Consider the following 144,179-nt stretch of genomic DNA (forward strand, 5'->3'; position numbering starts at 1 on the left):
CTTTTGTTTAGCCAGTTTTACACAGTGTTTAGCTTTCTTACATTTGTCTCTGCATTCTCAGAGCACAAGCTGACTTATTTGCCAGAAACGTTTGATATTCCTGTGTCTGTGGTGTTCTGATTTTTCTATCCTTGCACACAGCCTCACCGCATGCCTCTCTGGCTGAATCAATCAATGTTTTCTTCAGGGCTTGCCACTGAATCTTCAAGGTTTGGTTCCTGCTCTCAAACTCTTTCATTTTTACTTGAATAATATTTGTGTGTTTTAGTCTACAGTTCACATCTGAGAGCTGCTCAAATTTAAAACTTTTTTACATGTTCTTCTTTTTTAATATGAAATTCAATTTTATCCTGATCAAGACTAAATATTGATCACTTCCAATTTTAAATCCTCTATACACTCTGGTGTCCTGCAGCAGTGGGAAAACATCACTATCAACAATAACATAGTCAATGAGACTTTTCTTATTCCTTGCCTCTTCTCTCCATGTGAATTTTTGCATATTTTTATGTTGGAACATTGTGTTAGTAATGACCAGTCCATGTCCTGAGCAGAAATCCAACAGGTTTGCCATTATTATTAGCTTTGCGTTTTTCTCTAAATTTTCCCAAAATATTTTTATGTCGACAATCATTTCCTACTGTGCTATTTAGATCCCCAACAGGGACCAATTTTTCATTGTGTCAGTTGCTTTCTCTAAAGCTTCAAAAAATTCCTTCACTTCTACCTTAGTAGAACCTTCTGTGGGACTATAGGCACAAATAAGTCTCATTGTCCAGTTCCCCCATTCTGATATTTGCCCACATCACTCTACTTGAGACTGCCTGCCATTCAAGAAGATTAGCCTCATATTTAGCATTGAATACTATGGCTACTCTTTCTTTTCTTTGATTGTTATTGCCTGAATATAACATTTTGTATTTATTGCGCAGAAAGATCTTAGTTTTTGTCTTTTTTGTTTCAGTCACCCCTGTTATGTCGATTTGGTACTTATCCAATTCCTCAGCTAGCTCCATTCAGGCTTCTTATGTTGATGGTATCGATCTTGAACTCTGGTAATGTTGAGTTGGGATAAGTTTTAGGATTTGTTCCAGTAGCTGACTTTTTGCTGTTTGCCCTGGTTTCCTGGCAAAAACAACAGGGGCCTTATTTAACCGGGCAACATCCTAATCGGCATGAAATTCTGTCATGTTTGTACCATCATTTGAAATTTTGGTTTAAGCCAATAAGAATTTGGTCAGCTAAATCCCAAATTGCCAGCCCATCGTTGTTCATTCAGTATCCAGGTAGATACTCAACAGGGTGAACCACGAGAAGGTGAGGATTGGACATTTGGTCAGAAACCCTGGTCGGTTCTCCGCATTCCTTGGAAGGCTATGTGGAGGTCTCCTCTCAGTTATATAGCTTTGACCCTTTAGCACCTGTAAGGTTATAATCTGATGTTATTTAATTCTCATAAATTTATTTCCCACTGGTTCAGGATACAAGAGTGTACAGAGGATTTGAAATGGTAAGCGATCACTTTTTATTGGATTAAAGGATAAAATTGAATTTCTGTTGAAATGGAGAGTGTGTAACACAGTTTTAAAATGAATCACAAAGTTGAGCAGCTTTTAGAGGGGAACTCTAGAATCAAATAAACAAATATTATTCAAGAAAAAATGAAAGAGTTTGAAAACAAGAACCAAACATTGGAGACTCTGTGGCTAACCCTGAAGAAATCATTAAATGATTCAGCAAGAGAGGCATGTGGTGAGGTTGTCTGTAATGATAGAAAAATCAGAACTCCATCATGATCTCATAGTACCCATCTCTAAAAAGGGAAATCAAACTGAATGTGAAGATTACAGAGGTATTTCCCTACTTGAGTGTTTGTGGTAAGATTTATGCAAGTCATCATCTTCAAATTCCTGCCATGTACCCTCAAGGGGTGTGCAGGATATGAAAGGCTATGTGGAGGTCTCCTCTCAGTTATACATCTTTTACTCTTAAGCACCCCATTTATGCAGGTATACTTGTGAAATGTCTAAGAAAAATTGTGGAAGGGAAGCTGGATCCAGGCCAAATAGAGGTTGTTAGGATCAGATTTTCACTTTAAGACAAATAGTTATGAAATCTTGGGAATATAACAAGGATTTGTATTTAAGTTTTGTAGATCTTGTAAAGGCATATGGCATGGTGCCAAGAGGAAAGATCTTCAAAATCTACTTTATGTGGTGCAAATGGGACATTATGTTGAGCAATGTTTAAGCTGTAAGTCAGTTAGAATTGAAGGAGGTACAGGAATATGGTTTGTTAAATCAGGTGTGTGACAAGGGTGAACAGGATCTCCACGCTTATGCATTATCTAGGATCACATTTCGAATGAAAGTGGTGTCAAATCTGATATCAAAATTGGTGATATTAATTTTAGGTGTTTACTTTATGCAGATGATATTATACTCCTAAAGAAATACAGTACAGCTGTACAAGATTCTCTGACTAAATTGAATAAATGTAATAACAATAATTTGGTATTGAAAATAGGTAGAAACATTGAAAACATCAGCTGTATCCTGAATGTAAAATCTATAGAACAAGTAAAATATTTCAGCTATTTGTTCACATTTAGTGAATATGACACATTAAATATGAAAATAGACAACAGAATTAGTAAAGTTAGTATAGTAGGAAGTCAGCTGAATAAATTCATAAGGAATAAGAGAGAAATTAGTCAAAACATTAAGCTAACTATATATATATGACAGTGTTCAATCCAATTTTAACTCATGGATCTGAGAGCTGGGTTAGAAATAACACTTGACCTAAGACTGGAGACCTGAGAAAGATTAGAAGAGTGAACGGTGGCATCAATAGTGGTATCATATTATATCATATATCATATCATTATTCTTGACATGATGTTAGGACCTCCCTCGATGAGTCTGTCGACTCCTTGGAGTTGCCCGTAATAATAATAATATTAAAAATGAGGATATTAGGAAAGAACTTGTCATTGTTAGCAGAGCTAATTTCAGATGATATGATCACTGAAACAGAATGAGAAAGGAAACATTAGCAAAACAAGTGTTCTTTGCCAGGTTGGAATAAAAAAAGACCCAGAGGAAGACCAGGATGTAGGTGGATTGATACATCAAAAAGTATCTTAGAAGACAGAAATATAAGATTTGAAATGTTGGAGTCTTGACAGATAAGAGATTAATTTAGAGGAAAATTGCAACTTGCAAGTTAATAATGGTGTAACTTTTTGATGTAGTACTTTCATAATATCCTGTTCACATCCTGACAGTATGTATCAGAAGTTTGATGATGATGAATTCTAATAAGGAAAATGTTTTATGAGTTCACCAAAAATATGGAACATAACACTTGCAGATTCTTTGAAAGTTAATGATGCTTAATGTCTGGATAAGGGCTTTTTGGAAGTATTGTACATACTTTTTCATAATAATTTTAGTTCTGATTCTGCTTTTAGGGAATTCTCTGAGTAACAAATCAAAATAGCTTTGTTGGCTAAACTTGTGACTATTCTACCTCTATTCAGTATGATTGGAAGTAACATGGAATATCTTTCTGCATGAGTTGGATTTCTGTTGATGGGAAGATATCCTGTCTATCAAATTTCTAGCAGTGTGTAGGTTTTTGAAAAATGAAGACAATCCTTTCTCATTAGTCGGTATGATTTTGGAATGGATTCAGTTGTGTAGATTAAGAATCTCAGGAATGTCATGGAGCCAGACTGCAAAAATATTGTTTGTATAGCATAGACAAATTTTACATTCCTAAGTGACTGTATCTAAGGTCATTTCTTTACAAAATGTCATCATCATTAAATCCTGATACATGCCCACAGTGGGTGTACTTGATAGTATTACAGCACGATTAATTACTAATCTCCTATGATTAACTTTCCTCCATGTTAGCCTCATTTGTCAGCACTCAAATATTGCCAGGTCTTGTATTTTTTTTTTTAAGAGCATTTCTGACTGCATCAGTCCTATCCTTCCCTCTTCCATTCTGATTAAGTAATCATGTTACCTAAGATTAGCCTGCTCACACATTTTTGAATGCTAATGATGTCAGCTTCCTTCCTAATATCTTCATTTTTAATACGATTCAGCTGTTATTGCCATCTGGTCACTCTCCTGATTTTTCTCAGACCTCTCCTATTTCTAGTTGCTAGTCTTTGATCAACTGCTTTATTTTAAACCTAACCTTCAGATCCATAATTTAAAATTGGTTTGAAGACTGTCCTGCATACAATTAGTTTAGTGTTTTTTTAAAATTAATTTATCTCTTATTCCATATGAAGTTATTCAGTTGATTTCCCTCTACCAGCTTTTCTTATTCTATTGTCTCATATTTAAATTTGGCATGAAAATCATTTTTCCTCCCATCTTCACTAAGAACTGTCTAAATAGCTGAAATATTTTACTTCTTTTGTAGGTTCTCCATTGAGAATGAAGTTGAATTTGTTCATGTTTCCTCTACTTTCATAATTTTGGTCTTTTTGTTGTTGATTTTTCATATAAAAAATTTGTTATAAATTTACTTAAAGAATCCTACAGAATAGCACTGGGTTTGTTCAGGAGTATAACATCATCTACATAAAGTAAAAAGCTAAGTTTGATACCTGCAATTTTGGAATAGGTTTAATGCCACTTTCTTTCATAATGGGATCCATATAGATAATGAATAAGAGTGGAGATGGTGTCCACCCTTGTCTTACACCAGATCAGGCATCAAACCATCTTTCTGTATATTTCCTTCAATTCTAACTGCTGCCTTCTGGCTTAAATATAGACTATACATCACTCTATATAATGTTGTCCTTCCCAATATAATTATAGCATTTTTCCCCTGACTCATCAATTATTTGTAGTAAGTGAAATTTTCATCCTGACATCCTTTGGCATGAATTCAGTTTGACAAACTTCCTTCCCCAAGTTGCTTTTCCAAAAACGTTTCTTAGCTTCATGTTTGCTGGCTTAAATTTTACCTAAAACACTCTGTACAGAAAGTCCTCTGTAATTCTCATTGCAATTTTATTTCCCTTTTTTTATAAATAGGAACCATGAGAGCCCTACTCCAGTCATCTGGAATTTCTTTCTGTAACAGGCCTCCTGAATTACGGTGCAGCTATTATAAAGCTTTTATATCTGAATATTTCAGCATTTGACTATTTAGCCTGTGTAGCTCAGTGGATGTGGCGTTTGCTAACCACGGCGCTTGGCCGCACGAAGGAAGACTTGGTTTCGAGTCTAGTCGGCGACTAGAGGAAATTTTGCTAAGCCTTTTTTTGACCGGTTCCCGAGTTAGTCGATCTCTGGCACGGGCAAGCAGGTTTTTCCTCCCGGAAACTCGGGTTTTTCGTCCTGTAAACTCAAGAAAATCGACCGTAGAACCCACATTATTTCAGACATTAAATATATTGTGTTAGGGTTAGGGACCACGAGATGGCGGCACATTTGAGCCGTTTCTCTTCACTGCGTACCGCTTAATTAGTGATAGCCTTGGGCCATCTATCTCTGATTGGTACCAGTGGAGATTGAACTGCCCACTCAGTCTCCAAAAGTTAGATAGGGCTAAATGGCCTCGCCTACTCCCCGTATACGGGAATAAAAAGGCGTTAGCTGATAATGACTATTTAGGTGGTGGTTGAATTTCACTGCCTGGTGTGAGACCACTGCCCTCTTATTAGAGACCTAAAGTGGCACCTGTAAAAGTCTTTTGTTTGGTCTCTAGAGTAGGATTTCTGTATTATATAAAAAATTTTTAAAATTGATAAAAACAACAAAGGCTGCTTAGCTCATCCACAATATTAATGCACTATAGGTTAATTTCATGGTGAGAGTTGCATATATAAAAAACATTCTGGTTGCATATCTACTCGAGTTGTCTTTCAACCTTTCAGGTTTCTTATGATCTTTTCTACCTTGTGGATTGATTTGTATCCCTGATTGTATTCCACATAAATATTTTCCTCCACAATTCTGTCAGTGCTTATTTAATAATCTTTCAAAGTAATTAATCCATATCTCTATCTTCAGTTTTTATGTCACCTCTGATTCCATTTGCTGTATTATTTCCTCCAGTTTGGAGTTTTTTTCCCGCCGTAACCTCCAGAATATTTTGTCACCTTTGTGATATTTTCTTCTTATCAGTCTTTCCTTGTTTGGGCACTTTTGCATGTATCTTAGCTCCCTTACATTTTTCTGTTTATTCTCTTAGGCATGGCCATTGCCAGATTAGATTACACCCTGAGGCAAACAGTTAAATATCGCCCCTGATGGATTATAAAAAAAAAAAAAAATTAGAAAATCTCCAATTGCTATTTTGTTTGTATTACAAGAGAAACAATGCAAAACGATTACATAATAATATTAATTAAAATATTAATTCGCTCTCTATGGGGATATCGCACAATAAAACTGTTTATAAGCAGTTTTATTGTGCAATGTTATAAGCTATGTCCGCCTCTATCGATATAGTTGCTAGACCAACCAATCTTTCTTGGGTCATTGCTGTTCGCAAATAATTTTTAATCAGTTTAAGATTGGAAAAACTTCTTTCCGCACTTGCTATGCTGTTAACAGGAATTGTTAGTGTAGCAACGGCGCCTACCGCAATATAGCTGAACGAGCACCCTAATTAAGCACGCCATGAGGCAGGCTGTCTCTGTGCTACACCCTGTCGACGGTACTGCTCTTAGGGCATCTTTTGAATTATCTGCTTGGAACTTTTGATATGCTTTCTTCTTTTCCATCACTGCTTCTTTAACTTTTAGTGTCCATCATGGCAATTCTGTCTTTTGCAAACGACTTCTCACCATATCTCTGTAGCTGATTAAACAATGTTTTCTTTGGAGTTTGCTACTTAGATGCCATGATTTGGCTCTTGTTTTCAAGCTCTTTTTTCTTCATATTATATTATATTTATAGCTGAGTCTGTAGTTTACCTCCAAAAGCTACTAGATTTTAATTCTTTTTAAAATCTTGTTACACATTTTTTTCTTTTTCTATGTGATATTTATTTTTATCCTGCTTAAAACTAATTGGGATCACTCCCTATTTCATATATCCTGTATACTCTTTATCCTGAACTTGCATGAAGATATCAACAATAACTTAGTCAATACAAGTTTTCTCTTTTTCTGGTCATTTCTATCCTTATTAATTTGTGCACAACTTACAGGGGAATTTCCCTAATGAGTATTTCTGGTAAGATTTATGCAAGCATACTTGAAAAAGGGCTAACAAAAATTGTGGAAGGCAAGCTTAGAGAAAAACAAGCTGAATGTTCAAGCCAGATAGATATTTTCAGGGTAAAATTTTTCTAACTAGTCTCGGACATGCTATATGGCATGGAGCATTGTTCTGCTGAAACATGAAGTTGTCCAGAATGATCAGGTAGCCATCAGATATCATGGTTTTGGATATGTCCACCAAAGGACCAAACCCCATCCAACTGAAATACCCCCCATACCATTACTGAGCCAACACTAAACTTCACAGTTGCAATGATGTAGTCCTGCTGGAACTATTCCCTTCCACGCTTCCAAAAGTGAAACATTTGGATGCGTGGTTCGTCACTCCACAGAACCCCTTTCCCATCTATGGTTCAGAAATTGTGAAAGATGCTAGTCCAAACATTGTTTGGCATTGATGGGGGGGGGGGTATTTGTGTATGGCTTGATTGCAGCAGCTCTTCAGTGGTACCCTAAGGCATGCAACTCTCTGTGGACAGTTCTAATGCTGAGAGATGTTCCTGCAGTATTTTCCAGATTGACTATGAGGTACTGCTGATGAAATGTGGGATGCTCGAACATTCCAAGACAGAGCTTGTCGGTGGCTTCCTGGGGTGTTTTCCTGCTGTGGTAACAGCATCAACTTTCCATCTACGAATGACTTAACAGTGGTGGATTTTGGTATACTGAGATGGTAGCATTGTCATGGATAGAAAGACCACTGATGTGACACCCAACTACCATCCCATGTTGGAAGTCTGTCAGTTCACCTGGCATCTTGACATTGAGTACAGTGCAAAACATGCAGCACATCCCACCTGTTATTACCAGACTTAACACAGACACTCCCTGAATATTTGCATGTGGTAGGATCCAAAATTTGCATGGTATGTAACTGTCTAAATATTTTTGTCAACATAGTGTATGTGCACCATCCTGGGTTGTTAGATGAATACTATTTCTGTTTTTGAACTTCATATTTTTAAGATAATATTTGATTTTCATTGTCCTGTATGAGGTTACCATTCTTCTTATTAGAGGTCTGATGTAACTTGAAAAAGTATCATGTTTGGTCTCTTAAGCAGGGTTTGTGAAATATCTCACCCTTAGCCCACTTACAGTGCAATAAGTTTGACAACATTGGTGTTAATAATAATTAACTATTAATGTTAATTAATAATTAGCTGTGCCATGTTTTTGATATGCTTTTTATCAAAACATGGCACAGCTGATTATTAATTATATGCTAAAATATGCCAATTTAACTCAAAGTCAATTTGTACTCTTTTCCATTTACAATAATAAATACAGGTTGAGCATCAATTTATGGCAGGATTAGGTTCCTTGTAGTACTTGCATCTTAAAACCACATATAATGGAAATCAGTGAGATATAGATTCCTGGCTTACAAAAATCACCTTTCTGAATTACTTTTCAGCCTATTTCATCCCAGTTTATTAAACAGAAATTTACAGACGAGGATATTCACCCTCATCCACAATGCATTCAGGATGAATGTGAATTCTTGTGAAGCTTCTACATTAGCATTTGCACTTTTTCTTATACCTTCAGCATTGTGAGATTTAGTCCATTGCTTGAACTTTAATAACCATTCCCTGCTAGCACAGACTCATTTCAGTCATCTTCTTTTTCATTCATTCATCCAGCAAACTTATCTGTAATTAATACTTATGTTATGAGAATGTTGACTTGATTCATGTCATCAATGTGTTTCCATTATCTCCATCGTGTTCTCACATGCATATTCCATTTTGGAGGTGCTAGCATGAAATGTTAGGGGAATGCTTCAAATAATGATTTGAATCATTCCCCCCCCCCCCTTCCTCCCTCCCTCTCTCAGATATAGTTGCAACAGTCAAGTCAAGTTCAAAACTATACAAACATTAGGTCTCTCTTCAACCCCCCATTCTTTGTAACTCACTACTACTAGCTATCTTTTAACTTTTTTATTCCTTATATAAATTTTCACAAATATACTTTTTACCATAATTATTAAATAGCATTTTATGTACAGCTTATTATTCACCAAGGTTTAATTCCCTTGTAATAGTGCAAATAAAGATCATAGTTGTAGTGATACATTCAATCACTTCAAATTCACTACATGATTGAATGAAAATTGGCAGCAAAATACCCTAAATGCTGGATTTATGCAGAATTTTCTATCTTTATTTCCTAGAAAAAAATTCCTTTGGTTATTTTTAAAAATTTTATTATATTTTTTTCCCTTTTATAGCTAAACTAGTGTTATTCTGAAGTGCAAAAATAGCAAAATTGAGACCTTCCTTCTTCCCTGTATTCAAATATTTTATTTATTATTTACATGCTTATGTGGTAATTAACATGTTCCAATCTAAAGTAACTCTCTTCATAAAAATAAATAAAAACAAAACAAAAAATGAAATGTATTTTATGCATCTTTTCTCTTACTTTTAATAAAAAATTATGCAAAACCCCCAAGTTATTCACAAGATATTTCTGCCCAGTTAAAGTTTTATCCATTAGTTTTGTAAAGGTTGTTGTACAATCTTCTCAACAATTATGTTCATTCACAATCCTTGAAAACTTCCATCCAGAGCCCAATAGGTGCAGTGCTAAAGCAAATTCACTATAGCAAACTTTCACTATACAAATGGTTCCTATGAATTAACTATAATATGAATAAAATACAAAAACATAAAATATAAGTGCCTCCATAGCGTAATTGGAAGAACATAAGATCATTGCACCCTTTGATTGGAAAATACCTGAGTTCAATTCTTGTCGTGACAAGAGGAATCTTTATATGGGCTTTTTTCAATTGATCTCATATGGAGGTAATAGGGCTTTTTTTCCTCCCGGAAACTCAGGTTTTACATCCCACATACAGACAAATTGGCCATGAGAACACACACACACACACACACACAATTTAGAGACAAAAAATACTGTTGTGGTGGTGGTGATAGCTAGTAGATGGCATTGATGGTAGTAGTAATGTCGTTGTGTATATTTGGAGAATTAAATGGTAGGGGAGATAGTGAGATGTGCATATACAGGAGTTCTTTCCTACGATGAGTCCTTGGAGTGTCATGTAATAATAATAATATGGGAAACTCATGTGGAAAATCTTGGTGTTAGTTTATAAAATTTTTGCTTATGTTTCATAGGCATCATCAGTACAAAATGTCAATATTTTCAGCAGTCAGTATTTTCCTACCTAAAAAAAAAAAAAAAAAAATTAATTATGTATAATTAAAAGATAGGAAAGATCTACTGATTTAAAATATGTTATTTCATCAAATGGTTTTAGTGGTGTCTTCATCAAAAAAAGTGTTTAGCATTTATAGGATCTCTGCTTCTTATGGTCAGGAAGAAATAACTTGTATAGGCAAGGAAATCTGAACATATAGCAGAAATTTTAAAACCACTGAACATTTTTGTTGCATTTCATCCTGTCAGAAAAAATGTCCACTTTTTTTTTTCACATCTCTGAAGGACAAGCTTTCTCTTATTGGTGTTTTCTGGGTATTTGCCAGATTCCTTGTTCTTATGGCTTATCTTATTATGGACAAGCTAGATCTGCTTTTATTCATTATGAAGAACAAGTCTTATGAGTATATCAAATATCATGAACCTGAACAGTCTGAATTTGCAAAACATGCTGTCACCACCAAGCATAGAGTTCACTGGAATAAGACATGAATCCTTCATAAAAACTGATTTCTTATGGAACATCTTTATAAAGAAACTTGTGAAATGTTGATCCATTGTACCTAAATAGATCTGATGGTTTATGTTTATCTCCTTTATGGGAAATAGTACTTTTTAAATCAGATGATTTTTCCTAACTCTTAATTATACATAATTACTTTTTTTTTTTAGGTAGTAAAATGACTGTTTTTTGTTATCTTACACTCGGTTCTAAAGTGGTGTTTTTTGAGAATTTTCTGTTATTGTTGTTAATTGCTGTTCTATTTTTGTACTAAAGATGCATGGGAAACAGGCAAAAATTTTACAAATAAACATCAAGATTTTCCATGTGAGTTTTCTGTTTTTATATTTTATTCTTAGTATGCATACTCATGGTATTTCCTATTCATGGTATATACTAAGCAAGTCAACTATATTTTTCTACAGAATTAGAAATTTTATTGTTAATTAGTTATTATATTCAGGTATGAAACCATTAAAAAACATCCTGAAAAGAATTAACATTAAGAAGCTATGAGCAGGAAACAACATTTGAATCTAAAGTTTACAGCCTACCATCTTCTATTACTATGTTAGTAATTCAATTTCAATCTAAAGTTTACAGCCTACCATCTTCTATTACTATATTACTAAAACAATCAAACCTCACATATTATTATGATTAACTCCAGATCTCCATGGAATCAAATTGCCATCATAGGAGATCCACACTCTCACATAAAAATATTGCTTTAAACCTATCCATTTCCACACCCTCATCACATATTTTATTCCTTTGCTGCTTTATTTCTACATTTCGCTAGTTGGTAAATTTTTCTCTGTCCTTCCTTTGTTTCTAATTGATCATACAGATCTTGATATGCCTTTGCCTGTGCCACAACTCTCTTGGCTTCTTGCTTTCTCTCTCTGTAACCTCTCTGTCCTCTTCCACTCTTGACTCACCCCACATCCACCACCAACCCTCCTTCTGCTTTCTAATCATAGATATAATTCTTAAATAAAAATTGAGATTGTTTGGACACCTCCAGAGAATGTCGAAAATGTTGTCAAATCCTTATTAACAGCAAGCTTATTTAATTCTTCATACTTCCTGCTTACTGACTATCAGTCCCTCCTACGCAATATCCTCTACACTCAAGCTCCTCACGATGCTGTATTTATGAGGATGAAATACCCTGATAAGTTGCTTATTGAATAACTTGCCTATCTCCTTTGTAACATTCTCTATATTCCTATCTTTTCTTCTGCCAGACATTATCAATTCTGCATATGTTTCCAAGAGGTTGACACAGTATGATTTAACATATTTATGATTTCCTTGGGTGCGATGAAAATAAGCAGAAATGATTTGAATCATGTTTGCAGTTAACTTTAATGCAGGTATTTATAATAAGACACCTTTTAAAGATGTGTATTATTTCCTTTCCTTCTCTACAGCACAAATCAGTATTGCATGATCCATAATTGTCCTTATGGGAAACTTTGTGCTCTGTATAAGTGAAAGTGCATTAAAATTCTGTTAAATTTCATTGAAAAACATAACTAAGCAGTTAATATTTGTTCCTTAGGTTAGTGATGGCAAACCTGAGATGATATTTGATGGATGCCACTGAAGTTTAACATTGAGCATATGTGAGGGGTGGGGTCAGTGCTCAGCTTCAATAACCAACTTAATATTTGTTTATGACATTTTAATTTCTTAGACATTTGGCTGCATTTTCTTGGTTAACAAATGCTGATTTTTTTGTTTTATTCTTGAGTAAATTTTTACAAGACACACAGGCAAAGAATAGAGAAATATCAATTTTTTTATTTTAAATAATTGAAATTTACTGCAGAGTAATTTATTGAAAAATGCTATGGCAGATATTTCAAAGGAATATTATTTTTGCTTTATCCAGTATCATCTACAAAACAGCTACGGTGCTTGCTTATCATAAGCCTCTTGGCCAGTAGCTAGCAATATTGATGTTCTTGTACCAGATGTTTTCTGGTGCAAGAACATCTTTGCTTTTATTTTATCTTATTTTCAAGCAGTCGCACTACGACATCAAAATGTATTGATGTGGGCACTTTACTGTCAAGCAGCTTCTGCCTTCTATCTTTAATATTCTATATCTTGGAACAGAAGATATACTTGTAATTAATATTTTTCCATTATACAATCCTTTTATGTGGGTTTTTCTTGATATCTTGTCAACTAAGCACTGGCTGTGGGAAAACATGTAATTGAGATTTAATTGGAGTAGGATTCCATAGTTGGCATTGAATCATCCACCTTCCACTTCCAAATGCATGCCTACCTTTTAAATTCATTCAAAGGAGCACAAAGAATAGAAATTGAACCTCATTTATATCTTTGATTTCTACAAGTAATTCTGTTTAACCTCATTGTAATAGAGTAGAGATTGTGAATTAAATGTAATTTTTGATTCATTTAATAATATTCAAATCCAAGTATAAAAACCAAATTAAAATTGAAAATTATCTGAATTCATGATGCTCCAAATTATTTAATATTAAATTAAAAAGCAATCTGCTTTTCACGATTTCGATACTTGTCACGTGTTCTGCTATACCAATCACGCAGCGTTCCTAAATCTTTCAACGGTTCGTGTTAGCAATTCCTCGGTACAAATATCCTTCCTTACAGTGTTGTTATTACGCTGCACAGAAATTGCTGTCATTACTTTCTCTCCCTTGTTTTGTGTCTCCAGTGGGAACTGGAGTAGCGGAACCATCTTCAAATTCAGGTGACGAGATCAAGTCTGAACGTCAGACGAGCCGCCATAATAACTGCGTACAAAGCGGGCCACTGGACTGGTAGGTCATGTTGCCAAGCAACGGGAGAAGTAGACGACCGGCAGACTGCAGTGAAAAGGACAGTGATGTTGCAGGTTGAAAAGAAAGGGAAACGGCCTGAGACCGTGGTAGTGCAGTGTAGGAAACCGGTCTTGGAACTTGTTTTGGTGAGGCACGGTCATTGTCACGGCCTTGCATGTTAGGGGAAAGGATAAGGGGGGGGGGTGCCTAGTTACTTTCTTTCTCTGCAGCTATTCCAGTTGTGAATGATTGAATTTGTTATCGGTCCTTCAGGGTAACTGTGCTCATTAAATGGTGGTATAGTTGCCGTTGTTGGTGCGCACACGGCCCACCACTTCGCCACTCCTTCTTTCTCTGGAAGAATTTTAATTTTAGTTTTTATTTTGAATTTTCAACTGGCTTTCTAAGTGAATTTAAAATCAGTGTTATTCACACTAACATTAGTTAACATTTAAAGTTAGAGCCATATTTATTTGTCTTAATGATTTCTTCCCATACTTCAGGGAAATGAGCATTTTCAGACTGGTTTTCGAAATTTATTACTGGAGTTGCAGTTCTGCGATCTCCAACCACAAAGGAGGAGTTTCGCTTTATGGCAGTTTATCACTGATTTTAATCGCTGCTTTTCTTATTAAGAGCGCTTCAAAGTGATTTTTTTGTTTCACGAAGGCTCTAAAAGCGAAAGTTACAGAGATGCAACTGTCGAAACGCGTACTTGGAGTGCACCCGTAACTAACGCGAATAACCATGAAGATATTTTAATAAGTATCATTCATAATGATGCACTCACTTATGGATTTTTTTTTAAAATCTCAATTATTAATCTATTACGACAACTTGTGATCACGATCTGAAGTTGTCTTAGCAACAGAATTACATTTTTTCCTGGGTTGATCAATCTGGAAAGCATATCGATTTATTTTCGGTGATTTAATGCAAATCTTGCACTTAACCAGAACACAAATAAATTCTCATAATCCAACACTCGACTTTTTTTTTAAACTAGTCCTTCCAAGCATGCTGCGCGTCAGCTTTCTCTTAGTCACTCAGACCATAACCTCGTCCAAGTTCTTATTATACAGAACGTTGCTCCCCCAGCTACGTTCTTTGCCATTTAAAGACCTATTAATGATCTCCATAATTTCTATTCTTCCTTTCATGGTGTGATTACTGTTTTCACTATGCTGATCCAAATCTGCCCCCATCGAATCAGTGAAATAATTCTTGTTGGAATGAATCGCCCATTTCACTCAAAATCTCTACCCACTGTTTAAGCCGTGGTTTCCGAACAGATGCGTCAAAAGCAGCCAAGAAAAAAAAATAAGAAAAAAGAAATCAGCATACCAGAAGTGGGTCGAAGTAACATCTGCAAACAAACTATCAGAAAATTCAAATACTAGTTTGCAAGGACTAAATGCAGACTTTTACTGTAATATCTAGTGTACCTTCTAGCACTGCTAAAGGTAGTGGGAGAAGGAAAGGGCAGAAGAGCTGGCACGATAGTAACACTGTCCAAAAGTAAAGCTAGCTTTTATTTAAAACTGGTTTCATTCTGCTCCTGCATAGCTGACGCATGAAAATTAACTCCTATAATAGTGAGAACAGCACGCTGTATATCTTCTGGTTTTCCTCCAGAAAGGCTTGCTTTCTGGTGAAAATTATGCTCAGGACTTGGGCTCTAGGCTAACAGTATGTCTCTAATACATTTTATACTCATCCACCTAGAGTGGGTGTCGGATGAAGATTATACGCAGACTACTCCCAGAAAGAAAGTCAACCATCAAACTATTTCGAGGTAATACATCAGAGAAATGATGTAATCTTTTTCAGCAATCTTAAGTACGTGTGTCTCTTAAATATATACATAGAGAAATAATCCTCTTATCTGTGAACTCCAAGACGATATGTTAACAATTTTTGAGCACATGTATCCATTATTTCAGAGAAAGAAGAGGGAGGCGAATGCTGATCAATCTGGAAAAATTGTGTTATGAGACGTACTTGTCGCATTATCTGTGATACCAAAATGCCAGATTAAAGACTATTACGGGTCCGACTACAGGAACTTTTTCCATTTTCAGGCGATTCCCGAGTTTGTCAATCTTTGACGAAAGCGAGTACCCCCTCCCCCTGCCCTCAAGTAGGTTTTAAATGCTACTCAGAAAAATTGACGGTAGAACAGATACTGCACTACTTCAGACAACAATACGAGTTCGACTTAAGCTCACAGAAAGCAACTGGCAGGTTGGACATGACAGAACTCTGGTGTAGGAATCAATCAACTTTTTATGGGGGGAAAGTTTACAGTGAAAAAGTTTTTCGTATTCGAAAGTCCGTTATTTTGGATCCACCAACAGTATTTATTTTCTTAAATAATTCCAGCATAAAATAATATAGATATTATGTCTAGAAAATTTTCCATTCTACTCCTCTAAATTAATGTTAATTTTTATAGCAATTTTGTCTGTATTTCTGTAGGGGTAACCTTCTTTATAATGTCATTGGCTTTTTACTCAGTATTTTAGGGCATTATTGATATTTTAAAGACATAGGCACATGAGGAATATAAGGAAGGAATAATTTTGGACATACCTTTGTAGGATGTTCTTGGTTGTCTTCTTTTAATATAGAAATATAAAATGACATATTTCTTTTTCTTGGCTCAGAGATTATGCGAGAAATCAGTCCGTTTTATTATAAACACATACACACATAGTTTGTAATATGTAATGGACGATGTACTAATAATAAAGAGATAAGGTCGTTCAGAATGTGTATGCAATTTAAAAAAAAAAAACAATAATAAAAAAAAACTGGAATTCTAACGTTGTAGGCAATATTGCACGTGACTATTTTGCTGATCAGATACCGATGATTATCTGAACTCATCATCAGCGTTGATTAGTACACAATCTGATCGATGTCATGCCACGCACAGTAAATAGAAGTTGATTTTAAAAGCTGTTTTTCTTAATTTTAGCCTATTCTGAAACATGAAATTCATGTTTCAGAATAGGCTAAATTTGTAAGATAATGTATGAGTAAAAGAGCTACTTTATTGTTTAAGGAGCTAGCCCCTTTTTGATTACTAACTAGTAGGCATTATTTTAATGGTTTATTTATTAATTAAAACTTATATTTAAAAGAATAATAAATTAAGCATACCTGAATGATATGAAGATCAGATTGATGGTGATATTAGATAAAAATTCTTAAAAACGAGCCGGAAAAAAAAAAACGTGAGTTATGTAAAAATGACATCCAAATATATAAATAACAATACATGAAAAGGAAGATATAAAACTGCGAAAACAAAAAATATTTCAAAAGGTGATGGATTGAAAGATTATAAAAGTATGAGCTAAACATACGTATGCGTATAAATAACTAAATAAAAAAGGTAAAGAATATCAGCCATGACGGTGTGTTGTTGGCCGTCGCAATGCTGGCAAAATAATAGGAACTGTTTCATAAGCGATAACTGGTTTCTCTCAGGGGAAGGGAGGTAGAGAACTTGGTTACTTAGTGCTATGCCACATCCTTTCTAGGATTCGTAGCGTGGTGTTCATCAAGAACCCCTTTTTAATTACCCACAGCTGCGGCTAGTGGAAATACCTTCTTCCCCTCGTCAGATCAGCTGCGCTCCAATTGAAAGCTGTCGGTCCTGACAAGCGAATTTCTCTTGCGCTTTGGATATCATTGGCTGGATTGAGAATTCAATTCACTGCAGTGCAATTCGATTACGTGTAATTTCATTGGTCGAGCGCCTCCACTGCAACTCTGTTCCTGCGTAGCATCGATGGAAATTTTTACGTGCCGCACCGAATCATTCTTTGCATTTCGCTGTTTGGCCTGCTAACTGCAAGTGCATGTTGCCCTTCACAATTCACGGTGCTAATATTGAGAACGGCAGCTGCTCCGTGTTCTCCTGTACTTACCGGATGTGCTATCGAGGGTGCTGCGTGACCTCGAGAGGGAGCCGTGGGAAAAGAGTGGAAGGTGGAACAAAGCGGTCCACTTCTGTGCTGCTGTTTTGGAGGATGCGATCTGAGTCGTTGTGATCAACCGTGCCCTCCCTTTGTTACTTACAAGTCAGAATTCGCTCTTTGCGTGTCTTGAGGGCGAATAATAGCGTGTATTAGAAGAAAAGTTTGGATTTTTCAAACTTCCCATTTTCGAGGCATCAATAGGATTGTCCTGGGAGATTTCCTTTTGAGATTGGTTCATTTCCTGGAGACCGTGTGGAAATTTTTCATAATTAATGTAACAGAGCTAAAATGGCGTGTATCTTTTAAATTTAACTCTCAGTTAAGAAATCAATATTCCTAGCGATTATTAGGATTCATCTTGAAAGATATCAGGAGTGAAACCTCATGGAACTTTGTATTTGAAAGTATAATTATGAAATATGTGATATTTCATAATTATACTCTTAATTAAGCTTCCTACGTGCCCTAATTTTAATTTGCTTTAATTAGTGCCGTAAATTTCACACGAGGTGCCGATAATGTGCATTTCTTATTAGATGAGTTTCATTTTACGGTTAGAGACCGTTCAGGTCTCACTGAAATCCCGAAATGGCTTGAAAAAAGTACGCTGCTTGGTCTCGAGAGCACGTTTCCAGATTAATTATCCCATCCGCATAATATTAATTTTGTTTTGTATCCTTTCGTGTGTGGGATTGTCATACAAGTAATAATAAATTTGACCATTCGTTCTTTTCTTAAGATGTGAAGAAATTTTGGGAGTTGGCCAGTTAATTAAGAGGCAATAACTGAGACCACCATCATCGAAGCAGTTCAAAATCATGGTGCCACATATTAAACGGGTAACCGTTCTTAAATTGTCTTGTTGGGAAGAGTTTCTGGAAGGAAATACTCACTTCCCCTCAGCCATCTCGCCGTTTATTAGGAAGAAGTCTCATATCGTGGAACGTGATTCGCCCCAGATTCGATCTTTCCATCTAGTGAAAATATATTTAAAATTCGTTTGTACTGCAAATGAAAACTCAAATGAAGAACGATTTAAGTTCACATATATGAAGTTCGTATTTGATGAAAATTCACCGAACACACTTTCGACACATTTTTGTTATGAAAAGACAAAGCTTCCGAGTGTTAACCATTTCGCGCATGAAGACCATATCACAAGCGACAAATAATCGGTCTCCTTCGTCCGTATGCGTTTGAGGGGAGGAAGGGGGCGTGGTCAAAGAAAAATGTGCAATAGTTTTTCATCCCTCATACACGCAAAATGTTCAGAGAACATGCGCAATTAACAGACAAAAAATCTTATTATTGAGTGATTAATGATAGTGCGTGTGGATTATGGATGGTGGATTAGTGGTCGGATGGCGTAATGTAAATTGTGTGGTGTTAGTGTAGAGGGCCCTCTGAATTCTGTGGGTCGCGTAATGATAATACTTTATGAAATATGAACTTATACTAATACGATTTAAGCGCCTCCGTTAAGAAATCTTCGCCACACACCCCCATTTAATCGCTTATAAATGGTTCTCCCAGTAATAACTTGGAATTATAATTTTATGTAAAAGCCAAACTGGTGTCATTTCCAAAAGTTTGAAACCTCCAGATATGCTTGTGTTGCCTACCATATGTTCCCGGGTTCGTTCCATTTTCCTAAATTAACGCAATATATTCGGCAGTGAACTTTTAATCAACGCTTGAATATTCCATTGGTCTGTCAGCATTTTGGGATCATGTTATAGCCGCCATCTGGGGTTGCATTGCGATCCGTGGTCTTCTTTTTTGATTGCGTGATTAGTTTTTATTTGCACGTGTTTCGATTTTCAAAAATCAGAATTTAGTCCCCAGAGGTTCTCGTATTCCTCTTGCGTTATTGAATAATACTTTCTAATTGCAGCCGTTTTTGAAGGTGGGGGTAACATCATGTAGAAAAATGCGTTGTTTGTAGGTTTCCTCAAGTATTCAATTGACCTTCTATAAAAGTAAATCTCAGGAGGACAAAAACATTGATTTCTATAAATGTTAAATTATTTAATTTCATAAATTCGTGTGCATGTACAACTGAATCTATTCGCATTACACGAGAATGAACTAGGAATCCGAATTGTGTGTACATCAATGTCGTTCCCATCCATTTATGCCTTGAAAAACCCAGCGGAGTGTTTTAAGGCATAATGGATGCTTATTGCCTACCAATTCTTAAATTCATGTTCAAAATTGGAAATAAAATAATATCTGGCCAAAAGAAGAAGAGGAATAAAGAATAAAAGATCAGTGGAAAGGTAAAGGTTTGTAACAGTCAAAACTAAATCCGCATTTGTGTTCCATCGTGCTTTCGCTCGGCTACAGTGATATAATTCTCTTACGCAATAATAATTTATAATTTTTTGTTCTCTTTTTCGTAGCAGCTCTTTATTACTACAAGTCATTTGGTTTTTGTGGTCAGATTTTTTTTTTTTCTTTGCAGTGCTTTGCCGAATCAATTTCAATCCGATAATGATCTTTCGAAATCACCTATGACTTCACATTGTAGTATTATACGAAATGCATTACAAGAAGATTGGGAATGCCACTACACAACTTGACCTGCCATTGGGGGACACTTTTTGAAGCCACGAATTCTTTAATATGAGATACAATATTTCCATGTCCGTGTCTCCGAGGGATCTAACGAGTGGCTGTATTATATTTCACATTTCTTACTTATAATTTCATTCTCATCAACTGAGCACTTTCTCCATTTTTTGGTTTTCTGTGTGCCGATTTTGTCTCAATGTTGGAATGAAAATTAAATTAAATTTCGACAGTGATTCACTTCCACCATTTACAACCGTTTTCATATGGTGTGAAAATGCTGCGAATCTTTCACTTGTTTATTCTTTGTGTTCGTATAATTCAAATTTTTTCTGCCCTGGGGTAAAGGGGGGGGGGGATAGTCACACTTCGGCACGTCATTTTGATGCGATAGGCGTGTGCTGCTGACAGCAAAAACCTTCGTCATTGCCACACACGCTTCGGCAACCATTTCGACTCTTAGTTTCCGCACGTCGCTTCTAAAACTTACTGACAGCTTTCGATGTAATGAGAGAGGTCGACATCACGTGGGGTGTGTGTGTGTGCACGTGCTTATCTCATGTGCGCATTCCCTCTTTCCTTCCTACCCCTCGAAGCCACCCACGCGTCTAATGGCTCGTCCCTAGTTCTACGTGGCGTCCGTGCAAATTATGTTGTAAAATATCTTGTACCGGAAGAGAGAGACCCGACCCCTATTGGCGACTCATCAAAACACATACGGGGAAACAATGGTTGGATCATTAACAACTTCCTGCGGAAGTGACTGTATGTGTTGTTTCTATGATTCGTCATGCAACTTATTCGCATTCGAGAACACTTCGTATGGGCACTCTGATATCGATTGTCGTAGAACTCACACGAAATAAATATTCGAAACATGTATTCGAGAATAAATAAAATACGTAAATAATCAATCTCTTTTCACTGACGAGAGTAACTTCGTTAGGTGCAGAAATTACTTTCTGTAAATTAGGGAAACTTAGCGAAGGTGGCAAATAAAATACGCAAATATATAACCGAGGCAAAAAAAAAAAAAAAAAAAAAAAGAATGGTGATGAACCCTTGAATGAATTTATAGGAAACTAGTTCATGACATTCTCAACATATACGATATTGCTTATTTAGTACCTTCAAACAGAAATCAATATTTTCGGTGTTTCAGTTGAACTCGAAGAAATCTTTGAACAAATCACTACTCAAACAACAACAACAACAACAAAAAAAAACATTTATTATATAGACAAAAAAAAAAGTCAAAACATCAAACTCAATATAGAAGACATGAGGCAAACCACCTACAACCTATATTTCATCTCCAATTTTCGCTTCTTCAAGCATCTTTGCTATTATTTTCCCTCCTTTACCCCAGTTCTGCACGCACTGACTTTTTGTGGCGAAGGTTCATTGGTTTATCTTTTTCCGAACTTTTGATTTCTTTTGTTTAAACAATGATTCATGTCAATACAATTTTTCTCGTAATAAATTCACGTTCCTTGAAGTTTTAATGTTTTCGGTTTCAACAGGCCTTTCTTTTGCAGATGTAGTGATATAGCGAGTAGAAATGCCGAGGCATTCTCTATCACCATTGTTCACATCATGCTTACCAGACTAACCGTAACCGCTTCCCGTTGTCGATCTCTTGCTCGCCACTGATTTTTCATAGTCTACATTTGTGGATAATGTTTATCTTCTTGGTAAGTCAGATCACAGTTTAGTGTTCATTTCTTCTCACATGGCGTCCACACAACCTTGCTCTTCCGTATTAGTATCATACAAATGCCTAGTACGATTATCATTTCTTTTGATTGCGTTATTCTCATTCTTCTCACCCAAACATTTCCGCTTAACACTGAAAATAATTATTGTAGCATTGGAAATTTACTTCCCATTTCGCTTGAAAATTTCCAGTGATGTATCTTTACTACACTACTGACTTTAACCTTTGTTCAGTGTTCTCTCCCCGTTACTCATAGGAAAAAGTCGTTTTCCTGGCTCTCCAGTGAATGACCTCAGTTAACGGTGTCCTACCATTTCATACTCACAGTAGGGAATGCATCTTTTGATTTTTTTTTCTTTTTTTTTGCCAGAATGAGATCAGAAGAATCGCCAAACTAAATTCTGAATAGGTCCTGGTGGCATTTTTGAAGATTTGTGTTCCAGAATTGACTCCTGTTTTCTGGCACTTTTATTTTATTTTCTCCGGTTCCACTTGAGAGAATGGAAAACGCAGAAATAGGTCGTTGTTCATCCGAATCATAAGAAGTATTAAAAATCGTTATTCAGTTCTTGTCGAATTTCTCTTCTCATTTCAGGTTTTTTAATGCAGTAGTGAACTCCATGAACAATCAGCTTCTACGCAATCGGGAAACCTCACAACTAATGATCGCTGCTATGGATTCTGTAACCGTCAATCAACGGGAGACCTTTTTATTTATGTTACCTACATCTTTAGACAAATAGGATGGAAAAGCTTAGAGAGACATAGTTCATTGTCTTTGATATATGTAAGGCATTTGATTGTGTTTGGCACAGTAAGCGCTCATGTTGAGATCTTTCAAATGAGTTGCTGTCTCTTTTAGGCATTCGTTATTACGTGTGATGATATTTTGATGTTTATCCTCAAACTTCGTACCCAATACCGCAAAGTTCTTTCGCCTATTTCTTATATATATATATGTGTATATATATATATGTATATATATATATATATATATATATATATATATATGTTAAAGATGCCAAGAAATGTTATACTTAGTTTTAATCCTTTTCCCAAGTAAGCAAAACAAAGTTTTGCGTGTGAAATATATTCACGTCTGAGCTACATGCAATGCATAATGGGAAGGACCACTACTCAGACCGGTCTCGACCTTTATTGAGGTCTCTTCAGTGGGAGCCATACCCGGGAGAGATACCAAGGGTGAAGTAATGCAGAAGTCATATATATATATATATATATGACTTGTGTATATATATATATATATATATATACACAAGTACACAAAAGGTGCTTGAACTTCTTAATTAAAATCTCTGGATGAGAGAAAGATTATATATATATATATACATATGCAGGTAACCCTCGTATAACGCCGTACTTATACAACGCGGCTTAAAATTGTAACCCTTGTTGAACGCGGCACTTATAAAACACGGTTCCGATAAAAACACGGTCTACGAATTGTAGTAGTCCTTTATCTTTTCATGTTTTTCACCACGCGACTTAAAAATCAAATTTTATCTTCGTTAAATTTGTGTCTGCCTGTATAAGTAGCGAATTTATATTAGGGGAAATACCCTTTAGCACGCATGTACGTCAATTGTTTACCGTATAAAACCTTTATTGTTGAAAATTGTCGTCGTTTCTGCCAGGAAAGTGCATTAAAAATCATAAGTATGTTCATCTCAAGCTGAGCACTTTATTTTCTGGTGAGTTACATACAATATGTAATGCTTGCTTTTTTGTGTAAAAATTATTTTTATAGTAATCGCCACAAACTGCAACGAAAGGAAAAAACAACATTGAAAATAAAATTAATTTCTCTAGAAGATAAAAAATTCAAAATCTTGGATCGGTTGAAAAATGGAGAAAAACCAGGAATTTTTGCAGGGACTTTGCATTTAAATGAATCAACAATTAGAACAATCAAACAAAATGAACATAAAATCCGAGAAAACGTTTATTGCTGAATCAACGATAAGTGCAAAGCGCGTTGCTCGTGTACACGATATTCTAATGGAAAAATCTCTAATGATTTTGATAGAAGATTGCACCTCAAAAGAAAATTCCTATAAATGGAAATCTTATTAAACAAAAAAACTCTCAAAGTTTATAAACATTTATAGTGCAGACCAGGTGTTCAATGCGGATGAATCCGGGTTATATTGGAAAAAAACGCACCTATATTTCGAAAAATGAAAGATCAGCTCCTGGATTCAAAGTTTCCAAACATAAAAATCAGATCCAATCCTCAAATCCTCGTGCTATGAAATATTAAAATATGCACTATTTTATTTTGCCTAAAACATTTATGTATTATGTGCAATGAAACTTAATTACAATTTGTAATTTTTATACTATGTATTTATATTTCATATGTTTTCTTAACTAACAGGAATTACCTGAATTAAATAAAAAAATATTTTTGTTGGATATGTCGTTGTTTATATAATAATTAAAAAAAAAAAAAGATTTTGGAACCTAACCCTACTTTTTCTATATGATCCGAGTCTCGCATAAGGCGATTTACATAACGCGGCATTTCTATGGAACCTAACATCCGCGTTATACAAGGGTATCTGTATATATAGTCTTCTTGCCCTGATGGTATTTCTAAAGATTTATGTCCCAGAATTGACGCCTATTTTCTGGCACATTTTTTCTTCTCTTTTATTTTTTATAATAAATGTTTTTTTTTCTATTTTGTTATCTCTCTTCTTTTAGTCATTTAAGTTTCTTCAAAAAAAACCTATACAGTATATACGTAGACTGTTCAATAAGTTATAAGACTATATTTATACAGAAAACAGATTACCTTTAATCGTCATTAGTGGTTTCTTGAGCTGAGGAAACAGCCAGAAATCGCACGGTGCGAGATCAGGACTGTATGGAGAGTGTGGTAGGATATCTATGTTGTTCTTCTGCAAAACGTCCACTACACAACCGGCAATATGTGGCCTTGCATTATCGTGGTGCAATAAGAAGCCATTCTTCAGCAATGGACGCTTCCTTTTGACGTGCTGTACCATTGTCCGCAAACCATCCGCATAGTATGAGTCATTTACAGTATTCCCGGGTTCTACAGCGTGTTGGTAAACAATGCCTTCGTAGTCAAAAAACATAACTTTACCAGCCGATTTTACAGTTTTTGCTTTCTTGGGAGTAGGCGAAGACGGATGCTTCCATTCACTGCTTTGTTGTTTCATTGTAGGATCATAGTGATACAACCAAGCTTCATCTGCTGTAATGATGCGTTTTAAGAAGTTGTCGCCTTCTTGTTCCAGTCTTTCTTTCCATTCTGTGCACACATCCACTCGATGCTGCATTTGCTCCGGTGTCAAGAGTTTGGGAATCCATCGGGCGCAAACACGTTTCAGTCCCAAATGTTCAGCCATGATTGAGGGAACACTTCCCACAGAAATATTCAGGACAACATGCAGCTGGCATACTGTCCTGATGATAATCGCTGCTGTGTTGATCATTGTCTCTGTGATGGACGTTGAAGGTCTTTCCTCACTTTCAAGATCTTCCACATTTTGCCTTCCTTCCTTAAAAGTTTTATGCCAGCGAAAAACACCTGCCCTCGACATTGCTTCATCGTGGAAAGCTTCGCGTATCATGTTAAAAGTGTCCGATGCCGATTTTTGCAAACGCACACAAAATTTAATCGCATAACGCTGTTCCAAGGACGCTTCCATTTCGCCGACTGGTCGCGGCTCGTAGGCGCGCCGAAACAAGCTTGCGCTTAGACACGTGACACTCTGGCACATCAGCCCGTATACACCATCTATCAACCTCTTTTGTTAATACAGACAGCAACATTTCTTTATTCCACACAAATTAATATTGTGATGAGTGGTTTCGCCACAGTGAAATTAGTCTTATTACTTATTGAACAGCCCTCGTATGTGTATATATATATTATTCGCTGATATTATATTCGCATATATATATATATATATATTATTCGCTGATATTATATTCGTATATATACATATTTATTATTCGCTGATATTATATTCGCATATATATATATATTATTCGCTGATATTATATTCGCATATATATATATATTATTCGCTGATATTATATTCGCATATATGTATATATGTGTGTGTGTGTGTGTGTGTGTGTGTGTGTGTGTGTGTGTGTGTGTGTGTATATGTGTGTGAATATAATATCAGTGACCTTCTCCACACTTTTGCTGATGGACAGACAATACACCGTATCACTTTTCTTTTGACAGAACATTATGATACGGAAATCACCAAAACCTCAAAAATGTTTTCTGCACTTTTATTCTCATATCCAAAGTATTTCTCAGTTTCTGATAATCTTAAGTTTAGTTCTTGAAAATCTGAAACCTCTCTTTTACCTTGTAAAAAAAAAAAAAAAAAAAGAACCCTTTTTTCCTTCCAGTCTTTTAATTTTTGGCAGTACTCAAATCTCTGGACAGGAGACGATTTCTCTTCATGCCATTATATTTTGTCTCCAACATGTGCAATATTACAAATATCGGACCCCAAGCATCCAAGTACTTAGGTTTTCTCTTTCACTCAAAGTGTTACTTTATCTCTGAACAACTGTTAACTCCATACAAATGGAAAATCCGGCCAACAATTTAATGCAGTTTTCACATTTAGAGCTGTAACCCTAAATAAAAGAAATGAAATTATCAGGAACTGAACAAACTAAAAATAGAGACTTTCAGACAGATATTCATTTTGTGCTGTTTGCATTTTCTACGAAGATTTCCATGGTCGCTGTTCATCAGAATTGGCATCAATAAGTACCTCCCCTATCCGAATCTGTTAACACGTACAGCATCTGTCCAACATCCCTTCATAATTCATCTCCAAACTCGCGCAACAAAAATTTTCTTCATCTATATCTATTACTTTTTTTTTTTTTTTTGCTGTCTTTTGGAGCAGTTGTTCCTTCTTTTATATATATATATATATATATATATATATATATATTGTATTTCTTGAATAGTCGTCTGAAGGTCTTCAAATAATTATAATACATTTCGTAACGTGGGATGGGCTAAGGATTTTCTTTTTCTCTTTTTAATAAATTTTATATATCTTTGTATTTTTAATTTATTCTTACATAGTCTGGAAACCCTGCTCTAGAGACCAAACATGGAAATTTTTCAAGCCACTTAGACTTCCAATTAGCAGGCGGTGGTGTCAAACTGGGCAATGAAATTCATTTCCCCCAGTATTAAGTTGCTTCTTTCTGCTCAGTGTTCTCTTCAAGCAGAGTATTAATGTGTACTGTAGGTTGTATATTAGTACTCTGCATTTGAACAGCATATGCTACATTAATACCGTGTGTGATTGCTATAAACAACAAAGAGGGGTTTCTGCACATTACGTACAAACTAAACATTTGAAGTAAGTTCATTAGTGAAAAATTCAAGTGAAGGTTCGGTGGTAGATTTCTCATTTAGGTCGGACTTCATCGCACGTGCATCCTGATTATTGAAGGTCTGAACTGGCTTGAAAAGTTTCCATGTTCGATACCAAATTATCTGAAGTGATCATTTTTTTTGCCTATGGTAGTAATGTAGTATTCGTTTCATGGAGGGTCTTTTTAAAAACAGTTCCACATCACTCCCTTGTAATGTTTTTCATTGCTACTTTAAAAACTGAAGTTTGGATTCGCCGCTGGCCTTCATCTTTAGCCTTTACATAAATTAATTTATAAATTATGAATAATTTATAATTATAAATTAAGTTAAATTAATTGTTAATAAATTTAAAAAGAAATTGGCCTTCACTGCAGGAGTAAGAGGAGTAATGTTTGCACTCGTTTTCATTCCTCAAAACAAACACTGGCCCTCATCATCTTAGTTGCTTCTGCCATTACTCCCGACCAGTGGTTCTTAACCGGTGTTCTGCGAACTGGTTACAAGTATTCCGCCGGTGAAAGATGTCACGTGACACTTACTACGAAGCACGCCAATCTGGCTTCAAAAACTAAAGATTATTATTAGTGACACCTCCAAGGAGTCCGAAGACTCATCGCGGGAGGACACCTATTGTACAACTCTCCGTCTCCACCACTACACCGATCCTCTACTACCAATCATCTACATCAGCACCATCTACTGCCTACCACCACAGCTAGTATTTTTTTTTTTGTCTGTAAATTGCGTGTGTTATGAAGAGCCGGTTTGTCTGTATGCGGAATGAAAAACCCGAGTTTCCTGGAGAAAAAACCTTGCTACCTTCGCATGAGATTGGCTAACTCACCTTCGATTGAAAAAAGTCCATATAAAGATTCTTCCCGTCATGATGAGAATCGAACACAGGCCTTTTCCAATCGAAGGGCGCAACGTACCGTCATTCTTCCAATTGTGCTACGGACGCGGTTCATATGTGCCTCTGAATACAGTATAAAATAAAACAGTATAACATATGAACAAGAGAGGCTCTGCAACCCGGTCAGTTTTACCTGTTCTTTGGTTGGAAAGGAAAGATCTGGGTCTGAATCCCATCTAGGATGCAAAGAATGTTTACCAGGACTTTTTTATTGAAGGTAAATTAGCCAGTCTCATATGGAGGTGACAGAGATTTTCCTCCTGAAAGCTTAAGTTTTTCATCCTACAAAAGAGGTAAATTGGCAAGAACATGTGCAGGTAACAGCCGTAATACACTATGTGGATAAGATTAACCACCTCAGAGTATTAATCTAGTTTCAGATAGCTTAACAATCAAGGGAAAGTGGGAATGGGAGACATGTAAATGAAAGCATATAAAGGATAGATGAACAGAAGCATATATAAATGTTGAATTCCTTTACTCATTTCTTTATCCAAATAAAATGAGTAAGTTTACAGAATATGCATAACAGGTGATCTTATAACATTCAAGCAGCCCACCATATTTTACATATATGGTTAGAAAAGGAGGAAATGTGAATAACAGTAGCCTGGAAATTGTAAGTTAATTTCAACTCCCAGAATACTTATAACACAAATACACATGTTAACCCCCCCCCCCTCACATATGTACAATCTATGATTATTTGTTAAGCAAGCATTAAATGCAATGATAATTATCATTGCATTTAATGCTTGCTTAACAAGCTCTGCTTACAATGAAATCAGTAATCGGCCATTTGCCAAGTAAATCTAAATGGTATATGTGTCAGACTGTTTAGCTATTAGGTGATGTCCCATAATTCAAATAGAGATTCATAAAATCAACACTATGATAGGATGAATGAGTGTAGTCTATAAAATGCTGACTTTATGATACTACATCATAAAATCAGAGCATCTTACAAAATATAGGACATAGTCACAGGGATATAATGTAAGGAGTATTCTATTTTTGGAGAGGGGAGAGAGAGGGAACAAGATCGCAAAGGAATGTTGACAACGATAGCAGAAGAACTGCTACCAACAAGAGTTCAGCAGGAAGGTAGGGTTATGGGGAGAGACAGTGTGCATTTGTGACCTGGCTAGTGAGAGATAAAGGCTGAGTATAAATAATTAACAACAAGAAATATTTTTGAACTGATGATTTATTTATCATTAATTCATTTGTGATTCTTCAAGTGTCTGGTGGTCAACAGATAACTTAGTGATTTCATGTAACATCTTAGAACTAAGACAACTCCAGTGATCGTTATCATCATTTGCATACTAATTATAATTCATAAAGATAATTTTTTGGACTGAATTAAAACTGGTATACCTTTGAAATAAAAGGCAATCATACATTATTAAGGTACGTCTTCTTTGTACAATCAAATAATTATCATTAGTAAATTCTTTAAGTATATCCAAACAAGTAAATTCCTTAATAGAGTAAAAACTCATAGTTAAAAAATTGGTAGTAGTGCTTGAAATTTAGCTTTTTTTTTGTGTGTGTGTCAAATTTTGGAAATAATTTTTGCATGACAGTTTGCAAAGTCTAATATTTCTGAAGGTGTGATCTGCCTATTTTCAAGTTACAGTTACCATATATATTAGCATATAAGATATCTGAAGTTAAAAAAAATTGCTGAAACAAAGGGGCATCTTATACTCCAGGCATAAAATATGAACTTTTGAATTTGGCTATGGAAAGCATTGTCTAGCCATGGTACAGAGGATAAAATGTTGTGCAAGGATGATAATGGAGAAGTTGAAGCCATGGTTTTAGATTCCAAGTGAAAGTTTTAATACATAATGTCAACTGATGAACATTTTATTAAAAATATACTAACAAATTATTTCAAGAGGTTGTTGAACATGCACGTTGAAAAAAAAATTTTTTGAAAAGACTTAAAATTTCTGATAAGGCACAACTTGCATCATATAAGGTAGCTGAATTAATTGCGGTAAAATTAAAACCACATTCCATAGCAGAGTCTCTTATTTTACCAGCATGTTGTGAAATAGTAAACATTATGTTTGGCGATGAAGCAAAAAAGGAAATTATGAAAGTTCCCTCACACAGGCGATACAATAGAAAATAAAATTAAAGAAATGTCAAATGATATTGAGAAAAGAGTTACCAATAAACTTTCCAAAGAACATTTTGCTTTGCAAATCGACGAGTCGACTGACATTTGCGGTAAAGGTCATATACTAGGATTCGTTCATTTCATTAATGAAAACGAAATAAGTGAATCAATTTCTATGCTGCAGAGAACTCACCCAACTTACTACAGGACAAGATATTTTTGGATCTATTACGTGATATTTAGAAAATTTCATGGGAGCTGTGTGTAGGAATTTGTATGGATGGTGCTCCATCAATGGTAGGCTCTATAAAAGGATTTGTTACCCTTGCAAAGAAAATAAAGCCAAATATTATATCTACATACTGTTTTTTGCACAGAGAATCCCTAGTTTCAAAAACATCGCCAATATTAAGACCTGTACTAGACCAAGTTGTAAATATGGTAAATTACATCAAGTCAAGACCTTTAAAAGCACGCCTTTTTAAAAAACGTTGCATATCCATGGAATCCAAGTACGAATCTTTGCTTTTGCACACTGAAATAAGATGGTTATCTAGGGGTATAAAGTGCTATTCTGAATTTTAGAACTTAAGAATGAATTATTGGCCTTTTAAATGAAGATACCTTTATTTGTAAAATGTCTTCAAAATAATATTTGGTGTGCTAAAATGGCATATTTAGCCAATATTTTTAATTACTTAAATAGCGTTAATACAAGTATCCAAGGGGTAAATGAAAAAGTATCTGTTTTTGAAAAACCGCATATCAGAAAAAAATACAGTGGATATGTTTCCTTCGATCCATAATAAAATGCGAGGGAATTATTTCCGTTATAACAGAACATTTAACAATATTGGAAGAAAAAAATTCAAATTACTTTTCTTACTTAAATACAATTATGACTGGATACGAAATCCATTTGGCAGAGTTAATACACCGAGTTGTGAATTTTCATTACAAGAAGAAGAACAATTTGTTACCTTGCCAACGGATCATACTCTAAAAATGAAATTCTCTGAAATAACTCTTGAGGAATTTTGGATTTTTGTCCAAGCCTAATACCCAGCTCTCTCTCTCCACAAGGGCCCTGAAAATTTTGGTACAGTTTTCAACATCATATTTGTGTGAGCTCGGTTTCTCAATATTAACCCATATAAAAACTAAAAAGCGTGAAAGACTTACTAACATAGACAAAGAGATGAGGGTAGCCCTGTCACATATTAGACCTGATATTGCTGAAATCTGCAAAAGCCGAACAAGCTTAAGTATCGTATTAAAATTAGTTCCATTTTTATGAAAGGCAAGTCCATGCATATTTTTATTGTTAGTTTTATGACCCTAATACTTTTGGTGTTCCCCAAATTTTTCTTATAATCAAAAGTGTTCTGTGATTCGAAAAGGTTAAGAACCACTGCTCCAGACAGACACAATTCATCCATCCGCGATATTCTTTCCTGACTTTGACGCTAGTCCTAAAAAGGTAAGTTTAAAATGCAATCAATGAATTGTATCCATCAAACGTTCACTGTTGGATTTATTTAACTGCTGGCTAACATATGGATTATAGTTGGTCTAGTTTACAAATATAAGTATTATGTAAGTTAGCAGTTGCTAGTTGTTAATCTAGTAAAGTGCTGTGTGTGCTAGCTGTTCTCACTTCCGATATTTTTTTAAAATACGTAAAGTTCATTTCAAGATGTTTCAAATGCCAGTAAATTCGCCCATCGCGATGCGAGGCAACCAACGTGTTTGTGGTCATAAAGTAATCATTTCTTTCATCGGTTCCTTTCCGTTCTGTCAATCAGGAACGAGATTATTGTTGAATTGCCAGATAATCCCATTAGTTGAGGTGAAACCTCTTGAAGATATACGCACTCTTCAGGTCTGGCCATGGTCAACCACGTTTTTTAGTGACTGGAGCATTCCTCTCCAGAAGTAGGAATAAGTCTCATCAGAACACTTGGAGGCACCAAGTGTGTGGTTTCCTAATATCGCTTCCACAGTGTCCGCTGCGCACAAGAATTATTCAGTTTAGCCAGAATTATTGCTCCTCAAATAGATGTAGCTGCTTCTTTAGAACCTCTAACTCGATGACATACATGTCAGTAGTAGGGAATGCACTAATGACAAGATCAAGATAAGATAAGGAATCGTGACTTGATTGGTTGTTCATTTGATGATGTCATGTGATTGGAATGTTAGGAATTCCCTGTGGGCATATGTGTCAGTGACGTCAGTTCTTGTGTTTTGGTTCATGTATGGCATTATGGGTGATGGTAGAGATAAGGATTCGTGTTGTGATTGGTTGTGCACTAGTGACAAGATCAAGATAAGGAATAGTAACGTGAATGTTTGTTGTTATCAGATGAATATAAGTGACGTCATTTGTTAGTTGTAAATAAGTGACATTATTGTTTTGAATGTAATAGGGAGATATATTAGTGGATAAGGAATCATGTGATTCGTGGGACACTTCTGACAAGATCAAGATAAGATAAGGAATCGTGACAGGAATGTTTGTTGTTATGAGATGTAGATAAGTGACGTCATTTGTTAGTTGTAAATAAGTGACGTTGTTGTTTTGAATGGAAAGGAAGATATATTAGCGGATAAGGAATCATGTCGTGGTTGGTGGGACACTTCTGACAAGATCAAGATAAGATAAGGAATCGTGATGTGAATGTTTGTTATTATAGATTTTGGAATGTTTGGAATATCGGTGGGGCCCTCATCTGTCAGTGACATCACATGGTGTTTTTGGTTCGTTTATTGCATTGGGGTGATATTTAGAGATAAGAATTGTGATGTTAAGTGTTTGGAAATTTCTGGGGAACATATGTCTCTGTGATATTACATGGTGTTTTGGTTTGGCTATGGAATTGTGGGCGATGTTTTTGAGATAAGATATCTTGGAATTTTCCCAGGGTGACACATCCGTCATTGTCGTCATGTTTTGTTTCGTTGTCTATAGATGGATGTAGTAATTTCCAATACATTATGGGGTATTTCTTTCCTGTTAAAGGGTGGAAATTCTTAGAGAAAGTCGTGATGGCGGGTATGTTTCGAGCTTTTCTGAATAATTTAATTATATACTGGTGTCTTTCACACACTTTTTTTTCCATAGCTCATCTGTATTATTTTCTATATTCATATTCTAATTCAAGTTCATATTTTATTCATAATTCATCCTAATATTTTGATGTCTAAAATTAAGATCTGAAAGTTCAATAAATAAATAAACAAATCGTGTGTGAATTCACTGCGATTTCCAAAGTGATCTTACTTAAACATACATACGCTTTTTTTTTCTTTCTATAGATGGCTGTACTAATTTTCCAATACATTTAGGGGTATTTCTTTCCTGTTAAAGGGTGGGAATTCTTAGAGAAAGTCGTGATGGCAGTAGTGTTTCGAGCTTTTCTGAATAATTAATTATATACTGTTGTCACTTAAACACACACTTTTTTTTCCATAGCTCATCCGTATTTTCTTCTATATTCATATTCTAATCCAAGTTCATATTTTATTCATAATTCATCCTAATATTTTGATTTGTCTAAATTAAGATCTTAAAGTTCAATAAATAAACAAATCTTGTGTGAATTCACAGTGATTTCAAAAGTGATCTTACTTAAACATACATAACACATAAGCGACACTGTTTGTTCTTTTAAGTTTACACAGCAACAGTATTTCGAGCTTTTCTGAATAATTTAATTATATGCTAGTGTCTGTACATCATTTTAAAATAAATAAATTAAAATAAACGGACAGTTAAATGGATTACAAAACCTTTTCTATGTATTCTAGAAATTCTAATGATAATTTAAAATTACTTACAGCTTTCCAGAATGGCTCTTCTAAATATGAATATTCCAAAATAGTTGACTTTTATATCCACACCACAACACAAACACAAAAACCACAAAGAACGAATTTCTGTAAATACTGTAACCTGAAATAGTCGAGTACTTCTTCCTTTAGATTTCTATGTTATCGTCATGAGCAATATCCCCCCACTGAGCGGTTACTACAAATCGCGGTTTTCTTCAAAGGGGTCTTTCATGAAGATGACATGAGTCACATCCGTAAATTGCGGTATTGTTCAAAAGGTATCATTTTCCCAAGTTTGGATGTTTCTCAAATACTTACATATGACTAAGTGATTAGCATTCACATGATTGTGATGACACATATCCTAAAATTATTCATTCTTCGTGCCTGTGGGAAATTATTGCTATAGTAAATTAATGCTTACATTTATTTTTTTAAAACCAATATTGACTATTAATTTTACCTGCGATTCCTTGTACTCTTAACCTATTTCTGTAACTGAAATTTATTTATTTTATTTATTTTTTTCTTTAGCATTAGTAATTTTAAGTAACGGATATGCGACAAACAAGGTTTTGAACTCGCCGTTGCGTTTTCTTTTAAAAATTTCTTTTGCCAGCACAACAAATAAATAGTTATTTCTTATTATTTCAAATGAATATTAGCTCTGTAATATATACTTTTTTAATTTCTGTGTTACCTTTTATTTGACTGTAATATTATTAACAAATGGCTGTGTAAAATAGCCAAATTCTTACAGTATTGTAACTTTTCAGGTGGAATCTTCTCCACTAAAATTCTGGTTTAATACCCGCTTATTCCTTTTGCTTCCAAGAGTTGACAGTTTCTTGAAATATTTGAGAGCTTGCATGAACAAATAAGACTTTTAATTCAGTGAGTCAAAAAAAAAGTCTGGTTAGTTTGTGGCATGAAATTTCACAAGGGAAAAAAAAAACGTTATCGTCTTACTTAAATTTGTATAACACATCAACAACACCCAATTTGTTCATTTAAATTTACACATTTTATTTGAATGAAATATTATTTACAAATGATATTTACTGAATCTAACAATACAGAAAATAAATAAACTGAAAAATACATCAAAGGTTCTCTCCATGCTTGTGGAATTGCCATCATGTGGTTTTTGACAATGTGACTCTAATCTGAAAGTTAATTTTTCATTTGCTGATCGTTGGGAATTTATTACTGTAGTAAAATTAAGGGTTGCATATTTATTTTTTTGAAACCAATACATATACTTCTAAGAATTATTAAAAGCACAGAATCTTTCGTTATGTTTCCAAAAGCATTTAAAAGTACATGTTATGTTTCCACGTTTTGGGCATCCAATTTCATTTAAATCAAGAACAGGCCTCCCTATTAACCTCGTTAATGTTTTTAATTTTTCTCTTCCTTTGGCGAGTAATATTTGATATTTGCATGTTGATTCTATCATCCAATTTCTTAGTTTGTCCAGAGAATGAACCAATTTCCCACTTCAGCTGATGGTTATATTTTATTAACCAAGAATTCTGTTTTTTTTAACTCTTTCAGGTAATTTCCAACTGCAAGGTGATTTTGTCAATGCATATCTTACAATAATTCCATCAGAAATACAAATTTCTTTAGGAAATAAATTTGAAGTCTTATTCAAAAGAAATTGGCAATCAATATTCCCAATGATAACTGAAAATTCGTATTTTTCACACACTGTCGATTTTTCATAATCGTTTTCCTTCATTCTTCTTATTCTTAGATTACTTCATATGGCACCACAAATAAATAGTTATTTATTATTATTATTATTATTATTATTATTATTATTTCACTGATTATTAGCTCTGATCGTATATTTTATGTTAACTTTCTGTTACAAAATTCTAAACAATTAGAACTTTTCACAAAGAATTTTGTGGCTCATCCATTATTTTTACATTACCAAACACAAAACACCACAACACAAAACAGCAGCTGTTACCTTAAGTCCAAAGTCACTGTACTCTATGGTATTTTCTTATAGTACTGTTTACACTTACCATGCCCTACCCTGACCGTTCCTTCAAAAACGAATCTTTTGCGCATATGACTCAACGACATGTTTTCACATGCTGCTGGATATGCTGTTGTTGTGTTTTTATCTTACTTTGTGTGGAGAAAGGTAAAATTTGTATGTGTTATCTGGAGAGTACAAACTTTTTTTCTATACCAAACTTTAAGAGTTTAAGTCATGTTTTTGGGTTAATTATCTACTATATCTCTGTAAAACACCCAAATTCTAACAGTTCGGATTTTTGATTATGTGAACGAATTGTTTTCAGATAACTCAAACAATGTCAATAGGTAGCATTACACATTTCTAAAATAATCAATACATGGATATCAGTTTTCAACACTTTTTTTTTTTATATTCAACACTTATATTCATCTGATAACAAACATTCACGTCACGATTCCTTATCTTATCTTGATCTTGTCACTAGTGCACTACCAATCACAACACGAATCCTTATCTCTACCATCACCCATAATGCCATACGCGAACCAAAACAAGAACTGACGTCACTGACACATATGCCCACAGGGAAATTCCTAACATTCCAATCTCATCACGTCACACACAATGACGTCATCAAATGAACAGCCAATTACGTCACGATTCCTTATCTTATCTTCTTATCTTGATCTTGTCACTAGTGCATTCCCTACGCATGTCCATTTGAGTCTTCTAAGGTGACCGAAAGGCCTTAAATTAGTTTTCGGAATAGGCATAACCTGATCACGTCATGTATTAATTTAATCATTAACCGGGGGGGGAATTATACGGCATCGAATGATGTCTCAGTGGTGTCCACATCTATTCACTTTCTTTTGTTCCCCATCAGTCACGTCCTCTTCCTCATCCATCAATAAAATCTCCTCTTCCGTCACCACTAATGGTGGCGGCAGCGAAAGAGGAGATAGAGGTGTACATCGATTTAGACTGTCATTGTGCTGACCTGGTTGGCCGAGTGGATAGCGTGTCCAGCTCAGCTAGTAGATGATTTCAGTCACCTACTAGCTGAGCTGGACACGCTATCCACCAGCGGGGAAAATCAGGTGATAAGAATAATTTAAAACTTGAAGTGGCTTAAAAAGTTCGCGGTGTAGTTTCTAAAGCAGTTTTTCGATTATCTTTCAATTAACCCCGTGATACCAGTGGACAGTATAGTTTAGATCTTTTCATAAGCGGATTCACTCATAAAAACTTCTTAGTGTCGTTGCTGTCATTTTGACCACGTCGATGAACTGGATGTTATTCGACAGTTGCTCCATCTATAGGTTTTTAAATGTATCGAATACCAACATAGCGAGTTTTTCACAAGGTGTCTCGAAGCAACCTTTTGTTTGACATTCTTGACACATGTACACAGTCCATTTGATTAGTACTAGCAGATAACTCGATGCTTCCCGCTGGTTAGGGCAGAGATGAAGTGGGTCATTTCAATGGCGAAGTGAATAATGAACCTGCCATCCTTAAGTGCTATAAATGAGTTTTAAACTGAAGGATTTATGAACTCGTTCAATGTTTTGCCATCTATGAAAAAAAAATTATGCACATATACTAATGGTTTTCGAATTCACTGCCGGTTTGGTGGGCAACGTTTGCCAGCAAAGAAGATTACTCCTCCTCCTACACACACGTTATTCTTTGACTTGAGCAGATGCTTCTTAGACTACAGATTCGGATCAACCACTACCGTGCCTTGAACGAGATGTATTCTTGTATTTGCTAGTTGCACTCAGATATAAATGATGTGACTGTAAAATGCTTTGTCCTTCTTGTGTCTCTTTATCCTGCGTTCTTCTTTCATTTACTTTCCCTTTTCGACCAGAACGAGAGAGATTGAATGAATGTGTTATGTTTCCTGCACATTGGCTAGTTGTTGCCCTAAGGATTCAAGTGTGATTGCTTTTTTAGAACTGTTGTTAGAAAACAAGAACACTTATGTCACTCATACACCGAGAAGTGCTCTTAGTCATTCCTCGGGTGGAACTCTGCGCTCTTGAAGCTGTATTTTGTTGCTCAGCTTCCTGCAGGAATGCTAATCTGAACAGATTTTCCATTTTTAAACAAAATGACTTTTAAAAAAGGCAGAATTCTGTGAAACAAATGAATTCAAAACCCATAAGCCTACATGATGGAGGTCATGCTGGAAAAGAAAGAAAGAAATTATGCGGTAAAAAGTTAATTGAATTCGTTCAGAGTGCTGTATTAACACAAAATTTTCATACAATGTTTGCAGGCTTCAAAAGCAAATTCAGTATTTATTTTATTTCAGCAGCAATTCATTGAATTCTCACAACGAACTGGGATTCCGCTGTTCAAGTAATAGGAAGAGAAATAAATAACACTTTTTCGGGGGTGACAAGTGTTTCTAATGTAGTATTAAATTCGAATCTGTTATAGTAATTCCTATTTTATATGCCGGTGTCTTTAATTTCCTGTATTTGTACTGCTGCTCGCAATTAACGTACGCTTTTTACTCATGCAGTTGTGCAACAAAAACGTCACATAACGTCACAATGGCAGGTGCACGTCATCTATTTCATTTCCGTGTAGCGATTCTCTAGCCGGATGATCCAGTTGGCGCTGTGCCAAAGCGCCAGCTTGGCGTCAGCTGCTTCTCTCCACGAGGGTCTGGCTTTGTCTCGAGACTGTAATAATATGGCACGTGACCATACACGGAGAGAAATTAGAACATTCCGCACTTTCTTTTTTCTTTTCTTTTCTTTTTTTTTATTTATTCTTTCGATGCCGTATATATTTTTGATGGGCAGAAAACGCCGCCGAGTGAGTGACTCCTAATTAATTTGGCGGTTTTAGCGATGCCGCCAGAGGTCGCATTGAGCATCATTCTGTCACGATGCGCAACATTTGCCCTTGAAAGAATATTATATATATATATATATATATATATATATAGTGTGTATTTTTAATTTTTGATCGATTAACTTCAAATCCCTTGTTAATGATAAATTTGTTTGCTGTCGCTTCTTATTTGCTTGAAATTAGCATTTCAAAACATCTGTTGACCTGAACATCTTGAGGTTCTAATGTAATTTCCAACGAACGTTCATTTTCAGAGGAAAGTAGCATAATTTTAAAATGACCATAATTTTAAAATTTTTATAGGAAATAAAGAAGAAATTCGTAGAAAGTGTACACTATTAAGACGTGTTTTTTTTTTTTTTTTTTTTCAATTATAGAAAGGGTTTCGATTTTACTCAGATATTGGGATCGATAGTTAAGCAATGAATTATGACTAGAATTCTGCCGACTTCACTAAGCGCATTATTATTATTATTATTTTATTTTGTGACCACCAACGCGAGGGCCCATGTCGAAGAGAATTAACTGATCGAAGTATTGAGGTTTGGACTTCGATCACTTTGTTCGTGTTATATGCTGTCCCATTATTAGGCTTTGTCCAATTTTATGTAATGAAGAACATTATTCTCTTGAAAAATTGGGAGTACTCGTAAGGTAACAATTTTAATTTGCGACGTTTGTAATATTCGTTGAAGTTTTTCAATTTGCCTTGCAAGCGGATGTTTCAAGTGTCAAGGAACCGAGTAGAACTGTCTCTACTGTTTCTTTTATACATTACATGAAAAAGAAATTAAAATATTTATTATGGGTGCCGATCTGCAGCTGTTTGTAAAAACAGGCTTCAGAGAAAAGTGGGAATGGCAGAAGCCAGTCTCGGAGGAAAGCGCCCTTTAAAATACGAATGGCAATGGCAGAAACAGCGATTGTGAGCAATCTTCTAGCTGGCGTCAAGCATTTTTAGGGAGATTTGATATTTGAATTTTGACTATTGGTCTGATGTGTTTGAACAAGACTTCTGATCTTGTCTGGTTGCCATTTTAGTGATACTCGGGCGTAAATATCTGTTAGAAATCGTTTTGTTGCCCGTCACTTAAATTCTTTTTAAATAACCATTAATCGCAAATAATACCAACAGATTACTTTGCTCTTGAGCCCAACTCATAGACGGCATTTACAATCAGCTGCAGAATTCTCATCGCTGGGTGAAGGCCCCTAATGCGAAAACGTTGGGTTTACTTAGGTGCTCCTCTTATGGTGACCCAGTTAGCTCTTTTTTTTTTCCATATAAGGCGTTATTTTTTATTCATGTTACAAAACTTCAGTTTCGCATGTATCCAGTCTACGTTTGTTACTGCAATTCCAGTTCATTTACAACTCGTTCGCGTCTCGCGAAATAAAGTCTGCGAGCTTAAACTATAGCCTTTGATGTCAGTATGGAACTGGAGCTGAGATAAAAAGAAAAAGAGAAAAAAATCATTACATATATGCACGCACAAATCAGTTGTGGTGCTCAGTTTTTTCTTATGTACGAGTATTATCTTCGAAATATTTTAACATTAAATTATTTTTATATATTGACCATTGTAAATCGCTTGCCCCTTTTACCCCGTGAAATACTATATATTTTCATTTTCCGCTACTGTTATAATTCTCCCATCACATGGTGGAAGATCATTTATCATGTTCTTGTGTCGTAAGTTGGACTCAAAAGCTGAAAGTTTGGAAGTATTGAGGAGTATCTTACTACTGAACTGTGGGTGGCTCGTCAGTTTCTTAGCACACCGACTAATTCTATCATGTCCTGTCTGGGTGTGATGGTTGTTTCCATGGCCAGATATGCTACATTCGTCTCAGTCTCACTTTATTTATTTATTTATATTTTTTTTTTGTCATTCTTCAGTTCCGTATATCTTCCTTCTCTGTACTTATTTCTGTTTTTTTTTTTTTTTATGTGAATCTCACCCTCACTGACAGGAATTAAGATACTGTCGATTTCCAGGCATATAAAACATTTTTGAAAGTTTTTTTCGTTTGTGTTTTTTGTTACTGAATTCAATTTGCACCTTTTGTATATTCAGAAGTCGCGTGCCTTTATTAGGATGAAAGTATCAGTGGAAGGCTAGAAATTTTTTTTTAAATTTATTTTATGAGATTCTCCGTGAGGCAGGCTGCCTCTATGCTACACCCTGTCGACGGTAGTGCTTGTAAGTTTAGTTTTGACAGCATGTTTCATGCGGGTCCTGCCATCCGACTGCATTGAGACAAGTTTATGATCTCCAGCAGGATGCCTAACCTTCGGTTAGGCATCCTGCGGGAGATCATAAACTTGTTGGCGATCAGCTGCTTTTCAGAGAACATTGCTGTTTTGGATAATATTGATACCGTATTGCTAATCAGGAGTCGCGGCCGTAACTCCTGATTAGCAATAACTAAGTGAATCAACGATCGTTAAGGTCGAACTCATCTACTGTCGCTACGGAATGAGTGTTGCATAGATTTGTGGTCGAAGTTTTTTTTTAAGCTTTCATCTTGTTTGTTCTTTAACCAATCTTAAGAATAATATTTATTCTAAAGGACCTTCTGGTGATCCAAAATTATTACTCAAGTAAGAAAAAATATTGCTTATAATGAATGGAATATATTCTATTCATTATGGGCGATATCTACTGATTAGAATCCATTTTCCAGATCCGATTGCAAAACTGCGTTGTTCTGTTTTGTGTTGAAATTTCTGCTTCTTCAGGTATCAAAATATCGTGATCCTTCATGCTAGACGAGATTCGAACCTTGTATTTCTAACCAGGTGCATCATCGAAACCGACTGAGCTACGGAAAATTGTAACGTTCCTGCTTGACCAACTCTCTTTAAGTCCTTATAATCAGGAATGTATCCTTCGCTATGGAAATTCAGCTTATTAAAATGTATTTAAATCTCTACTATTTTTTTAAAATTAATAAATAAAAAAACTGTCGTCCTATGTATTCTGTCAAATATTATTTCACGTTGATGTCCCCAAACTTATAGTTTTTCGACAGTTGGTAGATGGGATATCTACTGCTAGTAATCCATTCTTATTTGAGAACTCGTTGAAGAACAACTGCATACATGTCATCTGTTGATTTGTGTAGTTTTCAACAGAGGAAAACTTTCTGTCCTTATAGTCATGAACTTCATATTCTTGGATTTTCATGAAACATACTGGAATGGCCTAAGTGCTGTTTGCTCAAGAATGAGAAACTAAAAATTAAAATTGTCTGCCATTATATTATATGGATTTGAAGTTACATCCGAGATACTGCAGCCTTTCACTCTTGCTGTGTACTTTTCTCCTCTTTGCTGCGATATCTCCATTTTTCCAACAACCTGCCCATTCATTATCACTGCTGATGATTTTAAACTTTTTATGCCATCAAAGCCCGTGAAAATGCATATGCGATATAGTGAAGTGGTGTAGAAAGAATGCCGGCAAATTGAATGCAGAGAAAAACGTTCACACATCTCTTTCCCTCCATAGAAGCGAAACTAACACCTGGTCTAATTATAAAATCCCTGATAAACAATTAAAGCATGTCATGCTGCTGTTAAGAGCTTTGTGTTTGACTGTGATATGCTGTAAATCACTTAAGTCGAAAGAGTTGCAAAACAGATTTCTTAGACTGATTCCAGTTGTCATCCCCTGACATATGTTGCATTATTAGATGTCGTTTTATCTGAATTCCTCAATCCTCGGCCGTGAACAACATTGCTGAATACCATTAATAGAAAGTAATTAATAACGATATTGATTGTATTCCCCCCCCCTCCTAAGCCTAATTCTATTTGATGTTGATTCTTTTTTTGAGATTTCCATCAACCTTTTTTATGTGTTGCTAACTCTGGAATAAAAAAGATTTTAGTCCCTAAGCATTTCGATATCCTCAACATTTCCTTACTTCATGTAAACATTTTCTTCCGTAATTTCCAACGTTGATCCTCTCTCTCTCGTGTTGTTCATCGTATAGCAGATTTTTATTATTTTTTTTTTTTCATTTACCCATAACTTATTTATACTTTATTATTTTATTTTGCTCTGTTATCTTTTGTAAATTCCAATATATCTGGTTTTCCACCCTGGTTTCCAAGTGGTTAACGTATTCGCTCTCCAACTAACAGTTCGCATGTTCGAATCCCGCCGTGGGCATGAAATGATTGTCATTGTCTTTAGGTGGGTGTGAGACTACTTCTCTGCTTACCGGTGCCTCCAGTGGCTTGAAAATGCTTGTCTCTAGAGCAGTGGTCGATAGAAAAATATAAGACATCATTGTACGGGTAATATTTAATTCGGTTAACTTGGATTTTCATTCCAATCCTGAATAACGTTGTCACTCAGGATTACCTCCATCCTGAATGACAACGCAATTAAGAGTGAATCGTAGGAACAGTGACATGAATAAGACCTGTAAGATGGAGCAAGGTCATGAAAATAGCTACGGAGGCCAATCAAGTAATAGTAATAATATATACTATATTATACATACAATAAACACTGTAACTATAAAATAAACAATCTAAAAACTCCCATAAGCGTCTTTTTCGCTTGTCCTATTATAATTACGTAATAGTAAAATAGAGGGGGTCGATAAAACATCAAGAAACTCTTGAAGGGGTCGACGGTCAAAGAAGTTTGGCGACCCCTGCTCTAGAGCAAGCTTTCCAGACTATGTAAAATATAATTTGTAAAAAAAAAAAAATTATATATAATGTAATAAAAAAATAGAAAAAAAACTTGGTCCACTCACGGTACGAATATATTGTAGGTTTACAAATGAACTTTTCTTGGGCGGAGCAACATTTAAAAAAATAAAAAAAAACTAGTGGCAGGTGGGCTTGTCCGTGTGTATGTAATAAATAAACAAACACGTCGAATATTGCACTGTTGAAAATAACTATCCTAAGAGTTAATAAATAAAAATAAAATGGAGATAGGAAAGTGAGCCCATGTACCATTACAGTTGTACGAAAATGGAAGCTAATGAACACGTTATTTGTACTAATAACGATGATGACGATCTCCTGCAAGGCCTTGGGTCTCGCGTTGCAGTTGACAAAAAATACTTACATAGCTCAGCTTGCCAACTAAGGCCGACCGCGAAATATCGCCGTCATCTTCCCGCCCTGGCTTCGAGCAGATGATGATCATAAAAGTTAAAATTAATAAAATAATACTGAAACGCGATAAAAAATAAGTGAGGATAAACTAGTAAAAGGGATGAAATCGGTTACATTGTGAGTGTCATTGCTTCTTTCTTACAATTATTGTGAAGCAAGCAGTCAGATTCATCCAGGAATAGTTTTCTATAACTAAAGAGGGCGATGTCTCTTAAGAAATGTATTATGAGATATGCACCTTGGAATATCCTTAAAAGATTGCGTGGGCGTTTGCATATCTTCGTCTTTTGTCACAACGCATTTTGCCACAAAAGCCCTTCTTTGTGCATTGCACAAAGGGCTTTTGTGCTTTGTAAAGTCTTCTCGAGAGTATATTATAATACCACTCAAAACAAAATGTGTTACTTTTGCTGTTTTGAGACAGTCCTTTAAAAAAAAAATGTTTCTTCGCGTCTTTCTTGATGTTTCCTTCACCTTTCTCAAAATCTCTCACCCTCTCGTTAACCCTAACATAAAAAAAAGCTTGTCGTGTTAATTGCTGTGATCAACCAAATTATCCAATCCGTAATAAAACCAAACATTTCAGCAAGGGATTCATCATTCACTATCGAGTCGGTTAAAAATTAAAAATATAATAATAATAAATTGGGACTTGCCACAGAATTATTTAATGTTCATATATATGAAAAATATTTTCCGAAGAATTTGCCATATTAAATCTCGGGTTATTAGATTAAGCTGCGGTTTTCTTCGAATTAGTCTGCATAGAGAGGATAATGACTAATCCACTTCTGTTTTCTGAAAGATGCCGCTTGCCCTGCATTGCCGTCTTCCGTTAATTGGTTCAAATTAACGGAAGACGACAATTTAGTAGTAAGATGGGAGACAACAACCAAGTAAGTCTTAATCCCTCTCTCCATGTCTAGTAAGTAATCCTTAGTGGCTCGATAGGCAGGCTGCTCAGAAAAATGACAGCTCAGTTCTCGAAATAATTCTGGACTCTAAAAAGTTAATTTGTGAAGTGTATAAATAGTAAAAGATTGCAGTTTCAGACTCCACAGCAGCCATAGATTGGTTGATGCGGATATCTGTAACATAAACACGTCGAATAGAAAATATTTGCAAATAGCTAAACCACACAATGAGTTAAAAAGAGGGTCGACCCTTTTCGAGGCCTAACTTGTCGAACGAAACTTTTTTTGAGGGGGTGGGAGAGTATAGTTTCAACATAACTTCACAAAACGTAAGGTTGAAACTCTATACTAACACATGAATCAGCTTAACTAATCATTCCCCATATCTGTTTTTTTTTTTTTTTTTTGCAAACAACGCTATGGAAGTTCAATGTACGTGCTCCTATGTGTGTCTTATTTAGTACGTTCACTTCGTATAAAGGACTGATTTCTTCGGTACCAAGTATTTAGACAACCCGAAAATCGCTGCCGTTTTTAATGGAGACCTGGGCATGTAGCCAAGTGTCGTTTTGCTCTGCTCCTCACTGTTGCAGTCAGAGACCCTGTTTAGACAAAAGCTTGTTGGAGTTATGATTTTCCATGAAAACTGCCGCCCAGGAAGCAAATAATTTAAACACCTGCGCGGACCATAACGTGCTTATATTGTCATTGTGGTTGGTCAAGGATGTGGGAGTAGCGGAATCTAAGAAATGCAGCGCTGTATATATTCTTATGTGCGCGCATCCGTTTCGCCTTCCCGATGGTGACGATTGAATTGAAAGGAAAAAATGAATTCTGCTTCACGGTTTCCAATATTTTCCCATTATTATCATTATTATCATTATAATCATTATTCCCAGTGCTGAATACGAAACTGAACTATACATGCTGTCATCGCAATTAATAACTCTTAATGGAATTAATAAAATTTAAAATTGAGTATATTTAAATTGAATAATTATGCTTAAAAAACATTATTGTTCTATTTTAATATATTCAATTTCTATCATATTTGATTGAAGATAAATTATTTCTTCATTTGTTGGCTTATTTATGACAGTTAATTTTATTTTCCCCTAATTTTCCAGCTGCAAATAGTTTGAGCTGTCAACATTGAAATTACTTCAAAGATTTAATGGAGATTCTAGATACTAAATTTCGTTATATTCCACCTGGCTAATACAGAATTTTTACTCTCTGTTTGAATCATTTTGCTAAATTTGCTAGTAGAAATTGTATGATTTAAACCAAAACTTGAATGCATGGACAATTCTGTTTTGCTTTCCTATATTCTAAACTTTATTAAATTGTCAATCGAATTATTTCGGTTTTGTGACTACATTTTTATTAAACAGACTGTTTGTTTTTTAAAACTAACAAGTACTAAAAAACAAACCCGACAAGTTTCGTTAGTCGTCAATCTAACATCTTCAGGGCTAAAGATAACTAACAGTTTAAAGCACAAACTATAAGAAATTACGAAAAAAAAACCAAGTTCATTTGTTGGTATTATGAACATCAAAAAAGTTCGTTAAAAAACTGAATAACAGATCTATACAACCGTTAATACGTGTTAGCTGAAAACAATGCTATTTGATGTCATGTTCTGTGGTTCACTTTCACTTTGTCCAAGGTCTGAACTGAGTAAATTTCCGATAAACGCTGACCAAACTTGATTTTTGTTGCATTGCGTAGGAATTTTGATCATATTTGCTGCCTCTTTGAATTTTCTCGTGAAACAGTTTTTATCAATGTAGGACATGTTTGTTCTGTCCCAGAATACATCATGACCAGTAGAAGTTGTGTGAAATGCCAAACCAGACTTATGTTCTCTCTTTTTTTGTACATCCTTTTGACGTTCGCTCATTCTCCCAATCTCCCCTTCTGGCCTATGTAACAGATGCCACAGGAACAGTGAATATTGTAATCTCCTGGTTTTTTCATTGAGTGATGTGGAGCTTTTGGAGGATGAAGAGATTTTGATATCTTTTCAAGTGGTAGGAAAGTCACTTTTATGTTGTACTTGTAGAGAAGTTTGGCTAATTTATCTGTGACATTCTTGATATAAGGAAGGATGACTGTGTTCTTTAAGTCTTGTTTATTTAAGTTTCTTGTAGGTACTGTATTTAGAATTTTCTTAATTAATTTAGTTTTGAAACCATTCAGTTGTAGGATCTGTGTTAAGTATTGTATTTCTTCTTTCCGCTTTTCTTCTGTACTGGGGATGCTGTATGCTTTATCCCTTAAGGTTTTTATGAGGCCTATTTTTTGCTTGGGGTGGTGGTGCGAGGTAGCATGAAGGAATCTTCCTGTGTTTGTTGGCTTTCTATAAATGGAAAACGATAATCTGTTTTTTATTTCATTTATTTTTATAAGGATGTCTAGGAAAGGAAATTTTTTATTTTCTTCTAGTTCCAGAGTAAATTTTATGTTAGGATATGAGTTATTAAGATAGTCTTTAAATGCAGTCAGTTCTTGTGCTGTTCCTGGCCAAATTATGAAGATGTCGTCCACATAGCAGAGCCAAATTTTTGGTTTGATGTGCCAGTTTTGTAGAGCATTATTTTCAAAATTTTCCATGTAGAGGTTTGCTAGAGCTGGTGAGAGGGGTGAACCCATTGCTAGTCCTTCTTTTTGTTCCCAGAGTTTGTCTTGGTAAAGGAAGAACGTATTTTTTATGCAATGTTCGTAGAGCTGTACAATGTCTGGTGGGAAGAGATTTTCTAGGATGTTTACTGTTTAATTTCTTGGAATCTTTGTGAAAAGGCTGACCACATCTAAACTCACTAATATGTCTGAAAGATCGATGCGTATATCTTTTACTTTCTCTATGAAGTCTGTGCTGTTCTTAATGAACGATGATGTTTTTCCTATGTGTGGTAAAATCAAGTTTTTAAGGTGCTTTTCCAGATTTGAGGTAGGAGAGTCCCTTCCATCTACTATCAGTCTTAGTGGCACATCTAGTTTATGAATTTTGGGAACTCCATATATTCTAGGAATTAGTGGGTGTTTTGATTGTAAATTTCTTTTTAGTTCCTCAGACCAATTTGGTATATTCTTGATAAGTTCATTGGTTTTGTTGTGAGTTTGCCAAGTGGGATCTCTGTCTAATGGCGTCTAGGTGTTGGGAATCTTCAAGAAGGCTTTTCATTTTTTTGTTATAATCTCCTGACTTTAAAATCACTGTTTCATTCCCTTTGTCTGCTTTGATTATAACTATGTTTTTGTCTGATTTGAGTTTATTAAGGGCTGCAAATTCTGTTTTTTTTTGTATGTTTTTTGGTGGTAATTTGCAATTTAATAGTAATACTGTGCTTTGAATGCAGATCAGATCTGCTATATCTCCTGGCACATTTCTTATTCCTTTTTCAATTTGGGCTATGATATCAATTTTTGGGAATTGTCGTGGCGTTACAGCGAAATTAAAGCCTTTCATAAGAAGATTTGTTTCATCTCTCGTTAAAACTCTTGAGGAGACGTTAATTACTACTTTGGAATGATCTAGATGTTTCCTTTGCTTTTCTTTTTCTTTTAGAAGGGAATTGAATTTTTTAATTAGGCTGCGTTTTTTCTTTTCGGACAACATTGTAGCTTTATTGTATGTGATAGTGTCTATGTTATTCCATAGTTCGGAGAGAAGTGATGTGGCAAGTTCGTTATGTATATTACATGTATCTTGGACAATTCTGCTCTAGTAGCTGCAGTTCTATCTCTCAATAAGCTAATTCCGTTCTTTTGTATATTCTGTTAGACTTATGCGCGTTTGATTTTTATGAACTTGGGAACAATTTCATTGTCTCTGGAGTGTATTAAAAATATCAAAAGTTTATAAAGTTCTGCTTTTTAATGCGTAATTTCTCAAAATGTGAAACTTTAGACCAATTAAACTCACCGTGAGTTTCTATAATCATGTGGAGGTTTTTTCTGTGGTTAAGAAGTTCAATCGAATTATTTCTGTTTTGTGACCACATTTTTATTAAACAAAGACTGTTTTTTAAAACTAAACAAGTACTAAAATACAAACCCGACAAGTTTCGTTAGTCGTCAGACTAACATCTTCAGGGGTAAAGATAACTAACAGTTTAAAGCACAAACTATAAGAAATTCCGAAAAAAATTGTATCTAGCTAAGATTAGAGTTATGGCAGTATATATTTTACCTTTTTTATCTTTTTTTTTTTTGTGCATGCTACAAATGGTTGAAATTAAATGAAAGCTGAAATGGTTAAAAAAATGTTTGTTAAGGATTCTACATACTCAATTTCAACAAAATCCATCCAATCAGAATCTAGAACTTGCACATGAATGGATGGACCTAATAATTCTTATGCTTACACATTGGCACTGTCTGTGAATATTTTCAGTTGGTATATTCTTTGCTGTTTATCAGTTCTCTTTCATTCCCTGCTTTGCATTTTTCTCATTTTTCTATGTGAGGATTTCAATGCATCTTGACATAGTTTCTCACAGCTGTGTGCCAGTTACTGTTTGCTAATTTGCTGTACTTAGTAGCATATGATACAGTACTTCATACTGATGGTAACCAGTTGGTCTGATGTCTCTTTAAAGTAGAAATATTTTGTGCAACTTTTTCTATGGCTCAAATTAATGTTATTCCCTCACCATCCCCAAATAAAGAAAGAAAGAAAGCAAAATATTTTATCTCCATAGCAGTTTCCATTTATATTTTTTGTTAGCTTGAAAGCAAAATGTTGCAGTCATATTGACAGTTAGATCATACATATTTTTTTCCTTTCTATCTCCTCTCTCTCTCTTTCTTGTATATGTGCACTTGAGCCCTTATAGCTCAGTCAGTATTGATACTACCCTTTGGATGGAAAGACCTGAGTTTGAATTCCTTTTAAGATGTTAAGATCCTTTATGGAGCTTTTCAGCTTAACATGAGTTAGTCAGTCTTACATGCAGGGAGGGATAGGGTTTTTACCCCAAAATAGGCCATTAACAGACATAATACATTTGTCTCTAATTTGTAACCAGCAGCATCAATTTTCCCTCTCCCAACTGATACATTGAAGCTCTGAGAAAGAGGCTCTGAAGTATTGCAAAATAAAGATGAAATGGCATGGATAAATAATGGCTGAATTATTGAGCAATTCTGCCTTGACATATATCAAGACCGGATGACATTTATGATTCCAATAAGAAACATTTGTTGTACTATTTTTGCATTTTGGTACTTTATTAATGTTTGTTTGACCCAACAATTTTATAATGTTCACATAAATTAATATTATTTTCACTATGAGGAACTGCTACTACTACTAATATTTATTTTAAAATGGTGCTTAACGAAGATAAAACTTCAGCAAGCTTAGTTTTATTTATAATTTTTGTCCCTGCATGTTATTGTATATCGTATTTTGCATCCAATATTCAAGAGTAATATATCTGTATTTATTTCTTAATTTTTATGGTAATTTCACACAGAACCGGTTTTACAATGTGTAGTACTTGAGTACCACTGAATGGTCAGAAAGTTAAGGTTAAGGAAAAAGAAGAAACTTGTTAATATTGGATTTGAAAAGCTGCAGGTTTAACATTTTAGGAAATACACTTATTTTATTTATTCATATGGGGTTCTTTCCTGTTCCTCTACTGTCCCTTAGGAAAGAGGGATTTCAAGTATGTATTTTTGACTGTAAATCCATGTTTGTTCAGGGACCGGTGTGTGCTTGTTCTGAGGAATGAAAAACCTGAGTTTCCAGGTGAAAAATCCATCTACCTCCATATGAGACTCGCTAACTCACCTTTAGTCGAAAGAGACCAGATAAAGGTTCCTCACATCTTGGATGGGAATCGAACCCAGGTCTTTCCAACCAAAGGGCTTTGTCTATACTGACTGAGCTACGGAGACTGTAGGAGATTATTATTATTATTACGACACTTCCAGGGAGTCTAAAGACTCATCGAGGAAGGGCACCTGCTCCACAGCTATCCATCTCCACCATTCAATCCACCAACTACAACGAATCGCAACTACACCAACTCCATCTATCACCGACCACCACCACTCTTGTATTTTCACAAACAATTGCAACACATCCATGCCCACAGCGGGATGTGTTGTCATACTATTATTATTATTATTATTATTATTGTGACACCTCCAGGGAGTCCAAAGACTCATCGAGGGAGAGTGTGCCAACAGCATCGAACAATTGATCCCTTCCAACTACTAACCACACTCAAACTTGCTTAACTTTTTGCAAGCCATTAGTAGCAGAGGCTCTATCAATCGACCAGCCTTTGCTGGACCGAAAGGAAGGCAGTGTTAAAGGGTCTGCAGTACAGAATGATGGAGGAGAAAAAAAAATTCTGATAGCTTGAATTTGAATGGTGAAGAGGTGTTAAGTATCTGCTACTACAAGTGTTTTAACATATTTAGAGTAGATTAGATTGCAATATAGTAGAAATGACCATGGAAATGTTTGTAACAAGTATAAGCAGCAAGAAATGTAGTAAATTGGTGACAGATGGGATCATAAACCTACTGGCTCTCTTCTGTATATTGTCAATGTTTTAGGGCTCAGGAGATCCCTAAAATTCATACTGAATTTTAGGGATCTCCTGAGCACCACTTAAAATGCTAGTACCCTCTTTAATAGTTTGATGTGTTTTTAGTATGTTTTGAGTTAATTGGTGTTCAGAGATTAAGTAACAACTTTATCTCTAAGAGAGCAAATCATCTTCATCATCATCAAATTCCTGACATGCACACTCAAGGGATGTACAGGATATGATAGTACTACATGAAAAATTTACATCATTACTAACTTCCTATCTACAATTTTCCTCCAAATCAGTCTGTTACTTGTCAAGACTTCAACATTATCAGATCTTATATTTCTATCGTCTAAGGCACTTTGTATCAATCCACCTATATCTTGGCCTTCCTCTGGGTCGTTTATCTGCTAACCTGGCAGAGAACACTTGTTTTGCTAATCTTTCCTCGTCCATTCTATTCAAGTGACCATACCACCTGAGATTAGCTCTGCTAACGCATTCCTGGATGCTGACAATGTCAAGTTCTTTCCTAATATCCTCGTTTTTAATATGATATTGCCATTGATGCCATCTGTTCACACCTCTAATCTTTCTAAGGACTCTCATATCTGTGGTCTCTAGTCTTTGGTCAAGTGTTTTACTTCTGACCCAGCACGCAGATCCATAAGTTAAAACTGGTTTGAACACTGTCTTGTATACAACTAATTTAGTGTTCCGACTAATTTCTCTCTAATTCCATATAATTTATTCAGTTGACTTCCTACCATACCAGCTTTGTTGACTCTGTTGTATATTTCCATATTTAATTTACCGTCTTCACTAAAAATCGTGCCTAAGTAGCTGAAATGTTTTACTTGTTCAACAGGGTTCCCCATTCAAAACACAGTTGACATTTTCAACAATTCTACCTATTTTCATTATCTTTGTCTTTTTAATGCTGACCTTCATACCATAGCTATTACAACAGTTATTTAATTTAGTCAGGGAATCTTGCAAACTTGTAGCGGATTTATTTAGAAGTATAACATCGTCCACATAAAGCAAAGAGCTGACATTAACATCTCCAATTCTGATATCATGTTTAATACAACTTTCTTTCATAATGTCATCCATATAGGTAATGAATAACAGAGGGGATGATGTACATCCTTGTCTCACATCAGATTTAACATTAAACCATCTTCCTGTACTTCCTTCAATTGTAACTGCTGACTTACAACTCAAATAAAGACTAAGTATTGCTTGATATAATGCCCCATTGATACCATATAACTGTAGTGTATTCAATAGCTTCTCTCTTGGTACCTTGTCATTTGCCTTTTCCAGATCGACAAAGCTTAAATACAGATCTTTGTTATATTCCCATGATTTCTCCACTATTTGTCGTAAAGTTAAGATATGACCCTGACAACCACTATTTGACCTGAATCCAGTTTGTTCTTCACCAAGCTTTTCTTCCGCAATTCTTCTCAATCGTTTCTCAAGTAAACTGGCATAAATCTTGCCTGGAACACTCAGTAGGGAAACACCTCTGTAATTCTCACATTCAGTTTTATTTCCCTTTTTATATATGGGTACTATTACAGCTCTACTCCAATCATCAGGAATTTGTCCCTCTGTCCAGGCCTTCTGAACTATGCAGTGCAATACTTCAGCATTTCTGGTCGAATATCATCTACTCCTGCTGCCTTTCCACATTTAAAGCCTTTGATGGCTTTTTCTACTTCAAGTATGGATATGTATTTCTGACTGAATACCTGTTGAGTGTTTTTTACCACTGTGCTATGACTGCTTGTTTTATTTAGTAATTTTTCGAAGTAATTACTCCACACTTCAAGGATATCTTTTTCTCCAGTTTTCATGTCATCTCTATCATCTCTAATTCCTTTTACAGCACTATTTCCTCCATTTCTGAGCTTCTTCAACAACCTCCAGAATATCTTGCCACCTTCTTGTTATTTATTTTCTATGTTCTTACCAAAGTCTTCCCATGACTTTTCTTGAGCTAGTTTTACACGGTGTTTAGCTTTCTTACATTTGTCTCTGTATTCTCTAAGAGCACAAGCTGACTTATTTGCCAGGAACTTTTGATATGCTTCCTTCTTTTCCTTCACTGTCTCTTTAACTTCCTGTGTCCACCATGGAGTTCTGATTTTTCTATTCTTGCAGACAACCTCACCACATGCCTCTCTGGCTGAATCAATCAGGGTTTTCTTCAAGGTTTGGTTCTTGTTCTCAAATTCTTTCATTTTTTTTCCAATAATCTTTGTGTATTTTAGTCTACAGTTCACATCTGAGAGCTGCTCAACTTTTATTTGCTTTAAAACTTTCTTACATGTCGTTCTTTTCAATATGAAATTCAATTTTATCCTGCTCAAGACTAAATAGTGATCACTTCCAATTTCAAATCCTCTGTACACTCTGGTGTCCTGCACCAGGTAGAAAACATCACTATCAACAATAACATAGTCAATGAGACTTTTCTTATTCCTTGCCTCTTCTTTCCATGTGAATTTGTGCACATTTTTATGTTGGAACATTGTGTTAATAATAACCAGTCCATGTCCTGAGCAGAATTCCAACAGGTATTTGCGATTATTATTAGCTTTGCTCTTTTCTCCAAATTTTCCCAAAACATTTTTGTATGTCTGACAAACATTTCCTACTCTGCTATTTAGATCCCCAACAAGGACCAACTTTTCCTTTTTCATTATGTCAGTAGCTTTCTCTAGAGCCTAAAAAAATTCCTCCACTTCTACCTTAGTAGAGCCTTCTGTGAGACCATAAGCACAAATAAGTCTCATTGTCCAGTTCCCCATTCTGATATTACTATTATTACTATTACTATTATTACGGGCAACTCCAGGGAGTCGTTAGACTCATCGAGGGAGGCCCCAAATCATATTCATCACAACTATCTGACATTCATGCAGTATCTATCATACCTCGCCTTAAACTCATTCACTGTTACAGCATCCACTACAGACTCAGGGAGCGCATTCCACTCATTCACTACTCTAAAAGTAAAGAACCCAGCTCTAACACCTTTACTAACCACACTTTTGCCCAGTTTCCATGGATGTCCCCTAGTCCTCCCACAACCAGCCCTGTTCTCAAAAATATCTTCTGAATTAATTTTATAGAAACCTTTCAGTAATTTGAATGTCTCAATCATATCTCCCCTCCTCCGCCTATCAACCAATTTTTGCAACCCACAAATCCTCAACCTGTTCTCATACGATTCATTCCACAGACCTGCTATCATCTTGGTCACTCGCCTCTGGATCCTCTCCACCTCCTCCCCATCAAGAAGAAACCTAGGTTACCAAATCTGAGCACAGTAGTCTAGATGGGGTCTTATCAAGGCTCGATACAGAGGAACAATAACCTGCTTGTCTCTGCTTGTCAACGTATTCTTCAGCAACCAAGTGATTTGATGAGCTGTTTTGGTCACTTTTGCAATGTGTCCCCTAAATTTCAATTCCTTATCCACCAACACTCCTAAATCTCGTGCCTCATCAATTTCCTGGAGCTGGGTTCCACCAATGCAGTAAACTGCTGCCAATCTTTTCACCTCAAAATGCATAACCTTACATTTTGCCACATTAAACTGACATCCATTCTCCTTAGCCCAGACCTCCAGTCTATCCAAATCATCCTGCAAAATTTTGACGTCATCTACATTCACTATTGCCCTACCCAACTTCGCATCATCCGCAAACAAATGAACTGTTCCTCTCAGATCATTTCCTATATCATTTATGAACAAATTAAACAGCAGTGGTCCAAGAACAGATCCTTGTGGCACACCACTAGTCACAGGCCGTCTTGTGGACTCTACTCCCGAGTAAACCACTCTCTGATATCTCTCCGTCAACCACCCTCCTATCCATCTCACCAACCCTATGTCCATTCCCATATGCTGCAATTTACTGATTAGAATTCCATGTGGAATCCTGTCAAAGGCCTTGGCAAGGTCCAGTAGAATCACCGTAAACCCATTACCCTTATCCAGTTCAGCCGTCACTGTGTTATAATACGTGAGCAAGTTACTGAGGCATGACCTACCCTTCACAAAACCATGCTGTCCCCGATACAGTATCCCATTTTCTTCTATCCAATCTTGTATTTTCCTCTTGACTATTTTCTCTAAGACCTTGACAATGATTCCTGATATGCTAATCGGTCGGTAATTTACAACAGCAGTCTTGGAACCACCTTTATGCAGTGGAACTATTTTCCCCTCTTTCCACCCGCTCGGGACTAACCCAGACCCGAGACTCAAATTAAACAAAATGGTCAAGGGTACTGACAATTCTTTAGCTGCTTCTCGCACAACACGAGCTGGTATACCATCCAATCCCACAGATGTATTGACATTGAGGTTATGCAATAGACTACTCACCTCCACTTCATTAACCACAATTCCCGTATAATCTACTGGTTTATTCGTTTCTGCGATGTCACCACCTGGATGATATACTTTTTCAAAGTGCTCACTCAGTAACTCAACTATCTCAACTGATTCAGTTACCTCCCTACCATCGGCATTCTTTAAAATCAATCTGCCATGTACATTTTTCCTTTTACTTGCTACATATCTAAAAAACTGTTTAGGATTCTCTTTAGCCTGCATGGCCAATGTTCTTTCGTAATCCTTTTTTGCTTTTCTTACCACACTCGTCACCCTTCTGGCCTGCGCTTTATACCGTTCATGTGCCTGCCGGTCACCCTTCTCCTTAAATTCCCTCCATAGTTGTTTCTTTTTTTGCAACTCAAGCTTAATGGTGTTATTCATCCATTTAACCCCTACTTGATTTATTATTCGGACTCTAGGTATACAGTCAGCCATTGCTTCATGCAAGCACTTCTTAACTACCTCCCATGCACTATCAACTTCTAGTCCTTGCAGTTGTACATGCCATGGCACTGAACCAATCAAACTCCTAAGCTTGTCGTACTTTCCCGCCCGATAATTCCACATGTACTCTGTCTTAATTGAAAATTCTACACCTTTAGCCACCTCCCAAGTTAAGACCCTATGATCACTCTCACCGATTGGTGGCAATGTGGTCATATTTGTTACAGCCAAATCCTCAGATGTAATTACTAGGTCAAGCACTCTCTGACCCCTAGTATTTTCCATTACATGCTGTCGCAGATAGTTATCCCTTAATAACCGCATAAAATCCAATTCCTTCCTCCCGTGTGTCCTCTCCTCACTCCAATCAATGCGACCATAGTTGAAATCTCCCATAATAATCACCCTCCTTCCACCCATTTCTTCTATTTGCTTGTGCATACTGTCACCACCATCTTTTCCATCACCTGGTCTATAGCAGCACCCAATTGTATATTTAGTTCTGCTAGCCACAATCTCACACCAAATGGCCTCAAATGTGCTCTTTTCTCTATCCTGCAATTCAACTTCTATTCTCCTTGGCTGGAGCTCATCAGCTATCATCAACAATACTCCTCCCCCATTTTATTCTCTCTGTCATTCCTGAACACACTATACCCATCACATTCAATCCCACGAGTTATATCATCTACAGTCAGCCATGTTTCACTAATACCTATAACCTGTGGTCTGGAAGTGCCAACCATGGCCAAAAACTCTTCCTTCTTGTTCCTAATACTCCTAGTATTAGTGTACATGAATTTAAGACCCCCATTAGCCCCAACCCTACCTTGATGCCTTATATTAACTATCCCACTCTGATTTGTTGTCCTTATTTGCTCTGGCATATTATATTCATTCTTACATTCAACTGCCTCCTTAAGGACTGTATCTCTACCCCCCCCCCCCTAACAAATCTAGTTTCCCTGAATTTGCACATCCACTACATTCAGCAACACTTTCTCAAGTCTTCTTACACCGTAACCATTCAAATGCAAGCCATCCATCTTATATAGATCCTTTCGCCCATCAAACTCACTCCACACATCCACAAATTCCACACCACTCGTCATACATAACCCACGCATAAAGTTATTTGCAATTATAGCCCTCCTTTTAAACATTTCACTGTCATACCGTGGCAAAAGACTAATCATTCTAACTCTCTCACTCCTTTCTTTTGCTACCTCAAACAATTCATTCAGGTCTTCTATCATTTCCATTTTATCTCCTTTCAAATCATTCGTACCTGCCACAACAATCATTTCTTTCTTTCCTTTTGCTCTCTAATAGACGCAGTTACGTCCTTTATGGTCGCACCAGGTTGGTACGATTTTGTCAAGTCCTCTACTAACACACCTCGTACTAACGAGTCTCCATACAGCACTCTATCCTTCATTTTGTTCATGTTCACATTCATACGTGTATTTTTCCTGTCATACCTTTTATTATTGGTTGGTTCATTCAGTCTACTTTTATTCATGCACTCTAGCTGTTGTTTTGCTCTTTCTATCGCACTATTCAACAACGCGATCTCACTCAATGCATCTATCTCATCTTTTTTGTTCTCTGAGAAACCATTTATACTATCATTCACACTTTCTACATTCACACTCTCACAATTTTCATGTACAACCTTGCCGTTTCTTGTCATATCCCTATTTCCTTCATTTTGAAGGTTGACAAAAATATCACACTCACGATCCGAAATACACTTCAATTCCGCATTCTCCCTACATTTTCTACACACATTCAATCCTTTATCATCATCTAACCACACTCCGACCGCACTCTGCAAAGCGTACATTTCACAGCTAGTACACTGACTCATTTCTTTTATGCTAGCGTTCTTAGATAACGATGGCGAACCTTCATTACTGTCTGCCATTTTCCTACGCACAGGTGCCATATTTATCTGTAACGTGTTTTGTCAAATTAAACGTTATAACACACCAAAAATAGACGCACTAAAATATGCAAGGCAAACAAAACAAAACTACACATTATTAAGTAATTTGTATCGATAACTGAAAATGATACTTATCTTATCTGGAGCTTGCACGAACACTACTCATTACGAATTCATCTAGCGGCGACTTCCGACATAGATTATGTTATAAAACACTTAGTACACTAACCACGTTAATAAAGCTCTAATAATATACCAAAATTATTGAATCCAAAACACCAAAACAAAAAAAATTGAATCCAAAACACCAATAAATCAACAAAAAACACAAATCTCTCAGGAGCCCTCCGATAGCACGACCGTTCACTAGCTAGCCTTGACATTAAAAACCTATATTTGCCCACATCACTCTACTTGAGACTGCCTTCCATTCAAGAAGATTAGCCTCATATTTAGTGTTAAATACAATAGCTACCCCTTTTTTTCCTTGATTGTCATTGCCTGAATACAACATTTTGTATTTATTGCTCAGAAAGATCTCACCAGTTTTTGTCTTTGTTTGTTTCAGTCACCCCTATTATGTCGATCTGGTGCTTATCTAATTCCTCAGCTAGCTCCATTTCTTTGCCATTCAGGCTTCTTATGTTGATAGTACCGATCTTTAACTCTGGTGAAGGTGAGTTGGGGTGTGCTTTCAGATTTGTTCCAGTAGCTGACTTTTCGCAGTTTGCCCTGGTTCCCTGCCGTAAACAAAGGGGGCTTTGTTTAACCCTTCGACACCCCAGCCAAAGGTTGGTCGATTGGTAGAGCCTCTGCTACTAATGGCTCATGCAAAAAGTTAAGCAAGTTTGACCGTGGTTAATAGTTGGAAGCGATTATTCGTTCGATGCTGTTGGTACACTCTCCCTCAGTGAGTCTTTGGACTCCCTGGAGGTATCACATAATAATGAGTTTGTAGCATTGGAATTAACAGGGTTGTCAGAACCCCACTGGAGAATGATTTGTAGATCAGAATTTAGAGTGTTGCAGAAGTAGATATGCTAGAGCCAGGATCCCAGGTATTTGAATTTGTTCACTTGTTCGATTTTATTTCCATTTAGAATTAAGTCAGCCGTTATTGAGGATTGTTGCTTATTATCATAAGTTTTTTTTTTTGTGTGTGTGTTAATTTTTAAACCCATTTCTGTAATTTCTTTGTTGACACATTCTAGGAGTAGTTGAAGATCTTGAATATTTGTTATAATTAAAAGTAGTATCATCTGCATAGCATAAGTTATTTATTAATCGGCCAATTATGATTACTTCTTCCTTTCTTCCTTCTAAGGCCTCGAGAAATAAGACTTCTGATCTCCACTCCTGTTAAACAGAAGTGGAGATGGTACACATCCTTGTCTCCAGGGCCATTGCCATATTGCTCACGTCCTGAGTAAAACAATTAAATATCACCCCTGATGGATTATAAGACAAAAATATAAGAAAATCTCCAATTGCTATTTTGTTTTTATTACAATAGAAACATTAATGCAAACCAATTACATAATAATATTAATCAAATGTTTGCTCTATGGGGATATCGCAAAATAAAACTATTATAAGTTTTTCTAAATTTAAATTATAAGCTATGTCTGCCTCTATCGATATAGCTGCTAGATCAACCAATCTTTCTTGAGTCATTGCTGTTCGCAAATAATTTTTAATCAGTTTAAGCTTGGAAAATCTTCTTTCTGCACTTGCTACACTAACAGGAATTGTTAGCATAGCGACGGCACCTACTGCAGTATGGCTGAATGGGCGCCCTTATTAAGCCACGCCATGAGGCAGGCTGCCTCTATGCTACACCCTGTCGACAGTACTGCTTGTCTCGCACCTCTTTCAATTTTGATATTGCTTGTCCTGATGTTGTCTTTTAGGACAGATGCGGTCTGGCCCTAGTAGAGATTTTAATGATTCTACCATCTTTATCACACCTTATTATTATTCTCTGCATCTTTGTGCTATGATACGTGAGCAGAAAAGTGCTTGTTTTGTTCCTAGGCCATTTCTGATATCTGAGTTTCACTAATAAGATCATCACATTTTTGGTATATTCTGTTATGAATAATTTTTAGGAATATTTTGAGAGTCTGGTTCATTAGGCTAATCAGTCTAAAATCATCACAAGTTTTTATATTAAAGTTTTTAAGCAATGCAATGAAAACTGAGTTCATCCAGTCAGAGGGTAGTTTATCAGTATCATAAATTCTGTTGAATAATTTTACAATTTTATTGAGGTGGACCCTCAAATTCCAATTGCTGCAACTACACCAATGCCACGTTGAATTTTGCCAAGGCAAACTGAAACAGCTTCTCATCAAATCTAGATAAAATGTGTGCTGGATTCCACCACAACCTTGCAACTATTAAAGATTTGTGAAAATTGTAATTTCTACAGCCAAAAAAACTACTGTTAGGGCTAACTGTATCGCCAATCAGATAGTGAATCTGTCCAGAGCTAAATTAGAAAAAATCCACACTGAAACAATTAGGAAGGAATTGACTAGACTTAAAGAAGGTGGTTCTGAAGCGACTAATCTATTGAATCCATTCACCAAAGAAGAACTTCTTGCTGCACTCTAGGGTGTGCAAACTGGTAAAGCTGGGTTTGATAATATTCACCCTGAATTTTTAAAAAACTCTGGACCAAATACAATGATATGGCTGACATAATTCTTCTCTAATATCCTACAGAGTGACAGATTACTAGCAGAATTTAAAAAATCAAAGATAATAGCCATCCCAAAACTTGGAAAACTCACTGATAAACCTGAAAGCTATAGACCTATAGCACTGCTCAGTGTTTGTTTTAAGCTATTAGAAAGACTTAGTTACAATAGAAATAGATTTGGCCCTAATGACTCGTATAGAATCTGGTTTCGAAAAATGCCTTAAAATTGGTGCAGCCTTCATAGACCTGATGGCTGCATATGACACCACATGAAGGAATGGCGTGATATACAAGCTCCTTAAAATACTACAATGTAAAAAAATGACCCATCTGATGAATGCTATTCTGTCTAATAGAACAGCAGGTAGTTGTAGATGATGATATGAGCAAGTCAAGAATAATTAACAATGGACTCCCACACGTGTCAGTTCTGGTCTCTCTTCTATTCAGTTTGTATATTTCTGATCTTCCAAGGACACTGTGTAGAAAATTGCATGTGAAATTGAAAATGGCATGTGGTATCTTGAGAGCTCCACTAAATGGGAACATACTACCACACAATTTCAATCTAAAGTATCTTGGCATGACCCTAGACAGAATGCTTTCCTTCAATAGACATCTCTCCAATATTGTTGCCAAACTCAGAATTAGAAATAACATACTGCATAAACTTGTCAGAACAACCTGAGAGGTTTTGCTGACACATTAAGGACATCTGCTCTGGACCTTGTTTACTCAACTGTTGAATACTTCTCAGCTGTTTGGCTGAACAGTGCAAATTAAATTAATTGATACTGTCTTGAATCAGATAATGCATATCATTTCTGGAACAATAAAGATTACTTCATCATAATAGCTACCAGTTCTGAGCCACATACAACTGCCACAACTATGCCAAGACAACTTGATTTGTGAACATAACAAAATTTCCCAGAATCTACTGCTTCCTATACACTCTTGATATTGACAGTTTTACATCATAGAGGCTTAAGTCAAGACACCTGCCTATTGTAATGGCACAATGACTTGTCACTAAGGGCAATGATGCAGCAATAGCATGGCACAGGGATTGGACTGCTCAAGCTCCAATAATCTGGCAGACTGTCTTTAACCCAAACAGCCTTCCATCAGGGTTACCTCAAAAAATATGAATCTCCCTAAATAGGGTCCGTACCGACCACGGTAGGTGCGGAGCTTCCTTGTTTACTTGGGGGATAAAACCAAACTCATCTTATGATTGTGGCAAGGATAACCGAACTATCAACATATCACATTTGACTATCCTCACAGAATCTATATGAGACCTTTAATAACAGTTTCTACAGATGCTGTTGATTGGCTGTCGAACTTACACATTCAATTTTAATTTTATGCTTATTTGTATATTTTTATATGTATATATGACTATAGTGTCACCTCACGCTACTGTATCCTTTTATACATTTCTTATATATACATTTCTTATTTATTTTATTGTCTTGTATGTCCTTAGTTTGTGTGTGGTGGCATATGCATGTATTCTTCTTAGCCAAATGCTAAACAAATAAGTAACAATTTTATCAGTTTTACTGTCATTGATTAGTTTAATTATTTCTGCTGGTAGTTCATTTCATCACTTGACCATTTCTTGATGATAATTTAATCATCTTTACTACTTCAGACTTCAAGATAGGTGGGACTGTGACTATATTCCTTGTATTTGTTAAGTCTTGTCTATTATCAGAAAATAGTGCCTTAATGTATTCAGTTTAAACTTGTTATTTTTTAGATGTGTCTAGAATTATCTTTCCTTCATTAGGTCTAAGCAGCATAGGATGTTGCTGTTTCATCAATCCTGAGAATTGTTTAATTTTTTTGTGAAGATTGAAGTCATCATGGTTTTTTTTTTTTTTTTTTTTAGATCCTCAATTTCATTATTTTTTCTTTCATTCACTTTTCTTTGGCTTTTTTTATTTTAGAGATTTTATCTTGACCTGTATCTCTGCATTGGTCCGTAAGAGATAAGATCTCAGCAGTCATTCAATCCTTCTGCTTATAAGATGTACTATAACCCAGTATTTCTGTACTTGTTTATAATAATTCTTCTTTTAGTGTCTTCCATAATTCATTCACTTCTAATTTGTCATCATTGAAGTTCCAAGTAATTTTCTATTAAGTTCAAATTTAAGTTTGTTTTCTATTTTTGTATTCTTTAAGTTTTTAAATTTAGTTTTTTCATCTGTTTTCTGGATTTTCTTTATTCTCAATTTGAGTTCCGTTACCAGTGAATTATAGTCTGAACCAATCTCAGCTCTAGAATAGGTTTTTACATCCCTTATACTACTTTTAAAACATTGATCGACTAAGATGTAATCAATTTGGTTTCTGACTATTCTGTTGCTGTTGTCTTGTGGAGATTTCCATGTATAGAGTCTTCTGTTTGGAAGCGCAAACCACGTATTTGTAATTATTAGGCCTTCTTGACAAAATTGTATCAAATGATCTCCTCTATCATTTCTTATCCCTAGTTCAAACTGTCCTACTATAACTCCAGATGCTCCTTTCCCCACTTTTGCATTATAGTCTCCCACGATGATGTTGATGTCATGCTTCTTTGTCATTTTGAGAAGTTCAGTTGAGAATAGAAAAGGTGAATTTCTGCAATATCCTTGTCTGCAGTTGGTGCGTATATTTGTATAACATTGATGTTGATTGCCTGGCCCTTGAGTTGTAGGAGCATTAACCTATTGGAGAATTGAATAAAGTTGAGTACACTTTTGGATGTTTCTTTACTTATTAATATTCCTACTCTACTTTGGTGAGTAATATAGGGTTCATATCCTTAGAGCAGCATTTACCTGAGCGTGGCCATCTTATTTCACTGAGGCCTAAGATTTGTATTTTCAGTCTTCTCATTTCTTCAATAACATTTCTAAGCTTTCCATCTTCCAACATAGTTCTAACATTCCATGTTTCTATTTTTGATTGGTTTGCCAGAAATTCTTAGCATCCCTGTCCCATTTAAGGGATGCCAGGAACTCAGGGCCATTGTTTTTGTTGTGTTTGCCATGATAATTGGTCTGGGGAGGTTGAATGTAGTAGTTTATCTTCTTGCTTTCTGCATTGCATTACTATGGCTAAAAAACTGTGTACTTTTTTTCTCAAGTAGTATCTTGAGCAGAAAAGTACACAGTTTTTTGGAGGCTGAAGAAGCTTTTGCTGAGCCAGGTTAAGTTAGAGGTATAAGTCAGTTCAAAAAGAGATCTAATTCTCTCTGGAGATCAAGAGGAAGTGAAATGAGGTCTTTCTTATGAGAGATAATACAGGACTGTGTTCTGGTAACATTGTAGTTCACGAGGCTGTGGGTAGTTGATTATGGAAGATCTTGATGCGGATAATAGTATGCTCCATTCCTGTTCACCATTTCACAAATCTAGTGGTGTACAATTATTAGAATCTAATGTACATTCATTAGGATTTGAGGTATATGAGAGGTAATTATATGTCAGGAGGAAGAGAGTGGGTGAAGGTGTTGAAAATTTTTTCACTTGGTTGTACTATAAATTAAAGATGTAACTTCATGTGCAAACTTTGTTTACTTATACTTGGATAAAGGATGAAACCAAGAATATAATTTCTTGGCATCTTTAATTTATAGTGGGCGAAGGTACATAGTGCTAGAGGACTCAAGCATTGATAGAGAAATCTCATTTGATTTTGTCCTTATAAAGGTTCTCTGTATCCTAGACAGGATTTAGATGAGAACATTCTAATCAAAGGGCACATTGGTACTGACTGAACTGCAGAGCTCAGTTGTAGAGGATATAAGGCAGACTATGAAATGGTAGTTTGCTGAACAAGTCTCTCTCGCTGCTAGACCCGATGAGATATCCTAGAAATGTTGAGTGACTGTGAGTTTCTTCAAACCTTTCCATGAATTATGTCCAGAGGTGTGCACTGATGGCCAGCTGTTTTCATCTGTGAATCAATAGTGATGAAATCACTGTGTTGTTGCAACCAACAACAACAACAACAACAAATCAGTTTTGGTGGATATAAAGATGTTGGCTGTTGATAACTTTCTCCATGATTTTGAGAGAAATGAAGTGAGAATAATTTGAAGATAATTTGTTGGTTGACTTTGTACCATTTAGTATAATTTTGGCTAATTGTTGGACTTAAAATGGTATAATTTATTTCATATTTTAGTGGTGATATCAAATACCAAATTCCCGTAATTTGTCTATATCCAAATTAATATAGATAGGCAGGTGGTTGGATGAAGAAAAATGAAACTATTTGCAAAAGAGGATGAATAAGTTTAAAACATTAACTTTCTTTAAAACATTAACAATTTAAATAAAATTTTAAACAGTTTTAAATTAAAGAAATAATATGATTAATAGATTCCAAAATATGTACCGAAGTATAAATATTCATGTTCTAATGATTGTGCAGAAAATTATGTAAATGCAATCTTGTTCAAAAAAATTGAAAGAAATATCTTGTTAGTTTAAGAAATAATAAAATTATTATATAAGTGGATATTAGATTCAGCATTATTTCAAGGCCGAATGTAGAAACTATGAAAGTTTGGAAACAGTTCGAAACAGCTATCAGGCCAGTTAAACCTTATCAAAATGGACTAATAGATAGAAAAGTAAATATATAGATGCTTGGGCAACGCCTATGTTTTCTAAGTAGTCTGCACTAAGGCAACTCATGAATACCAGTGAGTGTATTCCCATAAGCACTCTGGTCAACTTATTTTTATGACGCTTTCGTAGTTTCTACATTCGACTTTGAAATAATGCTGGATCTAATATCCACTTTACTTATATAATTTTGCCGAACTGAAGTCTTTTGGCCCTTTATTTTAGTAAATACTTTTATGCACTGACATAAGCACTCTGGTCAACTTATTTTTATGAAACTTTCATAGTTTCTACATTCGACTTTGAAATAATGCTGGATCTAATATCCACTTTACTTATATAATTTTGCCGAACTGAAGCCTTTTGGCCCTTTATTTTAGTAAATACTTTTATGCACTGACCGAGAGTTCACTTACGAAAAATACACCTCTCCAACATTAAGTTTCTTAGTACTGAACGAGTTTTTGCTAAGGTTTCTGCCTGGTCTCTGAGGAGAACCAACCATATATATATATATATATATATATATATATGTAGAAAGTATTTTTACCTTGGGTATAAATATGTTAAACATACCAAGCAATTTTAAACCTTGTTTTACTCCATTTCCCAAGTAAGCAAACAGACTAAATGTCAAGTTTGCGCCTGCAATTGATGCAAGTCTAACTGATCCCACAGGTAGTGCAGGATCAGGGCAACTCGTGGCAAAGGTGGAACAAGCTCCGATCACTAATCTTAATATTTACCCTTAATGCCAAAACACATCTCCAAGAAGGGGATGTATGATGTTTTGTATTAAAGGCAAGGGGCCACTACCCAGACCGGTTTCGACCTTTATTGAGGTCTCGTCAGTGGGAGCTAGGCTAGAAATACCAAGATTTAGTAATATACAGAGCTTGTAAGTATTTCACCAAAAACAAGTTACCATAAGGTGTTTTAACCTTATTAAATAAAAATCTCTGGAGGAGATATAAATGTAGAAAGTATTTTTACCTTGGGTATAAATATGTTAAACATACCAAGCAATTTTAAACCTGGTTTTACTCCATTTCCCAAGTAAGCAAACAGACTAAATGTCAAGTTTGCGCCTGCAATTGATGCAAGTCTAACTGATCCCACAGGTAGTGCAGGATCAGGGCAACTCGTGGCAAAGGTGGAACAAGCTCCGATCACTAATCTTAATATTTACCCCACTGACGAGACCTCAATAAAGGTCGAAACCGGTCTGGGTAGTGGCCCCTTGCCTTTAATACAAAACATCATATATCCCCTTCTTGGAGATGTGTTTTGGCATTAAGGGTAAATATTAAGATTAGTGATCGGAGCTTGTTCCACCTTTGCCACGAGTTGCCCTGATCCTGCACTACCTGTGGGATCAGTTAGACTTGCATCAATTGCAGGCGCAAACTTGACATTTAGTCTGTTTGCTTACTTGGGAAATGGAGTAAAACCAGGTTTAAAATTGCTTGGTATGTTTAACATATTTATACCCAAGGTAAAAATACTTTCTACATTTATATCTCCTCCAGAGATTTTTATTTAATAAGGTTAAAACACCTTATGGTAACTTGTTTTTGGTGAAATACTTACAAGCTCTGTATATTACTAAATCTTGGTATTTCTAGCCTAGCTCCCACTGACGAGACCTCAGTAAAGGTCGAAACCGGTCTGGGTAGTGGCCCCTTGCCTTTAATACAAAACATCATACATCCCCTTCTTGGAGATGTGTTTTGGCATTAAGGGTAAATATTAAGATTAGTGATCGGAGCTTGTTCCACCTTTGCCATGAGTTGCCCTGATCCTGCACTACCTGTGGGATCAGTTAGACTTGCATCAATTGCAGGCGCAAACTTGACATTTAGTCTGTTTGCTTACTTGGGAAATGGAGTAAAACCAGGTTTAAAATTGCTTGGTATGTTTAACATATATATATATATATATATATATAGGCTTGGGCGGCACCTCTGTTTTCTAAGTAGTCTGCACTAAAGCAACTCGTGAATGCCGGTGAGTGTATTCCCATCAGCTCTCTGATCAACTTACTGTTACGAAACTTTCGTAATTTCAACATTCAGGTTTGAAATAATGCTGGATCTAATATCCACTTTACATATATAATTTTGCATTGCCAAACTTGAAGCCTTTTGGCTCTTTATTTTAGTAAATAGTAAAATTATGTTATTGCCTCAGTTATTATTCTTTTATAGCACCTCTGCAGCACATTTGGAAGAATGATTGGATTTTGTGCCCTTCAATTTGAAAAGACCTTGAGTTCAATTCTAATTATGAGAGGATCTTTATATTGGCTTTTTGAAGTGAAGGTAGGTTGGCCAATGTCACACAGTGGTAGTAGAGGTTTTTATGTGGAATGAAAAATATGAGTTCCCTTCTGGGAACTCATATTTTTCATTCCACATACAAGCCAATCGGCCAAGAGAACACGTGCAAAATGGATAGTGGCATAGTATGAAATGGAGGATTAAGTAGTGTAGAGAGTGGGTTATGTGGAGTGGGGTGTCCTTTGACAGTTAGCCCTTGGATACCATGGAGCTGTCATGCAATAATATTTTCTTGCCAGTTTGTATTCTATTGCATTCTCAGTATCATATGTTTCAGTATAACATATAAAACTGCATTGTTTACAGCCTCTTTTTATGTCAGTCAACCAGTCCATTTAGTGTTGGAAACTTCATTCATATTTAGTACTATTGGTAAGCTAAGGATTAGATGATGTAGCATGTAACGTTTTTCAGGTCTCTTCATATCTCCAGTAAGTGGTGGGGATCTCACGCTGGACAAAACACTATTTATCACAAAACACTAAGTATTTGTGAGATATCATTGTTAATAATTTTTTATTTTTTTATATATTATTATTATTTGTGTATGTATGTGTTTTGATAACCTTAAAAATTAGAGTTTTTTAATTATTGCTAGTATATGTTAGCTAACAGTTTTTTATTTTATTTTTTAGTGAAATCAGATGACTTTTTTGATGATAGAATAATGGAACATGTCAGGCATAGTTTACTTGAAATGAGTTCTAATACTGGCTTGGATGTTGAAGGCCCCCCAGGAACTATCACATTCCACAGTAGGGTAAGCCATCCAGAAGTATTTGTATGCTTAAAGACCAGATAAATATATTGAATATTAGAATATGGATTTGCTTTATTAATTCGTGCAGTGTATTCTTAATCTAGTTTTGCATAAAATGTGCTTTTTTTTTCTTCATTTCTTCACAAGAAGAAAATGCCAAAGTTGAATTTCCTTATAATAGCCAATATTTTTTAATGTAAAAATTTAAGTAAAGAGTAGTTATTTTCAGTACTTAATTGTAAAAAGTAATAACGTTGCATGTTACTATTATTTATTAGGAAACATATCTGATAAAACAAAGACCATGGTAGTACCTTACCAGTTTCAAAATATATCATTATCATGATTTAGAGTTTCTAAAAAAAATTAAAAAAAACGTTTTCTGAACCCAGAGCCTGCTGGCTGGAGAATGAAACTGCTAACCACTCTAATTTGAAGAAAGAACTTGAAAAGACTCGATCTTGGATATTATTACTAAATAAATTAGAAATGAAGGATAAAAATCTTTATTATTATTTTTATCAGCCTGACAATTAGAGTGGTTAGCAGTTTCATTCTCCAGCCAGCAGGCTCTGGGTTCAAATTCCACTGTGTGAATGGATGTTTTTTCAACATCTCTACGCAGAAGAGTATTTAATTTCCTGGTTTGAGACTATTTACTAAAGGAAGAACCATAAAGCTTCATTTTTTACAATGTAAAATTGCATAGGCAAAGTGGATACTAGTTTCAACATTATTTCAAAGCCGATTGTTTGTAGAAACTATGAAAGTTTCATAAGTTGACCTGAGAGCTTATGAGAATATAAAATCCTCTGTATCCCCTAGTTGCCTTAGCTTGCACTGCTTAAAAGATGTAGGCACTGCCCAAGCATCCATATATTCACTTTTTATTAGTGCATTTGATAAAGGTTTCACTGGCCTGACAGCTGTTTCAAACTGAATGGACTGAATTGCAAACTGATACTATTTAGCTTATTGGATGCCTGAAGTGGCTTGAAAAAATTCCCTATTTGGCCCCTGGAGCAGGATTTTCATATTATCTAATCCTTTGTCCATATAAAAAAAAAAAAAAAAAAAAAAAAGAAAGAAAAGGAATTCCCAAAAGTATTATTTGATATTGGGTTGTAAATGACATAATTATCATCATCTTCATCTCCTGTAAGTGGATGAGGATGATAATAATTCGAAGAATCTTTCAATAGGCATTCTGTACACATGTTCATATCACTGTAGTGTTTTTCTTCAAGTCTTGCTATTATTGGAATTTGGTAGTGTAATTCTTCTCTGATCTCTTGATTGGTTTTCATTTCAGTCCATGTTGATTTATTTATATTCCTCCACTAGTTTTCAAAGACAATCTGTATTCTTCTTCCTGTTTTGATAGCCAAGTCTCTACACTAAAGAACTGTAAGAGTACCCTTAAGCCATATACTTGGATTTGATTTGTGTCTAATAGTTTCTTTGTGATTTAACCTGTCTGATCACTGTACCTAAGTAATTAAAATTTTTAAGCTGTTGCAGTTTATTCCGTTCCGTTTCTTAGTTTTCTTCTCCATTTCTACTTTTTTTTTCCCATATTTTGAATTTAGTGATATATATATATATATATATATATATATATATATATATATATATATATATTGCATACTCCTTGCTCTTTTAATGTAAGTTTTTAATCATATACTTTGTTTTCCTTTTCTGTAAATAAAACTTTCATCTTATGAAATATACAGTGATAAAATATAATTAACACTGTGTAAATCTGTGTATTCCACAGCATAATGTACCCTGCTTGGAAAGAAGTTAACAGACACCATAGCGTGAGGAATAAACAGCCACTTTAATAAAATATAGGACCTTCTTCTGCTGCATTGACTGCAGCAATCCTGTTGCACTTACTTAATTTTCATCCACAAGTGTATGGTAGCAATCAATGGGAATTTTAGGCTTTTTTTCCTGTAGCCATGTGCATTAGCTTGCACTTCTAAAGATGTGCATGCAGCCAAGGCATCCATATCACCTTTTATGAGTTCTTTTAAGGTTTCACTGGCCTGACAGCTGTTTTTCATCAGAGATCAGGGCAGAAACCTTAAAACCACGAGAATCCTCATTCAATACTGAAGCAATTCTTTTCAGAGAATTGTATTTTTCATAAGTGAACAGCAGTCAGTTCTTAAGAATAATTATCAATGAGCCTAAATGTATTCATTTTGGCATTGTAAAATAAACAGATCAATTCATGTTTCATGCACTACTTAAGAAACTTGGAAAGTTTTTAACTCTGATGCCAAGGATAGCATTCTCATAAGTTCTCTTCTTTATTTGAAACTCTCCAAGTTACTATATATATGTATATTCAGATACAAAATACACATGTATCTTTAATATCTCCTATTTCTGTTTATTTTACATTGCCAAAATGATGGCTTAGGATCTTTAATAAAAGACGGAAATAAAATTTTGCTTTCTTTAAATATAATACTGTAAGATTTTTAAATATATAGAGCTGCAATGCTTCAATTTGAAATAAAATAAAATAGAGATATTGTAATGGAGAATATCAGGGATCCAACCATATTTTATAACCAAATATAGAAAAAAAAAGGTTAAAACTTTCAAAAAATTACCAGAGAATTGGTAGGAATATAACCTTCTCATAAGCTTCCTAGTAATTTTTTGGAAGTAAAAAAAAAATCTTAATTTCTTACTTTTGCTTGTTTTCACATTTTGCTGTAAAATATATGACTGTAATATTGTCTATTATAGTATCTAGCTAAAAAAAATATAAGTTTCTCTGCTCTATAGCATAATATTTTATTATGCACCCACCTAGAGCACTCACCGCTTATGATGAATTTAACTTTCTGATGTAGTTTAGTTACAGCATTGAATGATCTTTTGTCTTCACTTCCACTTGTAATTTTTTTAACTTAGTCAATTTCAAGCCCAGTATTTTAGGCTAGTGAAATTTACTATGCATTAGTAAAAGGTGAATATATGGATTGTTGGTAGCATTCATGTAGTTTAAATAGTGTGGCCAAGGCAACTTCAATTCTGGGTCTTATTCTCATAAGCCCTGGTAAATTTTCGAAACTTCACTTTCTTTCTACATTTGGCTATAAAACATAGATGGATCCATAATATCCTCTATTTTTATATAATAAAAAAAGCTATCCTTTAATCTCATAGAGAACATTGTATTTAAAAAAACAATGACATAAATATCAGGACAAAATATTCCACTTATTTCTTCAAATTAACAAAAATATTAATGAAACTTATTTTAAATTGTGAAATATTATTATTATTATTATTTGACACCTCCAGGGAGTCCAAAGACTCATCAAGGGAGAGTGTGCCAACAGCATCGAACGATTTGACCCTGTCCAACTACTAACCGTGCTCAAACTTGCTTAAGCCATTAGTAGCAGAGGCTCTACCAATCGACCAACCTTTGCTGGCAATCGTATATAGAGAATCATTATGAATTAATTGAAATGAGTACTTTCGGTTTCTTCATAAGTATTTCCGACGTATGAAAAAAAATTTCAAGGAATAAGCTGGTATAAGTAATTTAAGCAATTAAAAAATTTTCAAGGAATAAGTATAATAAGAAATAAATAGAGCCAAAAGAAATTCCTGAGAAATTGTGCTGCAGAATAAATTTATTCATTATGCTTGGAAACCCTTTTAACAGTTGTGCAAGATAATTGGAGGCTTTCACCAGTTGGTTTGTTTGTTATGATGCACATGACAGGAATTTTTTTACTTTGGCTGGCTGAATACTGAATCTTTTCACTGATTCAGCCAAAGCTGAATATTCTGAAAAACAAGCTGAATTGGCCAAATACCGAAGCATAACTGAATATTCGGCGCATCCCTTTTATCTAGGATAAAATCAGCACATCAGTTTTGCCAGATTATGTCCATGTGTATCATGGCTATCTCTATATAAAAAAAAAAAACCAATTAGTTAGTAATCCCCAATCATGTTGTAGAAAATTCAAGGATTCAGCTGCCTCTTTTATTCGTTTCATCAATCTGAAATTTCCCAATTCATTTCTCCATCTCCTCAGAATACTTGCTTATTTTTGCATGAAAGTCTCATAATGAAAGATGATATTCTGATTGTTATTGGAAACTTAAATACAAAAGTTGGAGCCACCAGTAAGACTTCTATCTTTGGTAATTGGTAACTTTGGACTGTGTTATGAATGACAGAAAAGTAAGGCTAACTGAGCTTTATGAATAAAATGATCTGATAATAACAGACTGTCTTTCAGCAACCAGATAGATGACTTTATACTTGGAAAAGTCCAGATGGGAAAATCAGAGACAAGATTAACCATGCTACCGGCCAAGACATCTATAGACGTCAAGGTTATCATGGATGCGAAGTGCATATTAAAATTGTAATACCATTGATATTACATTGAAATATATGATGGATACGAAGCGTATGAGGATGCGTATTTGATCTATAATGGGCGGTTAGGTGGTTAATTATATAATGATTAGAGAAACATTTCAAAATAGTATTGTGCAAGCAAATATATACTTAGTAGCTGATACCGATTCAGATCTCATTCTAGTTGTTTTAAAATTTAAGGTCTTTCTCTTCCTTTCACGATATTAGGCCTGCTGGCCTCACACTATCCCTTTAATAGTCTTCCTCTGTTTCTTTTTCCTTTTGATTTATATTTTAGTATTCTTCTTGGTAGTCTGTTCAGTGACATTCTGTTCACATCTTGAATCAAAAGCTTCTATAATTAACTATTGTTTGTGATGTTGATTCTTGTAATTCTTTTTGAAATTTCTGTTTTTTTTTTTTTTAACCTAGTGTATCCTGCTATTATTTTTAGCAATTTCATTTCTGCTGATGTTATTCTTTGTTGGCCTGTTGTGTTTGTTGGTTGACCACTTTTCACTTCCATATAATATATGGTTAAAAACAGAATATAAAGAAATAGAAGAAATGGAGAAAAGGGGCGATATGATGAAATGTTTGAAAAAGCAAAAGAAATTACAAATATTAAAAAAACATAAGAAATTTGCCATTAGAAGATAAGCAAGGAAAACTGATTTATGATATTGAAATACAGGGTGAAAGATGGAAGGAATACATCGAAGAACTTGATGCAAAAAATGAAAGACTAACAAAAATTGCATTGGAAGAGCAAAATGAAATCTCAACAGAAGAAAGAGGTCCTAAAATACTAAAGAGAGAAGTAGAAACAGCAATTAAGGAATTAAAAAGTGGAAATATGGAAGGAGTGGATGGAATACCTAGTGAAATCTTAAAACAACTGGAGAACAAAGGTATAACAGAAACATGGAAACTCTGCAGCCTCATTTACAAAACAGGAGTATGGCCTAAAGATTTCACAGAGAGTATTCTTATACCAATTGAAAAGAAAAGCAATCCTGCTAAGTGCAGTGACTACAGAACTATAAGCATACTCTCACATGCCTCCAAAGTACTGCTAAGAATATTAAATCAAAGATTGTATAATAGAGTGGAGTATTTTCTTGGGGATGATCAATTTGTATTTAGAAAAGACAGAGGAACCAAAGATGCAGTTGGAGTAATGAAGACCATATGCAAAAGGAATATAAAAGTAAATAAAGAAGTTTATATTTGTTTCATCGACCTTGAAAAAGCATTTGACATGGTGAAATGGGAAAATCTGATGGAAATATTATGCAAAATAGGTTTAGATTGGAGAGACCGAAGGTTAATAGCTGAATTATATATGAACCAGACAGCCATAATAAAGACAAAAGTAGGAAAAACTAAAAAATGTGTGATTGGCAGAGGTGTAAGACAGGGATGCTGCCTGTTACCGACGCTCTTCAATATATTTGCAGAAGAAATGATAAAAGAAGCATTTTATGAAGAGGAAAGAGGAATCACTATTGGAGGAAGAACAATACAAAATATTAGATTTGCAGATGATCAAACAATATTTGCTAATACCGAAGATGAACTACACCACCTAATGCAAAAATTTGAAAATATATGCAAAAAATATGGTATGAAAATTAATGCAAAGGAAACAAAAGTGATGAGAGTCTCCATGAAACCAGGAAGTATCAAGGTGATGATGAATGGAGAAAGTGTAGAGCAAGTGAGACAATACAAATACCTTGGTAGTATAATACAAGAAAATGGAAAATGTGACATGGAAATAAAAGAAAGAATTAACAAAGGAAAATATGCCTTTTATAGCAAGAAAAATTTGTTTATTAATAAAATGAATAAAAATCTAAAGAAAAGGCTTATTAAGTGCTATATTTGGAGTATGACCTTATATGGGTCAGAAACATGGACAATTAGAAAGAAAGAAGCTAAAATGTTGGAGGCATTTGAAATGTGGTTATGGAGAAGAATGGAGAAAATAAAATGGACTGAAAAAATCCCCAATGAAGAAGAATTACAAAGAGTTGAAGAAGAAAGGAATTTACTAAAGACCAGAAGAAGAAAGCATAACTGGATAACATGTATTAAGAGGAGACAGCCTACTGAAAAGAATGATAGAAGGGAAAATTGAAGGAAAGCGATCAAGAGGAAGAAGACAACTAACAATGCTTGATGATATAATGGGAACAAGAAGATAGCAGGAAATGAAGGAGGAAGCAAGAGACAGAGGAAATTGGGAGAAGAGAATCTGCTGAGTTATACCATTGGACCTGTCAAGAGACAGAACACTAATGATGATGATGATGATAATATATTATTATTACTATTATTGTAAGGGCATCTCCAGTAGGAGACCCAGTTTTTTTGCCTATCAACTAATTTCTTCAGCCCACACACCCTTAGTCTATCCTCATAGGGAATGTTCCATAGCCCACTCACCATCTTGGTTGTTCTCCAGCAAATCCTCTCCACCACTTCCCCATTCTCCAAGAACATCAAGAGAATCAGACCTGAGCACAGTAATCCAGATGTGGACATATCGAGGCCTTATAAAGAGGAATAATAACCTCCTTATCTCTACATTTTAATGTGTTCTTCAATAAAGTTATCCTATGGACTACCTTAGAAACCTTAGCAATATGTCCTTTAAAATTTAACTCTCTGACTACCACCACCCCAAAATCTATAGCTTCATCTATTTCCTGGAGTATGTTTCCATCAATGTGGTACGCAGCTTGTAATCTATTTATCCCAAAATGCATAACTTTACATTCGTATGACCATTTGGTCTTGTCCCTCTAACTGAGTGCTGAAACATTTCTGCCTCATCTATCCTATAAAATCCTTTAAGCAACTTAAATGTTTCTATCATATCCCCTCTTTTTCTCCTATCAACCAACTTCTGCAATGCACACATCCTTAATCTATTCTCATAGGGAACATTCCACAGTCCACTCACCATCTTGGTCGCTCATCCCTGAATCCTCTCCACTGCTTCCACATCCCCAAGAAACCCAGGGGACCAGACGTTAGCACAGTAATCCAGATGTGGACTTATCAAGGTCTTATAAAGAGGAATAACAACTTTCTTATCTCTACTTGTTAGTGTGTTCTTCAATAGCCAAGTGACCTTATGAGCTGCCTTAGCAACATGTCCTCTAAACTTTAACTCTCTGTCTACCACCATCCCTAAATCCCTAGTGTCATCTATTTCCTGGAGTACAGTTTCATAATTGTGGTACACAGCTTGTAATCTCTTTATCCAAAATGCATAACTTTACATTTGTCCACATTAAACTGGCACCCTTTATCTTTTGCCCATGCTGACAGCCTATTTAAATCATCTATTTAAATCACACCCTCCTTCACCTTTTGGGTGGTTTTCTGAGTTTTATCTGTTTTGCTTGTGTGAAGTGTGAACTGACATGTTTAGGACACTGATATAGACAAGTTTTTAATATATAATTTTCTATTTATATTTTATTACTTTTTTACACATATTTACAATGGGAAACAGTGCACACGATCTACTGAAATTATAGTCCCTCTGTTCAAAGGGCCCAAAGGCATCCGTATTTGTGATCACACACTCGGTCTATTAATGCAAATATGATGTGATGTTTATGTGTTGAAAAGTGCTCTCTTCATGAAGCATTAGTATATTGTGTTTAATTTTAGGAATCATGCAATGTCAGGAAACAATCAGGGTAGTCTTTAACAGGAATAAATACAAAAATATAATATTAATGATATTGCAATTCTGTTAGTATGCACCACACATATAGCACACCCTGAATGTACATCCTTGGTGTTTAGTCAGTAATTTGGTTCTAATTGAATCCTGTATTTTTGTTGAAAGTTTTTTCAATTGGTTATACTATAAATTAAATTAAATTAAACACTCTAAAAAAAGTTTTAATTTTAATATAATCAAGTGAAAAAACTTTCAACGTGTATCTCTAATCCAGAGTATTTTAGTAATAAGATGTGACACCTTTCACCACATGTCAGTAAGGATATGTGTGTTGCATTATGGGATACTAAGGCAATTGATGTGAAGTCATTAGCCTCTGTATACAAGTAGCTCAGTAGCAAATTCACTCCATGCATAAACTTTGTTTGCTTACACTTGAATAAAGGATGAAACCAAGAATATAATTTCTTGGCATCTTTAAAAGGACACAAACATTCATGATGTCAGCATGCTTTGAACCTGCAGTTCAAATAATAAATTATTTGGTTGGATGTTGGATACACTAACTACTCAACCAACCAGGCCAACAGTTACCATGCAGATGAGATTAAATAAGGTGATAGTGTATCAGATGGTTATTATGGATCGAGTAAGTATCATAATTTGCTGTTGTTCTCTTCAAAATAAATTTTAATTATATATTAAATACACATGAGAGGACACAAGACCTTTAATATAACAGTGCAATGTGTGGGCAAGTAGTTAAGGAGAAAGATGGACTCCATTAACAGGTTTCTTGAAAAGTTGGGAACTGCATTCATTGGGGAAGGCAGTTCCAGGGGACAAAGGTTGATGAGATAAAGGAAGAAGAGAAATTGGTTTGATATGTTTGGAGTTGAACTGCATACAGATGCAGTTCAACTCCAATATTTGTTGTAATTAAAGCACTATCATCTGCATATCATAAGTTATTTATTTATTGACGTTTATGATTACTCCTTCTTTCTTCCTTCTAAGGCCTTGAGAAATAAGTCCTCTGAGTAGATGTTAAACAGAAATGGAGATAGTACACATCCTTGTTTCACACCTCTTTCAATTTTGATATTGCTTGTCCTGATATTGTCTATTTGGACATTGAAAGTATATTTTTCACTTGGTTAGAGTATAATAAATTTAGTTTAATCCTTTATCCAAGTGTGAGCAAACAAAGTTTGCGCCTGAAAGTATCTTCAGGACTGGGGTAAGGCGGTACAACACCAGGACACTCCTTGCAAAGGTGGAGCAAGCTACCAACACTCCTATCTCAGTATCTCCCATAATGCAAAACACATCTCCTTGTGGATATGTCTAATGTTATGCATTAAGGGAAGGGCCACAACCCAGACAGTCCTGAAGATACTTTCAGGTGCAAACTTTGTTCGCTCACACTTGGATAAAGGATTAAACTAAATTTATTGTCTATTAGGACAGATGTATTCTGGCTGCAGTAGAGGTTTTTAATGATTCTAACATCCTTATCATCCAGGCCCAGTTGTTCAAAGATATTATGCTGGACCTTATCAAAAGCCTTTTTGAAATCAGTAAAAGAAATATAAAGGGCAGTTTGTTGTTGTCTGCATCTTTGTGCTAAGATTATGTGAGCAGCAAAGTGCTTATCTTGTTCCTAGGCCATTTCTAAAACTAAACTGAGTTTTCACTAATGAGATCATCACATTTTTCATATATTCTGTTATGAATAATAATAATAATAATAATAATAATTATTATTATTATTATTATTCAGGCCTCCATGGAGTCAAAAGACTCATCGTGGGAGGTCCTTCCTAAGAAACACAAAGTCTATCATACCACTCCTTAAACTCATTGACCGTTCTCACCCTCACCACTATCAGGCAATGCATTCCACGGCTCAACCACCCTCCATGCAAAGAAACCACTCCTCACCCTCTTGCTCACAGTTTCCTTTCGTAACTTCCAGGGATGGCCTCTTGTCATTACTCCTTCCCGCTGTTCAACCAAGTGAAAGAACTCCCCAGTGTCAACCCTGTAACCACCTCTCAACAGTTTAAAAGTCTCAATCATATCACCTCTCCTTCTCCTTCTATCCGCCAAACTCTGCAGTCCACATTCCCTCAGCCGATTCTCATAACTATCCTCGTACAGTCCTGAGACCATCTTTGTCATCCGTCTTTGTATCTTTTCCACAGTTAATTTATCCCCTTCAAATCCTGGCGACCAAATCTGAAAACAATAATCCAAGTGTGGTCTGATCAGAGATGTATACAACGGAATGATAACCCTCTTATCTCTGCAGGTCAGTGTCCTTCTCATAATTGCAGCAATCCTCTGTGTTACCTTCACCACCTTTGCAATATGTCCCCTAAACTTCAGGTTTCTATCAATCATCAACCCCAGATCTCTTGTCTCCCCTACTTCCTCCAGTATAACTCCTCCCATAGAGTATGTAGCATCCCATTGATGTTTCCCAAACCTCAAGACCTTACATTTTGCTACATTAAAATGATACTTCCCATTCATTTGCCCATCTATCTAGCTTATTCAAATCCTCTTGCAGGGCTACCACATCTGCACTATTACTAATAATCCTTCCCAGCTTTGCATCATCTGCAAACAACTGAATATCCACTGGCAATGTCATTGATATAAAGGTTAAACAATATAGGTCCTAGTACTGAGCTCTGTGGGACCCCACTTGTAACCTTCTGTCTCCTTGAAACTGCTCCACCATACACAACTCTCTGATACCTATCAGACAGCCAATCCTGAATCCAGTTGACCAATCTGACATCCAGACCTATGTTTGCAACTTAAATATCAGCTTATCATATGGCACCCTGTCAAATGCCTTTGCTAAGTCTAAGAAAATTGCAGTATATGACTTTCCCTCATCTAATGTTCTTGTAACTTTATTATAAAAGGCTAGCATATTGCTAAAACAAGAGCGCCCTTTCACAAATCCATGTTGACTCTCACAGATAACATTACCCTCATCTGCCCAGTGCTGTATACGGTCCCTCACTACTTTCTCCAAGATCTTAACAACTACTGATGACACACAGACTGGTCTATAATTAGACACTTCCAGTCTGTTACCACCCTTATGCAATGGCACTATCTTACCTTCCTTCCATTCCCTGGGCACCTTTGCCGAAGCCAGACTTTCATTGAAAAGCCAGGTTAAAGGCACTGTCAGTTCCTTAGCACATTCTCTCAAAACTCGTGGTGAAATACCATCCAGTCCCAAAGCTTTATTGACATCCAGAGTTCTCAGTATCTGAAACACACTCTCCTCCTGTACCTCTAAACCTTGAACCTGCCCTATCCCTCTAGCATTAAAACTGACTCCTCCAGGATGAAATACTCCAATAAAGTGGTCATTGAACAATTCCACTATGTCCTCTGCATCAGTCACTCTATTCCCATTTTTATCCCACAATATCATTCTTCCACAGTCATTTCTCTCCTACTGGCCACATAGCTAAAAAATTCCCTAGGATTTCCTTTGGATCTTAGGGCCAATCTCCTCTCATATTCCAGTTTCGCTTTCCTTACCACACTAGTCACTCTTCTGGCCTGTGTCTTATATTCTTCACGCATCCTCTCTTCCATAGCCTCTTTTTCACATGCAATTCCTGTTTAATATTGTTTGTCATCCACTTTACTCCAAATTGTGTCCTCTTCTTCACTTGTGGTATACAACTTACCATTGCTGCTAACAAATATTCTTTCACAATTTCCCACGCACTAATGACATCCCGGTCTTCCAATTCCTCCTTTATGTATTATTATTATTTATGGCATCTCCATGGAGTTCAAAGACTAATTGTAGGAGACCCAAATCAACCATGATACACACAAACCATATCATACCTCTCCTTGAAACCATTCACCATCAGGGAACTAACAACTAATTCTGGCAATCCATTCCACTTGCTCACCGCTCTCTGCACACACAAAAAAAAAAAAATCTGTCTGCACACCTCTATTAACCACACTCTTACACATCTTCCACTTCCATGGATGGCCCTTAATTCTCTGACTCTTTCTCATATGTTGAAAAATTTCACTTGCATCAATTTTATAAAACCACTTCAATATCTTAAAAGTTTCTATCTGTCCCCCTTTTCTGCATATCAACCAAACTTTGTAACCAACAAACCTTCAATCTATCCTTGTAGGTAGTATTCCACAGACCTGTCTGTCACCATACCTCCCAGGAGGACCCAATTATGTTATGAATAATTCTGTTATGAAAAAAAAAGTGTAGTATTTCATTAAAAAGTTCTGATATATTTCATCCATTGTAACATGAATATTATCAGAGAGAAAGATTGGAATTACATTCAAAACAAGTCATGTAGCATATGCTTGTTAGCTCCAAGGAATTAGCTCCCTGGGAATTTTTCGCTCTGTGCAATAACATATTTTGCCATCCTTCTTCCTAAAAATACTCGTTTAATGACATCTTAAAAGCCATGATGTTAAGCTAGGTTTCAACATCTTGGATAATAATTTCTAAATAGTAGCATTAGCTAATATTTAGAAATTATATATTTTATATAGAAATATATATATTATATATATTTCTATAGGATTTTTTTATAGAAAGAGAGAGAGAGAGAGAGAGAGAGACAATTAACCCTTTAATGGTGGAATCTTGTTCTGAAAATGTGCATCTGCATGAGTAATTACAGCAGATGCATTTACTCTGAGTATGCTCGTCAAACACAGAGTAAATGCATCTGCTGTAAATTTTAATTAAATTATAACAAAGTGGCAATTATTAAAAATTAGTTTATTTGAAATATTAATACATTTATTGCTCCAAAATTTATTAATATCACAAATACTATCAACACAACCTAAAAAATATTGTTTTTTAAAAACCATGAAAAATCCACGAACATAGAAAAAAGTATAGCAGTTTGTGGTATGATTATAGTTTATAAAAAACGAATTTGACTTGTTAAAAAACACTATAAATTAGGAGTGAATTGGGCAATCTTTTTTAAAAGTTTTTTTGTAGAGTTTTCATTATTTTGGGGGAAAATTAGGTGCTGTTTGCACAGTTCTCCCAAGAAATTATTTGAATTGCATGCAGTGGTATTTTATTTGCTTCGCACGCAACATTATTTTAAAAAAAAATGCAAAAATAATCATTGACCATTTGATTCCTTTATAATAATAAAAGAAATATTTTTCAAATTTTTATTAAAATTTTAATTTTTGTCACAAAGGGTAATTTATTTTTCCACACGATGAGTATACTTGTTGAACACTGTTAAGTGGTTAAAAGAAAGAAAGAAAATAATGTATTACCATTAACTTACATGTAAGCAATGCTCATCACGTCATGTAGAACGAAGCTAAATAACAAACACAACTATGATAAATATAATTTTTTTAGATTTTAGAACATGTGTCATGTCTTAACATAAGTTAATTTACATTTTCACTGTTAAAATGTAAACCTACTTTAAAACAAAACTTTTGTTGCTTTCATATTTGCAAAATCACAAATAAGGCCAGTGTGTAGTCTAATTTCTGACTGATTTCATGTTCGATTTAAATCATCACAAGATCTTCCAATCAAGTTTTGGCCATTGTAGAATGTAAATAAGTTTTAATAAGCTTTATATATATATATATATATATATATAGAATGCTGACAGTCACAAGGAATTTGGTAGATACCAGGGAGAGCTAGAGGAGATATTTAAAAGATGGAAATCATGCTGATAATTTGTTGATAGGAAGAAAAGAAGCCACTAAATTGTATTTCTTAAAAATTTTGGAAATGGGTTCTAAGATGCCAGAAATGTATGGGATTGGAACTTTACTTACTGTTTCCTTGTTATTTGAACTAGGATTATAGCAATTCAAAACTGTTGAGTGGTCCTTTCTAAGAAGAGCCGTTGGGTTTCATGTATTGTTTGGTGTTTAAGAGTTCCTGCTGTAATAATTGAGATGCAGAACAAATAGTATGAGCATATTGCAATTAAGTTTTTATAATTGCAGTCTTCTGTGATGGAATATGAGCCGATTGCTGTTGAATGTAGCATTTGGTGAAAGTAGACTTTTGATAAACAGATTTAATTCACCTGGTGATGAGCAGAGGAGTAGAGTATCCAATAAAAAAAGAATTTGTTGTCTTTTTTTCATTTCCATAGTAAATTTAACTCAGGAATGTAGATTGTTTATATTAGATAAAAATGTAGATAATGTGTCTTCATTATGGGGCCAGATAGCAAAATGAAGGCCAAGGGTGTATGAACGAGAAAAGGATGCCTTCTAAATGTTCTAAATAAAAGTTAGTGCATTCCTTCAACTTGACTGTAAAACGTACAGTATTTAGACAAATAAAATATCTGGAGTGCATAGCAAAGTTGAATAATTTCACTATATCTTATGGAAATGCTTCTGAAAGTAGATGTAGTGTATCCTGAAGAGGAACATTTGTGAAAAGAGATTCTACATCAAAGCTAACCATTATATTAGTATTCTGTAGGGAAATATTTTTCACTTTATCTAGAAAATTGGAAGAATTTTTTTTGAATGGGCAGGAGTTGCAACTCTGAGCTTTCAATAGAAAAAATTATATCATTACTAACTTCCTATCTACAATTTTTCTCCAAATCAGTCTGTTACTTGTCAAGACTCCAACATTACCAGATCTTATATTTCAATCATCTAAGGCACTTTGTACCGTATCAATCCACCTATATCTTGGTCTTCCTCTGGGTCGTTTTCCTGCCGACTTGGCAGAGAACACTTGTTTTGCTAATCTTTCCTCGCCCATTCTGTTTAAGTGACCATACCACCTGAGATTAGCTCTGCTAACGCATTCCTGGATGCTGACAATGTCAGGTTCTTTCCTAATATCCTCGTTTTTAATATGATATTGCCATTGATGCCATCTGTTCACGCCTCTAATCTTTCTCAGGACTCTCATATCTTCGGTCTCTAGTCTTTGGTCAAGTGTTTTATTTCTGACCCAGCTCTCAGATCCATAAGTTAAAACTGGTTTGAACACTGTCTTGTATACAGCTAATTTAGTGTTTTGACTAATTTCTCTCTTATTCCATATGAATTTATTCAATTGACTTCCTACCATACCCACTTTGTTGATTCTGTTGTCTCTTTCCATATATGATTTACCATTTTCACTAAAAATCGTGCCTAAGTAGCTGAAACGTTTTACTTGTTCCACATGTTCTCCATTCACAACACATTTGACATTTTCAATGATTCTGCCTATTTTCATTGTCTTTTTATTGCTTACTTTCATACCTGTTGAATAACTGTTGTATCTATTACAACAGTTATTCAATTTAGTCAGAGAATCTTGCAGACTTGCAGCGGATTTATTTAGAAGTATAACATCGTCAGCATAAAGCGAAGAGCTGACATTAACATCTCCAATTTTGATATCATGTTTAATACCACTTTCCTTCATAATGTGATCCATATAGATAATGAATAACATGGGGGGGGGATAATGTACATTCTTGTCTCACACCAGACAAGAATGTACAAGAATGTACTTCCTTCAATTCTAACTGCTGACTTACAACTTAAATAAAGACTAAGTATTGCTTTATATAATGCCCCATTAACACCATATAATGTAGCATATTGAATAGCTTCTCTCTTGGCACCTTGTCATATGCCTTTTCCAAATCGACAAAACTTAAATACAGATCTTTGTTATATTACCATGATTTCTCCACTATTTGTCGTAAAGTGAAGATCTGATCCTTACAACCTCTATTTGACCTGAATCCAGCTTGTTCTTCACCAAGCTTTTCTTCTGCAATTCTTCTCAATCAAGTAAACTGGCATAAATCTTGCCTAGACCACTCAGTAGGGAAACACCTCTGTAATTCTCACATTCAGTTTTATTTCCCTTTTTATATATGGGTACTATGAGAGCTGTACTCCTATCATCGGGAATTCGTCCCTCTGTCCAGGCATTATGAACTATGCAGTGCAGCCACTGTATGACTTTTATACCACCATACTTCAGCATTTCTGGTCGAATATCATCTACTCCTGCTGCCTTTCCACATTTCAAGCCTTTGATGGCTTTTTCTACTTCAAGTATGGATATGTATTCCTGATTGCATGCCTGGTCAGTGTTTTTTTACCACTGTGCTGTCATCACTGCTTGTTATATTAAGCAGTTTTTCAAAGTAATTACTCCATACTTCAAGGATATCTTTTTCTCCTGTTTTAATGTCACCTTTATCATCTCTAACTCCTTTTACAGCACTCTTTCCTCCATTCCTAAGCTTCTTCAACAACCTCCAGAATATTTTGCCACCTTCTTGATATTTATTTTCTATATTCTTGCCAAAGTCCTCCCTTGACTTTTGTTTAGCCAGTTTTACACACCGTTTAGCTTTCTTACATTTGTCTCTGTATTCTCTAAGAGCACAATCTGACTTATTTGCCAGGAACTTTTGATATGCTTTCTTCTTTTCTTTCACTGCCTCTTTAACTTCCTGTGTCCACCATGGAGTTCTAATTTTTCTATCCTTGCAGACAACTTCACCACATGCCTCTCTAGCTGAATCAATCAGGGTTTTCTTCAAGGCTTGCCACCGAATCTCCAAGGTTTGGTTCCTGTTCTCAAACTCTTTCATTTTATCTTCAATAATCTTTGTGTATTTTAGTCTACAGTTCATATCTGAGAGCTGCTCAACTTTTATTCGCTTTAAAACTTTTTACATGTCATTTTTTTCAATATGAAATTCAATTTTATCCTGCTCAAGACTAAATAGTGATCACTTCCAATTTCAAATCCTCTGTACACTCTGGTGTCCTGCACCAGGGAGAAAACATCACTATCAACAATAACATAGTCAATGAGACTTTTCTTATTCCTTGCCTCTTCTCTCCATGTGAATTTGTGCACATTTTTATGTTGGATCATGGTGTTAGTAATAACCAGTCCATGTCCTGAGCAGAAATCCAACAGGTATTTGCCATTATTATTAGCTTTGCTCTTTTCTCCAAATTTTCCTAAAACATTTTTGTATGTCTGATGATCACTTCCTACTCTGCTATTTAGATCCCCAACAAGGACCAGCTTTTTCTTTTTCATTGTGTCAGTAGTGTTCTCTAGAGACTTAAAAAGTTCCTTCACTTCTACCTTAGTTGAGCCTTCTGTGGGACCATAGACACAAATAAGTCTCATTGTCCAGTTCCTCATTCTGATATTTGCCCAAATCACTCTACTTGACACTGCCTGCCATTCAAGAAGATGAGCCTTGACTTTTATGTTGAATACTATGGCTACCCCTTCTTTTCCTTGATTGTCATTGCCTGAATATAACATTTTGTATTTATTGCTCAGAAAGATCTCGCCAGTTTTTGTCTTTTTTGTTTCAATCACCCGTATTATGTCGATCTGGTACTTATCTAATTCCTCCGCTAGCTCCATTTCTTTGCCATTCAGGCTTCTTATGTTGATAGTACTGATCTTTAACTCTGGTGATATTGAGTTGGGGCGTGTTTTCAGATTTGTTCCAGTAGCTGACTTTTTGCTGTTTGCCCTGGTTTCCTGGCAAAAACAACAGTGGCCTTGTTTAACTGGGCGACACCCCAGCCGGCATGAAATTTTGTCATGTTGTACCATCATTTTGTATTTTCATATGATATGGATTGAATTGAGTCCATTTGTATCTCTGAAGGAGCATATTTAAGGAAATTTTAGAATACATGCATGCACACACTTTTCATAATTATATTTAGATTCTGAAAGCAATGGCTACTTGTAGTATGATAATGCATCTTCCATCAGGTCAAGTTCATCTGTTAGTGGTTTGATGAATATAATATGAAATTAAGCATTATTTCTCATCTCAGACACGAGATTGGGAATATATGGAATATATTACAGTATATATATATATATATATATTAGAATATATTAGAATGGCATTATTTCTCAAGAAATGATTTCAAATTATTCTAGTTAATTCTTAAGTAATAATAGTATCCATGACGTGAAATTTATGTTTTTATTAAGACAGTCAGCTGTTCTACACAATGGTGAGGCACATTTTCTCTTTATCTGGCTCAGGAATGTATAAGATGAAAGTCATATCTAATTGTTGATATTCAAACAACTATCTAATAATTAGTGCACATGTCTTGTACTTAAGTTCTTGAAAATAGCAATGTGAAGTTGCCGAAATATTGAAATATATTAAAATTTATTTTAATGTATATCCTAGTACGTTGTAATTTCCTTAAATTATATAGTGAAAATGCATAACCAATGTCTAAGCCTTTCCATGAGAATATCTAATAATTAATTAGCAAGAATTGCATTAAATGAGTGCTGGTCTTATTTATCATGTAAATGATTCATATCTAAAATGTTACTTTATTATATATATATATATATACATACATATTGTTCTTCAGGTTGTAGGCCGTAGGATGGATGGGTCAGGAAAAGGGAAAGTTCTTTTGCACTGGACACCTGAGGATGTGTAAGTATTCACCTTAGATATGAGAATTTTAAATTAACTGTATATGAAATGAAGTTTAGAATTAGTTGATTTGAAAGAAAGAAATTTTATTATTGTACTTAAATTGCATAACAGATATTACATCATATGTTTCTACATGGATTCACAGTAATCTATATAATGTGTGGACAAATGGGAATCCATGTAAACACATAAACATACACACATGAACTGAGTGAAAAGATTATTATTATTATTTCGGGCAACTCCAAGGAGTCGACAGACTCATCGATCGAGGCCCTAACATCATGTCAAGAACAACTATTCGACATTCACACAGTATCTATCATACCTCGCCTTGAACTCATTTATGGTCATAGCATCCACAACAGACTCTGGCATCTTATTCCACTCATTTACACTCTCCAAGTAAAAAACCTGGCTCTAACACCCTTGTTAACCACATTCTTGCCCACCTTCCATGGATGGCCTCTAGTCCTCCCACTACCAGTCCTATTCTCAAAAATATCTTCTGGATTGATCTTATAGAAACCCTTCAGTAATTTGAATGTCTCAATCATATCACCCCTTTTCTGCCTATCAACGAATTTTTTCAACCCACAAATCTTCAATCTATTCTCATAAGGTTCATTCCGCAAACCTGCCACCATTTGGTCACTCGTCTCTGGATCCTCTCCACCTCCTCCCCATCAAGAAGAAACCCTGGCTCCCATATCTGGGCACAGTAGTCCAGATGGGATCTTATCAGGGCTCGATATAGAGGAACAATAACTTGTTTGTCTCTGCTGGTTAAAGTATTTTTCAGTAACCAAGTGGTTTGATGAGCTGATTTAGCCACTTTTGCAAGTGCCCCCTAAACTTCAACTCTCTATCCACCAACACTCCCAAATTCCTGGCCTCATTGATCTCCTGGAGCACGATTCCACCAATGTGATATACTGCTGCTAATCTTTTCACTCAAAAATGCATAACCTTACACTTTGCCACATTAAATTGACATCCATTTTCCCTAGCCGAGTCCTCCAAACTATCAAAATCATCCTAGAAAATTTTGACATCCTGTGCACTCACAATTGCTCTACCCAACTTTGCATCATCAGCAAACAAATGAACACTTTCTCTCAGATCCTTTCGTATATCATTAATGAACAAATTGAAAAGTAGTGGTCCAAGAACAGAACCCTGTGGCACACCACTAGTCACAAGCCGTCTTTTGGACTCCACTCCTGAATAAATCGCTCTCTGGTATCTCTCGATCAACCACCCTCCTATCCATCTCACCAACCCTATATCCATCCCCATCTTCTCCAGTTTACTGATTAGAGTTCCATGTGGTATCCTGTCAAAGGCTTTGGCAAGGTCCAGTAGAATCACTGTAAACCCATTACCCTTATCCAGTTCAGCCGTCACTGTGTTATAAGACGTGAGCAAGTTACTGAGGCATGATCTACCCTTCACAAAACTATGTTGCTCCCATACAGTATCCCATTTTCATCTATCCAATCCTGTATTCTTCTCTTGACTAGTTTCTCCAAGACTTTGACAATGATTCCTGATATGCTAATCGGTTGGTAATTTACAACAGTATTCTTGGAACCTCCTTGATGCAGTGGAACTATTTTCCCCTCTTTCCACTCCCTCGGGACTAACCCAGATCCGAGACTCAGATTAAACAAAATGGTCAAGGGTACTGACAATTCTTTAGCCGCTTCACGTACGACACGAGCTGGTATACCATCCAATTCCACAGATGTATTGACATTGAGGTTTTGTAATAGACTACTCACCTGCACCTCATTCACCACAATTTCCGTATAATCTATTGGTTCATTCATTTCTGCAGTGTCACCACCTGGATGATATATTCTTGCAAAGTGCTCGCTCAGTAATTCAACTATATCAACTGATTCGGTTACCTCCCTACCATTGGCATTCTTTAAAATCATTCTGCCATATACATTTTTTCTTTTACTTGCAACATATCGAAAAAACTGTTTAGGATTCTTCGTAATCCTTTTTTGCTTTTCTTACCACACTTGTTACTCTTCTGGCCTGGGCTTTATACCGTTCATGTGCCTGCCAGTCACCTTTCTCCTTAAATTCCCTCCATAGTCGTTTCTTTTTTTCATCTCAAGCTTAATGGTGTTATTCATCCATTTAACTCCTACTTGATTTATTATTCGGACTCTAGGTATACAGTCAGCCATTGCTTCATGCAAACACTTCTTAACCGCCTCTCATGCACTGTCAATTTCTAGTCCTTGCAGTTGTACATGCCATGGCACTGTACCAATCAATCTCCTAAGCTTGTCATACCTACCAGCGCGATAATTCCACGTGTGCCCTGTCTTAATTGTAAATTCCACACCTTTAGCCACCTCCCAAGTCAAGATCCCATGATCACTCTCACCAATTGGTAGCAACGTGGTCATGTTCATTACAGCCAAATTCTCAGATGCAATTACTAGGTCAAGCACTCTCTGACCCCTAGTATTTTCCATTACATGCTGTCACAGATAATTATCCCTTAATAACCGCATAAAATTCAATTCCTTCCTCCCATGTGTCCTCTCCTCCTTCCAATCAGTGTTACCATAGTTGAAATCTCCCATAATAATTACCCTCCTTCCACTCATTTCTTCTGTTTGGTTATGCATACCATCTCCACCATCTATTCCATCATCTGGTCTATAGCAGCACCCAACTGTATATTTTGTTTTGCTAGTTTCAATCTCTCACCAAATAGCCTCAAATGTGCTCTTTTCTCTATCCTGCAGTTCCACTTCTATTCTCCTTGGCTGTAGCTCATCTGCTATCATCAGTAACACATCTCCTCCCCCATTTTGCTCTCCCTGTCACTCCTGAACACACCATACCCCCTCACATTCAATCCCACTAGCTGTGTCATCTTCTGTCAGCCATGTTTCACTAATGCCAATAACCTGTGGTCTGGAAGTGCCAACCAAGGCCAAAAATTCTTCCCTCTTGTTCCTAATACTTCTGGCATTTGTATACATGAATTTCAGAAGCTGATTTGTCTCATCCCTATTTTGATGCCTTATACTAACTATCCCATTCTGATTCGTGGTCTTTCCTACTCGCTTGGGCATAATACACACATTCACACGCTCAACTGTCTCCCTAAAATCTGCATATGTACTCACCCCCCCCCCCTTAATAACTCTAGTTTCCCTGGTTCTGTACATTCACTTCCACTACATTCGACAACACCTTTTCAAGTCTCCATACACCAAATCCATTCAAATGTAAACCATCCATTTTATAACTCCTTTCACCCATTGAACTCATTCCACACATCCACAAATTCCACACTCATCAGACATAATTCACGCATAAAGTCATTGGTAATTATGGCTCTCCTTCTATACTCTTCACTGTCATACCGTGGCAACAGACTCACCATCCTAACTCTCTCACTCTTTTCTTTTGCTACCTCAAGCAATTCCTTCACATCCTCACTCATAGCCTTTTTTTTTTTGTTTCCTTTCAAATCATTTGTACCCGCAACCACTATTAATTCCTTCACCCGCTGTTTTTGCATTCTAATTGACTTGCTTACATTCTTTACATTCGCACCGGGTTGGTATGATTTTGTTAACCTCTAAACTAACACACCTCTTACTAAGGAATCCCCATACAACACACGCTCTTTCATTTTGTGTACACTCACTTTCATACCCTTATTTTTTCTATCTTACTTTTGCTGATTATTAGTCGGTTCGCTTGTTAAAGATTTTTGCCAACGCTCCAGCTGCTGATTTACTCTGTGTATCGCTCCGCGTAATAGTGCTATTTCACTCATTGCGTCAGTGTCATCATTTTTATTCTCCGATGAATGAATCATCGGAGAATAAAAATGATGACACTGACGCAATGAGTGAAATAGCACTATTACGCGGAGCGATACACAGAGTAAATCAGCAGCTGGAGCGTTGGCAAAAATCTTTAACAAGTTGAGATTTTCAGACAAATATGGTGACCTGGATGCCATCTTTGTATTCCTCTTTATGGGAGCCATGTGCACAGATAATCGCATCTATCAATTTACTTATTAAAATACTCGAAAAACACACAGAAATCCCCTAGACATGTTAAAATACTAAAAGTAAACAATACTATGCAAATTCATCAATTTTTACTCAAAATATCACTTATCTGGTCAGGAGCTATCCTCAGACACTACATACCATATAGCCCTCTGATATTTAATCAACTGTACTAAATTATACAAGTAATTTGGTTGAGTAATTTTACATCAGCGTAAAAATAGCGCTGGGAAATTCAAACAGTAACAATATAGTCACATGGAGAAAGCTATCTCAAGGCACTTGCATTGTTTGAAATATTTAGAATTTATGACAATTCATTAAATATCTTTCCACTGTGTTTGTATATATTTATGTTTCTTCATGGATTCACAGTTGCCACTAGATCATAGAATTCAAATCCTACATGATGAAGACCAATAAACTTGTTAGAAATGAAACCTACAACATGGTAAGCTTTGGACTCAAGTTTTTTTTGAAAAAGTGTTGGAATTCTAATGTTATTTCCCCTTTTTTCAGGATCACAGAAACTCTTCTATGGTCTGGAGTGCATACAATTTACTAAAGAGCTAGTCTCATTCATTTGTGCATAACCTACTTTAACCATCAAAAATTGAACTCTTCTTAAGTCAACTGTGAAATTTCCAAATAAGAATCTGACTTATCTGACATCCTTAGCAAAGATTGATTGAATCTAATTATGAACTTCTCCAAACATTACAGTAGTTCTTTTTTTGTTGACTTATATCACCTGAAACAAATTTGAGAACCTCAAACAGTAACTGTCCTAGTTCAAGCAAACATATTCTTAGTTCATAAGTCTGCAATCACTCCAAAGCTTTTTCCTTATTTAGATTTTGCACATAATATATTAAATGTGTGAAGAGGCCTGTGTAGTTCAGTGGAAGTGGTGCTTGCATCTTCTGCGCTTGGTCACTCAAAGTTAGACCTAAGTTCAAGTGCTGTCTGGAGGAACTTTTTCTAAGCCTTTCTTCAACCAGTTCCCAAGTTAGTCGATCTCTGGCACAGGCAAGCGGGTTTTTCCTCCTGAAAACTCTGATTTTTCATTCCGTAAACTCAAGAAAATCGACCGTAGTACCCACATTATTTCAGACAGAAACATATCTTGTTAGGGTTAGGTTCCAAGAGATGGCAGCTCTTGTTTGCCAGTCTCTTCATCAGTGGCTGCTATAATTAGTGATAGACATAGGCCAGCTATCTCTGATTGGCTACCTGTGGAGATTGAACAGTCCACTCAGTCTCCAAATGCTAGATAGGATATAAAGGCCTTTCTTACTCCCTATAAGGGAATAAAAGGCATTAGCTGATTTTTTTTATATATATATTAAATGTAATATATCTCGTCTCTCATGCGAGGATTTAAAAAAAAAAAAAAAAACGCACTTCCCGATGATTGCCAAATATGGTTCAAATCTATTTTCTCTTAATATCCCTGTCTGAATAAAAAGCTTTATGTAGTCTATCTAATCATAAAAATCTCCCCATTACTTTAAAAGCTGACAAAGGAATATTACTGTCGTGTTTGGCTCCTGTCTACTGTCATCTTAGACTGACAGAGAGGAATTTCTCTAGTATGTTTCCAGTTAACATTTATGCAAGCATACTTAAGAAGAGGCTAAGAAAATGATGTTCTAACTTGTTCTCCAAGAGAAACTCGCAGAACAAGTTGGGTTTGGGCCAAATAGAGTTTTCAAGTTCAGATTTTCACTTTATGAAAAATAGTTGAGAAATTGTGGCAATATAACAAGGATCTGTACTTAAGTTATATAGGCCAGGCAAAAAGCATACAACAATGTGCCCAGAGAAAATCTTTTCAAAATGCTACAATTACATGAGGTAAACAGAACATTATACAGAGCAATACATAGTATATATATATTTAAGTTTTAAGTCAGCAGTTATTGAAGGAAATACAGGAAGATGGATTGATGTAAAATCAGGTGTAAGGATACATACCGTCTCCACTCTTATTCATCATTTATATGGATCACAAGATGAAAGAAAATGGCATTAAACCTGACATTAGAATCAGGGATACCAAATTTAGGTATTTGCTTTATGCAGCTGATGTTACTCCTAAACACATCAAATGCAAGGCTCCAGATTTTTTTTTAACTAAACTAAATAACAGGGGTTAATAAGGTCTCCATTCCTTTAAAGGCTATGTGGAGGTCTCCTCTCACTTATACAGAAAACTGACCCGGGCTTCTGACCTAATGTCCAATCCTCACCTTCTCATAGTACACCCTGTTAGGTATCTACCTAGATACTGAACGAAGGAGGATGGACTGGCATTTTGAGATTTAACTGACCAAATTGTATTCTTATTGGCTTAAACCACAAATAAATGATGGTACAACATGACATAAGGTTAAACAATGCTCCCATTGTTTTCACTAGGAATCCAAGGCGAACAGCGAAAAGTCAGCTACTGGAACAAATCCCGAAACACACCCCAGCTCAACATCACCAAAGTTCAAGGTTGGTACTATCAACAGAAGAAGCCTGAATAGCACAGAAATGGAGCTGGCTGAGGAATTTGATAAGTACCAGACCGACATAATAGGAATGACTAAAACAAAAAGAAAAAACTGGTGAGATCTTTCTAAGCAGTAATACAAAATGCTATGTTCTGGCAATAACAATAAGGGAAAAGGAGTAGCAGCTATAGTATTCAACACTAAATCTTCTTGAATGGCAGTCAATATCAAGTAGAGTGATGTGGGCAAATATCAGAATGGGGAACCAGACAATGAGATTTATTTGTGCCTGTGGTCCCACAGGTAAAGTGGAGGAATTTTTGGAGTCTTTAGAGAAAGCATCTGACACATTGAAAAAAGAAAAGATCTAAATAGCAGAGTAGGAAATGATTGTTTAGACATACAGAAATATTTTGGGTAAATTTTCAGAAAAGAGCAAAGCTAATAATAATGGCAAATATCTGTTGGATTTCTGCTTAAGACATGGACTGGTTATTACTAATACAATGTTCCAACATAAAAATGTGCACAAATTCACATGGAAAGAAGAGGCAAGGAATAAGAAAAGTCTCATTGACTATGTTATTGTTGATAGTGATGTTTTCTCCCTGGTGCAGGACACCAGAGTGTACAGAGGATTTGAAATTGGAAGTGATCACTATTTAGTCTTGAGCAGGATAAAATTGAATTTCGTATTGAAAAGAATGACATGTAGGAAAGTTTTAAAGCGAATAAAAGTTGAGCAGCTCTCAGATGTGAACTGTAGACTAAAATACACAAAGATTATTGAAGAAAAAATGAAAGAGTTTGAGAACAGGAACCAAACCTTGGATATTCAGTGGCAAGCCCTGAAGAAAACATTGAAGCAAGTTTAAGAGGCATGAAGGAAAAGAAGAAAGCATGTTGTGAAAGTTCCTGGTGAATAAGTCAGCTATTGCTCTTAGAGAGTACAGAGACAAATGTAAGAAAGCTTAACACTGTGCAAAACTAGCTAAACAAAAGTCATGGGAAGACTTTGGTAAGAACATAGAAAATAAATATTAGGAAGTTGGCAAAATATTCTTTAGGCTGTTCAGAAAGCTCAGAAATGGAGGAAAGAGTACTTTAAAATGAAATAGAGATGATAAAGGTGGTATGAAAACTGGAGAAAAAGATATCCTTGAAGTATGGAGTAATTACTTAGAAAAATTGCTAAATGAAACAACTAGTGACAGTACAGTGGTAAAAAACATTCAACAGGTATGCAATCAGGAATACATATCCATACCTGAAATAGAATAAGCCATCAAAAGTCTGAAATATAGAAAGGCAGCAGGAGTAGATGATATTCAACTAGAAATGCTAAGTATGGAGGTATAAAAATCTTGCAGTGGCTACTGAGTGTTCCTGGTAAGATTCATGCAAGTATACTTGAGGAACAATTGAGATGGATTGTGGAAGGAAAGCTTGATGAAGAACAAGCTGGATTCAGAATTAGGTCAGGAGCAGATTTTCACTTTACAACAAATAGTGAGAAATCCTAACAAAGATCTGTATTTAAGTTTTATAGACCTGCGAAAGGTATATGACAAGGTACCAAGAGAAAAGAAAAGCTATGAAAATGCTACAGTTATATTACGTCAATGGGACATTTTATCAAACAATACTTATTCTTTATTTGAGTTGTAAGGTAGCAGTTAGAATTGAAGGAAGTTGGTTTGATGTTCAATCTGGGGTCAAACAAGGATATACATTATCTCCTCTGTTATTCATTATATATGTGGATTACATTATGAAGGAAGTGGGTATTAAACCTGATATCAAAATTGATGTTAATCACAACTCTTTACTTTATGCAGATGATGTTATACTTTTAAATAAATCCATTACATGTCTACAAGATTCCCTGACCAAATTGAATAACTCATGTAATAAATTTGGTATGAAGGCCAGCACACTGACAAATGTATCATGAATGGAGAACCTTTAGAACACTTAAAGCATTTCATCTACTTAGGCACAATTTTTAGTGAAGATAGGAAATTAAATATGGAAATAGACAACAAAACCAACAAAGTTGGTATGATAGGAAATCAACTGAATAAAATTATATGGAATAAGAGAGAAATTAGTCAAAACACTAAATTAGTTGTATACAAGACAGTGTTCAAACCAGTTTAACATGTGGATCTGAGAGCTGGGTTAGAAATAAAACACGACCAAAAACTAGAGACCACATATATGAAAGTCCTGAGAAAGATTAGGGGCATGAACAGATGGCATCAATGGCAATATCATATTAAAAATGAGGATATTAGGAAATTAGTTGACATTGTTAGCATTCAGGAATGTGTTAGCAGGACTAATATCAGTGGTATGGTCACTTAAACAGAATGGGAGAGAAAAGATTAGCAAAATAAGTGTTCTCTGCCAGGTTGTTAGGAAAAAGACCAAGAGGGAGACCAAGATATGGGTGAATTGATACAATAAAAAAGTGCCTCAGAAGATAGAATAAGATCTGATAATGTTGGAGTCTTGACAGATAACAGATGGATGTTGATAGGAAGTAATGATGTAAATTCTTCATGTTGAAAGTTTATTTTTCACTTGGTTAGACTATAATAAATTTAGTTTAATCATTTTATCCAAGTGAGAACAAACAAAGTTTGCACCTGAAAATATCTTCATCTTCAGGACTGAATATGGTGTTGTACTATCTTACCTGGGTAAGTAGTTCAACACCAGGCAACTCGTAGCAAAGGTGGAACAAGCTACCAATACTTCTATCCCAGTATCTTCCATAATGCAAAAACACATCTCCTTGCGGATATGTATAATGTTATACATTAAGGGATTGGCCACTACCCAGACTAGTTTCGACCTTTATTGAGGTCTCTTCAGTGGAAGCCAGGCCCAGAGTTGAATATACCAGGGGTAGAAGCAATAGCAAGGTCATCTTTACCTATAGGAGTTGCCAAAAGGTTTGCCACCTTTTTTTATTAAATTACTCTGGATTTAGAGAAAGATGTTGAAAGTTTATTTTTCACTTGGTTAGACTATAATAAATTTAGTTTAATCCTTTATCCAAGTGAGAGCAAACAAAGTTTGCGCCTGAAAATATCTTCATCTTCAGGACTGAATATGGTGTTGTACTATCTTACCTGGGTAAGCAGTACAACACCAGAAAATATCCTGAAGATATTTTCAGGCGCAAACTTTGTTTGCTCTCACTTGGATAAAGGATTAAACTAGATTTATTTTAGTAAGTTCTTCATGTAATACTATCATAATATCCTGTACACCCCTTGAGGGTATGTGTGAGGAATTTGATAATGATCGTGATGACAAATTTGGCATGAAAATTAGCAATCATTAGACCAAAACTATGAAAACAGGCAGGAACATAGAAAACTTTATCTACATTCTGAATGGAAGCATACAGAAAAGTAAAATATTTTGGCTATTTAGGCACAATTTTTAGTGAAGATGGCAAATTAAATATGTAAATAGATAACAGAATAAGCAGTGCTGGCTGGTTAAATAAAGTAGAATGTAGATAAGAGACCAATGATATACAGAATAAGAGAGAAATTAGCCAAAATACTAAATTAGCAGTTTACAAAACAGTGTTCCAACCAGTTTTAAGTTATGGATCTAAAGGTTGGGTTAGAAATAAAGCACTTGATCAAAGATAAGAGACCAATGATATGAGAGTTTTGAAAAAAATTAGGAGTCTGATCAGATGATATTATGTTAAAAATGAAAATATTAGGAAGGAACTTGACATTGTTAGCATTCAAGAATGTGTGAGCAGGGCTAACCAAAGGTGATATGGACACTTAAACAGAAGAGGAAAGGTTAGTAAAATAGGTGATTGATACCAAGATGTCAGGAGAAAGACCCAGAGGAAGACTAAGATATAGGTGGATTGATTGTCAGATAATACTCAGAAGACCAAGGTGTTAGATACAAATATTGGTGTACTGATTAGTACTAGACTATTTGGAGGAAAATTGTTGATAATAAATTAGTAACAGTGTAAACTTAATCGTGTAATAGTCATAGTAGCCTGTACATACCTCTGAGGTGCATATCAGGGAATTCATGATGTTAGATTCCTCCAAATATAAATGTAAAACAAGATATTATTTATACAGCTATTTTATCCTGTTTCCATTTAAGGAAACATGATAAAACAAGATAAAAAAGACTAATAGAGGAAGAAATTTTGCACATACTTTGTTTGGATGTTAGGACGTCTTCGTTCTCCATACTTCTGCTGTTAGGCCAATAAGGGGGGGGTAGGAAATGTTGGGGGTTGTTTTGAGGCAAGGTGGGAAGATTAAATTAGAAAACCCAGGTTGTTTTAAAAATAATATATATATATATATATATATTATTATTATATTTAAGGTGCTTCTTTGGGAAAAAGGAAGGGATTTATGGGAAACATGGCTGGGGAGAGCGTTAACGGGGTTCGAGCCATTTCGATCGTGTATTGTCATCAGAACATTTCGGGAAAAGTGTAGGGCTATGTTATGTCAGCTTGGTGTATCTGCCTTAGAAGGACTTTTGTTTTCGCTTATTGGTCCGAGTTGTGACCTGATTTTTATGTTGTGGAGCTTCCAATACTCGGAAATTAGGTAGAGTCTGTGGACATTGATTAAGTTTTCATCACATTTTATCGCTATTGTTTCCAATATTCTAATCATTGTTTCATTGTCTTGGTTGTCTATTATTATGGCCTTGTCAATTTGAGGGGTATGTTTCTGTTCAAGGGCGTGAACTGCTATTTCTGTCTTCCCTGTACTCTGTATTTTATTTTTCTTTTTGATGTTGCATTTTTTTCCGTTTAAATGTTCTGGAATAGGGATGTTACAGTCACGGAAGTGTTCTTGTAGTCTAGCCCATAAAGACCTGATGGTAGAACCTGTGTAGGTGATATCACAGTCTTTTTGGCAACGAAATTTGTAGACTACATTGTGGTGTTCTTGCATTTCTTTGTGTGTAAGAGATTTAGTGGGTTTTAGGAGAGTTTGCTAATTTTTGGTTCGTGATGAATACTAGCTTATAGTCAGTGTGTTTGAAAATGTATTTATAGGCTTTGTGTGTATGGCAGTTTGATAATCTTTCGTGTTGGAAAGTCTGTTTTTGGTTGTAGGGTTGTTTTGACGGGTTTTTGCTGTTCTGTTTGCGTAATTTATTAGTTGTGTGGGATAGTTGCAATTTTTAAAAATCTGTATTAAATTATTTAATTCCATGTTGAGATAATTACAGTTAATTGAGAATTTGTAAGCATTTATTAATTGTGATAGGATGACCGATTTTTTAACTGAACATGGATGGTATGAACTGAAATGGAGATAGTTTCTGATATCTGTGGGTTTGTGGTATATTTTCATGGCTATTTTGTTGTTAGTTCTGATTATTAATGTCAGGTTTAAGAAATTGATGGATTTGTTCTGTTCATTTTCCATGGTGAATTTTAGTCTATTGCTGTAATTGCTAAGGGATTTTTGTAAGGTGGTGATGTGTGTAAAACAAGATATTTTTTCTTATGTGATTGAAACACCTGTCATAATTGGTAGATATCCAACCAATAGCCAGCTGAAAAAACCTAATTATTTATTAGATAATGTCATTTCTCTGAATCCAGATGTTGTTCAAAGATTTAGGACCTGTCATGCAAGACCACCCACGATTTATGGTCTTCTTAAACACCACAAGTCTCGATATCCTCTTTGACAGACTGTTGACTGTGTAGGAAGTCCTATGTACAAAATTTCAATATCTCTGTAATCTTTTCACTCCTTTTACTGGTCACACTTTCTCTTCTATGATCTTTGATCGTATTTCAAAAATTAGCGATTTGAAACTTCACTCTTTCAGTTTAATGGTCACTTTTGACATTACCTCTCTTCGATGAAAAGCCAAACGGCTATTTTTTTTCTGGCGAGGTTGATATAAGTTAAGGGATAAAAAAAAAAAAAAACAATAAGGGATAAAAATCCCTTATTGTTTTTCAGCCAGTAAGCGAAACTATGATCGAAAACTACGATCTGTAACGTTTCTTTGCCGACGAACTGTCAGCGTATCCAAGCGTAAGTGACCACTTGGTAGTGCCACACCACGGCAACTCGTTGCAAAGGTGGAGCAAGATCCCTCACTGTTCTTGATATTTTCTCATAATGTAAAACACACAGCTCTAAAGAGATGTAGTACTGTTTTACATTATGAGGAGAGGTCACTACCCAGACCGGTTTCAACCTTTTTTGAGGTCTCATCAGTGAGTTTCTTCACTTAAACTCTGATATTCCAGGTCTAGCTACTCACTGATGAGACCTCAAAAAAGGTTGAAACCGGTCTGGGTAGTGACCTCTCCTCATAATGTAAAACAGTACTACATCTCTTTAGAGCTGTGTGTTTTACATTATGAGAAAATATCAAGAACAGTGAGGGAGCTTGCTCCACCTTTGCAACGAGTTGCCGTGGTGTGGCACTACCAAGTGGTCACTTACGCTTGGATACGCTGACAGTTCATCGGCAAAGAAACGTTACAGATCGTAGTTTTCGATCGTAGTTTCGCTTACTGGCTAAAAAACAATAAGGGATTTTTATCCCCTTAACTTATTACATCATTTCACCAATATTCCTTTATGACATCTTGGAACTGTTATCTTTCTAAATTTCCATCAGACATTGTGGATCAGTTTAAGTTTGTTGTGAACTCTAAATATTTTAGCTGGAATGGAAAGCTTTACAAACAAATAGAAGGTGCTGGAACGCATTCCCTTATTTCACCAACTCTGGTAAACTTTATTTAGAACATGTCAAAGAAAACATATCTACTTTTGAAAATATTTCAGGAATTAGATGTTTTCCTTGGGGGAAAAAAAAAACCAAAAAAAAAAAAAACCTTCATTTCAGAGTCAAATTTAATTTGGAAACATAACTGAATGGAACTACAGGTAACCCTCGTATAACATGGATGTTATATGAGGATGTGGTCGAATAGAAATGTCACGTTATTTGAGACTTAGATCACAGAAAAAGTAGGGTTATTTTCTGAAATCGTTTTTTTTTTTTTTAATTATATAAACAACAATAACATATCCAACAACATATATTTTTATTTAATTCAGGTAATTCATGTAAGTTAAGAAAACATAAACTATGAAACAAATGCATAGTATAAACTTATAAAAATTACAAATTGTATGTAAACTTCGATGAAAAGCCAAATGGCTATTTTTCTGGCGAGGTTGATAAGTAAAGGGGATAAAAAATATACTGGCTGAGAAACAATAAGGGATTTTTATCCCCTTTACTGTATGTAAACTTCATTGCACATAATGAATAAATGTTTTAGGCAAAATAAAATAAAGCGCATATTTTAATCATCATCACTGTCTTCAAAAATAACATTTCATAGATGTGCTTTATTTACAATTGTCTAGATATTGTCATTACTTGAAATCTCTTGGACATCATTTGTATAATTCTCATTGCATACTTTGGCTGGTTTAGCTTATCAAGAAGTCAGTAATAAGACCTTGCTTACCACTATGCTGCAATTTTTTATTAAGTTCATAATATGGACTAAACAAATATCCAATTGTCTTGTGAATTTTCCGGAGCGCTCCATTGAGGAATCATTATCCATAAAATACCTTCCTAATTTTTTTGCAAAGTCCAATCCTGCTAATTTCTTTAAACTCAATTCTTTAATGGATTCATCACAATCAAATCTTTGGCAGAACTTTCCATGCCATTTGGTTTGACATCATCTATTAATTGTACCAGTTCCTCCTCATTTAAATCTGTTTCCCCATCAATTAATGCACTAATTTCATTTTCAACCATATCGCAAAAGCCTTCTAAGTAGCCATTACTATAAAGATAAATTTTTACATAAAAAAATCATTACATATTGTATGTAACTCACCAGAAAATAAAGTGCTTAGCTTGGGATTAACACACACATGATTTTTAATGTGCTTTCCTGGCAAAAACAAAGACAATTTTCAACAATAAACACTTTATACAATGAACAATTGATGTACGTGCATGCTAAAGAGTATTTCCCTTAATATAAATTTGCTACTTATAACTACATGTGCGATATGGGCAGACACAAATTTAACAAAGATAAAATTTGATTTTTAAGTCGCACAGTGAAAAATATATGGAAAGATAAAGGGTTACTACAATTTGTAGACCGTGTTGTATAAGATAAGAACAAGGGTTGAACGAGGGTTTCTTCAACTTGTAGACCACGTTATATCGAAACCGTGTTGTATAAGTACCACGTTATACGAGGGTTACTTGTATATCCTTTCTTGATGTCCTTCTCCAGCTGATATATTCATCACTTATCTGCACGTTACTTTTCACAGAAATAATGTATTATTAAATGCCTCATATTAAAGAGCTCACATTGTCTGTTCATCTTAAGTGCTCCAGAAGGAAATTTCTGCCATTAAACAAACTCTCTCTCTTACCCAAAAAAATTTGAGAGAATCACCAGCTGTTTTTCTCCTTCCACAGAATCTCCATCCTTTATAACAGAGGTACTTCTGAATGTGCATCAGATCATCTCTTTGTTGCCATCTATTGATGATATAGTACACATGTTTCTGCTAGCTGGAATGTATTAATTTCAATATAACTACAAGTTAATTTACTTTGGTCAAACAGGCCAATCTTGCCTTGCTGAACATAACATTACTAATATTAGCCATAGAGGATCAGATCCCACAGGATCTGATCCTCCTGGGATGATGTTAAATTATTGCATAGTTGCTTCTACAAATTTGAATGTCTTTTTAAAGAAAGTGCTAAGGTCCTTCTCTATTGCCGAAACCTCGATCTCAATGATACATTGTCATCTATGCCCGAAATTTAATATTTACCCTGGAAAATATCAGGGATAGGTACACGGCAATAGCGGTAATGTTCAGTATAAATGGGAATCTAGAGATTTAATCAGAGATCCAATGTAGATAACATTGCAGTTGGAATGGCAAGGAAATCAATAAACAACACTGCATCAACAGTAAAATTTTCTGCAGGCTGGCTGCCAGTTAGTGCACAGAGCTGAACCTGATGGTAATACATCTGTTTGAAGCTTACTGATCAGCTGGAGAATAATCCTGCAGCTGCTTACCCAGCCAGTTTGTGCCTGGAGGGAGACTGGTCGATGATATGCAAGGGGCACTGTCTGAGGCCACACTTGGACCTGAGTCTGGGCACTCCCTGCTTGTAGTTATGTACACAAGTCCTTCACCCTGGATGCATGAACCTTGTTCTTTGTTTTCTGAATCAATACCCTACACATGAAAGTCAATCATAAAAATACTGTAGTTTTAACTGTGGATACAAAAAAATCTCCCATAAAAAAATAACAACAAAATTTTTTTAATATGAAAAATATAACAAAACAAAATTGGAACAAATAATAAATATATGCCAAGCTGCCCAAATTAATATCAAAAACGTTTCTGAATAAAAAACACACTTCTAGATCATTTCATCAACATTCAAGGCATTAACATACAAATATTAGTGACATACAACACCACTTATAGACATCAAAACCTTATCTCTCTTTCCTAACAGAACTTCAGTTGGCATCCTCCACAACCACAGTCCACCTCAACTATCTCAAATACATCCGACACAATGCATTTCGCAAAAACGGTGGAACATGTGCTTTTGTGAAATTGATCTCCTGTCAAAGGCTATTCAACTAAGAATTCCCTCTTTTTGAACTGCTCTGGCTTAAGATATCCTTACCACACTTTACAGCTTTTATTTACTGCCTTTACTGCTCTCCTGACTCTGACAATCCTGCTGCCTATCACTAAAAATTGATTTCCTACAAACCAATTGCCCAAATTGTGAGATTGTCCTTCTTGAGACTTTAACGTCCATAACAAAAAATGACTCCTCTACTCCAATTTCAAATCAAGCTGGTAGGGAAGCTGAATCACTTCTCATTAGTCATAACCTAACACAAATAGTCAGTCTACCACCAGAATACCAGACAGTCCTCATTATTCCACCAGTGTTCTTGACCTTTTCTTAACCAACTCTCCCTCCAAACATACCATGGATGTTGCAAGTTTTTTCACTTGGTTATGCTATAAATTAAAGATGCCAAGAAATTATATTCTTGGTTTCATCTATTATCTAGGTGTAAGCAAATAAAGTTTGCACACGAAGTCACTTCATGGCTGGGCTACGTGTACTGGGCTAATGACTTCTCATCAGTTGCCTTAGTGTCCCTTAATGATGAGACCTCAAGAAAGGTCGAAACTTATACTTTTAAATATAAGTCTGAGTAGTGGTCCTTTCCATAATGCATAGCATTATACATGTCCATAATGATATGCATGTTGCATTATGGGATACTAAGGTAATTGATGTGAAGTTATTGGCTTCTATATACAAGTTGCCCAGTCGTGAAGTGACTTCCCGTGCAAACTTGACCTATAATAGTGTTATAGATCTTGTGAACTTTCATGTGCGAGGTCAACATAAAATCCATAAAAACTTCGTAGATTGTTTTCTTTCTGTAGTTTAGATGGTTTGATAATTTTGACTCACAAAGACAACGTTATAATCAGAATATTTAAATATATGTTTTTTTATATATATTTCTTACATCTGGATGGGAATTTTAAAATTTTACTATAAGGAATATTTCTTTCATATTGATATGTGGCAGCTGTTATCTTTGCAGTTTACTTGTTTACTTGTTAAGCTTTACTTTGGGCTATACTCTCTCTCTTATCTGTTTTAATTAAAAAATTTTTTGTAGCCATTTTTAATTTTTGATTTTCTATTTCTTGTATTCGTCCATTATTGTAATCAGGGCTTCAGAAATCCACTTGCCTACTCACCACTGGTGAATTATCAGACATGTGGTGAGTGAATTTTCAGCTTTGTTCTGAATGCATTCAGAATATATTATTTTCTTGGCTAATTATAATTTTTTTTTGCCATTTTAAGACATCTCATTCTAACAAATTTATTAAAGACATTTGGATCTGAAATCTTAAATTCAAACACTATAGCATTCCCTTGTAAAGAATAATAAAAACATGAAATTTTTTAGTTACTGATTTTCTCTAAAAGTCATAATGTAAATCAGTCATCTTCAATTTCTTCTGCCCTTTTATCTCTTTAAGGTTCAGAACTTTATTTTTCTTTCTATATGAAAGAAAAAAAAGAAACAGTCATTAAAAACTCAACCTGCCATATCTTCTTTCTCCAGCAGTTGTCCTGTTGTCATTGCCATAACATAACAACTGATAATTTTTAAACATGTTTTTTTCTCTATGAAAGACTTTATAAATATCCACTATCAAGTTCGACCTCCCTTCCCTCATATATTTCACAGGTTTTATACAATGTTCTTCTCATCCCATACGTGCTTGAGAGTCATAGTTTCAGTTTTGTTTAAGTTATGAAATGAGAAACATTAGCTGTCGTTATGCATTATCGTTATAGCACTTTACTTGAAAACAGTAAATCTTGCACCCCTTTAAGAAAAACAGTAAGTTTTTCATATCAGATATTATTACAAACCTAATTTCCAGAAATTAATTTTATAATCAAATCAATGCATTAATGTAGTTCAGTATTAACCTTTCATGTATATACAGTATGCACATTTAATAAATCTATCATTTACACTTTACTCTTAAGTATAAGTGCTCAAATGTAACATAGTCTTGTCCAGCTTATTTGTGCAGCTTACAACCTGAATATTAGCTCAGATGAAATTAAATACCTGACCATTGTGCATAATGAAAAGGCTTTCAAATAATGTTATTTAAAAAATAATGCCTGTGTAGGGGGTCACTTAAGGATCAAAGTCAAATAACTGGAAGGAAACCTCTGCATTGCCTTTCAGGAATGTGGAGAACCAACTGGACTTCTGACCTAATGTTCAATCCTCACCTTCACGTGGTGCACCTGTTAGTAGGTATCTACTGGGTACTGAAGAAACAAGGATGGCTGGCGATTTGGGACTTAGTCAACCAAACTGTACTCTCTATTGGTGCTTGCATCCTCTGCATTAGGCTACCCAAAGATAGACTTAAGTTCAAGTCTGGTCCCTGACTGGATGAACTTTTTCTAAGCCTTTTTTCGACCAGTTAGTTGATTTCTGGCATGGGTAAGCAGGTTTTTTCTTGCAGAAACTTTGGTTTTTTTGTCCTGTAAACTCAAGAAAATTGACAGTAGAACCTGCACTATTTCAGACAAACATATCCTGTTAGAGTTAAGTACCAAGAGATGGCAGCACTTGTTTGCCAGTATCTATATCTCTGTGTGTGTGTGGGGGAGGGGGGGGTTGCTGTTAAAAAAAAAAGTGATAATCTTGGACCAGTTATCTCTGATTGACCACTCAGTCTCCAAAATCTAGATAGGGTTAAGAAAAAGTCTTTCCTTCTCTCTATAAGGGAATAAAAGGCATTAGCTGACTTTTTTTTCTTTAATACAATTATCTTGCAAAGACAAGTGAAAGAGTCATTCATGCGACTGGGTACACTTCACGAAAAGCGAGTCGAGCTCCACATTGGGTGCTACTTACTTTTTTGAAATTATTATTTGTCTCTTCTATTAAATTATGGTTTATGGATAATTTATATAAATTCATCTTTCATTATGAACAATAAATAAAAGAAAACACAAACTGAGTTGTGATGAGTCATATGTGGCATGCATTTTAAACCCATATTCAGGGAAAGGATATTTCTGTATAATTATGGGTAATGTGTAGTTTTGGTTTATATATTAAAGTTTTACTATAAGATGGTAGTTGTTTCCATAATTTTAATAATGAATGTATTACTTTTTCTTCATAACATTTAGATTTTCTCTCGATGAGTCTTTGGACTCCCTGGAGGTTCATGTAATTATAATAATTTTATAAAATATCACCTATAATTATATTTATATAAGGTTCACTGATATATTGGACGAGTAAAATTTTTTGTGGCTAGTAAATTTAAGTTTCAGTGACATTTTGTGGTTAGTAGATTTTTGATTCTGGAGCCTTGGCTATAATTATGTTTTCACAGCACACTTGAATGCTCTGTATAAGTTTGTTTCACTAAAAACGAATATACTAAAATGGTTCTAAAATACTTGACTCAAAACTTCATCATCATCAAATTCCTGCCATGTACCCTCAAGGGATGTACAGGATATGATAGTACTACATGAAAAATTTACATCATTACTAACTTTCTATCTACAATTTTCCTCCAAATCAATCTGTCACTTGTCAAGACTCCAACGTTATCAGATCTTATATTTCTATCGTCAAAGGCACTTTGTACAGTATCAATCCACCCATATCTTGGTCTCTTCCTCTGGGTCGTTTTCCTGCCAACCTGGCAGAGAAAACTTATTTTGCTAATCTTTCCTTGCCCATTCTGTTCAAGTGACCATACCAAGATTAGCTCTGCTAACGCATTCCTGGATGCTGACAATGTCAAGTTCTTTTTCTAATATCCTCGTTTTTAATATGATATTGCCATTGATGCCATCTGTTCACGCCTCTAATCTTTCTCAGGACTCTCATAGCTGTGGTCTCTAGTCTTTGGTCAGGTGTTTTACTTCTGACCAAGCACTCAGATCCATAAGTTAAAACTTGTTTGAACACTCTCTTGTATACAGCTAATTTAGTGTTCCGACTAATTTCTCTCTTATTCCATATGAATTTATTCAATTGACTTCCTACCATACCAGCTTTGTTGATTATGTTGTCTATTTCCATATTTAATTTACCATCTTGACTAAAAATCTTGCCTAAGTAGCTGAAATGGTTTACTTGTTCCACAGGTTCTCTGTTCACAACACAGTTGACATTTTCAACAATTCTGCCTATTTTCATTGTCTTTGTCTTTTTATTCTTGCTTTCATACCATATCTATTACAACAGTTATTCAATTTAGTCAGGGAAAATCTTGCAGACTTGTAGTGGATTTATTTAGAGGTATAACATCGTCCACATAAAGAAAAGAGCTGACATTAACATCTCCAATTTTGATATCATATTTAATACCACTTTCCTTCATAATGTGATTAATATAGATAATGAATAACAGAGGGGATAATGTACATCCTTGTCTCACACCAGATTTAAATGATCTTCCTCTACTTCCTTCAATTCTAACTACTGACTTACAATTCAAATAGAGACTAAGTATTACTTGATATAATGCCCCACCGACACCATATAACTGTAGCGTATTGAATAGCTTCTTTCTTGGCACTTTGTCATATGTCTTTTCCAGATCTACAAAACTTAAATACAGATCTTTGTTATATTCCCATGATTTTTCAGCTATCTGTCATAAAGTGAAGATCTGATCCTGACAGCTTTTATTTGGCCTGAATCCAGCTTGTTCTTCACCAAGCTTTTCTTGCACAATTCTTCTCAACCGTTTCTCAAGTATACTTGCATATATCTTACCAGGAACACTCAGTAGGGAAATACCTCTGTAATTCTCACATTTAGTTTTATTTCCCTTTTTATATATGAGTACTATATATAAAAAGGGAAATATATGGGGCTCTACTCCAATCATCGGGAATTCATCCCTCTGTCCAGGTCTTCTGAACTATGTAGTGCAGCCACTATAAGACTTTTATACCTCCATACTTGAGCATTTCTGGTCGAATATCATCTATTCCTGCTGCCTTTCCACATTTCAAGCCTTTGATGGCTTTTTCTACTTCAAGTATGGATATGTATTCCTGACTGCATGCCTGGTCAGTGTTTTTTACCACTGTGCTGTCATCACTGCTTGTTTCATGTAGCAATTTTTCAAAGTAATTACTCCATACTTCAAGGATATCTTTTTCTCCAGTTTTCATATCACCTTTATCATCTCTAATTCCTTTTACCGCACTCTTTCCTCCATTCCTAAGCTTCTTCAACAACCTCCAGAATATTTTGCCACCTTCTTGATATTTATTTTCCATGTTCTTGCCAAAATCCTCCCATGACTTTTGTTTAGCTAGTTTTACACACTGTTTAGCTTTCTTACATTTGTCTCTGTATTCTGTAAGAGTAAAAGCTGACTTATTCACCAGGAACTTTTGATATGCTTTCTTCTTTTCCTTCACTGCTTCTTTAACTTCCTGTGTCCAGCATGGAGTTCTGATTTTTGTATCCTTGCAGACAACTTCACCACGTGCCTCTCTGGCTGAATCAATCAGGGTTTTCTTCAAAGTTTGCCACTGAATCTCCAAGGTTTGATTCCTGTTCTCAGACTCTTTGATTTTTTTCTCAATAATCTTTGTATTTTAGTCTACATTTCAAACTTGTATATCTTTTTTTTAAATAATTGCCTCATCCATAATATTATTTCGAAGTTTGCAATTGTTCAGGGTAATAAATGTGTTATTCATGGTATTAAGGAAATTTGTTTCCATACATCATTATGTCTCCTTAAACAAGCCTGTCAATATATCTACAAAACAAAAACAAACAAAATAAAACAAGCATAAATCCTTCACGAAAACAAAAGAATAGTGTTCCTTTACTAATTATTATTATTATTATTATTATGGGCAACTCTAGGGAGTCCTTAGACTCGTCGACGGAAGCCCTAAACATCATGTCCACAACTATTCGACATTCTCACAGTATCTATCATACCTTGCCTTGAACTCACTCACCGTCATAGCACCCACAACAGACTCTGACAGCTTAATCCACTCATTTCACACTCTAAAAGTAAAGAACCCAGCTCTAACACCCCTGGCTAACCACACTCTTTCCCAGCTTCCATAGGTGTCCCCTAGTTCTCCCACCACCAGTCCTGATCTCAAAAATATTCTCTGAATTAATCCTATAGAAACCTTTCACCAATTTGAATGTCTCAATCATATCTTCCCTTTTCCGCCTATCAACTAATTTCTGCAACCCACAAATCTTCAACTTGTTCTCATATGGTTCATTCCATAGACCTGCTATCATCTTAGTCACTCGCCTCTGGATCCTCTCCGCCTCCTCCCCTAGGTGACCAAATCTGGGCACAGTAGTCGAGATGAGGTCTTATCAAGGCGGTACAGAGGTACAATGACTTGCTTGTCTCTGCTCGTCAAGGTATTTTTCAACAACCAAGTGAGTTGATGAGCTGATTTAGCCACTTTTGCAATGTGCCCTCTAAACTTCATTTCCCTATCCACCAACACTCCCAAATCCCTGGCCTCATCAATCTCCTGGAGTACAGTTCCACCAGTGTGGTATACTGCTGCTAATCTTTTCACCCCAAAATGCATAACCTTACATTTTGTCACATTAAATTGACATCCATTCTCCTTACCCCAGAACTCCAATCTATCCAAATCATCCTGCAAGATTTTGACATCTTCTGCATTCACTATTGCCCTACCCAACTTTGCATCATCAGCGAACAAATGAACTGTTCCTCTTAGATCCTTCCCTTTATCTTTAATGAACAAATTAAACAGTAGTGGTCCAAGAACAGAACCCTGCGGCACACCACTAGTCACAGGCCGTCTTTTGGACTCTACTCCTGAATAAACTACTCTTTGATATCTCTCCATCAACCACCCACCTATCCATCTCACCAACCCTATATCCATTCCCATATGTTGTAGTTTACAGATTAGAATTACATGTGGTATCCTGTCAAATAGCTTTTCCAGGTCCAGCAGTATCACTGTAAACCCATTACCCTTATCCAGTTCAGCCATCACCTTGTTATAAAACTTGAGCAAGTTACTGTGGCATGATCTACCCATCATAAAGCCATGCTGTCCCCCGTACACTATCTCATTTTCATCAATCCATTCCTGTATTTTTCCCTTGACTACTTTCTCCAAGACCTTGAAAACTACTCCTGATATGCTGATCGGTCGGTACTTTGCAACCGTAGTCTTGGATCCTCCTTTATGCAGTGAAACTATTTTTCCCTGTTTCCACACCTTTGGAACTAAACCAGACCCAATACTCAGATTAAACAACATGGTCAAGAGCACTGATAATTCCTTAGTCGCTTCACGCAAGACCCGTGCCGGTATACCATCCAATCCCACAGATGTATTCACGTTAAGGTTCTGTAATAGACTATTCACCCCCACTTCATTCAACACAATTCCCTTATAAACTAATGGTTCCTTCATTTTTTCACTGTCACCACCTGGTTGATATACTTTTGCAAAGTGCTAATGTTATATCATCAAAACTTGCTACTATTAGTTGTTACTCTTAGCTCAGTAATAAACTTTGTAATCACTGCCTAATGAAACATTGTTGGAGAAAGGCTTAAATTTTACTATTCACCCCTCTCCTAAAAAAAGGTTAGTGTGTGAAGAAATTATTATAAAAGCCAAAGCAAAATTAGAAAATGACTCTAACAAAGACATCTGTTTTAAAAAGATTAACAGTATTATCATCATCATCATCAAATTCCTGACATGTACCCTCAAGGGGTGTACAGGATATGATAGTACTACATGAAAAATTTACATAAGTACTAATTTCCTATATACAATTTTCCTCCAAATCAGTCTATTACTTGTCAAGACTCCAATATTATCATTATCAGATCTTATATTTCTATCGTCTAAGGCACATTGTACCGTATCAATCACCTATATCTTGGTCTTCCTCTGGGTTGTTTTCCTGCCATCCTGGCAGAGAACACTTGTTTTGCTAATCTTTCCTCGCCCATTCTGTTGAAGTGACCATACCACCTGAGATTAGCTCTGCTAACGCATTCCTGGATGCTGACAATGTCAAGTTCTTTCCTAATATCCTTGTTTTTAATATGATATTGCCATTGATGCCATCTGTTCGCGCCTCTAATCTTTCTCAGGACTCTCATGTCTGTGGTCTCTAGTCTTTGGTCAAGTGTTTTACTTCTGACCCAGCTCTCAGATCCATAAGTTAAAACTGGTTTGAACACTGTCTTGTATAGCTAATTTAGTGTTCTGACTAATTTCTCTCTTATTCCATATAAATTTGTTCAGTTGACTTCCTACCATACCAGCTTTGTTGATTCTGTTGTCTATTTCCATATTTAATTTACCATCTTCATTAAAAATCGTGCCTAAGTAGCTGAAATGTTTTACTTGTTCCACAGGTTCCCGTTCACAACACAGTTGACATTTTCAGCAATTCTACCTATTTTCATTGTCTTTGTCTTTTTAATGCTGACCTTCATACCATATCTATTACAACCTAATCTTAACAGTATTAAGGGCAATAAATTAATCATGAAACCAAATCATCCCCCCCCTCCCACACACACCCCTTTTAGATGCAGTAAAATCTCTGAAAAACAACTGTGATAGATAGTAATGAAAGCCAATAAAGGAGACTGTGGTACTTATTAATACATCAGATAATAGAAAAAAAAAAAAAAAAAACTATTATGCAGCGTTTCCCAAATTGTGGGTCACGAAAGCTAAATGCCGGGTCACCTTAATAACTCTCGAAAACCTAGGTGTTTCGTTTTTGTTTTTTGTTTTTTTCACGAAACTCTAAAATATAAGTAAATAGTGTTTAATCGGGACTAATGAATAAATAATTTAATTAATAGAGATGAAAAACATGCTCCGTCCACATCCTTGTTGCCATTTTCACAGTCTCTTTGTTCGCGATAAAGTAACTCTATGAACATTCAAATCTGTTTTATTTTACCTATTGGCCATAAAAATCTTAGTGGGTCACGATAATGAAGTATTAAAATAACCGGGCCACGGAAAAAAAGTTTGGGAAACCTTGCTATTATGGATCCTAATACATATAAAAGAATAGATTTTGAACCAAATTTTTTGTCTGAAAAAAATAGATAACTTCATGATGAAAAAATTTGTACTTTGAACAAAACATTCCCCCACCATCTTTGCGCAAATTAAGATATATGAAGAATGTTATCCAATACTCTTTATCATATCCTATAAGAATACTACAGTTTCACTTTATTAAAATTTATTACTGACCTATTAAAACCATTAGTGAAAACATCAAGATTCATGATCAAAAATATGGATGACCTTCTCAGGCAAATAAAAAATCCTTCACCTTCCTTCCAACAATATTTTTACATCTTTGGTGTCCCCTCTCTTTATACCAGCGTGATATTCCCAAAACACTGGACATTTATTGCAAAATGACCCAAGTCTTGAGTCGATCATAAAACTAACTCCTCTAGATGTCAGACTTAATAAAATTAATTGTCATAGCTAATTCATTTAAGTTCAAAAACAAGTTTTATATACACATTTTTGACCTCCCAGTGGACCAGAATATTAGTGTTCAGCTCATTGATTTATATCTGGACCATTTTGGAATCTAATTTATTGCTCTGAATCTTCCCACGTGATATTTCTTTTTATGGTTGTTATGTTGGCAATGTCCTATGTATTGGCATTGTACTGATATTTTAGTAGGGAAAGGGTAGTTAATATTACCATGATACTGGTTTACAGAGGCATTTGTCAGAATACCACACAGAAAACTATTACAAAAGTTGGAGCAAATGAGAATGGATATGAAGCTGGTATCCTTTTTTTTAGGAAGGATAATGGTTGTTAATTTAAGGTTATACACTTTGGGATGAAAAGATTACATACTGTGTACCACATGAATAGCACTGGATTGCAGGAAATTGATGAGGATAGGGATTTGGGAATAATGGTGGACAGAGTTGAAGTTTAGAGACTATATTGCAAAAGTTGGCAGTTGCTCAAAGGATTATTTGATTATTGAAAAACATACAAGTATGAAACAGACATCTAAAGCTATGGCTAACTGACTAAATTTATTTTGCTAACTCAGCCAATATTTCACTTTGGTCACCATGATTCCTTGGTGATATATCTCTGTTGACACACACACACATACACACATGCATGCGTGCGACCCATAATAGACAGTATTGATTCCCCTACTTATGAAGTGGCCAAACGTTTAACCAAAGAGACTTCTCTCTCTCTCTCTCTCATTACTAGCTGCACTTCTTCCTATGTGAAAATGTCTGTGTGCTTAAAATGTCTGAGATATGATCCTCAGAGACACTGACATCATAGTCAGTTTTGACATACTCTTCCTATTCACTAATGTACCCCTAAAGGAAATCACAGAACTCATTTAAACTCTCTGTCTCTGACATATCAGTTTTATTCACCTTCACCATAGCAAGCAAAAGCCTACACAAGATTGAGGGCACATCTATGGACTCTCCTTCCCCCCTCCCTTATCAATCTTTACATGGAACATTTTGAAAACATGGCCCTAAACTCTCCTCCTCTCAAACCCACAATATGGCTATGTTACATTTGATCACATGTTCTCCATTTGACCACATGGTGCAGATACTGTTAGAAATGTTATTAGCACACCTCAAAGATCTGTTTTATTATTGAAAAGTTAAAGAATAAACCTTTCCTTCATGGTTACATGGTGATCATAATTCATTGTAAAAATTATGGAAACAGTTCCATGTTAGAGAAAAACTTAAGTTTAATATAAACCAAAATAATCACTCAACATTTTGACCTTCATATTAAGATCATCATCATCTGGAATACCAATAAAAGTTTAGAGTCCTAAAGTTAGAGTTTGCTAGAAAACTTGAAGAACTAAGTGGGCTGAATGTGTGCCATCCAAATTCTTGGGATTTTTATGTCACCATTAAATTTATGATTAGGATGGTCAATCAAAATTTCCCAGCTTCTTTAAATTGCATTCATACCAGGTACTTTTCCAATCAATTTGGTGTAAGGCAGTGGTCGCCAAAATGGTCGATATCGACCCCCGGGGGTCGATATAACACTGTTAGGGATCGATTCGGGCTCAGGAGTTGATTGGGGGTCGATAGAAAAATATAAGACATCATTGTACGGGTAATATTTAATTCGGTTAACTTGGATTACCTCCATCCTGAATGACAACGCAATTAAGAGTGAATTGTGGGAACAGGGACATGAATAGGACCTGTAAGATGGAGCAAAGTCATGAAAATAGGAGGCCAACCAAGTAAGCCAAAATGACATATTTACCAATAAACGGATGTCGGTGGTTCCCGCCTGGCCAGAGCGGCGGGAGCGAGATTGCAACATGTGCACGGTTGCTTATTTACTTATACTTACATGTATCAGTCTCATTTTTGGCAGTCGACATACAATTATGTGTTAATGTTCTAAAATTCATCAACATACATATTATAATTCAATCGTTATTCATTCATGAACTAAACTTCTCTATGTTGAAGAGTTGAGCAGGGCTGGTAGTTTTGTACATCCTATAGAAATACATGAGTAGGTATATTATTCAGACTTATTACTTTTGCTTACTGATCTCAATTTTAATTATTTTGTTACAACTCTAGTAACCACAATGGCAGCTTCAGATTTTAAATAGAAATGCAGACAATATTTGGTAGAATATTTGAAACTTGGGTTTATTACTTCATTAAGAAATGAAACAAGGTCTATGTGTCTTCTTTGTGAAAAAACTTTTAGTAACGATGCAATGAAACCAGCAAAAATGAAAGATCATCTTCAAAGACTCTTTGAAACTTATTAATTTTGAACCCAACATTGCTAATCTCGTCACGAAGCACACCCATCACATCGACAACGTTAGTAAATTGTATACTAAGTTAATAAAAGCCTTATTTTCATATATATAAGGAAGATTGTATTATTGTTATTTTTTTTTATCTAAATTAAATTTTATATTTTATATATTATTTATCCCTCCTATGAAATATGTAATGCTAAGAAGGACGTCAAAAACGTATCCCTTTGATGTTAAGCCAATATAATAATATATACTATATTATACATACAATAAACACTGTAATTATAAAATAAACAATCTAAAAACTCACATAAGTGTCTTTTTTTCTTGTCCTATTATAATTATGTAATAGTAAAATAGAGGGAGTCGATAAAAAGTCAAGAAACTCTTGAAGGTGTCAACGGTCAAAGAAGTTTGGTGACCCCTGGTGTAAGGTATTGAGTAGGAGGCTGCAACAGGCAAATAATGATCATTCACATTTGCTAATTTCATATTTCCAGTCTTATAGCTACACCCTTCTAAATACCTTGTTTTTTTCTTTCTTTTTTTCAACCTAAATCAGTCCACTGCTGGATAAATTGTCTATCCCTGTTTTCTGTATTCAATTCTCTTTACAGCTTTTTTCATCCATTGCATTTGAACCCTCCTAACAATTTCATCCTGCTGTTTGTTTTTTGGTCTTCCCATTTGTCTCTATCATTTTAGGCCTTCATTTTGAATGCATTAGCATGCATCTCTCTCTCTCTCTCTCTCTCTCTCTCTCACACACACACACAGGAATGTTATTGTGGTGTTTTCTTTCAGATGCTGGAGTGCCTAATGTGATATGTTTTTCAATCAAGAAAGCCTAGTGTAAAAAGTAGTTTGGGATGAAAATATATAAAGTGTATATAGTTAACACTGGTGATGAATTTTGTAAGACAACTTCCCAAATTTGAGAATATCTTAAGTTATCATGGGCTGAAAGAATCATTGCTATTTAGTTTGAGATTCATCAGTCATCTATCAAGGTTCACCTCTTAAGATTTGGGTGTAATACTTTACAAGTCTCTTATGAACAGCTTTACAAGGAGGAATCTGCAGAGTACATTCCTTCCTTCTTCCAAACAATGTTATGTGTGTGTTGAATGACACTTTAAGAGAAGGACTAAAAGCACATTGTAGATTGCCTCTTGCATCAGAGCATATCAGCAGAATATTACATGAAGCCAATCCACAATGTGCCTTTAAACATATTCTCAAAGTTTTCTACACTTTGTCTTGCTCTTGTGACCTATCATACTTTCATCTTTAAACGAGACATTCAGTTCAGATATGAAAGGAATATCAGTAATACACAGATATTGAACATCTTTGAAGTCTGGCCTTGCAGAGTATACAATCAGTGTGCCCATAAGGAGCAGTACTTCACAGCAGATTTTTCCAACACCTTTTATAGGAGTAATCTGCTTAAATGTATTACTTTCATCTTCTTCCACATGTTGACTGATGCTCTGTGATACTAGAGCATGCGCTTAGTGCAACCCTGAAAGGAATTATATCTTGGGAAGTTGTCTTATCTTACAGAATTAAAAAGTATTGCACATTGCCAGGAATATCTTAGGAGAGAAACCCATCTTTTATGATAAATAGTAAATAACCAGAGAGCAAACTTGCAACCCATTTGCAAAGGATAGAAGATAGAGCACAAGATGGTAGTTTGCTGAGCAGTCTCTGTGCCAGATCCAATCAAATTTACCAGAAATGTCAAGAGTGGTCTCTTGAGTTTCTTCAGATCTTTCCATATCTTGTCTCCATTGGTGATGTAAAGATCCTGCAAGATGATCTAAATGGACAGGTAATTTGGGAAAAGGATAAATGGGTGATGATTCAGTGTGTCAGAATGTATAGCTGTTCATTTTGGGATATTTCATATAGATGGAAGTGGGCTGCAAGAAATTTATGAGGCTAGGGATTTGGGATATTGTGAACATAGAATTAAAGTATAGAGGATATAATTCAAAAGTGGGTAGAATATTTCAAAGGATCACGTAATATTAAGAAACACACTGATAAGGAAGGAAGGAATAAGGAAGTTATTATCCCACTATATCAAGCTTTCATACAGTGTGCACAGATTTATAGTCTATCAAAGGTGGATAGTGGTGCCTAGAAGATTGGCTGTGGGGATTGAGAGAGGCAAAATCCATATTTCTGGCCACTGATGAATGGGCAGGATTCAAGGTGGGTGAAGAGGTTTGCTGTTAATAACTTTGATTTTCAGGGCGTGATGGTGGTGTTTCATGGGTGCTGAAAGTTTTTCTACCACATATCAGGTCTAGTTGGAATTTGCTCATACTAGAGAAGATTTTTTGCATTGGGAATACTGATTTCCCCTAAGCCACTTTGGTGGAAACAGGTCACACCTTGCAAAAGCAGGTTGGACAGTTGGTTGACCAGGAGAGAGAGAGAGAGTGGGGGGAGGGGCATATATTGCGCTTCATCACTCCAATAGTGGTCCATTCAGACTATCCCTGAAGATTTTTGCTTGTGATATATATATATATATATATATATATACACTCACTGAGCATCTCACCCACTAATTGATTTTTATGTGATTAACATGCACCATTCTACTTTGTGTATTTAGGATGGTGTGTGTGTGTGTGTGTCCTGCAAATGCAAATATTCTGTTATTGCTTTCTCTTTAATGTTGAATTGTTTCATGACCTACAAAATATTGTATACTTGGAGGAACATAGCATTTGTCATTCCTAATGATGCTAATTTTTATTAGCATCATTAGGAAGAGATTTATTCTTTTAAAAAAGAATTTATTCTTTTTTAGGTTGCCTGATAACTGGATTCCAGAAGCTGAATTGTCTAGGAATCTACACCATACCATTCCAGTCTCCCATCTACCTCGTGAAGCATTACTTCATTGGGATCCAACATACTCGGCCCAGCTATCGCATTCTTCGGGAAAGCGGAAAAGAAAGTGACGCTCGGAGACCACACCCATCCATTCGCTCAAGTGCCACACAGACTCCTGTGGATCAAGTCAGCAATGCACTTCTTTCACCCATTACTTTAATTTAATCCACCACACTGTGTGTATACTAAGTAGTAGTACACAGTTATTTATTTTCCAGCAACCACTGTCACTGTCATATACAAGTTAATGAAAAAGTGTTCAAGTTCAAATCATTCCGTTGTGTTATTTTTAGTTTTCAGTATTCAAGAAGAACGCTGTTAATAGTGGAAGGCATTGATGATCATACTGAAAATCATTTAAGATAAAAAAGGATGTGTGAGAGTAGGCTGGAGAAGGAAAGAAATCACATATGTGTATATTTACACAGAAATATGAAAATGCACATTTGTGAAGGTTCCGAGTGGACAGATACCATGTGGCTTGCTCAGTGCCTTCTTGCATCAAATTATAACTTCACGCGAGTGGTCTATTCTGAAGGTGCCCAGTGACAGCAGAAATAGCTGATGTTCTTTGCTGTTTAAAAAAAAAATTATATATATATATATTTATATATATATATATATAAAGAAAATGCATTCAGAGCTACAGACATTGTATAGTGTGTCATGAAGAGTATTTGCTTCATGCTCCTTTAAACTGAGCAGGATCTTAGTTTTGGGAACTACAAAATCAAATCCAGATCTGTGTTTGAAGATCTGATGCCTGAGAAGTTTTCAGTTATTATTATTTTATTTTATTATTATTATTTTTTTTAATCTGATGAATTAATTCAAACATGATTTAATTTTAAATGTTAAGTTCAGATGAATATTTGTAGTGTTTTCCTTTACATAGTAACTTTAGTGTCTTTGATAACATGCAAATATTGTTTATGGCCTTTAAATCATATGTTGATATAAGGCCTACATAAAGAGCAGTCTTCAAGTATTAGCTGTTTGTTCAGTTCAAGACAGCAGAGAATCTTATTATTGATCTTCAGAAACATACATTATATCAGTTTTTATTTTTATTAATTTTATGCTTGATAAAAAACAAAATATAGCCATTGCTTTGAAATTTTTCTATTAATTAATCTATTGCATGGATCAGTGAATACACTATATATATGAATAATTTTTCTCTTGAGGCTGTGATGCATAATGTTTTAAACTGTTTACTTAAAGCTCTTTTCTTTAATACAGTCAGAATAAGATTGAATTTGGGGAATTATGGCAAACTACAAAAGATTTGTTAAGTTTCAAAATTTTGTAATAATATTGTGAGGCATGCACTAATTAATTAATTAGATCTTTTGTTCAATGTCTGTAACATCTCTACTAGAATTATTTCTTTATGCTTTTAAAAACAGTTTTCCATAATTAATAGATTGAAATATTCCACTGACATTTAATTACACATGCACACTGATTCTTATGAAACTATCCTGGTTATATCTTTGAAAAGGAAGTAGGCAGGAGTCAATTTCAAGGTGGTTGCTGATTTTGTCTTGTTCCTTAAAAGTAATTGGCTTCACTTGAAGCCAATTTCACAAAACAAGGCATATGTTTTTTTTGTGTGTGTGTGTGAGCATGCATACACACACACATGCTCACTTAATAGTAAAAATGGGGCTGATTTTCTTCCTAAAATAAAAATGAAGGCAAGCTGTTCTGAAAGATATTACTCAGCATACCATACCTGTGAACTGTGAAAGACATTGATTTCTCTCTCTCTCATAAAGTCATTATGTGAACCAGTTTGTAAAATATGTATGAAAAATAACATTTTGTGTTGGTTATCTGTGTATATATATTGCACGTTACAGTTTACATGCAGTAAATTCAGATTATTCTCAATGAATAATATGAATTTCAGTAACCTCGTATTTTTGAAGAGGGCACAAAAATGTGGAGATCACAAATATAATTGAAGCATAATCAAACATGATATAAGATGTTTTAATGAATCATCATGTGTAAAACAAAAATATAGGCCAGTGCTATCTACATTATTTGGGCATGAATAACTGTACATTGAACTCATATTTAATGTGACTTTTGATGTGATTCTTTGAAATGATGAAATTAACCTAACATTCTCAAAAATATGTGTAAATAAGACACAAACTTTAAAACTCGGCAGTACCTCCTATTATATTACTTGCATATGATTATGCAAGTATTGCAAATGAATATGATTGATTATATAATCATCCAAACAAAGCAATATTTAATTTTAAGTACAAATAAAAATAAATTTCTTGCAGAATGTAGTAGCCAAGCAGAAGCACATATTTGGGGAATATTTTTTCCAAAAAAACGTTCTGAAAAGAAAGTGCTGCATGCAATAGTGCAAAATACTACAGTATGTTGGCTTACTAAACTTATTAGGCACATCTCTTTTCAGTTACTTGTCCATGGGATTTTGTATTGTTTTTAGCATCTAAGTATAATCTGAGATATAACACTGCTTATAGCTTTTAACAATCATCCCATCACCTTGAAATAGTAAAGTGCTGCCATTTCTGACAGTTTTAATTTTTAATGTTGTTCTGAATAATTTCAAATGGTTTTGCGTTAATACAAGTTGCTTGGTGGTTGGTTATGAATATTACTTTTCTCTGATATAAAGTATAACTTGACGAAGCATTCTGCTGTAAGGAATACACACACCACTACTGGTATATGCTTGTATAAGTGACTTGTCAGCAAAATTTACCAAAATGAAAAGTAATATTCATATCCTTGAATTTAGAGAGAATATATGCTCTGTTTGCACATGTGAGTATTGCTTTCAGGTGTGTTGATGTATTGATGTTTTTTGGAATTATGGTTGAAACAACTAAAGCTGTGAGGCCATTATATCCACTAGTGTCTATTGTGTCCTTATGGCTGGTTTGGTTTTCAAGGATGAGAAACCCCAATACGAGACTGTCTAACTTATCAGTTGAAAAGTCCTTATGAAAATGCTTTACATTCTCTGTGTGATCATAGACAGACACACACAGTCCATGGCCACTGCAGTTTTGTAGTTCTCAAAACATTATTAAAAAGTTGTTATTTTTTTTGAGAACTCTGTGCACCGCCTGTGTTGCACCGTCTCTAAAATTCTTTAATAGAGGACACATATCAGCATGTGATTTTGAGTTGTGGGATCAGAATTCATATAATGTAATTATATTATGTTACTAACAGAACCGCATCTTTATGATGGAGTGTTGCTTCTAACAGATTACCAACCATTTTAGCTGAGAAGGGGGGTTTGAGGATTAGAAAACGTTTTCTCAAGTTTTTCATAAAAGTCTTTGCCTTTTACTACATTTGCATAATAGTTTCTCGTAATAATTGGTATCACTATTAACATCATCAGCTTTTGAAAAGCTACCTTACTATTAAATAAGTGACAATTAATGCATGTTGGTTTTTTGAACCACCTATTAACTAGCTTATCTTGTAAAGAATAACTTGCTACTGAGCACATAACATAAACACAATCTGACAGTGGAAGGTAAGCATCCACTATACTTAAGCATAGTGGACTCTTATCTGATTGTGTTAATTTAGATCTCTTTAGTATTTACTTCAAGTATCTGTTTTGCCATCCTTTTGTCTCTAATTCTGTTCTAATCAAACATCCTAGATTAGCTCTGTTTATCCATTCCTGAATATTAATAATCCATGTTCCTTTCTGATATTTTTTTTTTATATAGTTTTGCTGCTAACTGTTTCTCTTAACATTTCTTAAAACCAAATCCATAATTTATTTCCATTCTTTATTTTGGTGTTTTGACAAATTTCTCTTTTGTTCTTTTGTTATAAATTTATTTAACTGACCACCTGTTTTACTGCCAGGAGTCTTGCTAATTCCTTCATCTATTTCCAAATTTAGGTAACTTCCTTCAGTATAGATTGTGGCTGAATATCTGAAGTGTGTTATCTATATATCATCACCTATTCATTCTTGAGTATTGTAGTTTATAATAAATTTAGTTTAATCCTTTATCCAAGTGTGAGCAAACAAAGTTTGTGCCTGAAAGTATCTTCAGGACTGGGGCAAGGCGGTACAACACCGGACAACTCGTTGCAAAGGTGGAGCAAGCTCACAACACTCCTATCTCAGTATCTCCCATAATGCAAAACACATCTCCTTGCAGATATGTATAATGTTATGCATTAAGGGGAGGGCCACTACCCAGACTAGTTTCGACCTTTATTGAGGTCTCTTCAGTGGGAGCCAGGCCCGAGTGGAGATACCAGGCAGAAGCATTAGCAAGGTCATAAATATTGTAATTTTGTAGTTTATATTTTGTGCTTTCCTGCATATTTTTGTAACTTTACTCATTTTATTTGCTGACTCATTCCTATTTAAATGGCAACCCCCACCCCCACTAGATGTCATAAATATAAAAGCATCTTTGTATTATGAGTGGCCTGTATAAGTTATAAATGATAGTGTGTGTGATTCATATTTATAAATATGAATATTTTTTAAAAAAATTTTATAAAGAATCACACGCACACTGTTATTTATAACTTATACAGGCTTTAGTCCACTCATATTACAAAGATGCTTTTATATTTATGACTTACGATGGGTAGGAGTGATTGTCAAAAAAAAAAAAAAAAAAACTGCTGTAAAACCGGAATCAGTCAGCAAATAAAATGAGTAAATTTACAAAAATATGCAGGAAAGCACAAAAAAATAAACTACAATACTTAAGAATGAATAGGTGCTGATATATAGATAACACATTTCAGAAATTCAGTCCCAATCTATATATTTCAAGTCAGGTATCTTTTACTTCATTTTCTTTTTTTTTTTTTTTTTCATATTTGATTCCTTTTGTAATATTGCTTCATACATTTCGTAGATTTTTGAGTAGTTTATGGAGCACCCACTTTTATGATATTTGTCTTCAGTTTTTACCAAGTCTTCACACCTTTGTCATTAATGTGCTCTTATAGATAACTTACTTTTTTCAGATTCTACCATTCACTCTTGAAAGTTCTTTTACTTTGTCTTTCCTCAACAGTATTTGTATATTTTGAGTTTGCTTATGTTCATCTGAATGATTTAATTTTAATTCTTTTCCTTCTTTTTCATCCTGTTTTATTGATTATTCCCCCTCCTCCATTCACCAAGAATAAAGAACACATTGTTGATGTGGCAAAGCAAATAAAAAAAAAATACCCAGTTTTAATAAAAAATGAGATAAATATCAATAAATCATTACTAACAAACAGTGAACAGTTTCACATGTGTCAGTAAGCACTTAATCACCGGACTGTTACTGGTAAGCAGCTTTAGTTTGATAGATGCTGAAATGAATAAGTAATTTTTATATAATAAACCAAATGATGTTTTCATAAAGTCAATTTTAATATTTTGCTTCATTCGTAATGATAAAATTGGAGAGAAAATTCTCGGTTTAGTGGTAAACTACTACTTCATGAAGCAAACATTGAAAATTGGCATATATGGTATATAGAAAATGAATAAAATTCATTTTCTATATACCATATATGCCAACCTTATACAGAGGTAACAGTTTCCCCTCCATTCTGGAAACTGGCTTTTATATCTACAGAATAATCATACTGGTGGGAAGACATATACAGTTAACATTCTCAGCCTTAGATGCAGTGTCATAATGACAAAAACAGCAGAATTTCAGAGGTAAAAGTGATTGTGATTGTTGGGTTTATAGTTCTCGAACCAGAATAGGTTAAAACATAAACAGCTTGAAATAACATTTAGGAGAATGTCAGTGTTCAAAAAGCTTCTTCATATAGATTCTTATGCTTATAAGCATGCTATGGTTATAAAAATGTTTTTGCTAATGGTTTAAAAACATAGTCACCTAAGGATAAGGTTATTAAAACATAGAAATTTTAATGATGTATTCTTAAAATATAGAGAAGCATAGGAAAAGATTTATAGATTTATAAAAATATGTGTACATTATAAAATATATAAATTATAAGATTACTCACTATAACATTTTCACAATTATGGTTTCCTGATTACAGTCATATACAGTGATCTCTCAGTTATCCAGTTGAATTAGGAAATCACTTTGCTGATCATTTAACTGAAAATACAGTTAACTGGATCTATAGTTACATAGTGCTGTTCCAAAAATCACTTGACCTGCTAACTTATTCAAGAACTGACTAACTGAATGTTCCATTACTTGTTCAGGTCAACCTGGTTGGTCAGGTTTGTAGCACTTTCATTCTCCAACCAGTATGCTATAGATTCAAATTCCATTGTGGGTATGAGTGTGTTAGAGCGATAGTTTAATTTCATCAACCATTATGGGAATATTACCCTGCCTATGCTTGGTTTTTGGAGGATAGTTATCTGACCCTTGGCCCATCCATTTTACTAATGTACAATAGGTCAACAGCCTTTCCTGGATGGGATTGCATTAAAAAAAAGAAAATCAGAAAATTCAGACATCTCTGAATTTTCTATTCACAAACAGGCAAGGAGGGACAGCAATGAGCAGATAACTAGGGAAAAAAACTGCATCTAAATACCTTTTTTTTTATTTGTTCTACAGGTTCATAATTGAAAATGCATCTAATGTTTTATTCCATGATCTTCCCTGTTTTAATGGGTTTCATATTTTTATTATTCATTTTTCATACCAAATATTTTTTTTTCTTCATGAATTTCTGCTTAAGAAGAAAAAAAAATTATATATAAAAAAACAGAAATGAAGTAAAGTATTTATTTTTCATTGAAAACTTAAGGTGGTGAATCTGAAAGAATATCTAAAATAATTGCAAGTCATATTTTTTAAAAAAATATTAATTCAAATGTCATTATTATAAAATGAATATCAAAAGGTATATGGTGAGAATCAGATAAAGAAGATACTTGAAAGTTTTATTTGGCAGTGAAGTCTAGTGAGTTTTTTAGACGAGCCTTTTCTTATATGGAAGGGAAACTTTAGAAATACCTTCTTGAGAAGAATAATGATGAAGGTCATTTTTATTTATTTACTTATTTTTATTATCTCTAACTTCATCAACATTGGTCATGAAACATGACCAAAAATTCCACTGTCATTAAATAATTTATTCTAATGTAATTGAATCTGTCTCTTAATTAGCTTTAGTTATTCTTAGCATTTGGCATAATGAACTTATTAGTGTTTTTAATAGTATTGTTATGCAGAAAAGTAACTTTTTTTTTTTTAAATTTACTTGCTATTTTAGTTTTAAGTTTATGTATTATATTAAAGGTTTCATATATTTTGTTTTTATTCTTTAATTCGTATTTAGCAGAAAATGTTCACTTGAAATACTTTTAAGATAATTTAGAGTTACATCTGGTGCTGTGGGTAAGAATTTATAATCATAACCAAATTGCAAGTTACTCTAAATTTGTAATGTGTGCCATTAGTAAGGTGAAGGCATGCATTGCTGTGTGCAGTGAAACTACAAACTCAAATTTGCATTATGATATGGAAATAATGCTATACAATGTCAAGACAATTTAGTTTAAGTGGAAACATTAAAACATCTGTTCATCACATGTTGTTGTGTTTCCACCATAGTAGAGAGGACTTATGAAAGAGAAGTTACATTTTGTTTGTCCTTTAATGTAACTAAATTGGTGCATTAGCTTCTGCAGCATGCTGTGTTATCACAGTGAGTGGAATCAATATGCAATAAATAATTTTTTAAGTTATTTTTTCCTTTAAGTCAGCTATTGACTTTGTTAACATAAGATTCATGGATAAAAATCTTGATTATTAAAAACCAAAATTATATCAAAGCTTAACTTTTATTATAAGGAATTCATATCTGAAGCTATTTACAAGAAGAGTCGATAGGCTTTTGCATTTATACCGTGTATATTGTATACCATATTTCCATATTCTCAGATTGCACAATGCATTGCATAAACATAGATATCTCAGTTTCATTTCTGTTACCTTTAAAACTTACTCTAAAGCCTATCTTAAAGAAAACAAATTGCATATATTAAACTGTGGTCATTTCTTATGATTTTTGATGATGAGCTGGTTGATTAAAATACAGGGAGTATAATTAATTATATGAAAATGCGCATCTCAATTCAGTTCCATTGCCATCATATTACTTTAAAGAGTGATGTATCCTGTGTGCTCTATTTGATGCATTCATGTGTTCTGTCAGCAACCTGAGATCAGCTCATCTATTCCTTTGTTGGCTGTCAGTAATATCTCCACTCACTTAGCATATTCTGCAGGTTTGATCATATGCCATTTTTCAAAATGTGATCAGTTAATGGATAATTATGAGTTACTCACTGTTTGAGCTGCAAGTGTGAATATACAGCTATACCATAGAGAGGTAAGTTTGCTATTGTGATTACATAAGTGAACCGCTATGCCATTATTATCTGATAACACCACAGACTCTTGATTAGCAAGACTACCTCAGTTTTTCCATTCAAAGTTTACTAGCAATAGAAATCTTGACAACATCCAAACATCCTGATGCAACAAGTAAGATTATTTATGTATATTTTTCTACTAAAATTTCTTAAAGCCAGGACCACTCTTTTTGCAGGGCAAGCCTTTGAAGTATGCAGATCTCACCCCTAAACATATTTCTTATAATTTTTTGTTGTAATGAATATTTTTATGCTTTGGTATATTAGGAGTTCTGAAATGACATTGAGCCCCAGATCCCCATAAACGTTTGAAGACTGTACTGTCTTTAAGCCTTATACAGAGAATTAGCCTTTTATGTCAGTGTGTGTGTACATGCGTGAGTGACTATTAATGCATGAATGGTACAATATACTTATTCTTCAGTATGTTTAACATCCACATATCAGTGGAAGCATATTCCACCCATTCTCCATATAGATGTGCCACTCTTTTCTACTTGTTCTTAAGATTGTTGTGCATGCATTTTTCTTGCATACTAAAGAAAAAACAAATAAAAAAGACAAACTCATTTGAAAGCCATTAGTCTTTTGAGTGAGTGATTGAGTACCATTAGCCTAATTGTCTGTTTTGTAATATTTCACATATGAAATGAACTTATTTAAAAATATAAATATCTGAATAAATTTCAGTTTTAGGTAATATTAAAAAGAGAATAATCAGTGGAATATTTTAATGTATCATATGATAGAATCACCTTGTAAAGTTTTTCATTATAAAAGGAAGCTTACATTAAAAAACGATGACAATTTAAAGAAATATATTTCTGTCATTCAAAATTATTTGAAGTACTTTGGACTTGCAAAATAAACATCAAACAAAGGCATTGCAATAGTATTATGTATTAACATATTGCAATATAGTGATCTCTCAATTATTTGACCTTCAAATCAATCAATGAGTTTGTTTGTCAGCAAACTTCTGGTACAGCACCATGTAATTTGTATCTTCAGATATCCAACCGGTTAATTGCCTTCTGCTGTTTGGATAATTGAGAGATTACTGTAATTTTATTTCAAGAATAATGCGGTTACTGTGCATGATGTATTGCATTGTTATTGCACTGTTGAAGTTATTACAAAATGTCCATTCTAAATCAATTTTTTATTAGACAGTTAATTTTTTTGACATTCTTCATTAAGAAGGAGGAAACTTAAATTTGCATGCATTGCTATAGAATTTTTCACTACCAGATATTTTTCAGCTCTTATATCGCAGTAATTTTTCTATAATTTTGTCCACTAAATGAAATAATTATATTATTTTCATTCCATCTGCAAGTCTTTTTTTAAAAGAAAAAAAAAAAATGCAGCTTTTATAGAAGAGTAAAAGTGATCCTGCTGATTAAATGCATCAGTTAAAACGACACTTGTGGTATAAACTTTAAGACTGCTAAATTAGTGTACACTAAATGAGAATTTACAGATCTGGCAGATTAGATTGAATGTTTCTTACAGTTTGCACATAATACATGTATTGTACACGACTGTTTAACTAAGGTTGCTACATGTAGTAATGCTAAAAATATTCACTTTTGAAGTAAAAAATGTACATCTAATGGTTCAAAATCTCGACTTTTGTGTGTCTGTTTTTTGCAGGGAGATGGCATTTTCTACCTATAGTGGTTAGCTTGAAACTTTGGTGTTAGAAAAATAGCAATATCATTATATACCTTGTAAGCCAAGAATACTTGTTAAAATTGCACCAAAAATGTTACTTCTGTGATCATATAATAGTGAAATTTTCTGAGCCTCTTTTGTATTACCATTGCTGCACCTCAGTGCTTTTAAGTGTCATGTACTACCAAAAACTGTACTGTGAATTATGCATTATCTTTAAACACAGGTTTTAGGAGAGTTACAAATAAGGCACCGTCTGGGTACTAGAATTAGACATATCTTGCGCTGAGTACCAAATATAGGACATCAAAGACTTGTGGTTGGGAATGCACAAATCCACATGGTTTACAGTTCTCTAACTCTGGGTCAGAAATTGTTAGGATACCCAGATTTCCTTCAAGATTCAAATACATTTCTTTTTTGTGTATTCCCAACCACTCTTAACATTCGGAATTTCACTGCCAGTAAGTATGAATGCGTTACACTGCACCTTGAGGGAAGGTGCCTGTTAGTGTTTAGTAGTGTTTTCGGCATGAAAGAAAAAAAAAAACATGCTTTTTTTTTAATTTTAATAGCTATCTCACCATATTTATAGCGTGATGTGATTGGCATCACATTTCTTGGACACTGTGTATATATATATATCTATAATGTGCAGGTGTTTGTGTGCACAGATTAAGGAAGAAAGCTTCACACTGCCAGGTGAAAGGATACCATGGACATGTAGAAAAATGTGTATTTGTTATTTTCTGTGTAAGCAGTGATGTTCTTGGTGCCATTCCCACCACTGGACCAATTTGAATTTCACAAACATAACACTGCACTAGTTACATAATACTTAGAACTCGCCTCACTTATGTAACAAATCCTAGTATTCAGATATTCTCCTTAATTTTCCTTCACAGTTTGTGGGCATTATTCAGGGATCTTGTTTAGTGTAAAATGTGTGCATTTCTAGTATTTCTGCTGCTTATTCTGTATCTCTCCATCTGCCAGCTCAACGCAGCAGAATACACTGCCATTCCCCAACTATTCATGACCTCGATATAGTGAGCACGCTTCAGTAATTTTACTCTATGTATATGATGCTTCAAGTAATCTTGTCCATTTGCCACTTTTACCTAGAGAACTTTGAGAAATTTTATGGAAGTATATGAAGAGATGTAGTGTAAGCTGAAATACTGGAACAAAATCAGCATACCAGAAAGACTAATATTTGGTATTTGTTGACAGTAGAAATCTAGTCAAGCAATAAAATTTCTTTGGTGAAGTGGCATTTTTAGACCTAAGGGTCCTGTTTCCCCTTTTCTTCATCATAATCGTGCATGTGCGCATGCACGCGCGTACACACACACACACACACACACACACACAGTTTTGCTCAAAGTTCTTGAAAATATTACTTTAGGACAATTTTCACCACTCAATAGTTGAAATTTTCTGCAATGTTCAACATCGCAGAAATTTTTTTGCAATGCTGAACATCACAGAAAGATTTCTGTCTAATTGGCTCGTAACATTATAAAGATTAGTTTTTTGCATGTTCTGCAATGATGGAGAGGTGCAGAAATAAGTAAGTTTTGTTTTTGATTGTGCTGTTAAGAATGTTTCACTTGTTAATGGTATGCATGTATATGTATGTATGTATATAATATATATATATAGTGTGTATAATAGAGGGAGTATGAAAGAGGGGGGGAAAAGAAAGCATCTACATAGGTGCATGATAATTGAGATTCACTGCCATAAACATGAATGGTGCCTTGTTTTTTAAAGATGGGTACAATTTATTTATTCTCTAATAAAGGACTAAATACTATCTTCCTGAGGGAGGGGGGGGACAGTGGATTTAATATCCAGGAGAAGATTAAGGTGGTGGAAATGTTTAGTACCTTTATTAAATAAGTTATCTTTGTACAATTTTGTGCTTTTTTGAATTTTACTGCCCAACTGTAGTCGTTGTAGATTTTATGCCAGTTAATAATGCAATGAGATAAAATTTGATAACTTTTTTAGGCCTTTCTTTATACATAAAGTGGGTATGTAAATTGCATTATAATATCCCTTTTTGCACAGTCAGTGTATGCATTATGCTCATGTACATATATATATATATATATATATATATATATTAGTTGAAATATATGCACATATTCACACATGTAAACGTCTGATATATATTCTTGAAACAGTTCTGGAAAAGATGATTTAAAATAAGTACAAGCTTTGAAAGAACTTGGGCAGTGGCACCAAGAACATTGCTTAAATTTTTGTGCAGGAAGTCAACATAATGATTGCTTTAGGTAATTGGTGTACAGGCTTAAGTTGTCACTGCCATTTGCGAATGTAGGAATAGATAATAAGGTCCATTGTGTGCATTGTTATTGATGTAGTGTTAATTCTAATTTTTAATTGATTGGAATTTAATTAGATTGTCCATTATTCTAGTATGATTTTTTTTAAATAATTGCATTTGGTGTTTTATATCTGTTGTCAAAAGTGAGTGAAGAACAGACTTGAAAGGGTATTCCTAAACAGATGAATGATGCTTTATTCTGTAGATGATATGAAGTAAAATGAAGTATTAAAAGTTTATGAATTGGAGAGTTTACAGTTTTGAAAGCAAATATTTAACATGACATGTTTTTTTCCCCTTTCAGTTGGCCTAATGTTCGGTTTCATTTTTAGAAACTGTTGTATTCTGTATAAGTCATTACATGTGCAAATTCATGTTATTCAGCCATATTTCATGACTGTTCACTGTGTTTGTGCTGTATCACTTTCCTGTGGATCTTAATTCTGTAGATTACAGAGAGCTTGATAGTTGGCTCTTAAGTTGTGATGACAGCAACATTTTTGGATGTTCAGATTGCTTTATTCATTCATTAGAGTGTCAGTGCGGCACAGGAACTATGTCAAAAATAGCAGAACATGTTTGTAATAAAACAGTACCATAATCTGATTGTTGTATGCAGTTTATTCATCAAAACGTATATTGAAAGCAGTGTATTTTCTGCCTTAATTTTTTACATGACTAGATATAGTCATGCATTTTACTTCTAATGAAACACAAAAACATGTCCTTTGCAGAAATTTAATGTGCAATGATATCTCTTGAAATATATACACGTTTACTCAAGAATAATGTTTAATTTGCCAAATATTTCTCTTCTGATTTCTTAAATAAATTGAAAAACATCACTTTACAACCTACAGATCTTATGATTATCTTTGATATAGAATCTTTATATACAAATGTACCTCTCAAAGAGACTTGAGAATACTTGCTGACATCTTCCCACAAGATATTATAAAGTTATTTGATTTCCTAATGCACTCTGGATATTTCTTATGTCAAAACAAATTTTACAACCAAGTGGAAGGAACAGCCATGGGAAGTCCACTCTCTCCTGCTCTTGCCAACTTTTATTTAGAACATCTTGAAGAAGTCCTCATCTATATTCCTTCAACCATCCTTTTGAATTAGATATATAGACGACATCTTTGCTGTATGGCCTCACAACAGAGACTCCTTACCTTCCTTTTTAAGCAGTATCGATTCCTTACATCCTCTTATAAAGTTTACCGTGGATATTGAAAAAGAGAACAAGTTATCATTTTTTAGACGTCCTTCTCATCCGTTCACCTTCAGGTATTCTTACAACAACAGTTTACAGAAAACCAACTTTCACAGGTCGTTATATTCTCAAAGAATCTGCTCATCATCCTTGTCAAAAAACAGGAATCATAAAATGTTTAATCCGACGAGCCAAAACTAACTGTTCAACTTCTCATTCATTACAGAAAGAACTTTCGACTATCAAACATCACATGAAACTAAATGGCTTCTCCAAAAAGAGTACACAATCGTTCGATTCTTACAATCCAACACAGAACAGCAAAGATTCAATACGTCGAGTTCCAGTTCCTTACATTTCCGGGATTTCAGAACCAATTTCAAGTAATTCTGAAGAAATATGATTTAACAGCCACTTATACAGCTATTAACAAATTATCTACCCATTTTCCTTCATCTAAAAATAAACGCTCAACCTTGTCTCTACCTGGTGTGTATCAAGTTCCTTGTAATTGTAATCTTTCCTACTTTGGACAAACTGGATGTTCTATAGAAAAAAGAATTCAAGTGCATCAATCATCAGTTCAACACAACAAACCCGAGAAATCTGGATTAGCTCAGCATGGATTAGAAACAAGCCACAACATGCTTTGGTCCAAGACTCTCATCCTACACAGATGTCGCTACAAATTTGAACGTTTATTTAAAGAAATTGCGGAGGCCTTACTTCAACGTCCTAACTTGAATCGTAATGACTGTATATTCAAAAATTTGGGAAAGTTTAATCAGGATAACACATTAATTTTTTTTTTTTTTTTTTTTTTTTTTTTTTTGTAAATTTCCTATATTTGTCTAATGTTATTTAAGATTATTATATGAATTTCTGAATTAATATCTTTAATTATGACTAAAAATGTTTACTCTTCTAATACTTAGTGATATGACATCACGCGGCTTGTTCTATGTGTGAATGATCAATTGTTTTTATTCCACCTTGTTTTTTAAAACTATTCCTATGTAGCCACTGAAGATGGTCTGTAATATTCAGACCGAAATATTTGGCAAATTAAACATTATTCTTGTGTAAACGTGTATATATTTCTAATCATTATGTCACAAGTATCATTAAAAAATCAAATGATATCTCCATTAACTGACAATTTTTAAAATTCATTCATAGCTTACACAGTCAGCTTAGCATTCATGTGAAAATATTATGAGACTTGTCATGTTGGAGTAATAACATTAAGATAAACTAAATTAATTGTCACTTTGACCCTCATATTAAGGTCATCATCTGGATTGCACTCTCTTTTTCTCTTATTTGTGTAAGGCCAAAACATTGAGTAATTTAGGTGATCTAATTAAAATCATTACTGCAACATGATAATAGTCTACATCTCTATATTAGAGGTGCATTCATTTTTACCCATGCACGGTTATAAACCTTTGCGTTGAGCAAGGTGAGATAAAATAGAAACACTGCACTTAAGGCCAAACGTGCCACTTCTCACTATTGAGCAAACTGAAGTGACATTTTTATTATGTTGTAGAAATTTTGTTGGAAACAACTGGTGAAATATTGATGCAACAGCACCAGCTATTTTTTCTTTTTAATTCTCTTAATGTAGTTCAAATAACAAAAAAATAGTTCAGTTTAGTGTAAAAAAATTTAGTTTATATTCCTCTTGTATTCATAATTATTAAATTAATACTGGCAAAAAACTACGTAAAAAAGTAAAAAAAAAAAACAGTTTAATAAATCAGTGACTAGTTTCATACAACGCCATTGTTTGCTTCTTCAGATTGATACTATAATCACAAATATAAAGAGGTATTAACATGGATATTTCTAAATAACCATTTTTTTAAATTCATTCAACAAGCGACTGATGTTGAATGTAGGAACAAGATATCACTAGCATCCAGAGTTGATTGAATATCAGACCTTGGATATTATTTAATATTATATTATAATTGAATATTGTGTACACCATCACCTGCAGACACGAAAAGTTGATTTCTGTTTTTGACCAAACCTCAAATCTCTCCCACAACATTCACAGCCCATCTTAGCTGCCCAAACCACATCCTGTATGATTCCCTCTGCCACAAGGGTTATTCTTGTCTTTTGTGTGATCCGATATTCCTTGCAAGAGGATGTGTAACCTGAAATCTCTCCTTTTTGACCTTCTGCGGCTTAAGATTTCCTTGCCACACATGTATCATTCATCTGCTATCTCTACTGTTTCCTCAATTCTGAAAACCATTCTGATCTCTTTGACATATTATCCTTGAAGCTTGATTTCCTACAGTCCAAATTCTCTAACAGTGAAGTCATCTTCCTTGGTGACTAATGCCCATAATTCTGACTTCCTTTTTCCAGTTTCACAGATAAAGCTAGAAGAAAAGTGGAGGTATTTGTTGTGAGCAGTGACCCAAAGCAAACCATTCATCTCCAGACCAGAATTCCTGACAATCCTCTCCACTCATTCAGCACACTGAATCTTTGTCAAGGTTCATCTCTAGTGAAACACCATTCACAGCCTTATGTATTTTGTCATCACCACAATGTCAAGTGGGAAAACCATGACTTGGATATAGAGACTTTTATTCCTTCTTTCCATGGTCAGACACATTTCTGTTCTTCAGATCCAGATACTTGTGATCTTGTTACAGAAATTATCCATGTTGAAATGAGGGCCTTCATCCCCCACCCTGTTTGAATTTTTCATCCTATATCCAAGCCTTGGTTTTCCAAAAAGTGTAGTGGGGTTCTCCAAGAAAAGAAAACTTATTATAAATGATATGAGACAAAAGTTCCCGCTTCATTCATAGCCTACATTGCAGCCCACAACACATACAAAACAACTATCATTAACAGCGCTTAATATAGAAAGGCACCCTGGATCAGCGATAGTTGTAGAATGTTTTTTCACTTGGTTATCAAGTAGATTATAATAGACAAGAAATTATGTTCTTGTTTTAATCTTATACCCAAGCATAAGCAAACAAGGTTTTTATGTGTATCTTCGTGATCAGGCTACTTGTCTATAGCAGTTGTTGACTTCACATTGATTGTTCTAGTTCATACTTCTCATGCAAACTTTGTTTGTTCTTGGGTATAGAATGAAAAGAAGAATATAATTTCTTGTTTATTATAATTTACTTGATAAACAAGCAAAAAAACATTCAACTATCTGATTCAGAATATTTTAAAAATATGGTGATTTTGCTTCTTTTATATAGAAAATATGACTTCTGCAGTTTGTTGCTGTCAGTATCTTCCTGTGTCTGGCTCCATGTGTGGAGACCTCAGTTAAAGTTGAAGGTTAAGGTCTCTCTCTCTTCCAAATGGTAGTATTGCAACATCACATAAAGATAAAGCTAACTTCCTGGCATTATTCTTCTCATCCAACTCCTACATAGATAACCAATATATATATATATATATATGTATATAAATATACACATATTGGTAATCTATGCATTAAATCACATCCTTTATCAGGAACATTGTATTGCATGCCTCTGTGATCTTCAACCAGAAAGACATCAGATAATCTTGAACAATTTGGATATCAAAAAGGCTTCTAATCCTGATGCAATCCTACTAGTCATGCTTAAAAGCTACTGAACTAATGCCTGTTTTTGTCGTCTATACACCTATGTTATACTGATCTAGCATCCATCGTACAGCATGGAAGCAAACCCATATACAGCCAGTTCGATAAAAAATAATGGCGAAACGTGTGTACCATCAAAATATCATCCTATTGCTTTTATCTCTATTTTTTAAGTAATGGAGAAAGAAGGTTATCAATTGTCAATTGACACCTGGAGTACTGACAACCAATCAGTGATCACAAGTATCGATTTTACTAATCAGGATCCACAGCAAATCTCCACTTGCATCTGAACATACCCAGTGAAAGGTTTTGAGAATCCTGTATTGTTGCACTTACATTTCTGAGACATTTGGCATTGAGAGCTCCTCAGCCAACCAGCACTTTTATGGTCTGCCTTCCTCTCTTTGTACATAGATTGTATTTTCTCTTATGTCATTTGTTATGTGTAACAATGGCTGTTTTCTCTTTAGGCTTCTTGTTACTGTAGATATCTTCAGGAATCTCTTATTTCACATGATTATCCTCTTTCTCATATACATAAAGGATCTGCTCTCACTGAAATCCTGTTCATAGTTTTGCTGATGATAGCACACTCCACTCATCCTGCTCATATGGACAAGTACAGTGCTCAAGCTTCAAGATCATATATAATTGTATCCTCGACCCTAATCTCTACACCATTCTTCAATGTGTTAATAACAATCTGGATGCTTTCAGTGCTTCAAAAACAGTTTTTTTATGCTCACAAAATAAAATAAAAAAAAAAAAACCTTAATTCTCCTTGTACTTTTGATGATGCTCAACTTACCAGTGAAAATGTGGTCTCTCTTTTTGGATTGTCTTACTCCTAGCATAGTCACATCACTTCTATACATTCTCAGTTTCCAAAAAACATGACATCCTTTTTGCTCAAATGCATATGTACTGCATGTTATCTGGCCAGTTTGTCTGTTTTGTGGGATTAAAAACCTGAATTTTTAGAAGAAAAAGCCACAATAAAAGTTCTTTCATTCTGAGCATACCATTGAAACCAACTAGGCTACAGAAACATCTTCCAATTACTCTCTGCAAATCCCGAATGTGCATGTCAAACCTCTCTAAAAATTCTATGTGGTTCAGAAGAGAGCAGTTTGCTTGATTGACAACCCCTGACAGTCAGTTCGTGTCTCCATAGATATTTCCAAGTGAAAATCAGATCTATCATCCATCATCCCCGTAATTCTTGCTAAACCTATAACAAACGTAACAACTGCCCCAACATCCTTTTGCAGCTGAACTGCTGACTCACTGAACTTGTTACTCCCATTTATCTTTCATTCAGTGTCCTTCATTTCTGTAGAAGAGCCTTCTCTACAAAGTGTTCTCCAAGAATTACTACCTCCAGCAGTTCAAAAATATCAACAGATTACTTTGCTCTTGATCCTAGCCTAAAGACAGCATGTATTTTGTATAGACCTTTGCAGCCTCTCTTGTGTGGGAGACAACCACAGCAATAGAAAATTAAGTGTGGAGAAATTAATGCTAATAAAAAAAAAAAATTAAAAATGAACTCTTTAGAGTATGGATAGTGAATATGGTAACAATACAGAACTGATGTTTGTCACAGGCTGCCTGTCATCTTGGAAAAATTCCTTGTTTCATCTCAAGAACAGGGTTTGCAGAGTATTTGACATGGATCCCATCCACAGTAATGTTTGATAGGTTTACAACCTTCCATTGGTTGAATTCAGATTTAAAAAAAAAAAAAAACACCAAGAAAGTAGGTGGGGATTTCCAGTTCAGTGGGGGAGCACTATTTCAAGAAGGTTCATTGTAACTTAGAAAAGCTGTGAAAATAGATTTTAACTTTCTAATAGAAATTCAAGGTTAGCATGATGTATTATAGGATGGCAGTCAGTAAAGCAGGGTGCTTTATTGACTGCTGTTAATTGATATGAAAATTTGATTTCTTTGTCACTTTTATCAACATATAAAATTTGAATGCATAGGAGACAGCATTTGCTTCACAGTTCTTCATTACAAAATGATGATTCATATAGAAAATTAAATAAAAAAAAAGCAAAAATAAATATGATTGGAGTACAACTCAGCAGGCAGATCAAGTTTTCTTTATTTTATCTAGAAGAATGGATTGGTAAGGCAATGATACTGACTTCTTTCTGTCCTTGAGGCCATTTCATCCATAGCTGATAAAATAATGAAGTGCTTAGAACTGGTTTAAGAATGCCAGGTTTGTGCCTGCATTTATAAATCATTTTTGAAAATGAAGATTAACCATTCAGAGGAATGCATCATTATTGATGCTGGACAATGCAAACTACATTTGATGATATTCACAGTTTTATTGGTCTTCCAAGAGATGACTGTTGTATTAATGATGAAATGCTGAAACAGAGGATATACCAACACGAAAAATGAATTCAGTGGAATATATTTGTACCGAGTTAATTATATCAATAAATGAAAAAGGTTGTCATTTTCTGCTGAAAATCTATAATGGGTGTATGTACCAGAAATTATGGAAGTCTAATGCATAATTTCAAATTATTTATCAGGCTGATTTGATCTTTCCTTATATTTCAATCTCCTTGCACTCGTATCTGCATTGCTCGTATGTCTTGGGTGATGCAGCTAGGAGGTGGGATGAAGGACTAAAAGTTAAAAGCAAATACATGCCACCAACTTTAAATGTATTTGTTTGTTTAAACTAATACATTTAAAGTTGGTGCTAGTTTGTTTTTTTAACTCTGCCTTTGAAGAGAAAAAATGGTTTCAAGAGTGTCCATATTTTCACTTTAAATGCGTCGTGAACATCTTAGTTGTTTTTCCATATGGACAGAACTTGTTCAAGACATGTGAACATCTAGGCAGGAATTTTTCCAACTCCTTTATGATCTGCTATAGATCATTTTATACTGTAGGATGGAAGTTTTTCTTTCTTGGCGAGAGGAAAACGATAGAAATCTCATTCTTGATAGTTGAGGAATAGTATGGTCAACAAAAAAAAAAACTTTTCTCATGGAGAATTGCAAATGAATATACAATGCATTGTATAAAGGGTGGTGAGTATGCTGATGCTCATTGAATTCAAGTATAGGAATAGAGAACTTCTCATAGTGGATCCTGGGACTCCGATGAAGTTTGTTGGTGCTGTTGCATTGTACTTACCATGTTATACCATTATGAAGTACTTTATTAGTTGGCCCTCATGGTTCTGTTTAGTTCGTCATAAAGCACTGCTGCAGTGTGAGAAAAGCAGATTAGTTTCAGTTAGCATTCTTTCTTCCAACTACAAATCTCAGATTGTAAATTTATAAATTCATAATTCGAGATCTGGAGTTGCAAGAAACAGTTGCCTGTTTACGGTTGGTAGATTACAAATTTAAAATTTGTAAACCTCAAAGCCAAGCACACATAGAAGAATTTTGGGAAACATGAAATGATCGTCAGTAGAAATATTACAAAATTATTTTAAAATTCATGCAAATTTATTTTTTGACTTTGATACGAAAGATAAAAGAATATCTTAAACGGACAAAATGAGAACAATAAAAAGATTAATTCCTGAAATTGCATATGAAGATAACAGCTAGTATTTTTCGCTTGGCCAACAGGAATTAAATCCATAATTAGCAATTCTTTCAGTGTTCTCATATCATAAATGACGACTCCACATAGGTTAATCTCAAGCAAACTATCTTAATATTTCACTGTATCATTTTAAAAGAATTTCAATTGCTGAATAGTCATTTTCATTCTAATTCAATTACATTTTTTTATTTTTTTTAAATCACTAACTCTGCATATCTAAAGGATGGCTTGAGTATTATACACATACTATATTGCACACTAAGGTGGTAGTTATGAGAAGCTTCGTAGTTGACTAGCATCAATACGTTGGGCTAATGAATTGTGTCGAAAAGATGTTGACAGTGCATGGGAAATGATGAGACAGTATCTAACACAAGCAATACATAACTGTATACCAAGAGTTATGCGAATAAATAGAGCAAGAGTGAGGTGGACGAATGGTGAAATCAAGCGAGCAGTGTTACAAAAGAAATTGTTATGGAGAAAGTACCAGACAGTTCGCAGTGAACAGATGCGTGAAGAATATAAAGTGCAAGCCAAAAAAATGACAAGCTGTCAAAGAAAAGAAAAAGTAGAATATAAGAGGAGATTCTGAAGCAATGAAAATCATTCCTCTACAGCGATGAGTGGTGCTCTGTTCGTTCTAGTCCTGATGGACGTCATGATGATGTATGAAGAGAGGGTGAAAAGATGTGCCATTGATTCCCATGGTGTGGATTTCAGTCCACTGGTACGTGGGAGACTTAGGACTGCTAGAACCTACACTGGACAACTTTGCTTATCTTGTGCTGTTGCAGTTTTCTGATATCAACCTTTATCATTTCCAACATGATAATGCTTCATAGCAGAAAGCAGCAAACTCTTGATTGATCGTAAATGTTTGGTCTTGAGGGAATAAACATTGAAACCTTCCGGGTGTTCAGAGTGGGAAGAACCCTCAATCATGTGGAAGCTTTATGATAGAAATGAGTCAAGTCTTTCACTGAGCAGTTATTAAAGAGGGAAAAGATAAAAAGCTGCGTTAAAATAGCACATAAGTTGGAACAATTATTGATGGAAACTAGAAATGTTGACTAATAAAGAATTAGGAACCGAGTTGCAACTAACGAAGGAACGAGGTGGTTAAATAAACGGGGATGGAAATTTTGTGACTACTGTAAGAGAGTTTTGATGGTGTGGCAACATTTTGGAGATCTGTCAAAGATGGAAGATGTAGCGAAATAAACTTGAATGAGAGAGATATGCAAAGAAATAAGTTTAGTGCAGGTTGAAGAAGAAGAAGAATGGAACACCCAAATGGATAGATGGCTTGCCTGTCAATGTGATCAGAACAGGATTCAAATTGTTATGTGACAACTTTAGACTGATTTAGAGAAAGAAGGTGATACCTGATGACTGGACCATGGGGATTATTGTTCCAATATATAAAAGAGGCTCAAGAAGAGAGTGGAGTAATTAATTATAGAGGAACAGCGTTATTGTGTCACTGTGCAATGATTTCTGAAAGAATAAGAGAAAATAGGTCTAAGAAAAGAGCAGTTTACTTGTAGAAAATGAAATCAACAGATCAAATGCTCATTTGATTTTTAGGAATAGAAAAAGAATTATTCATGATCAAGTATAAGAGCTGTGTGAAGCCTAAATTAGTAATTTGTTGTGGACTGCGAGAAAGAAGTTTCATCTTCATTCCTGTTCATTGTGTGATGAAGAGTGTCCTCGATATGATTATTGAAACAGCTGTGTTTGCAGAGGAAGTGGTGATTTGGGCACATTCAGAAGAAGAGCTATAGAAGAAACTGGAACATTGCGATACAGAACTGTAAAATCTCTCATGATAAGTAACTTATCATGTTCGTTTTTACATATTTTTCTAGGGAGATTGCAGTTTAAGAAATGTCAATTTTTTCTGTAATAATTTTGTATTTGTAATGAGTAAGCCTTTGTTAAAATAATGTGGCGCATGATGTGTTATGTAACGCTGTTAACCCATGTCCATATATATATATATGGCAATTTCAAAAGACGCTCGTAATATGATGGCATCATGTTCAGATGTCAATACATGACCATATATTGAAGTTTCAAGAGACGTGCGCATGCGTGCAATGAAAGTCCGGGCATTTTTAAGGCAAATCGTCGAGAAGGATTTTGTCTTTGGTTTCTCAATCCTCTTACCTGAGTCCGCCGCCACGTGAGGTCCGTTGTCGGTAATCAGTAGAGAAACATCGTAAGTCTCATCTTAGGTTTCTCAATCTTCACTTACCTGGATCCACCGCCATGAGAATTGTTATATCGATCGTCAGTATGTCCGGCTAGGAAAGAGCTGCACATTGCTGCCATGTTAAGGGTCCTAGAGGACATTGATAGTCGACGACTCTCACAAAGACGAAATTGGGCGGGAGATCAAGAACCAGCCAGCAGAAGATTCACGTGGAAGTCAGTGCTGAACGAGAATTGTAAGTACTTCTGTATGGAATGTTTCTGAGCAAGAAAATGCATCGAGTGTGTCTGCTTACGGGAACAATAACAATGTGTATGTTAGCAATTGAAATAAGCTTACTCAAAGTATCTTAATGTGAACTGTGTGTAATTAATTATTATAAGAAGAGAACTGAACTGAATAATGTAATTATTATTATTATTATTATGTGACACCTCCAGGGAGTCCAAAGACTCGTCGATGGAGAGTGTGCCAACAGCATCGAACGATTGAATCCCTTCCAACTACTAACCACGATCAAACATGATTGACTTTTTTTCGTGAGCCATTAGTAGCAGAGGCTCTACCAATTGACCAACCTTTGCTGGCAAATGTTGGTCGATCATATATTTATGTAAAATCATATATTTAAACTGCCATGATAAATTAACTGATGTCATTAACTGCATGGATTACTGTGGTAATCAAGTCACCAAGAAATATATAAAAAAAAACTCAATGTGAATCTTATTCAAACATAAAAAAATTATACAAAGACTGAAACATACTGTTACAGCTAAGTATACAATGTTTCAACCAGATTACTAGCAACTATCTTATAATACAATCGTTATTATTATTATTATACGGTATCTCCATGGAGCACAGAGACTCATTGCGGGAGACCCAAACTAACTATTATACATACAAAAACTATCATACCTCTCCTTAACCTCATTCACTGTCAGGGAACTCAACTAATTCTGGCAATCCATTCCACTCATCGTTCACCACACTCATTGCAAAAAATCTGGTCCACACACCCCTACTAACCACGCTCTCTTACACAACTTCACAGATGGCTCCTAGTTCTCTATTTTTCTATTCCACTCCCGAATAGAGAACTATTCCTAGTTCTCTATTCGGGAGTGGCGCTAGCGTCGCCGTAGCACGTGGCGGTGAATTTGAGCTGTGCAGAAGAAAGTGATTTTTAATCGGTGAATAGTCCGCTTTTTTCCCCGTTTTTCTACGTTTTTGAGTGCTAAATTGTTTCTCTGAATACGAGTGTACTTCAGTGGTTGTTTTTTGGAAGTTAGTTGCTGTTGCGATATAATATATTTTGGTACTGTCGGAATCGAACGCGTAACGGTGGAAGACAAAACGAAGCTAAGTTACTGTATTTAGTTATATTTCATTTTATTTAATTATATTTAGTACTTAAATGTTCTGATGTTTGTACTTTTTTTTCCTCTTATTTATTAATTGAATAATTATTAAAGATTAGGGTATAATTTGACAAAACACGTCACAGATAAGTATGGCACCTGTGCGAAGGAAAATGGCGGCCAGTAATGAAGGTTCGCCATCGTTATCAAAGAACGGTTGCATAAAAGAAATGAGTCAGTGTACTAGCTGTGAAATGTACGCTTTGCGGAGTGTGGTTAGATGATAATAAAGGATTGAATGTGTGTAGAAAATGTAGGGAGAATGCGGAATCGAAGTGTATTTCGGATCGTGAGTGTGATATTTTTGTCAACCTTCAGAATGAAGGAAACAGGGATATGACAAGAAACGGCAAGGTTGTACATGAAAATTGTGAGAGTGTGAATGTAGAAAGTGTGAATGATAGTATAAATGGTTTCTCAGAGAACAAAAAAGATGAGATAGATGCATTGAGTGAGATCGCGTTGTTGAATAGTGCGATAGAAAGAGCAAAACAGCAGCTAGAGTGCATGAACAAAAGTAGACTGAATGAACCAACCAATAATAAAAGGTATGACAGGAAAAATAGACGTATGAATGTGAACATGAACAAAATGAAGGATAGAGTGCTGTATGGAGACTCGTTAGTACAAGGTGTGTTAGTAGAGGATTTGACAAAATCGTACCAACCTGGTGCGACCATAAAGGACGTAACTGCGTCTATTAGAGAGCAAAAGGAAAGGGTGAAAGAAATGATTGTTGTGGCAGGTACGAATGATTTGAAATGAGATAAAATGGAAATGATAGAAGACCTGAATGAATTGTTTGAGGTAGCAAAAGAAAAGAGTGAGAGAGTTAGAATGA

At 35.0% G+C, this 144,179-nt stretch overlaps 1 protein-coding gene across 1 annotated transcript; it reads left to right on the plus strand.

Moving 5' to 3' along the window:
- The first annotated feature begins 30,548 nt into the window (after positions 1 to 30,548).
- On the plus strand, positions 30,549 to 118,856 carry LOC150105232 (zinc finger protein AEBP2-like). Its single transcript, XM_090395142.1, has 4 exons — positions 30,549 to 30,636; positions 68,981 to 69,105; positions 87,675 to 87,742; positions 118,703 to 118,856. The coding sequence occupies exons 1-4, from the start codon at positions 30,549 to 30,551 to the stop codon at positions 118,854 to 118,856; spliced, it is 435 nt and encodes a 144-aa protein (XP_090251268.1).
- Positions 118,857 to 144,179: the final 25,323 nt, after the last annotated feature.

This window comes from Typopeltis vanoorti, chromosome 7, assembly GCF_054136105.1.
Source record: "Typopeltis vanoorti isolate ZY-2024b chromosome 7, IOZ_Tvanoo_1.0, whole genome shotgun sequence".
Lineage (NCBI taxonomy): Eukaryota > Metazoa > Arthropoda > Arachnida > Uropygi > Thelyphonidae > Typopeltis > Typopeltis vanoorti.

Bases quoted from the DNA above. Each gene is read 5' to 3' on its own strand.
- LOC150105232 (XM_090395142.1), top strand. From the start codon at position 30,549: ATGTCAAATGATATTGAGAAAAGAGTTACCAATAAACTTTCCAAAGAA. The intron at 69,106-87,674 runs GTAAGCCATCCA...ATTGTTCTTCAG, and splicing joins CTATCACATTCCACAGTAGG to GTTGTAGGCCGTAGGATGGA. The intron at 87,743-118,702 runs GTAAGTATTCAC...ATTCTTTTTTAG, and splicing joins CACTGGACACCTGAGGATGT to GTTGCCTGATAACTGGATTC.